This window comes from Syngnathus leptorhynchus, chromosome 10, assembly GCF_054491065.1.
Source record: "Syngnathus leptorhynchus isolate UIUO chromosome 10, UIUO_Slep, whole genome shotgun sequence".
In the NCBI taxonomy this organism is placed as follows: domain Eukaryota; kingdom Metazoa; phylum Chordata; class Actinopteri; order Syngnathiformes; family Syngnathidae; genus Syngnathus; species Syngnathus leptorhynchus.
In genome coordinates, this window is record NC_141204.1 from 11,376,417 (window position 1) to 11,516,498 (window position 140,082).

The window sequence follows — 140,082 nt, forward strand, 5'->3', positions numbered from 1 at the left end:
TGGCCACCTGGTGAAGTGTTCAACGTTGGTAAATGCATTTCCTTGAATGTCAGCAAATGTCAGCCAAGAAGACGTTTGCCGCCACTTGCACAGCCTCTCCCGGCCACGGAGTGGCGGGAGAAGGAGGAGGCGGAGTTAGAGAGTCATGTCGAAGAACGAAGGCTGGCTCATTTGTGCCACCTGAGACGCAGCTACGTTCTCATAAATCACAGCGACGACATAATCTTGCCTTTTCCCAACCTCGCCAGTTTGGGAAAGCGCTGATTTGAGACACTAACCCTAGTGTAGTGTGTGTGTGTGTGTGGGTGGGGGGGGGGGGGGGGGGCGTGTCGTTCTAATTCACCATTCATTTTCCACAAGCGGTTGCTAAGGTTACAAATTACCTCTGGTGCGGGTGGGTAAGTGGTTTCTTTTATGACACTGGAAGGCCTAATCTCTTTTTTTTTTTTTTTTTTTTTTTTTTACACTGACGCCATATTATATTTGTGATGAGCAAAACAACCGATTCACTCATTCTCTGAATATTCCGCTCCATGCACGCCACATGTCACTTTAGCCCCAATGCATTGCTGACAATCAAACATTCTGTGCTGCGTTCTCTTGCCTCGCAGAAGCTCGCAAGAGCATTCGCTTACGGTCAAGCTCATTTCCGGGTTTTGCTTCTTGACGACTTTGAATGAAATGAAATTGAACCAAGATGAAAAGGGCGTGCAGCCACTGCTCATGAGGTCCAGAACATGAGCTTCATTCCCCAAAATCCACAAACGTTTTTGGCCTTGCAGAACGTTTGTTTTAGAAAACAGTCATGGTTTGAAAATGGCAACTCTTGAAACTTTCTGGATGATTCGCTCAGGGCTTAACGTGATCCCGAACTTTTTTGTTTTTCATATGTGGCAGCAATACACTGGCTTCGATTAATCCAGTTCAATCAAAACATAATTCCGTCAAGTAGGGCTCCATGCACGGACTTTGTTCTATTTTGCAATCTTACACATTACTCGAGAGCAAATTTATTTCAAACACTTTATGAAAATTCCAAGCCATCAAATTTTATGCTTCAGGTGCACTCAGACAAAACGACATCACGCAGAATTGTTGTTGCATGTTTGCATTTGTTTTAATCCATGAGGCTATCAAGCCCAACTGGTCCTGGCGCTGGTTCTGGTCTTGACCTGTGCGTCATCGTCACAAAACTATCATGACCAGTTTCCGCCTCACATTTACAGTCAACCCTCATATTAAGAGCAGATTTAATCATGATGAAATTAAGTATTTTCTCAACTATTGTGAATTGACAGGCAAGCTAAAAATAGCAGCAGCAAACATACTAACAATTTATTGAGGAAGTCAAGTTTAAGATCCTGCAGGTTCTGCGAGATGTGGTGCCTGACTTCCTGTTGAGGGAGGCTTTTTTGGTTGGCGGTGGGGGGGTGTTACGGGCAAAACAAAGGGGCGGGGGCTGGGGGTACGCACATCCTCCTGTCTAGGAAGGAAGCCCACTTGTTTGGGTTGTTTGCGTGCTTTGGGGAGGTGAGGGGGAGTCACATAGGAGTCGTGGCCATCTCACTTTAACCTCACCACGAACCCGCGACCTCACCTTCCGACGACGTCCTGCACGACACTCGCAAGAGAAAGCGCGGGGCTTGAAGCGTATGTGGGTTAGGGTTGCGGGGGTAGGATACCACAAAACAACATCTGCAACACGCTGAGATCAAACTGGGATATAATCAAATATTACCGGACAACCGATTTGTTTTTACAATTGTCACAAAATGACCACTACAGTAAGGAACTGAAAATCAAAATCATAATTGACCATCAATTCAATAAATAATGAATCATACAAATGATGATTTCATAATAATATACAACAATGGATCATCACACTTGTGTGCTTAGTTTTCGAATGATAGTTTTATTATATGATTAGAATGCGTGTTGAGGCCTTAAAGTGGGGAACCACCAAAATACACAAGCTTCTTAAAAAGCTACTGCTACTATTAACTTTAAATGCAATGTCCAGTCAAATATTTATTTTTGTTTGCTAATTATGATTGATTATTTCTGGTTGTTCTTATTCGTGAAGTAAACTTGTGTGGGCTCGTGGGGCAAATGAATTAGCCGATCGAATTTTGTTTCATTTTATTTCTCCATTTGATGCCCTCACTTTCCGTTTGAAATAATCACATGAATTTAGGCTAACTTATTGACACTGGAACAAGTTGTTTCTGATTTCTCACCAAAATTGTCATCATCGATCAGATGCACCGGCGAGGTTTGAATGCAGCTTTCGCATCGGATGGGCTAGGGCAGGTGTCCCTAATCAAGTATCCGTGTACGTATTTTCCGTCTATGCGGGGAGTCACACAGACAGGTTGTTTACGTGTTCAAGTTTCAAGTGGGTTGTAAAAAGGGTCGAGGGCGCCTGATGATGAGACGTGGACGTGAGGTGGGGGATGAGGTGAGGTGGGGTGGGGGGCTTCACCATCTACGGGAGACGCACACAAGTGCAGCTGCCACGCATGAATGTTTGATAAGCTTGCTTGCTTGCGTTCTCAAATCAACGTCTCCATCCTCGTCCGCGCCGTGACATCTGCCACGCACGCACGCACGCACGCACGCACGCACGCACGCACGCACGCACGCACGCACGCACGCACGCACGCACGCACGCACGCACGCACGCACACACACACACACACACACACACACACACACACACACACACACACACACACACATATGCAGGCAGGCAGGATGGAGGAAGACCTGCAAGAACAAGCTTAGCAAAGATGCCAATCAGCCTTCAAGGTGCAAGTTCACGTCTGGTCCACATTTAAGGTGCCTTTCCAGACTCATGGCCTGGGATAGTCTTCACGCGCACGCGTGAACGAGACACACGTGATGTGGAGGAAAACGCCATGCTTGCTTTCAATGGCGGCACGTGCATGCTGATAGAAGAAAAGACAACAAGAAACACACACATGCGCACACACAAGCAACCTTTATGCAATTCACAGACACACAACAGGAATATTTCAAAAATATTATTATAGAGAATTTGATTTGTGTTATTGTTATCTAAAAACGGTAAGATTTGTTTAAGTGCTGCTAAGTCTGTTAAATTAAGCCATTGTTAATAAAATTGAGTTAGCAGTTAAAATAGTATAAATTATATTATTTTTAATAAATAACGTTTTGTTTCGAGTGGATAGATGATTGCACACAACCTGTATCAAAAGCTGGCCAGATGATTAGACAGTCATGGAAAATCCTTTTAACAGCATTAAAATGTACCTATCCATTTCAATTTAGATATTGTGATTCAAAACATAAAATCGAGTATTATTATTATTATTATTATTATTATTATTATATTATGTGCTGTATCACAATAGATTTTTTTATGTATATAAATTGAACATATCTTTACTACGGCATTTGGTGTTTGCATGCATGGGGGCGAGGGCTCCTAATTTTGTGACCTTACTTTTTGGCACCCAAAAAGTGCAGCAATTCTTAGCATATTGTTAGATTATTTCCTCATGTAATTCAAGATTTTTATCTGTTATTGATCGCAGGACCGGGCAAGCTTCCGATTGGCTAGTGATTGCCATGACCTCGCTTCTGATTGGCTGCTCTTACAAAAGACATTTGAATGTATTTGGAGACTTGGACTGCACCTGTTACTTGCAGCTCACCACATCGTTCCTCGTGAATTGTGAGCAAAACATATTTGGAAGCCTACTCAAATTCATTTTCAACACTTTGAAAATCATTAAATCAATTTTGATTATTTGCATGAAGTATTGAACCCAATTATTTTAATTTAGAACACTACAAATATTTGCTTTGCTTCGTCTTTGTTTAGGAGTTTCAAATTTCATGATGCACTAAGTTTTATTGACATGAGTTGAGGCTAAAATATTAGATGTTGGGGTACTTAGTTGTCTATTTCTGTTTAATTTGTTCAGTGTGCGCGTGCGTGCGTGCGCGTGAACGTACGTGTGAGTGTGTGTGTGTGTGTGTGTGTGTGTGTGTGTGTGTGTGTGTGTGTGTGTGTGTGTGTGTGTGTGTGTGTGTGTGTGTGTGTGTGTGTGTGCGGCTTCATCCTTCCATTGAGCACAACTTGGAGACAATTTTCCAAGGAGCTTCATTAGAAGTTGACACAAGGTAAATCCTAATGTTAAGGAGGGGGTTTTGGTGTTTGGTGGTGAGGGCTGGGGGTGGCTGTCCCCTCATTAACTATCGTTAACAAGCCGTGTAAATACACTGATTGGACAGCTCCGATACAAGCGCGCGGCTCTGCCAGGAAGTGCCCCTAATGAGAGCGCACAATGCAAACCAGACAGAAGAAGAGAAGGGGCGGGGGGGTCAACAATAAAAGAGGCATGTTAGAAACTTTTTGGGCCAGTTCTGCTGTTACACACTGCAAATTTTTTTTTTAAATTGACATTTTAAAATTGACACGCACTTGTTATTTAAAAAGCCTAAAATGTAAATTACTTGTCAGAGAATTTAAAATATTGAATATACAGACATCATTATAACAACAATAATATATAATATTAACAAGAATAAAAAGTGAAATTTCGACATTATTAACAGCAGCAATTCAAAACGACAATTTTAAAATTATATCCTAAAAAATGACTTGTAAATTTGCAAGGCTGAAAAGACCCCCAAAAAAAGAACGTTACAAAATCGTATTGCAAACCGTAATTTTGTCATCATTCGTGAATTTCTGGAATTAATTTCATTCAAGCGATCAATCACTTTTTTGACATTTTAGGTGATACTCACAAATTGCCGCTGTTGAATTTCGACTTTGTCCATACGCAAACACTGCAGCACAACCGCAAAAAAACTCAATTCAACGAATTAAAAATCATTCATAATAACTAACAATATAAACAAACAAAATGTGACATTTAAATTCAAACTTGCACAAGAAAAATATACTTGGAGGCCCCCCTTAAAAAAATCCAAGTATGTCCCCCAGATTTTGGCGAAATGTTTCTTACTGTCCCTGCATGCGTGCTGCTCCATGTGGTCAAGCAGGCCGACAGGCAGACCTCTTGCTCCTGCACGTGTGCTTAACCACATACGCACGCACGCACGCACGCACGCGCACGCACAAACACACACACACATACAAGCGTACACACACACACACACACACACACACACACACACACACACACACACACACACATTGTGAGAGGTCACAAATACAACTCCTAGCTACCTTCTTTTTTTTCTTCCTGCTAAATCTCGCGCGCACTCGTGACGTCACAAGGCCATCTCATCCACGTCCCACGAGCAATATTGTAACGTCGTACAACGTGGTTAGCTTCTGTCCCAAGCGCGTGTGCAGTGTTTGTGTTCCTCGCCATACAAACGCGGTGCGTGCGCACTGAGGACTAACAAGACCCCCCCACCCCCACCCCCTCCACACACACACACACACACACACACACACACACACACACACACACGCACACACACACACACACACACACACACATCACCAATCTGCACCTCCCCGCTGCTCGGAACATTGAGCAAGCCCTCGGATAAACACACAATTAGCGGCAGGTGAATAAACTTGTTTGGAGGGGGAGTGTTAATTACATGCTTAACGTAAACAAAAGGCGCGTAGAAGAATGTGAATTAGCGCTAAGACCCCCCCCCCCCCCCCCCCTCCCAACACCACCACGAAAGCCAGCCTTCTCCATTCAGGTTTTACATTTCACCTCTTGTCCGTTCTCGCAGCGATTTCCGAATTTGCCTGCGAGGGCTGAACACAACGACCCCCATCCCTCCCTCCCCACAGTCCCCATTAAAACCTCAAGCTTAGATAACACCTGCAGCTTGACTTTGAATGGCGCACTCCTAAATTGGTGCACCAGGAGAGCCGGTCAGGTAAGGAGTTCGGCTTTGCATTATGCGACACTGCTAAGCTCTTCACTTGTAACTTGGTTTGGGCGAGGCGCATTGAAGGCTTGCGGGCTTTAACCCCACCGTGAAAATACCAGCCTTTTACTTCCACTACACAGAGCCGCTATCACCCCCCCCCCCCCCCCCCCTCCTTCCAAACCACTTGGAATTACTTCCTGCGACGAAGAACTCACCCAAATGTTCCCGTGCACGGCCTGAAGTACAGTGCGTAAAAGTCGGTGCATGCGCAAAAGTGGTGCTTTTACGCACGCCGTCCCGTCCAAGCTCGGCGCTCATGAGCGCTGAAGAATGTGCACATCTAGAAAGAGAGAGCGAAGGAAAAGTTTTGAATTCCACAACGATTTGCAGCAAAGGCGGTTTAGGATCATTATTTCAACTTTCTGCAGGTCAGATTAGGCGTCTCCAATCTTGCAGCGGCGGCTCACAATGCGCGTCACTATGCCTCCATCGGCGCGATTTTAACACCCTCGGCCACATATGAGCCGCAAACATGAAAATCACACCGCCGGCCGCGGCTACCGCACTAAGCCGATCCCTGTGACCGTGGATGTGGACATGGATCGTGTCCTTAAAGCTTTGGATCACGATGCAAGAAAGAAAAAAAGGGGGGAGGGGGATCGGTATTGGCAGAAAAAGTTATACGTGAGCAGCGAGCTTTCTTGTTGATATTGATTTGCCGTTTCTTGGGAGGAGTGAGTTGAAGGAGGCGGGACCGAACGAGGGAAGCGGCGTCACATCGAAGCCTGCACCGAGACTACCACCACCATCACAGCCGATCCGGAGTACCTAGCGTGTCAAATTCAGAGGGGGAAAACCACAAACAAACAAACAAACAAATAAATATTAGATAAAATAATTTGACAAAACTAGTCTTCCCGAATTGCTCCACTCGTCCCCTTCGTTGAAAGTCTCGCGCATGCCGCTTCGCCAGCCGCCCTTGCAGCCTGTCCACATGCCAGTCGTTCCATTTTTGAAGGGGTGCTTGAACGAGCTTCGTCAAAGATGGTAATAATATTGGCAGCCGAGGTCTAATTGCTCATTCCGTGCAGCAGATAGGCTGCGATGCAGGCTGGGATGTATAAAAGGGAGGGAGGGGCGGACGAGGGGGAGGGTCACTTATGGAGGGGGGGGAGTTGCCGTGGCGATGGAAGACTCTGATAACCCCCCGTGCGCGCGGCACCGGTGGTGAAAGCCTCGCGCTACGTACTGGCTAATGATTGGCACGCTTGACAGTGATTGGCAGCGCTGCCATGGCAACGGCGCGGCGACACCAAGAAGACCAATAGAAAAGGGAAACAAAATGTTTCAATGCTACACTCAACGGCGGATTTAGGGGGGAGATATTATGAGGCTGGTGTCATTAGGCGATAGCCATTGAATCATTCGATCTGCTTTTTTTTTTCTCGTCAGGCAGGCGCGCAACTCGGCCGTGCAGGCGGCGGCTGCCGGCGTCGGGCTCGTCGCCCCCTCTTTTTTCTCGGTAATTTGGCTTTCCCTCTCAGGTCATTTCCATGGTTTTCCGATCGCCCTTAGAGCTTTATCCCTCCCATTTCTTCCTGCCCAACTTCGCTGATCGCCCCCTGCTCCTGGCGAACAGCGCGCCCGCCGCCAGGTCCCCGGAAGACTTGTCCATGTTCCAGCTACCCACGCTCAACTTCTCCCCGGAGCAGGTGGCGAGCGTCTGCGAGACGCTGGAGGAGACCGGCGACATCGAGCGGCTGGGCCGCTTCCTCTGGTCCCTGCCCGTGGCGCCCGGAGCCTGCGAGGCCATCAACAAGCATGAGTCCATCCTGCGCGCCCGCGCCGTGGTGGCTTTCCACACGGGCAACTTCCGGGACCTCTACCACATCCTGGAGAACCACAAGTTCACCAAAGACTCGCACGGCAAGCTGCAGGCCATGTGGCTGGAGGCGCACTACCAGGAGGCCGAGAAGCTGCGCGGACGCCCGCTGGGTCCCGTGGACAAGTACCGCGTGCGCAAGAAGTTCCCGCTGCCTCGGACCATCTGGGACGGCGAGCAGAAGACGCACTGTTTCAAGGAGCGGACGCGGAGCCTGCTGCGGGAATGGTACCTGCAGGACCCCTACCCCAACCCCAGCAAGAAAAGGGAACTGGCGCAAGCCACCGGACTCACTCCCACGCAGGTCGGAAACTGGTTCAAGAACAGAAGGCAACGAGACAGAGCCGCGGCGGCCAAAAACAGGTTGGTGTCAAGGACCGCCACGCGTTGAGATTTGACTTCGAGACGCTACTCCGAACCGGCCGGGACGCTGTCCGAAAGTACCCGGCGCGAGAGCGGCTCGGAGCGTGCGGCCGCCGATTTGCTGACGACCGTGCGGGCATGTCGCCTTTGCTCGCGTGCAAATGTCTTAAAGTGGCCCAAAACGCACAGTCGACGAAACGCTGAATTTTCATTTCGCTTCAACTATAGCAACGTTTGATTTACTGAATTAGAAACAACTAAGGGGACAGTACAAATTTTCAAACAGGAATTAATGATCAGCTTTGCTCTAAAAATGCAATTATTGTTGTTTTACTCTTGTTTTGATGAAACGATCAAATATGGAATTACGTTAGTTTTTTTCTTTAAACTGTAATTCGACATTTTTGCACAGTAACCTAAATTAAGTTTGATTATATTAGCCTATACTACTTTTTTAAGTATATTTGCAATGTGTCGAATGAAGTTCACAAATACTTCAATAGGCTTTTTTTGCGCTTTAAAACAAATTGTTGGTGAATTCGAACACAATTGTTCAACTGAATTTTATTCATAAAGCACTTTGAAACAACAAAAACCGTTCAAATATGAAACCATTTTACACGACATCGTATTGTTGTGTTTATGAAAGCTTTCCATTTTCGTTACTTTGCCTTGTTGTCAAGGCACACGATCTCGTGCTGGGGATCAGCGAAAATATATTTGCTAGATTTCAAAGCAATGGGAGACTAGGCAGTATTCATAACGTTAAGTGTGCTATCACTGTACTCGTAATTGATTAAAAAAACAACGACAACAAATCTACGAGCAGATGAGCTGGAGGCAGTTTTTATGCCGCACACACATGCGCGCATGCAGTTATTATTTTCCAGACTGATATTTTCATCCAGCACGCCGGCCGGAGTTATTATGGTGAGTGGATTGCAGGGCAACATTTTAGGATGATTGCGACCACCTCCACGTCACTCGTTCGTGGACACGCACGCGGGGCAAACGAGAGAAAGTGGTGGACAATCACTGTCAGGCAGGCAGGCAAATCTCACCACATTTGCTGCAGTGTTTTGTGCCCGAAAAGCGCTTTACTGAGGCAGCCTTGCCTTTCCTTGCCCTGCATGGGGCCGGCTGCGGGGTTGCAAGGGCGGTGGGAGGAGGGGGGTGGTCAAAGAAAAAGCTTTGCGCCCTTATTTTGCAAAAGGGGAGCTCGGTGAGGAGGGGTGCTGCTGGTGAAAGCGGCTTCTTTTGGTAAACGCTAATTGTTCTTTCTGCTTTTTCAGGCTGCAGCACCAAGCCATGGGAGCGGGCGGCATGCGCTCCCTGTCCGAGGCTGGCCTGACCCCTCACAGCTCGGCGGAGTCGCCGTCGACGGCGGCCAGTCCCACCACCAGCGTGTCGAGCATGACGGAGCGCGTGGACACCGGCACTTCCATCCTGTCCGTCACCTCCAGTGACTCCGAGTGCGACGTATGATAACCACCACCATGCAACAAAACAAGAGAATTGTTGGCAGGGAAAATGGACCCGAGGGGGGGAAAAAGACACATGGAGGAGTGCAAAGGACCGTTATAAATATGACATAAAAAGAGATAAAGCACGTGCTTTTTTTAATTCAAGGCGCTTTCAAAAAAAGAAAAAAGAGCCGGGCTATATACGCCTTTCCTCCTCTTCATCATCATACGCCAACAATACTCGACTTGCATGAAAAGTCCTTTTTTTTTTTCTTTTCTATTTTGCATCCAGAGGAGCATCGAGCTGCAGAGGGAATAAACACATTTGGACCAGTTATTTTTGTGACGACGTCACGCAGACCAGATCCGTTATTTCGGTCTTGTTCATCAGACAATCATTTCAAGTCGTAAGCACCTTTTTTGTTGTTGTTCCTAAAAAAAAAACTGAGAAATAATATTACTTTGTCACTGCCTGTGTGGGGTCAAAACAATGTATTGTTTTTTTATTTTCAATTTTTATATATACGGGAGGATGTATATCGGAAGAAGAAAAAGAAGAAACACAAACAAAACAAAGGCAATCTTTCTCCCGCGCTGTATTATAAAAAGTGTAGAAATATGCTTGTACATAACGAACCCCTCGTCCCTCACTCACTTAGTGTTCCTCCTCCAATTTGTCCCCGGACCGAAAACACTCACGCGTGCTCAAGTTCAGCCTGTCTGTTCTGTATGTGACATTTGCGCATATCACTACGTGGACCTTTCTCCTCCTCCTCACCTTCAAATCATGTTTTTATATGTGAATATCATAGGATCTTATGTTGTTGTTTTTTTTAAATAATCAAATATAATATTTAATTGAATTGCTTTTGGAGTGAGTGTGTCCATAAGTGGCTCAACTTCTGCTCATATTGGACGATGATTGGATTGTGCACGGGAGCATTAAGGCTCATCTCAGCAGACTTAAGGTTGCTTGCAGCAGGTTACAAAACTCACCTACAGATTTTTCTCGCACGCGGGCAAAAATAAAAGTCATGTTTGCTGCCGTTAAAATAGGTACACCGCGCCTTCAATGTATACGGCCGCCACAAAGCCCCAAAACAAAAACAAAAGGTCTGAGTGCTATTTGCACCTTTTGTTTATCGTTGTGACTGAATGCCGAAATTAAGTAAACGCGCCATTAAATGGCTTAATCGCGATGGGGCTCCTCCCCTGCTCCAATGTGCTATTGTGGCCCTCTCAAAAGATCTTTTCTTCCCGGAACCACAAGCACCCCCTAACACCCCCCCCCCCCCCCGCCCCCCGCAAAAAAAGAAACAAAAAAAGAGGGGGATTTCTGCCCAGCAAGTCTCTCCCTCTCACTCTCTTAGCCAAATCTTCAACATGTGTCAGGACATTTTTAGGATTTGGGGGAGTTGCAAGTGTGCCTTGAAGAGCCTACTGTCCTGGTTCTACTGCTTTTTATGGGGAGTTGGAAGGGGGGGGGGGGGGGTCCAAAATGCAAAAAGCACATGGACGCACTCTGCTCTGACGAGACAAAAAGTGGGCCTCTTGGGTCAGTTAGTTTGCGGAACGCAAGAGAATAGTCTAAAAAAATGGTCAATATTTGCTACAGGAGGCAGCGAGAAGGCATAACGTAATAATAATAATAATCATCGTCATCATCATAACAACAAGAAATTATTCTTATAACAATATTATTATTAGTATTAATAGAAATGATAATAATAATAATCATAATAATAATAATAATAATCATCATCATAAGAGTAATAATTTAGCTCTTAATGCGTTATATTACTCATGTACAATTAAGGATTTTTTGAGTGCATGCATGTATTATTTAAAGTATTACTATCCCAAATCTTTGAAAATCATTTAATCTATTATTAGGATTAGAATAAAAAAAAAAAACGTTCTGTCCGAATTAAGCAGTCTTTTTGGAATAAACATGAGACACGTCACTTTTTTCATTTTTAACTTGCCAAGTGTTTTTTCATAGTTGGTGAAGTCATTTTCTCAAAAATAATCTTAAACCAAAAGTGTTCTCTAAATTAAAAAAATAACTTCCTCACAATGTTACTCAATTCTATCATTTGTTTTGAAGTTAGGCCGGTGCCTACGCAAACAGATTTTCTAGTAGGCTACTTAAAGGCATGCGGAATATGTTACATTAACTTGACACGTTTAGAAAAGTTATAACTTTTGTTGTTCAAATTATGAGAAGCACTAAGAAAACAAGCACAGGGGACCTCCGCCAGTTCATTGCTATAAACGTAAAATTGTTCGTATATTTTCGGACGTGCATTCGTGCAGGTCTTTCTAAAATATTGCTCAGATATATTCATGATACTTTCGACATCATACTTAGTCCAATTAGGCCTTGGAGGTTTGGGGCGTGTCAGTGCAAAGCATACGTGGGCGCGTCTCTGCATGGGGTCACGCACAGTGTGTGTGTGTGTGTGTGTGTGTGTGTGTGTGTGTGTGTGTGTGTGTGTGTGTGTGTGTGTGTGTGTGTGTGTGTGTGTGTGTGTGTGTGGCGGGGGGGGGGGGGGGCGCTCGTGTTCGTGATGTGTCAAGTCAAATATGGATCAGCACACAAAAGAACTTAGCGAGGAGTAATCTGTGTGTGTGATACTTAGACGACAAGAATGTGAGACGATCACACGGCGCGCAAGCACACCTTTTACACCTTTGCCTTGAATTCCATTATTAGCTGCCACTTCAACTTGTCACGAGACATCTAAGTGACGATTCGGGCTTCTGCGTATGTGTTTATGTGGATCCTGTGCGAGACAATTTCGCCAAAGTGAATAGTGGGGGTGGGGGTGAGGGGTTGCAAGCAATGAGGGAGGAAGGGAGGGAGGTGTTATTATGAAGTAGGCCGAAGTCTGGCGCGGAGAAATACTTCCTCTGCCCTGTTTTTCTCGACCTCTCGTTTCGTCGCTTAACTATAAGTTGGTGTGCATGCATGCAGCAAACAAAAGCAACGAGACTCGTTACTTCTCAACAGGTAGCGTGCAGTTTGGTTTTGGTTTAGACGACATCAACGCACAAAGGCATCGCGCACACTTGAACAAGCCATTCGAACGACGAAAAGCCTCGAATGACGCTTGTCTAACGAGTCGTCTCAGACTGTCAGCTGTCTCGAATATCAGCAAAACAAAAGGACCATTTGGAACTCAACTGTTCAATTGCTTTAAATACAATATATAATATTCGTTATTATTCTTTCATTTAGATGTGACCAGGGGTTTCATTCATCCATGTTACACTTGGCAAGTTAACTCACGATCATTTGCAAATTACACGTGCCGTACACCTGCTGCTGTCCACCTATCGCCCCTCCACAGACCTCTAACATGACGCGCACCCGCCTCCGTCTACCGTTTGTAGAGTCTCTCCTATTAATTTGTTGCTCAGACTTGACAGTATTTACTCTCAAACTGTGCGTATGCACGTGAGTGTGCTCATGGCACACCCGAGTCTCATCTTTAAAAAAAACAAAAACAAGAAGAACATGAAAGCATCCCAGCACAGCAGCAGCAGGTTTACTCAAGCGAGTGCATGAGTTGAACTGCGTGTGGCGTGCATGCGCCTGGCTTTTGCGTGTGCGTGCACGCGCATGCGTTGTTGTGGGAGGCCAGTGGGTGCAAGCTGTGATCTCTCGCCCTGTGCACACCGACTGGACAGAGGGCTGAGCAGCTTAAATGCAGCCCTAGCGAGCACCTGTGTTTTCTCCCGCCGTTCTCAGGGCTTCTTAGCCAACATGTACGCGCACAGATGCACGCACACGCGCACGCCTGCTGTAACACAAGCAGCATATGTTTAGCAATGGACGGCAAAACATGTTGAGTGTGTTTTCTTGCCGCCGCCATCTGCTTTGCGGCTCTGTTTGTGTTTCTCGCACTGAACATGCAAATTAGCTTAGTGTTAAACCATATTGGACATTTTTCAAGGAGCGTGTGTATGACGTAACAAAGTCACCCGAGCCAAACAAGTCTCCACTGGAAAGCCGGACGTTCAAGACATTCTGTAGCCATACTCCAAGATTTAGAGGAAAAAAAAATGGAAGTACTTCAAACTTCAAGATGTCAAGTTGGTTTCACACCTTCTCCACCTTCACTAGGAATTCGAAATGATTCTTGATTAAATTGGGATAACTTAAAATACAAATAAATCGTAAATTCACGAAATGAAGTCATCTCATGGTAAATATAAATGATACAGCACATAAAAAATCCAATTAAAGTGCTTTTGTAAATCAGTCATTGATCCCAACAGCGGCAACATTTTGACTGCAGGGTTCAAACTGTTTCCCCCACTAAACCTTTCCTGCAAACTAAAATGACAAAACGGCCCTTTTGCTTGCACACGTTTCACGCTAAACACACTAAAACCAACATAGTGGACTAAGTCATTTTGAGCCAACACATTGCTTCGTATATGTCAGGCGTGGACCTGTATGAACAATCTGCTTAAAACGCTTGATTAGGAAGCTAATCTGTAGAATACACATTGACCGATATTACAGAACGGCACATTTATGGCATCAATAGCAGAGATTGAATTCATTTCAAGCCAGGCCAAAAGCTTCCTCTGGTGTGACGCAGCCTTTTTGTGCACTAAGCCCAAACAAAAGGTCAGGGATTGACCAATGCTCGCTTGCCCTTACCAATTCAGTTCCCATTTTCGAGGCGAGATGGGATGGATAAGGGCGGCTGACACTCCCAGTATATACAAGCACAAGCACGCTCGCGCACACGCTCGGACACAGTAAACCAGAAAAAAAGCCAAACGTGTTCCTTGGCTGCCATCTAGTGGAAATGTCTTGAAGTTTGCCAATTGATTGACCGATTTTGCCCTCATTGGACACGTCATTAGGTACACCTGCAGAGCCTGCTAAAAACCCACCAAAGACCAACATAACGGAATTTACAAATAAATGATAGTCCAACAATGTTGGAACACTGAAATTAATGAATTTCACAACGTCTGACAGCCCAAATACCGTAAACGTGTACCAAACTGAATTCCACAGACAAAATTGCGTTGCATAAATGGTGACGTGACTGAGCTCCGATCTGTCTGTCTGAACTCTTTTGATTTGCAACTTGTAATGCGGCTGCCCAACATGCCCGGTGGCCTTTAAAACCCGCAGATGTTTTGTGCGCGCTTGTATGAGGGGGATTAACATGTCACCTCCTCACACATTGATTCATTCAGTTAAATGTCAGGCGCGCGTGCGCGTATGCATGCACGTACAAACTTGCAAAGTGCATGAATGCACATACAGGAAGATATTATCTTACCTACACACATCACTCAGAGCTGCCTGTCTATTTTCTGTATACTCACAACTTTATACTGCCATCTAGCGGTTACAGAATTTTTATATTAAATTATATATCGATGACAATATAGTATTCAAACTCAACTGGGAGAACAGAATGTTAAAATAAGAGCTCCCCTAAGATCTAATAAAGTGTACCTAATAAAGTGACCGGTTGCATGCGTGGGGAAAAAAACGTTAACGGCTCAAGAAATTACCTATAGAACAATTATCGATGAAATGCAACGACCAAGTGAACCAGCAGAGGACAGCATTGGAATTCAAAAACGCGTGTACGGTTCGCAAAGATGTTTTTAACACGAAAAGTGGCTTAATAAGACATGGACTTTCATTTGCATGAGTGTGTACGTGTGTCAAGTCAGGTGTGCAGCGAGGCTTAAAGGGTGGATAAGGAATCTTCAAGGTCACTGACACACCGCATTAACTTTTTTGCTATTTCAAGGCAGTGTTTTGCAGTGTAATTAGCCAGTGGCATATTGTATGCTGCATGTCACTAAATGCCTCACGATTGATTTTGGATCAACCCCACAAGCATGACAAGTGCAAAAAACGGAGAAGTTAACTAAGCAAAGGCAAAAAGGAGGACCTGCAGCATCTCACGCTTAAAAGTGACCAATAAACAACTCGCACGTGCACAAATTTTCAAAGGCCCAATGAGGGGAAAGTAAGCATAAATCAGACAAACCAATTGACTTTTTTATGAAAACGTGCAACTAACAAAACCTGCCTGGTGCATACACGGCAATTGTATCATTGTGTTTGTTGTTGGTGTTGTTCAATAAACCAAAGTAGAAAAGGGAGTGCAAATCTGTTTATTTGAATGTTCAAGAAAATCACAGTCAAATAAATCAAAACCAGTGAGGTTCACACCACTAGATAGAAGTAAAATGCACGTCTTGCTGTAGGAGTCATTCAAACTGGAATAAGAAAGACAAACAGTTATTGCTGTCTTACTGGTTGTTATTGTTGCCCCCCACCCCACCCCACCCCCACACCCACACACCCCCACACACACACGTATTTTTCATGTCAGATGTTGGAGCAAAAAATGATAAAAGAAACAGAGCAACTCATTTTAGGTAAAGTAGAAAATAATAGCAGGATTACACACTCACACACAAAAGAAACAGACTTTGTAGAAGGAATAAGTGGGGATGGCTGCAGGCCAACAGAGGCTGCCTGGGCGCTGCCAAGACACACACAGACGACATGGGGAAAATAATCCTACAATATCACTATTGTGAAATATCTATTTTCAGATGAGCCAGGTGAATACAATGAGTGATGAGACATTTGTGATGTATTTCCGGTCTAGGAACAAAATTTCAAGCAACTGGCAATCGACAAAGGCTATCGCCATGTGATCGATGAAGTCGCTCAGGAAAAGTGGAGTGGAAGTCATTTGAAGCAGTGGCGTCTTTCCTCGTCTTTTCGCCTTACTTTGACCTGATGACATTTTTTGCAAAGCAGAAGGAAATGCGAGGCAATCAATACAAGTGATAGGGCCACAGTGGGGCACAGAGGAAAAAGCAGCTCAGAGGACAGAAGTCCCTTAAGAGACTAGACCTTCTTGAAATCACTGGCCTTTCTTGCTTCTCACTTTGGCAGCAGCTCTTTTCCCTCGCCGAGTCCCATTCGAAATCACCTGCGGGAATCAAGCAGCTCCATGTTTGAAGTGGAGTTGCTCATCGTACTGTAATTTTGGGCGATAAATGTTAAACAGAAAAATTCTCTTGCATGAGTAGCAACAAGTAGCTCATTTGTACCTTCTGCCATCAACGGCAAGAACATTTTGTCCTGAAGAAGAATTTGCCGACCGGAATGTCTGCTTTCTTGTCAGTGGTTGGGAACACCGTCGCAAACTAGCAGAACACCACACTCGTAAAGTTCTTGCCGAGCTTGGGCCTCTCTCTCGGCGCCGGTGCCGACGCTGCAGCCTTTAACAGGCCTCCTTGAGTGAGCCGACACACTCCAGAAAGGTGGCGGTAATCGTCATGGCCGACTCGTTTCGTGGGACGCTATCGAGTGACAATGGCTGCAAAAGTCATCAGACGGCTTGAACGGCATCCAAATGGAGGTCAGACGTGCACGGCTACCACGTGGGAAAGCACCTCCACTTTTTTTTCCTGCAACCTTCCGCAGCCACCGCCATCTTGCTCCACTTTTTGACTGTAACACAATACATCACCACACACACACACACACACACACACACACACACACACACACACACACACACACACACACACACACACACACACACACACACACACACACACACAGCTGTTTTATAGCCTGCAGTCGAAAATGTCTCCAGGCAGCAGCAGAAGAGATGGAACTCGTTGTGTGGGTCTATTAAGATGCTGCATGTGCACCTCACCGTAAAGGTGGACAAGGAGGACGAGGAGACGGGAGACCACCACCATGTCCAGATATTCTCTGACAAATGTTGCTTTTTTCAAACACGTGAAAAGGGACACACAATGGTTTAAAATCTTTGCATCAAGTGTATTGCTGTAAATACTTCTCGGTGGGAAAAAAAGTACAAAATTTTGTACAGAATTAATTATTATTCACTACACAAGAACGTGTATGGTAATGTTAGGATTTTTTCTGATGTTAGCTGTTGTCAGTTGTCAATTATAACGTTCATGTGCAGAGGAATATTATTTCAGGATGAAAATAATGAGCCAAATGTGATTAGAATATGCTTAATTTAGTTTCATTTAATTTGTTTACTTGACACCACGCATTAAACATAAAAAAATTGGAATAACCAGCAATCGGTTTTGAGCAAATGATGGTTTTAATTTTATGTTGTGTGATGTCAAAGTTTATTGTGCATAGGAGAAACTTTCTGGTACGCACAGAAACATTAGATTTCCATTTCCGCCACTTCAGGGGCTCTACAACTACACAATAACAATTATCTTTTAATCAGTGAATGCACAAAAAAGTTACCAATTTTAAATTTGGAATGGTGTCCTTTGAACTTATTCAACTTATCTTAGTTATTTCTATGACACAATTGTAAATTGTAAAAAAAAAAAAAAAAAAGTTGGCAACAAAGTTGTTGGGCAATTCAATAAAATATTTTGTTGTGTGAAAATAGTCTTTTGTGCATTTTAAACGCAAAAACCCCCCAGAAGTGCCCAACTAAAAGAAAGACAAATTATTTTGGAGCAAACAACTTGCTTGCTTTCTTGTGCTAAGAATGTTGCCATAAACGTCACAAATTGATACCCCCCCCCCACACACACACACACAGACATGCACACTTTCAGCGTGAAGTCCTCTCCGTCTCATTGTGAGCTTCTAGCATGCTATAAACGTTTGACCGCTGACCCCTGTGATGGGGGGCTAAGTGAAGAGTTTCCCCAGCGGGACCAGAAATGTGTCACACTCGAATGTTGACGTGCAGCACCTGACACCGATCAGATAAAAACAACAACAGCAACGACAAAATAAAGTCTAGTCAGGCGATCTAATTGCTGCTCAAGTTATCTTGGACGCGGGCGAGAAGTTGAAGCTGACACCGGACAAAATAGCTTAAGTCAACAACAACACAAAATGATATTTGGATGGCAGCTTTCAAGTCAAACACAGTAATTACTTTTAAATCAACAAAAGCCGTGTCATACAACCTACACAGATATTTAATGTTTTCCCGGAAGATGCATTTCCCCTCCATTGATAAACATTTGCCGCTTCACAGTGAGACATGATTGAAAGATTAAAAAAGTGTCAAAGTGTTCCTGCATGGTGATTTTTCCCATGCACACGAGAAGCGTTGTGTGTTTTTTACGAGAGTTTTTACACGCTCATTTGCGTGGGAGAACATCGCGTTTATGACACGCTGCCATGGTGACGCTGTTGACGTCAGCGTGTTATTGACAATGCTTCTTTTTTTTTTTTTTTTTTACTGAGCCTCTACAAAACACAAGATTAACATGTACACCAAAATGGGACAGCGGCGATGTCATCGTGATATTTTTCGAGTGAACAATTTTGATAAAAAAAACATTGAATTCAACTCATGGAGAGCACTGGTTTTCCTTCAACTCATTCCTTCAATTAGAATAAGTAAAATAGAATATTATCTACGCTTCACTTAATTCGTTCAGTTTACATTTAATTCATTTGTATCAAATATCTGTGTTACTTTCAAACATTTGGGAAATTTCACATTTGAATAGGACATACAAAATATAGTTAACATCTTTCAGTTAGGCTGAATGAAAATGAATTGAAAACTTTTAAACTAATGTTTAAACTATTTAGTTTTTCGTTTCCAAGATAAGACAACATACAAAGGGACAAAATATCATAAAATCAAATAGAAAATCCAATAATTTCCCGCGTGGTCTGTTTCTGATTTTATCCAACAATAAGGGGGTGTCGAATGAAAGAAATGGTCCAAGTTAATGCACATTTCTTGTGTTTTTATTGTAAAGGCTATAAGAAACTATAGGTGACCCCTTTGAGGCTTAATCATGTCAACTTCACATGCAGTCTTTTTTTTCATCCAAACAATAATCATCATCATCATAGTATCAAGAGATTACTCAAAGATATTTCAGCTCTATTTATAAGACACTTGAGGACGACGTACAACTCGCATTTCACTCCGCATGAAAAAAACAAAAACAAGTTGGGCTCTCTTGGAAAACCCTGTAAACGAAGAAAACCAAAACTAATCCACCTAGCAAAAGAATGAGCAACAATTAAGACATATTTTACGATTTGAATTGTTTTGAACAATTTGGCGAGTTACATTTTGCTCTTGGTCTTTTTCCAACGAAATGGACCTGCCTCACCTTTGTAGCCAATTGAAGAGAAAACGGCTTCCTTTATTAAGTGCTTTTCTGTCGCCCCCAAAAATCCCACTGGCACATTTCTGCATATTCTATATTTAAAAATAAAAAAAGGGTAAACATGTGTCCTCCTTTGCCTTCCTCTACGAACCCAGGTCCACCAAGTTAGACGACATGGGGTTGAGGATGGTGTCATGGTGTAACCCGTGGTGGTGAGGAAGATGATGATGATGATGATGGGGAGGATGATGGTGGTGCTGGTGGTGTTGGTGGTGCTGGTGGGCCGAGTCGCCGCTGCCGCCGCCGCCACCTCCGGACACCAGGACGGCGCTGGGTCCGGGCGGGGGCGGGAGGCCGTGCAAGGGGGCCAGGTGGCCGCCGGCCGAGCCGAGCAGAAGTGCAGGGCTGGGCGACGTGTGATGGTCCGGCGTGCCCGCGGGCGTTTTGTCCTCGTCCGAGCTGCCCAAAAGAGTTTTAGTTCCGTTCAGCGACGAAGTCAGTGCGTTGCTGCTGCTGCTGTTGTTGCTGCTGTTGTTATTGTTGTTTGAGTTCTCGTTGTTCTCCCTGCAAACACAGAAGGGCGCTGAATGTTTGTCACATTTCTTTTGGTTATGAAGCACTTTAAATCACATTCAAAACATCGCAAGCGCTATTATTAATAATAGTAAATATAAAATAAATAGACAAACAAATAAATAAACGAATTAATAATAATAATAATAATAATAATAATAATAATAATAATAATAATAATAATAATAATACACCCTAGCTATTGTGAGTAAGCTTTCCTTTTAAAGTTTTTTTTTAATCGAAACAAATGAAACTTTGCCTTCTTAATGATTTTTACGAAAATGTTTTTTTTCTGGGGAAAAGTAGGCCTCCTTAGAATATATGAATTCGAACCAGTGGCACGCATATGAACAAAATGTGGTCAGCTCGTATAATTTTATTATTTTGGAGGTGAAGATTTGCAAATCACTTTACATTTCAATCATGTGCAACTAATGTACACGATCAAAGTACCCCCTCCCCCAACTGTTAAAAAAAAGTTGGGTGAACTCAAAATTTCAAGGGAATATAATTTACAGTGTATTCATTTTAATCTTACCAAGATTGTTTTGCAATTATTTTACACGTCTTACAAATTGTACCTGTATGTGCAAATCACTTTACATTTCAATCATGTGCAGCTAATGAACACGATCAAAGTACTCCCCCCCCCCACTCGGTTAAAAAAAAAGTTGGGTGAACTCAAAATTTCAAGGGAATATAATTTACAGTGTATTCATTTTAATCTTTCTAAGATTGTTTTGCAATTATTTTACACGTCTTACAAATTGTACCGGTATGTAAAATTTCTGGAGAATTGTTAATAATAATAATAATTAATAATAATAATTACGGTACAAACAATTACATACTGAAGGCATTTAACAAACACAATTATTAAACAAAAAGAAAATAACATGATGGCTCAGTAATCGATTCTATAAAAAAAACTGCCCAATTTTTCACCAATTCTGCGCAGGAACTTAATTATTTTTTTTTGCGTGCATTATGATTATATTATGTTACGTATAATAGCAAAACACGTACGTGCCAGAGAATTGCTTTAGGGGTGTTTGCATTCTTTTCTTGAATGCAGTTTTAATTTAGGGGGTCTATCTGCTGTGAAAACTCGTATAGAAGCAAATTTTTGCTCTCTCTCTTTCCCTTTCTGTCTCTCGGAAGACGTGATTGATTTGCATCTTTCAGCCTCGAATTTGTGGCCTGAGGGTGAAAGAAGACACCTAGCAAGCATGCCTGCAGCAAACACCTGACAGCAACATGTCTTCTTCCACTTGGCACACACAACTGGAGGTGTTTTCTGTGTACTCCATCTTCGGCAAGAGGTTGGACTTTTCTGAATGCCACGCGTGACGTTATTTCACTTAAAAAACAAGTCAATTCTACTTTGAGCAGCAGCCGAGATCTTGGCTGGCCTCTCATTTTGGTTGCTTTCATCCATTCCAAGCACTTCAAGAAGATCTCAAGTGTATGTTGACTTGGTCAAAGAAGAGCTTCACAGCAACTTCATACACAGAAGTTAACTTATGGGGGGGGACACAGCCACGCATACAAAATGTATCAGGTTGCTACAATAGTCTTTTTATGGACTCATTTTGGTTCGGACAAGAATACCCCCGCCCCCCACTCGGTATCTTAAATTTATGGAAAGCTTGGGTGCTTATAATGAGCGCTCTTTCCAATGACAACTGGCTGTGGGGTCTCAAAGTTCAGCCAGGGCCCCAGTTGTGGTTGGAATGGCTCGTCAAGAGTAAAATATTATTTTTACAATCAGTGTCTTCTGTGAACGTTTTGGTTGTGTTGATCTTTCCCACCTTTATGGCCATAATTCCATATAGAAAATATATGCAAAATATAAGTATTCATAATGTCCACACATTATTATTAGTTATTATTAACAGAGTGTTCTTGCCCAGGTATAGTCTTAAAAAATTAACAAGCAAGGGTCTTAAATGTTAGCTTGGGGCTCCAAATGATTTTGATAGGGGCTTCGGGGAGCAAAATGGTCAGTCAGACATTGATGTATAAATAATCATTTTGGGGGTTTTTAGGCGTCTACTGGCAAATGATTGCTCATTTTAGCGAGGTTGGGAAGGAGAGTTTCTCGTGTTGACGGCGCGGCGCGTCCTCGCTCGCTGGCTCGCTGGCTCCCTGGCTCCCTGGCTCGCTCACCTCTCCTTGGCCTCGGCGGCGCGGTCCCGCTGGCGTCGGTTCTTGAACCAATTGCTGACCTGCGTGGTGGTGAGTCCGGTGGCCTCGGCGAGCTCTCGCTTCTCGCGCGGGGACGGGTAGGGGTTGTGCGTGTACCACTCGCGCAGCACGCTGCGGCTCTTCTCCTTGAAGCAGTAGCTGGTCTCCTCGCCGTCCCAGATGGAGCGCGGCAGCGGGAACTTGCGGCGCACCCGGTACTTGCCCACGGCGCCCAGCGGCCGCCCGCGCAACTTCTCCGCCTCGATGTAGTGCGCCTTGAGCCACAGCTGCTGCAGCTTAGGGTGGTTGTGCGCCGAAAACTGGTGGCTCTCCAGGATCTTGTAGAGCTCGCGGAAGTTGCCGCGGTGGAAGGCCACCACCGCCTTGGCCTTCAGGACGCTCTCGTTCTTGTGCAGGTGCTCGCACGCCGGCAGCGACCACAGGAAGCGGCCCAGGCGCTCAATGTTGCCGCCCTGCTGCAGCACCTCGCAAACGCACGCCACTTGCTCCTGCGTGAAGCCGAAAGTCGGCAGCATGGACATGGCGGCCCGAGTTGTGCCCGCGGGGGGAACCCCGCTCGCTCAACGCCCTAAGTCCGCGATCAGGTCACGCTCCTCTTCGGCCATGGGGCGGGGGTGCGCGCGACTGGCGAGTGAGGGAAAAATCAAACAACAAAGTCAGTCCTTGCTCCAGAGTTGCTGCATGCGGGAAAAAGCTCGAGAAAAAGTTGCCGCTCTTGCTCTTCTCGTCCTCCTGCGCCTCCTGCTTCTCATGCAGCGCTCGTGGCGGAGCTCCCTTTTAAAAATATTATTCCAAGCAGGCAAACACGCGCGGACGCGGAGCCTGATTGGTCGGTCACCCGAGCCAGGGACGGCGCGCACCAGACAATAGCCCGGCGTGGAATTATTCGCCATGGTGACGCTGTCACTCAAAAAAAAGTAACCTGACGCGCGTGGAGGTGGAGGTAGCATTTTTCTCGGTCGACACGCCTTCCATCCAAAACGCTTTTTTTTTATGTTCACCCTTGACGGACACCTGGAGGAGCCAAAGAGCGTCTGGTGACGGGGGCGCGCACGTCTCTCTTAGGAGCGCGCAAAAAGACGAGGTGCTGCGCTCGCCTAAAAAAGACAACTTCAGCACTAGCACAACTCTTCACCTAAAAAAACATTTTTTCCTATGAAAGTGGGATGCAGTCAAGACCTTTAAAGTTTGCTTGGATTTAGAAAACTCCTGTTGATTTTTCTTTTTGAAGTGCATTTCCAATCTAGAAGTTCAGACCAGAAAGTTGGGAAACTATCATCAACACTTCAATAATTTCATGTCACTCGGATAAACACTTCACTAGGATTTTTCTTAAAAAAAATAAAAATCAAATCTCTTTTCTTTATTTATTTTTGGTCAGAATGATTGACGGATTGAAATAATTTACCGCTGCCCGAATCTATTACAGTTAGAAATTACAATGACTACATGATACACGAATAGCATGGTAAACAAATATATATATATATATATATATATATATATATATATATATATATATATATATATATATATATATATATATATATATATATATATATATATATAAAATAATAACAATAATAAATAATATATTTTATTTTATTTCTGAATTAAGGGTTCAGCAACAGGTGATTTATCTGAAACGTCATAGGACACTGTAAAACCTAAAAAAAAAATCTCAAAAACCTTTTTGAACCCCCTGTTGAAAATACATTTAGGGACGGATAAAACTATGTATTTCTGAATCAAATTTACAGTGTTATCAAAACTACTGATTACAGTAATTGCCACAAATTTGCCACAGCAATGGGGGAACCCATTGCTGTGGCAAATTTGTTGCTTTCCAAGCACTTGAACTGCTTCACTGTTTGGGCATTTTTACAAGAGGAGCTTTTTGTGCTATAGTGTTGTGTTAAAGTGACCACACAGCAGCACAAATGAGAGAATGAGCGTAAAATAAATTAATTAAATCCTGAGCGAGAAAAACATGGCTGTGTCCACACAGCATTGCAAACATGAAAAATGAACTCTAAGATAAATCCAAAAGTTTCATTTAATTATACGAAATTTGGTAATCCGTCTTTACCAACAGAATTCAAAATCGAGGGTTGCTTTGTTACAAACAAAACTATCAATTTTAGGCAATCAAAGGCAAGAAGAAAGTCGTAGTAGACCACATTTTGAAACAAGTTTAGTGATCAAACACAGTTAACAACAATATTAATGGGGACAAGAATGCACACAATAATAATATATTATGAAATCACTTTTTAAAAAAAGCTCTCCTGTCCACACTGTTGAAAATTAAAATGTCTCCACATGGCATCATTTTCCAAATTCATTGGCCTAAGCCTATTTAGTTGTCGCAACAAAAAACGTAACCAATCAAAAAATATTCCAAATGAATAGTGCGGACACCGACAACGATTGGTGGGGCAAGTGCAACAGAGCACCCCAGGGTGGCGTGCCGGGGCCCCTGACAGTGTTTGTAAACATCTCTTGGCCACAAACGAAGCCTGATCAAAACTCTTGAGGAGGAATTATTGCCAGCACTGATGAATGCAGCTCGCCTTTCCCTTAATAGTGCCGCCGCCTGTTTTCACAACCTCCCACCGCTCGGCCCTCCGCCGCGACCTTTCGCCGATTCGGCTGATTGCTGCAAGATGTCGCAGAGGCCTGTGCTCCATCGGGGGACTCGAGCGACGCTGGAAGACCCGCAGTGAGCGTTCCACCTGATACGAGCGCCACGAGGGGCTGATGAAGGACGGGCGCTGCGTTATTAAAGCCAGAAGCTGGCCGTCCGCAGCGCTCAGCCGGACGCCAATGACGGCCTGGCCAATAATTGCTTGTTTACATCTATCCTGTTACCTCAGAGGAAGAAGCGGAGATGAAGCCACTTCCAGACTCGTCCAGGCGTCTTTCACTTTGGATGCCTTGAATACTCATGATCCTTTACATAAAATCAGGAAAACAAAACTGAATTAGTGAACGATTATCTTCGATTGGAAAGCAATAGGCTGGCAATTGTTTATTTTTTAAATCAACAGTAGGTGGGCTCTCAAATTTCAAGGCACATCATACATTCAAGGCATGAGACAATGGAGTAGATGAGTTGTCAAAAAGGCATCTTGCTGACAGCAAAATATTTTCTGACGTGTGTGTTCATGTGTGTGTGGTTTGTGTTTGTATGTGTGTGCGTGCGTGAGATTGTTGTTGAGGTCGATCCCCTCCATCTTGATGCGTGTTTACTTATGTGTGTTTGCAGCCCTCCACACTACATTCTTTATATGTATATAAATACATTCTTTTTTTTTTTTCCTTTCGCCCTGGGCTGCAATTCGGAACACTTCTCATCCACACATTTCACGCTAGCTAACCCTTAATGGTGAAACGCGACCTCAGCACTGCCTTTCGTCAAAAGCTGCGGTGCAGACGGACGGACGGACATGCGATTTGCTGTGCGGCATCATTTGAAAACCGCCTTTATTGTATGTCATTTGAGGGCTGGCCAAACTAGGAACCGCATGCCAGTCCCGTTAGCCATGCTACAAAGTGTACGTCGCTTTTTGCTTTCGCGTCGCTTTTGCACCGAGAGCGGATCAGAGAAAAGTCCTGCTTGCTCATAGTGAGCAGAAGGCCGCCGTTGCGCGTAACTGGATCACGATCAGCAATTGCTTCTGATCTGACTCCATTGAAAGCAGCTCTCAAATGACTCTTGGGGGCCGGTAACATGCCGGACCAGTTAGGTCGCCGCTGCCTTTGAAGGAGCAGAAAGAGACAAGCCGCTGCCGTGGGTCGCGATATGTGGCGGCTGCGAGCCTGGCGTAGGAACTCGTTTTGGAAAGTTAACGCGGCCGGTGAGGAGTGCCGATTTGATGTGTGGTTTTTCGCCGCCAGTTATTTCCTCTCAGCAAACGCGGCGTGGCTGGAGTGAAGACTTTCCTGCTGCTGCTAATGACAACTCGTGCACGCAAGAATGGAGAAACGTCTATTTATTGACATTTTTGGGGGTGGCTTGCATTAAAAATGTTTTCTGGGGTCATGAAAGTGTCTCCGACGACTTTGGGTGTGAATTGTCGACATTTTCTACGCTGTATTCTTCTGTATTCTTTTTTTTTCAAGTCGTACATCGGGAAGGAATTTATTTGAAAAAAATGAGTGGCAGTAATTAGCAAGGTGCTAATGTTAGAATTTGTACCCATGCCTGTGTGCGGGGATTTTTTAGGGCCTGCTGGTGGTTTTACTTGAAACGCAGCCACGACCCGGTGTCATGGGCCATATGGCTGTAAATTGTTTCTGACACTGCTGTGGGGAACCTTTGGAGGTTCATCACCACACGCGGCATTCTTGGAGAAAGTGTCAGATGTTTGCTCTGGAAGTGCTTCATGGCAACGATGCCACTTTGCTAACTTCAGGAGAAAACTCGCTTCCGGAGTCCTGAAGCCACTGTGATGCATTAACGAGGAACTTCTGCTACAAAAACTTCTTGAGCAGATTTGTAAGCGACCATTTTAAATATGGGTTTTTACTGTTTACAGGCAAGTTTGAGTTGAACGTTTTGGACCCGTGGTGAGAGCAATGTTGCGCAGATAGCAAGCAGGTTCCAGCTAGCCGTAGCAATTTCTGCTAACAGAAAGAAGCGTGTTCCTTAATCTGAAGAAGACCACCATGAACAGGCAGAGCATGTGCCGATAATGACGTACACGATCAGCTCTGGGCCGTCCAGACTTTTTGGATCAGTTGTGGAGGTCAGCTCCAGCCAAAGCTGCCGTGCAAAGAGGGGCCGGGCAGGAGTAAGACGATCTTTCCTCTCTAGCAAACAGAAGGGATTACTGTCTATTTGCTTCCAAATTGCAATAATAGCCCGACTCCCTCCTCCGACAAGGCCACCCGCAAGTGTGCTGCCGAGGCGGCCGGCCGCGCATTTGCTGCACGTCGTTGGGGAATGCTTAAGTGTGCGACTGCCCGTGCAAAAATTCAATCAATCATTAGATACACCTGCGTTCCAATACAAGATCGGGATCAGAATTCTTGCCCATATCAAGTCGATTAAAGGCATTCATGTGTTCAAAATATTTCGAGTCTAACTCCACCCAGTGCGTGATTTATGCAGGCTATAAGAAATTAACTCGAGATGTCAATGAGATTTGACGACGTGAATCTAATTCCATCGTTCAGCCACGTCCAAAAAAATACGTACTTTGGACACTCAAGGCCTTTTTCGACGCGGGCTAATTCTTTTTGATGCGCCTCGTGCTAGCGAGGCCGGCAGATGGCTAATCCGGTTCCTAACGAGAGAATAATTTCATAAGAGGGTCTCGGAAATTCATCACGGCTTGGAAACAGGCCACCGTAATAATAGACACATTTGCTTCCCGCTTGTGTGTGTGCCAGCGAGGCTCAGCCAAGCTAATTGACGTGTCATTAATGGAGAATTTACACCTTTGGGTCAGGTCAAAGCTAATGGCGGCTCCCCATGCAGCTGCAGTCCACACACAGCTGTTTCCCTCCAGACGTTCACTTTTCATTCCCACCTTTCCTTTGTCTCCATGATGAGGAGGCCCAGGACCAGAAGAGAGGGAGATGAAAACGAAACGCTCGTAAATTCAGGGACACCGCCGTAAAAATGTGGTAGCCGACCACATGGGGACACGGCTTCGTCTGTGAAAAGATAAAATTATTTACTGCTCAGCGGGCAGTTGCAGTCCAGCCTTCAACAAAATATACATCTATATATATGGAGAAGTTTTTTTTTTTTCTTTAAATGGACCTTCTTGAAGTTTGGAACCATTTATCAAGTCAGTTCTCATCCTCATGCAGTTTCCTGCCTCAGGGTCAGGAAGTTAATATGACACACAAATGCATAAAGTGGTGTAGCAGGTTGAAGAAGGACGGGGGATGGGGGGAGGCAGGGCAGGGTTGGGCAAGTTGTCGAGGATGTTGCAATCTGATTCACATCAGCTGGTGTTGTATGATCAATAAAAGCCAAAGGCACAACAGCCAAAATCTTGAATGGAATGAATAATTCCAATCAAAAATTGGTTTTATGTAATGAGAGCCAATGCAAAGACACGCCAACAATGACGGTGGTCGTGGTGTCAAACTGTGTCAAAGTTGGACTGAGTAAAAACTGTACAAACTTGTTTGCAAACAAGTCATCCAAAAGCACGCTCAATTCATTTGAGAAAATTGAACTTACCTGGGGCGCGTGAGGCAAAAGGTCAGATTTCTCCCGAGCCTGCCACCGATGACGTTGGTTCAAAGCAGGCGTCGTGTTTCATCGATCAGTGAGCGCTCTCGACTTCATTCGGGCCAAACTTTGCGGGGTGACATCAAAGTGGGCCGCTGATCGGCTTCATCAGGGGACCACCGTGACCATCGGCCAATCAGCTCGCATCGCTCTTAAGGGGAAACAGGCCAGGTGGGAGTTCCTCAGGGAGGCTGCACACATCAATGGAATACTTTGATCAGACATTCGTTCTCGTATTTTGGCGGGGCGATATAAATAATATCATATTTGATATCATTACAGAGTGCCTGACAAATGTATTAGAGCAGCCATTTGGCATCATCAAGTGCTTTGATGCACCATTCACCATTGTAGACCCAAATATGCATTAAATTCCACCACAAAAACTCATTTTTGTGATTAATAATGCAAACCTACAATTTGGATTGATGTTACATTTTACCCTTCCAAATCGACATTTAGCTCAAAAGACTTGAAACGTTCACATTCGTCCGTCCATCCATTTTCTTTTCTAATTCAGATTAGGTCAAATGTTGGCTGCTATTGGAATGCATGAGGTGTGGTTTAGATGTGCATCATTATTGATCTAGGAAATGATCGATATTAAACTCAACAAACGACTTGAGGGGGTTACGTAGTGTCGGTTGTGCGCATGTGTGTGTGCAAAGTTAAGACTGGAGCGCACTTGCGTATCAATTGCCAAACAGAGGAAGTGAAATCAGATACTTAAAGACCAAAATTGGCTTTGACACACACACACACACACACACACACACACACACACACACACACACACACACACACACACACACACACACACACACACAGTTCTAAAGATCTCTAATGGCCAATAAAGTCAGGATGTTCGTTCCGCCGCTCAGCCTCACAAAAAACGAAAATTGCAGCAAGTAAACGAACTCTTCTAAAGTTCTGCCTAATGAACACACAAGCACGTACGCACACACACATACGCACACACACACACACACACACATACACACATACACACATACACACACACACACACACACACACACACACACACACACAGCAGATAGGAAACACATATTAACCTCAACATGCCTTTTATAAGCCCTCAGCTCTGTGGAGGCAACTGGAATGGAACGGCGTATAAAAATACTAAACATTCTCCGGCACAAATGTTCTTTTTGTGCCTGAACTAAGTAAAAACAAAAACAAAAAAAACAACAAAAAAAAAGGCCCAAAAGACAGAAAAGAGCCAGTTAAACCTTCCGCATCTCAACGGGAATTGAGTACAGGTTTTCGCATAAATAACGGCTTTAGCCCCACAAATGATAAAGAGAAGCAGACGAGTGAGTTCCTGAAAATTTATAGCCTATTTCCTTCCTGGTCAACATGTGTATGTCGGTCTGCTTTATAAAAAAAAAAAAAACAAAAAAAAAAAAACAAACGATGATGGCTTCCCTCCAGTTTTTGGTGACGCTGTAAAGATGGCCAACTTGGGTAAAGTGGAAGGGGAGGAGGGCGGATGCATGTTGAGAATCCACATTCTCGCTTTTTAATGCTTTCATGTGAGAGCACATGTTCACAGCAGTGAGGCCTCTGTAGAGTACAGTGTGTGTGTGTGTGTGTGTGTGTGTGTGTGTGTGTGTGTGTGTGTGTGTGTGTGTGTGTGTGTGTGTGTGTGTGTGTGTGTGTGTGTGTGTGTGTGTGTGTTTGTGTGAGGGGGGGCGGTATGGTGTTGCTTTACATCAATAAATGTCATTGCAGTGCTGACATAAATGACTTGAATCCACATCTGCTCAAAATTCACTTGTATGGGACACCCACTATTGCAGACACACACTTGTGAACAGTTCGCTTTTGGGCGCAATGGTCGAATTTCAAAATGGTAGCGAAACATTTTGTTGACAAGATAAAGACAAAACAACTTGGCCATGCAACATTTTCCTGCCCGTCAAAGTATGTGCAAGCTTTTGCAGCAGTCAGCAGAAAATAAAAAGCATCTTGGAGGCACTTTTGACATTTTAGAAGACCTTTGGCGAGTTCGGTTGATAAACCTGAAAGCTTATCCCTGTGCACCTCAGCACATTTTTTCTTTCATGCGCGATCATTTCAGGTAATTGAGGCAATTCCCCGAGCTGTATGCACGCAATCACAAGAAAGCCGACTTTGGAGCTTTTAAGGAAGCGGGCGAGCGGCGCGGGTGTCGATGCTAATGTAATCAAGGCTCACATTTACCTGCCGCCGCAATGTAAAACACCGTTTCTTCTCGAGCAGTTTGTTTGGGCAAACAGAGAAAGTGAAATATTTGCCGCTGCACTGAGGCGCTCGGTGCGCGTGTAGGCGGCGCACGGCGGCCTTGCCAGAACTTGCACTTCGCCTCGGAAAAACGGGGTCGCCGTTTTCGTCAGACGTGCGGCGCAGACAGACGGGGCAAAAGGAAAAGCGGCGTCCAAGAGTAACAGAAAACACTCGCTCTCCCATGTGTGGTAAAAAAAAAAAAAAAAAAAAAAAAAAGGGTGTCGAGTGAGACGCGGCCGCTGGCCTGTCGCCCGGAGAGAAGAGGAGGGGGATTTTGGTTCAAACATACCTGCGCCGTTCGGGACCGCAACGTTTCAAACGCGGCCAGCTGCGGAGGCACAACTGGCGAGGATGCGGGAGGAGGGAAACGTAAAGCTGCAAAGACGGACGAAGAGCATTGGAGACCGTCGGGAGAAGTTGGCGAGGAACAAGGTCAGCTCAGCAGAAGAGGAAATGGATAGCGGACACATCCACTCAGTTGATGTTAGAGGCAGCCACTGACCAACTAGCTTGCTACTGACCTGCTATATTACCATTTGGCTCAAGGCGTTTAATGCCATCCAGTGTTTGATTTCCTGCAGACAGAACAAAAGTGTGTTAAGGAGAAAACGTCATTTTTTTGGTCATCTGTATGACAGTGAAAGGAAATACTAAGGTTCCTTAAGATGGAATCCAGGTTTAACAAAAACAATGAAACAAAACTGAACCCTGTGGAACACCATTTGGCAGTGGTGCAGAGTGAGACTCTGAGTAAACAAACTTTTGAGAGTATTTACAAATGAAGCCTAAATTAATCAAGTAAATGTAAAGTGAAAACTGCAGACAAGTCCAAATGTCTTCTAGGGGGTAATAAGCAAGCTTGTCTCTGAGCACGCATTTGCACTCAGATACACTCCCGGTGGGTAACGCGATCCGCCACGCTACCAAGTGACGAGTAAAGTGAGACCTTCCTGTAATCAAAAGAAAAGTCACGGTACAATAAAGCCCGTTTAGTGGCTGCGGGCTGCGTGAGGCGGGGCTGGAGACCAAGAACACAAAATGTCACCAAAAGCTGTCCAGGAAAATGCAAAGATGACAACAAGTTGCTGACTTGGTGGCTTCCCTGAGATGGATGGATGGATGGATGGATGGATGGATGGATGGATGGATGGATGGATGGATGGATGGATGGATGGAAGGACGGACTGACCTACGGACCGACCGATGAACCGACAGACAGATGGACAGTAATAATAATTATAATAATAATGATTCAATAAGAAAGTAAGACTTGTTGGCGTCCAGCGAGCCCTCCAATGGCCGAGACACATGGAGGATTGTTTGTCTATGGCTCCGCCCCTTGCCTGCCTTCTTCATTAAAGGTTAATTGCGACCAATGTGCACACGTTTCTGTCTCTGGCCCACAAGAAGAGGCAACAGCAGCAGATTGTGCGTGTGTGCGTATGTGCGAGTGAACCAGCTGAGGAGATCTGGAATTTATCAACTTGTTCAGGAAATGAGAGCTGAGCTTTACTTAACTGGGTGTGTGCGTGGGTGTGTGTGTGTGTGTGTGTGTGTGTGTGTGTGTGTGTGTGTGTGCGTGCGCTGCGACAAAATCAACATGTGGCACTTTGCGCACGCACACACACGCAAAGAGAATTTCTGTGCGGCTCGTGTCATTTTTAATCGAGAATATGATCCCTCATCCCATCTGGGCTTTCTGCGTCGGTGGGCTCTCTCTCTCTCTCACACACACACACACACACACACACACACACACACACACACACACACACACACACACACACACACACACACACACACACACACATTCAGACACACACACACGTACGCACCCCCATGCAGACTTACAATGTATGCAAATATTGGCGACAATGTGCGGGGTGGCTGAAGCCAAGACCACCAAGTGTACGCGAGCTGCTGTTGGCACAAGTGAACAGGAGTGAGCTAAGAAGCAACACAAGAAGCAGATGAAGAAAATGAAGAGCGAGGCGAGGCCGTGCTAGGCTAGGCTATACTTTCATAGAACAGCAAACGGGCTGCACTTGTTTCGCATTTAGAGGGACTATGGGTGATGAGAGTCTTTCATTCTGCAAACAATAGTCATCATAATATAATTTTTACCCATTGAAATTAATAAAAATGCCTCAACGTAAAAATAGCTTCGTATTGAATAAAAACACATGTAAATGTAAAGAAATAAACTACTTCTAAAGTCTAATTAGTATTCATACTGTGCTGCATTTGGGCCTATAAGGGGCGTGGCCTAGGAACTGAGGCAATAATAGTATGATAATAACATGACGCAAATTACATTTTTTTTATTTTTATATACAGTGGAGCCTCGGTTTTCGAAAGTCGCGGTTCTCGAACAATTCGGTATTCGAACAAAAAATTGGAGATTTTTTTGCTTCGGATGTCGGACGAAATTCGGTTGTCAAACCTTGCGAGATGAGCCGAGAGGACCCGCATGCCAACTGACTCCGTTCGTTATTACATTCTCGTTACTCTGAGGATTGCATCAACTCTAATCATGCCTCCAAATGAAGCAAGTGGGAGCAGTAAAGCCATCCTAAAACACAAAGACGCTCCTCAAGCAATGCGACAGTGAGCGCCCGGCCGGCGGGCTGCGGTTGCGCGATCGGACCAAATTAAGCTCCCTGCGCACTGAGGTCCATTTAAATTTTAGAAAGTCCATTAGGACCATAAAAATATTTTCCGAAGTTTAGCGACCGTTCTGTCACAATAATGCGACCAGCACGGTGCAGTTGCGCGGTCGGCGGTGCTCCGGTTGCGCGTTCGGCGGTGTGCTACAGTTGCGCGATCGGACAAAATTAAGCTCCCTGCGCACTGAGGTCCACTTCAATTTTGGAAAGTACATCAGGACTTTAAAAATATTTTCTAAATTTCAGCGACGGCTCTGTCACAATAATGTGACCGGCGCGGTGCAGTTGCGCGGTCAGTGACGCGCTACGGTTGCGCGTTCGGCGGTGCGCTGCAGTTGCGCGATTGGACAAAATTTGACTTCCTGCGCACTGAGGTCCACTTCAATTTTGGAAAGTACATCAGGACTTTAAAAATATTCAATTGCGCGATTGGACAGAAATGCGCAAATGAAAAAATGCTTAAAAAAAGCGTTTTTTTCCTTGGAACGGATTAATTTTGTTTCCATTATTTGTAATAGGAAAACATGATTCGGAATTCGAACAATTTACTTCTCGAACAGCCCTCTGGAACAGAAACCGAGGCTCCACTGTATCACATTTTGTGTGCATGTGTGTGTGTGCGTGTGTGTCTGCGCGTGCATATGCGTGTGGCACAGGACAGAGGTCATTAAGATAACATTCGGCAGACCACCTGCTTGGAAGCTCAGTTTGCTCAATACAAAAGTCTCATCTAACGCCGTTACACATACACATTTTGTAAGGTTTAGCTGTGTAGCTGCAGTGAACATATTTGATTACTGATTAAAAAAAAAAGGCGCTACAAGAACCGCATGCAGAAGAGGCGGCAAACGTGTGAGCGCTACAAGATTGCATCAACACAAAAATATTCTATTGAATGTTGTGAGCAATATTCTAGAAGGAAGTTTAACATTCTCAAGTGCGTTTTTTCTGATAGAAAAACACAAACATTTTTTGGTGGCTTTTTGGGAAGGTTGAAACGAATTGTTGGAATTGCCATTCATTTTAATGTTGAGAGATGCTTTCATTTTCTGAACAAATGCAACTTGTATCTCAAGGCTGTGGAGTATCTTGACCGTGCGAACGAGACAAAAGGACAATTCCGTCAACGTTTTTTCTTCCATCAAACAATAAAGTGGTCACGCTGCTAATTTATGAAGCGCGTTTCAAGTGGCTGCAAGGGCCAGTAAATTTGGGGGGCACCTTTGGGAGCCTGCTCACTGCTGCAGTGGCCATTGCAATACATCATGTGTGCTTGTGTGTGCGCGGGTGTGTGCGTGTGTGGAGCTTCAAGCAAATCCCCATTTCATAGTCACGCTTATTTGCTGCCTTTGACATCAGGTTTCTCAGGGACACACTAAATCTCTCCAGACAAACTACATTTATGATAGATGTGGACGATCTTGTTTCAGTGTGTGTGTGTGTGCGTGTGTGTGTGCGTGAGAGAGTTTAAACTGCCTAAAGCAGAATGTAATGGATGCTATTATATGAACTATCTGCAAATCATTTCTTAACAGTTATTCAAAAGGACTTCCAGTCATTTACAGGATCATAATTTGTTCATTTTGGCTCTTTTCAAATTGTCTGCATCGGCACAAACGAAAGCAGTTCATTCACACGGTCTTCACTTTTTTTTGTAACATCAGGAGGGTTGCCAAGTAAATGTTAAAAAAAAAAACATTACCCTTTGAGGATGTGTGATGGAGAATAGGTGGAAGTGCAGAGGGCGGCGCTCAACTCAGTGCTTCGAAAAGACTTCATCCAGGTCCGAGTCCAAGTGAAACGCAAAGATTGCAGAGAGTGTTTCCGCCACATTTGCAGAACAGCGAGTCGTTCACAAAGATGGAGGACAATCTTGTTGGGGAAAATCGACGCAAGGGAAGGCCTGAACCGTTGCAAGTGTTGGTTTGGGTCCAGTTCAGTTGGACACTGATGTGTACTGCGGATCAAAGGCGGGGAGGTTATTGTGGTCTGCTTCCACGTTGGGCCTTCTCAATCTCCCAACCGATAACCTCGGCAGTGCAATCACCTGCCGCACGACGGTTGCCGCTCCAGCGCGATAATCATCTCACAAAGCAAAGTGTTTTGAGTCGCTCGTAAAAAAACAGAGCCCGGCCGGCCGGCCGGCCGGGGGGTGGGAGAGCATTCATTTTGATTTACTCGCTCGGCATCTGTCTGGTCTTTTTCTCCCCGGCCTTTCCCAGACACCTGCGCGGGTCTCGGGTTTCGCCCGCGGCCCTGAAAAATAAATGTGGCGCTCCAATCTCTTAATCCTTTTGGCTCCATGCGGCCACGTCACATGACACCAACGTGGCCATCGCGGCCGTCGTCCCGATGCCCAGATGACTTTCGGGGATAGATGTTTGAGGGCCAAAACTCAAACAAATTTGCTGCCGTGTGGTTATAATGAAACAATCCAGGAGATTGTTGTCACGTGTAGAACAAGTCAAGATTTCATTCAGGTTTAGCTTCACATTTAGCCTCGCCGGAGATCCATTTGTCTGCAGAAAAGTCGTTTAGATTTATCAAATAATCACAAAACAACAATCTGAATATTTTTCTTTTATTTAACACAACATGAGCGATTGTTGTCAATGAATTGAATTCAGCCTAACTTGATTTTTTTTTCTTTGTAAGATTCTGTCTTGCACAAGTACAGACATGAACAATTCAACAGACTGCTGGCACATGAGGGCATCTTATTTTAAGAACTTGATTTAGGTCTATATTAGTTTATCTTGGGGATTATGATATGACAAAAAGCTTTGGTCTCCTCATCCTTCCTCCAAACGTATGAAGAATAGGGGGAATTGCTGTAAGATGGGTACAGCTTAGAATCAGTCTGAAGTTCATTTTAAGAAAGAGGGATTTTATTGATTTAGCTAAATGGACTGTCCTCACAAAGACGCAAGTATGGACTGTGTGTGTGTGCGTGCGTGTTCATATGATACCCTATCCAGCAATCAGTCTGACCTCCGCTCTGGAGTGAACGCTTCTCAATGATTAATGGATGTGCCTCTGCGCTCAGTCGCCAAGGCAACCGGAAACCCGATAGCCCTCAGGAATTTGCGAGCTGGCCCTCAAACTTGAGACTGCGCGCGTACGTGTGTTGCTAGGATGCGCGTTGAAGTCACTCAAATGTGACTCGTCTAAAAGATGGAGTTGGTCCGTTCCTGATGGAGTGATGACAGTTCTGAGATGGGCCGACAGTCAATCATGTGGGGTGGAGGCGAGTGCATTCTGACTTTAAGCTATTGCTTGAAACGGATGGATAGAAGTCTCGGCCGCTGCCATTTGTTTTTCATTTTATCCGAACATTTTGGAGTACAAAAACACAAATATTTCACTGAGGTTTGAGAAATGGAGAAACTAACCGCTGAACTTCATCTGTAAAAATGCTCACTTGTACATTTACCATCTCTGTGAACAATGTTGTTTTATTTTGGAGTCTTTAATAAAGCATGCGGGGGATTGGCTTCACATGGAAATCAAGTGGTGTTTTTTCTTCAAACAACAGCAACAGCAACAAATGCTTGCCACCCTCATACTGTTAGCTGACGAGCTGGCTAGCATGCTAGTGACAACATTTATTTTTGTTTAGCTCCATATGCTAATGAAAAGCTTTGTTTGTAGAGTGCACCTCTTGAACTCAAGCACTTATGGATTGTTTACATTGCGGAGCCACTTAAGGCCATGAAGGAGTCCTCCCTCACTGGGATAGGGGACTCATTAGCGCACGTGGAAGGTTAGCATCGTTATCTTCATCTTGTCGTGGTCAAAGTACTTTTCAAACATTTAATGTTTCACTCAGGGGAAAATGTCTTCGCCCTGGCCTAGATTTTCTGAGCTTGAAGATGGACATGCGTGCGAGTGTTGTTTGATGGCGGCCCAGTAAACGGGCTCTCGGACCACTTTATGGGACAGTAACAGGGCATTGGAATTTGCTTTTTGGGTGATTTGCAAATCTCCCTGGACAACAAGTGCAGTGTGTTTGCGAGCGAGCTGTTGTGGGACATATTTACGGCGCTCGCTGACTTCATGCGCGGGGAGGACTTGGTGTGTTTATTCCTGAAGGAACTTTTCAAAACAAGCAGCAGGCATCAGGTGACGTCCACGTGTGAAATCACAGCGGAACATTTGACACTCATCCCAAATAAAAACGCTTCTGTGACCTGGCCCAGCGCAGCCTAATGAAATGTTTATTTTTGCTAAGTGTCGTGAAATCATCGGTCGGTGGCAGCAATAAAAGTACAAGAAGGTGCATGTATGCATGCGTGTGTGCGGTGTTACAAGATAATGTGCCGAGCTCGGCGACCGCGGGCATCGGAAGAAATCGATGATTGGAGCCGACACTCTGGCCATGAAGAGCTGATTGTTCTATAGTGGAGCGCTTTGACATTCAAAAGCGCTCTGTCGGGCTGCTTTTCACAGCCGGCGTCCTGACGAGCGCTCTGAAATTAGCCCGAATCAAAACACGCACATGTCGACGCCTCGCTTCTTCTGAACGGCGGTGGCGGACAAGCTGCTGGGCCACGACCGCAAACGTCAGCTTCTGCTGGGAGGGCACTTTCCTTCCAGCTTGTGCACGCTTGCTTGATTGCCGTGACGTGATGCCCCCCCCCCCTTTTCTTTCAACATAACGACGATCATGATAATGTCCCTGCTGGGAAGCTCAGTTTGCTCAATACAAAAGTACAAATGGCAACATGAAGAATGAGCCGCTGCACGTGTAGACTTTTTGCTGCGAAAAGGAAGGACACGAGGAGCGCAGGCAGGTCTCCCACCTCCAGCCCTCATCAGTTTACATGATTAATGAGGTGGGTGGGGTGGGGTGGGGGGGCTATACTCAAGGGGGGATGGCGTTGTATCGAGGAAACGCGTGTCTGTCCGAACCCAAAGCGGCGCACTAATGCATCAGCCATCGACAGGAAAATCAAGACACGCTCTTCGCCGAGAGTCGTCTTTCCCAAAGCCAGAGATGGCATAAGTACTCATGCCCCAGACAAAAGAAAAACTCTGGTCATCAAATGAGAATTGTTCTTGAAGCTATTCTGCAAACCAGTTGAGTCTGATTATACAAACGGCATTATTTTTCTTTTGATGGACTTTGACCAAATGTTGATATTTCAATGGGGACTTTTGATTCAAGAGTAAAGTGAGTCACAAGCTAGGCCACGGAACAAATCCAAAGTCTTGCAAGGTACGGCTGGGCTCAATTCAAGTCCACTCGGTGGAGTTGCAAAGTATTTGTACGTGACGACTTGCCTCACTGCCAATGGCCTGTCCGGCTGGCTGGCGTTTTTCCACGCGATGCGATGGCCCGTTGGCTCCATCCTCAATGTGTCAGCCGCACAAAAGCATCAGTGTTGTCTGCTTTTTCGCTCCTGCGCGACTTAAGTTCGCTTCTGGCTCGGCGGCCGCGGCCAACACTCAAGCATGGGGCGCTCCTTCCATCTGCGTCTGATATATTAGCCGGCGCTGCCTGCTCCAATAAAGACGCCGCGCGCTGAGCGGGCAGAAACGGCAGCTTGTGGGCCTCCGACGATTTATTCATTAATAATATAGCTCGGCATGCCCTTAGATAAATAAAAAAAAAATCATGAAATGTTTTCTGTGTGAGCGGGCACAGTTATGCCTCGGCAAATAACGCGGTGACGCGGGCGAACGTATCTGTTGCGTTTTTTGCCGCCAGGCCAATTAAACGCTTTGAAGTTCATCCGGCCCAGCGCCGATGAGTGATGAGCCGCCACTCCAATGCAAACAGCAGCCTAAAACAATATTCGCCCGGCGTGGCCGTTTGTTTGGCTTAGCACAGTGAAGGCAAGGGAATTTTGGCCTATTTTAGTGTCGCTTCTCCATTTATGTGATGATTGACGAAAAGCTTCTCAAAGTTTGGTGCTCATATTGGGCAACATTCCCTTCTGTACAAGTTCAAAATTTGTTGTGATTTTGTTGTGATGGAAACATCTCTTAAGGGAATCTAGACTTAATTGGGGAGATTTGAGATGGATCGTTGTAGCTTCCTCCCTCATCAGGCAATTTGTGGCGCGTCGGGGGCCAGCATGTGTTTTACTGCCTCCAAGTGAACCATCAGCTCCGACCGGGACATTTATGCTACAAAGTGCGCTCACGTGCGAGGCGCGTTTCGGGACAACAAAATAACCCGTGGCTCGGAGAAGACAATCTCAACAAGGGAAAAGATAAATAAATAGACGCGGGCGGGACGGAGCGCTGTGTAGCGCAGGAAAGCCCGCAGCGATGGAAACAAAGCTGCAACAATGTAGACAAAGCATTAGCGTTCTGCGTCGTCCCAGGAGATGAGTCGCCAACGAGGCGCCGGGGTAAACAAGCGGCGCTCAGACAGCACTTGCGCATGACCCCTCGCCCCGCCGTTGCATTTCTTTCCCCGTCGTGTTGTAATGTTCTCATTTTCTCCCCTGTCAAACAAATCAAACGCGCCGAGCCGGCAAACGGAGGCCAGCGCCCAAGCCCGTGGCTCACACTTTCCGAAGCGTGCTTCACAAACGCACAAACGAGGTCTGTGCGAGCAGACGTGACCGGCGCGAGCTCGTGGTTCCGATGCGCCTGCACGCGCAAGCGACCAAACAGAAGTCATTTTGTTTGGGGACTCCCCCTCCCTCCCCCCAAAATTGCTGCCAGAATTTGTAATCCTGACCTAATTAGCTCAAATATAAAGAAAGTTCATATCATAATGATTATCATAAGATGAACCAAAGTCACATCTATGCGAATACACGGATTAGAATTTTATTTTATTCTAATTTTGAATTATGATCAATGCATTAACAGTAAGAAATCAAAAACTGCCAGAAAATTCTTGCCGTAAATGGCAATACAAGAACAGAGAAAACATTATATCTAACCAACAAAAAACTACCAATATTCAACAATTATGAAATAATATGAGAATATTTCAACTTTGACAGATACATTCCCAAAATATAGAGTCCATTTCTGTCACGGATGGGTCAAAGTTCAGGAGGATTCATCAAGCGCAGAGCGGACGAGCTGCTAAGGATTTGCAAAAGGCCGCCAGTGTTTACGGCTCGTCTCCATTAAGTGGCGGCCGAGGCCCACAGCGAACCTTCCATTAGCTGCTGTTTGGACACCTGTGGAGGTCCCGACCACATATGCCGGGTCTGCCCACCAGGAAACCCTGAGAGATGATCCAAACAGTGTGACACTTGCTCAGCAAAACAATCCTGACACTCGGCCCCGCGCGGGGGAGTGAGGGGGTCTCGCCTCTACTGTATACAGGCACGCGGTTGGTCACAACAGTGGACACACCTGCACATCATGACACTGACAGGAGTGTTTGTCACAATACCATGGAGCAAAAGAGGAGACTTGTGATGACGAGTATGCTCGAAATATTAGTTTTTTTCAGTCCAGGGCTTGAATTCAACGAGGAAGCGACTCGTTTGCTGCCCGGTATGATTGAGCGGCATCGACTCCATCTAACCAACCTCCTCTCCTCTCAGCGCACGGAAAATGAAATCATTCCTTTTCCTTTCCCCAAAAAGCATTCAGTGCATTTCATCATTTATTGACACAGTCAAAAGCCTCCTTCTCCACCTCTCGACATGCACTGTAATCCATTTGTATGTTTCTAAACTCAGGCAGTGATTAGCGGAAAGAAAGTCAGATTGCTTAAAATAAACATTTTGCATGAATGTGGTGTCAACGTGTCCAAATTGAAAACAATGCAAAGTCATTATTGTTTGAGTTGGGGCTTGACTGCTAATGCAGCGGCGTCATGCTATTGGGGCCTAATTGGGCGTTTCAGAGGCACTGGCATTGACGCTGCAGGCAATAAGAGAGCCGCTTGATTAAAAAGTGCTTTGACGACGGGGACTAAATTCATTAGCGCACTCTATTAGAGCGCCTCGGTGGCAATAAGGCAGCAAAAGCCTCCGGCGCGCTTGCAAAGGGCTGAGCTTGCTTGCCTGCCTGCCTGCTTGACAAAAAGTCAAATACGCATATTATTGGAAAAAAGAGACAAATTCAAAGTACATTTACATTCGGACCGCCCCACAAGCTACACAATATGCTTAAAATAGAACATCTGAAGGGGGGGTGGTGTCAAAATATGAGCAACAGCCCTCACTTATTTCAATACAGTTCAATGTCCCCTCCAAAATACACCATCGTATGTGCCCCCCCGGAGCCCCTTGCATTCAACTTTCACACTGGCAAAGTGTTTAACCCAAAAAATCCAAACACTTATTTTTCCGCCCACATCTTTTTTTGGGGTGTTTACGAGCCGCCACTATGGGAGCGCCTCTCAAAGTCGGTTTGCGATCAGGAACAGATGGACAGGGTCATGACCCAGAGCGCACGCCGCACCAACTGCCACTCAAAAAGTGTGTGTGCGTGCGTGTGTGTGCGTGTTATGGTTGTGTGAGGTAAACTGGCTCCACATAATGACTGACAAGCAACAAAAATGCATCGGGCCCAGAGCAGAAGATCCAAAATTTGTTGCAGGGACATTTGGGGGCTTCACGGACACACCTTTCAATATGAAGACACATTCAACACCTACACAGCTTTCCAAAAAATATATATATATTTGGAAAGCTGTGTAGGTGGCCCCACAAGTGAGACAAACCTCACAACAATAAAGTTACATATATGTTTATATTTTCTTATTTTTGTTCCAAATTATTTTGTGAAGTGGGCTTTCAAATCATTTTATACTTTATAAAGCACTGCATTTTTGTGTGCGCAGGTTTAGGTGTCAATCGCATTGCTTTTATTCATTTCCGAGTCATAATGTTAGATCGCAGGAATGCCGGGAAAGGACATCTTTCATTTGATTGGAAGGTTAATATGAATATAACTGCAAAGTCAACCTAAACTTGAAATGAACACAACACGCAAGTTTGAGTGTGTGAATAATCCTCAATTATGGGCTTCCTTCACTTATAAGCAGCTTGAATCGGAAAAAAAAAAAAGAAAGGCAGCCATTAATCATCAGGTTGACAAGCGCTCTGGACATTGTTGTGGTGTAATGAGCGTTATTAGAGCTAATACGCTCGGCTGCTGTTGCTGCTTTGGTCAGGTGCATCGCTTCGTGCTGCACGGTGACGCCGCACAAATGTGCCGACGGAGGAGTTTGGTTTCACTCATGAAATTAAAATATCAACATGATCGTCAACAGCTTTGCTGCAATGAATATGGTTCGAGTCACCGAGCCATCCAAATAGATTGCTGTCAAAATTCAACTGAAAAATTGCGGTGGACGCTCATGAATTAGATTCACATGCTGCGACGGACCTTTAAACTTAATTTCTTTCTCTCGTTTGGTGTAAATCGGTGACGCATCAAATGAATGTAAACATGGCCTGCTTGGGAGAGGGAATCATTTCAGCACTTACAACGACTTGCAGAATGATGATGATGATGATGATGATAATGATGATGATGATATTGTGTGTGTTGTTGACAGGTTGTAGTTGTTTTGGTGGTGGAGAATGTCATCACATTTGAAACGGCCCAAAGTCATGTTTGGAGTCTTGGTAATTACTCACATCCCTTTCTGGCGACATTGACACTATCCAGATCTCACTCCACTTTGCCACCACACACACGCACATGCGCGCACACGCACGCACGCTTGCACACATACAGACACACACGCGCGCGTAAACACAGTCGTGAAAGGCTGTCAAACACGCTTGGGCCACGCTGCCAATCAACAACGACAGACGGATGAAAACAAAATGATGAGACAAAGGTTGAACTTTTCGACCGGCCTTCCCAAAAGACACGTTTGGAACAAGCAAGAACGCGAATGGCCAAAAGAACGCCAGGTCCAGCGAAGCAATGTGGCAGCCGGTGTTGCCAAAGTTACCTTGAAAATGTAGCCAGATTACTTGACTGATGGCAATTTTAAAAGCAACGCTTTTTTGAGTGATGACGCCAACAACACACTTTGCATAAAAATGCCAACTGGTCTTGCAAGAGCATTTTTAACACTTATGTTGATGAAACAAAATCTATTTAGGCTTAAGATAAATTGCTTTTGCATTTTTAAAAAAAGTTTCTGGATTTCACTGAACAAAAATGGCATACTTATTTTAGTAAAAAACAAACAAACAAAAAAACGCTTTGTCAATGGTATGGATTGTATCGTCCACCTTAATATTTTTATCTGTCGCTGTCACTAACTCAACATAGTTTGAAAATACGAACATCTCTGCTTAGTTTTATTTTTCTGTAAAGGGGCCTGAAAAGGATTTGATATGACTTTCTACTGTCTTGATTAATTTCACTAGAATTTGAAATGAACAATCGAGTCGATTTTTGAAAATGCTTCGTCCCTGTAGTGCCGCCGCCACTATTTCAGCACTTCTTCGCAGCCATAATATTGACTCTCTGATCGTGTTTTGGTGATGGGCCGCCCGCGTTCCCGTCCAGACCAAACACGCGGCGCCTCGGCCCGGCCCGGCTCGGGACAGAACGACTTATGTTGCCGTCGCCTTTCACCCTCTGAACCAATAAATGGCGTTCTTTCAGCCGAGCGTGCTCATCAAGGGCGCACTTGCCGCACTCTTAAGAGGGGCCCGTGCTCGTCCAGGAAATGGACGTGAAAATATACACAATTGGCCCTAATTACATGTGAACGTTTATTTGCCTTGGAGGGGAAGCTGGCCAATGCACGGGGTGGGGGGTGGGTGAAGCTTCCTCTATGTGTGCGTGTGCCACATTGTGGGCTTGATGATGCTGTCTGAGCCAATCTGGCCAAGTGAATGGTTTGAATTTACTCGGCTGCGACACTCAAATTGTCTGTAATCACAAAGTAAACAGATACTTCCCCGAGCTATCGAGGCAAACGCACACACGTGCTCATGCACACACTCACGGCGGCTCCAAGGCCGACGGGGTGAAAAAGAGAAAGGTCGCGCTGTTAATTGTTGTTTTCCTTCTTAGCCCAAGCTCCAAAACATCATTTTTCATAAGTGCCACTTTGATTTGGTTGGAAGAGGCTTAAATTGTAAGTCACGGAGCCAAGCGAGAGGGTCTCGTAGATTGAATTACGCAGCTCGTGCCCCCGGCCCGGCCTGACCCGGCTGCCGCTCATCTAAGCCAAGCTGCCTTTTGGCAAACCTTCTGCCGCCATATTTTTTTACATGCCGTGGCGCGGGGTCTTAAGGGAGGGATGGCCACTGATGAAAATAATCCACTCAAATCAATTAGATTGGTCTGGGAAGGGAACGGGCCACACTGGTGTAAACATTTCATTAGAATTCGCAGCGGATGGAATCGGGATACGCGTAGCTTTCAAAAAGACGCGCGCGGTTGTCTCACTTTCGATTTGTCGAGAAGCGCGCCGCTCGGATGACCTTCCGAGAGCGAGCGGGTGAAATTGAACGAAAAATAAATCATCACTGTTCACGCGCTTCGGCAGCTGGTACAAAATAATCCTTTTAGATTGATTAGGCAATGGATGAGTTCATCAATGGCTCCATAGTTCATCAAAACACCGCTTGGGCCGCAGTGAGCTTTTGCTAACGCGGGCTATCGGGTTGCGGTTCATCTGCATAACGAGGCACAAACACACGAGAGGCCTCAACTCGGCTCGGCCACCGTCGCTCTTTGATTGCTTTGCTAGCTTGTGTTTGCTTTTGGCTCGCTTGCATGTACACAAATGTGCAAGTGAGGACAGACAGAAAGCAGAGAGCTTGTTGTGTCGGGGAGTTTTACTCTTTGTATTTGCTAACAAATTTCTGGCAATGTCCCCCCCCCACCCCAAAAATAAGTCAAAATTTAAGCACGCTGCAAAAAGAATTCGAACAGACATCTTTGTGAAATCAAGCTCAGACAAAGCGATCTGGAGCAAGTTCCACGCTTGTATTTTTCATTGAACGCCGACACGCACGATTCCAACGTTCACATTTTCTGTGACAAGCGCAAAAAAAAAGTCAATATCGCACACGACTTATTCCAGTTGCTCTTTGAATTCAACTAAAAATAAACTTCTGGCGCAGCGGGCAATTTCTAGTGTTTACCTTCCATGTTGGAAAGTGCGACTTGTGGCCACGCATGTTGGCCACACTTGAAACAGACGTGACAGGCGTGAGTCTATTTTTCCTGCGTGTGCATTGACGTGTGACTGAATTTTCTTTACACTTCACTCTTGACATTGACATGAGCCATTTAGTCGAGTGTGTGTGTGTTTGTTTTTGCGTCAAATCAAATGCCACGCTCACTTGGACGTGTGTGCGCTGTTTGTTTGCGCCTGTGTGTTTTTTCAGACGCGCTTCCATTTGCAAACGCTGCAAGCAGCCAAGCACTGCCGCTGGTTTATTTATCTCCAAATGAAATGAACGTTTCGGGACAGAGTCCGGTCGGGACCCGCTGGTGTTTATAAATTTAGCCGGTTATGACCGCAAGCGAGGCGCAAAGTCAAGATGGCGCTTTGTATCCATTGTCCTAAAAACGCCAAACGGGCTCTCGTGCAGGACGTCCAAAAGCACGTTTACTGGATTTTGCTCAATTGTTTCTCCATTCATTCATCAAAATGCCCGTCTTGATTTCCACACGGTGGCTTTTGAAAATCTCGTCAACATAGTAGCGATTGTTCGACGCAAAGGAGCTGCCAAGACGAAAGTCAAGTGGAAGGTTCCCACATCCCGTGGTTCATCTGCCTGCTCGTTCAACTGTGTCGTTGTTTGCCTCAGAAGCGTCTTCTCTTGCTCTCCCCGGGGGGCTTTGTTTGAAGTCTGCTCGGGGCTCCTAAAGGGACTCGGCCTGCTTGTATAAATGACAGCTAGTGAAAGGAGATACGTCGGAGCGACTCACTTCAAATGTTGCTATCCGGCCCACTGTACTGGATTTGTGAATTTCTCCTTGTAATTGTCTCGTGCGTAACCAAGCGCACAATGGGGCTTTCCCGTGACGTTAACCTCTGACCCCGCAGCGTTGCTTTCAGGTTTGAGCGTTTATATACGGTCGCGCCGCCATCAAGGAGTTGCGCACCAGGACGACTCTCGAGGGAGCCTTTCCAGTCCGCCCACTCCATTTCTCTTCAGTTCTCCCGCCTCGTCCGTCTGCTTTTTCTACATCTGCAGCCTCACTTGTTCTCCCGACAGCCCATAAAAACACTTTGGAGTGTCTGATCACTCAGGAAGAGGGCATAATTGCGGTCATGTGCCATTGAGGATGAACGGCGGCCAACATGATGCAGGTTAACCATTTCCTGCTGTCACTTTTTGGCAGGAGTATGCAAATATTTTGAGTGCTTGTGATTGTGAATGCAATTCCAGATTTTCTGCTGTTCTAAATGGCAAAGCAACATGTGGCTCTTCCATCGCGGAGGCCTGACCGCCAGCGTGAACTGTGTCTCGAAATAGTAACAGTGCGGCACATAAGCGACGAGTCAGCGCTCATTTGCTGGCTGCAGCAGATTGCGCACCTGTTGTGGGGCCCAATTGAAAGGACCATTCTCAAATGCTGTTGGCTAGAATTGAGTTCTAATCTTCTAACAAAAGGTTTGTAGCTAATATTTCCAGTTAAACAAAAGTAAATAGATATTTGGGTGACTAGTTAGAAAGCTAGGAAACATGCATCATTGGTCGACACGCACAAAAAGCAAGGATGGCTGAAAAGATAGCAAAGTCTGCCACTCGGCTTTTGAAGCGGCCTTTGCAGAGTCAACTTTCAGGGGGCCGACAAACGATTCAATAGCTCAACTCCGTAAAGTCAGAGTTTGACCAAAGATTTGGTGTGGTGACAATGCTGCCCCTCCTGGCAGAAACGTGCAAATGCAATAATAACTCCACTCCTGAGCACAGATTTAACAAGGTGCTGCAGTGAGACACACAGCAAAAGTCCTGACCTTCTTGCTTTGACACTTTCACTCCAGATATAAATAACACTTTAACACACATACAGGTAACCCAACACTCAAGACCTCCCACCCAACACGCCTCCGATTGGCCGACACCGATCACATGCCCTCGCTTGTGCCCAACCGACGTCAAATATTTTTATCCCAACTATGCGTCGTTGGGAGGCCTTGTGCAGAAATTGTGTTTGGGGTTGGAGCCGGCTGGTGTCGGGTTGCCGCACGCCTGAGGGCTGAAACCCGATAAGTCGGAGGAGCCCGCGCTACTATGCGGAGAAGAATGCTAATGATGAGGTGCTAACGCGCAGCCGTCGCGACCGCGGGTGGCGCAAAAGAGGCGGTGGAAAGGTGCCACCGTGTGTCATTGTCACACAGCGTTTGTCAAATGACACTGGCTCTCTCCCTTTCTTTACATTCGGGGTGGAACTCTAATGCAATAACTTGCTATGCGGTGTACCACAAGGTTCTTTACTAAGGCCCATTTTCTTTTTCTCTTTTGCTATATTAAGAACTGCGCCCAACTCCCAATGAATGATGATTAATATAGGTACCAGGCATATGGTTACAGTTACATAATTTTATAATAGTCATGTTAATGGTTACATACTCTGTAGCCCAGGTGTCAGCAGAAATACATCGAAATATTTTATATAGTTTATGTTGCAGGTCAAATTAACGCAGCAATGGGGGAAGAAAAAAAAGCCTGGATATGTTGTTGTTCTTTTTAATATTTAAAAATCTACATAGTATATTAAATAGATTGTACTGGCCATAAAGTGATAAAAGTAGCAAAATCTAAAGCCATTACGTGACAATATTTTAGGAATTCTTCAATTTCATTTTTCATTTACTTCACAATTTTGAACATTGTTCATGGCGATTGGTGATATTTCAAATTCCAATTGTTTAGTGTGCTGTTATAAAGACCTTAAAAATGATTTATTTTATGTCATAAAATAAATCCTATTCTGTTCGTTTCTTTGGTACATCAAAAATACTTGAAAAAAAAAAGTTAAAAAGAAAACAAAGCTCATTTTGTCGTAGCTTTTGTTTCAATCTCAACACAGGTAAATTTGACACGCCAGATACCTATTGTGACACTTTTTAACGTCCCAACACACGTATTAATTAAATGGGCTTGAGCATTTTTTTGAAGCATTTTGTCTACTAAAAATTTAAAAACATGTTTTCATCTCACAATTTGTTCTACATAAAATAGAATTTCAGAGGACGATATTGAGACACTTTGACGTTGTGTGGGCTGTTGAAGAATTTGAAAATCTGTATTTATTAGCATAACTAATAGAATGATCCAGCCGAGCGTGGCCATCACTCAGTGCACCTTTCTGGACATCTGTTTGTAATAAAGTGTGTGGGCACATTAATGTGTGCGCCTGTGTTGATCGATAGCGCTAATGGATTTTCTGCCGGCCAAAAGTTTGTTTGTCCAGTAACCCAAGACGTACGAGCAAATCGCTTTAGAATAGAAGCGCGACTCACTGCGACCGTGTCGGACACTCCGTCGGCCTGACGTCGCCAACAACCTGGTTAGGGTTGTTAAGCAACGGTGGCAAAAAGGGGACGACCATGACGATCGATAAACAAGCCAAGATGAAGTCTAACTTCAAAAAGACAAGGAAACAACTTGTATGGTGAATTCAGAACAGGAGGGGAGGAGAAGTGCTTGAGATTAAGGGAATTTTTCAATACTTGAACCAGTTACTAGAGTAGAAATTGGAAGAATAACGTGATGCATAAGATCTTGGACACAATATCCACAGATTATTTTCTGGATAAAACACCATAAATTTAAAATTGAAGAAAAGTTATTTTTAGTCATTTGAATATATAAGAAATATATTGTTGGGAATATTGTGACTTTTTGTTTAAACAAATAATTGATACTACAATTTTTTTTTACAATCAATAATATTGATAAAGGGTGGCTTGGTGACGCAGTGGGTAGCACATCCGCCTCACAGTTAGGAGGGTGCGGGTTCGATTCCACCTCCGGCCCTCCCTGTGTGGAGTTTGCATGTTCTCCCCGTGTCCGCGTGGGTTTTCTCCGGGCACTCCGGTTTCCTCCCACATCCCAAAAACATGCTTGATAGGCCGATTGAGCACTCCAAATTGTCCCTAGGTGTGAGTGCGAGTGCGAATGGTTGTTCGTCTCTGTGTGCCCTGCGATTGGTTGGCAACCAGTTCAGGGTGTCCCCCGCCTACTGCCCGATGACGGCTGGGATAGGCTCCAGCACGCCCGCGACCCCCGTGGGGACTAAGCGGTTCAGAAAATGAATGAATGAATGAATATTGATAAAATCCAAAAATAATTTAATACTATTTGGAATATATTTAGTAATTTTAAAAAGATAAAAAATTATTCAATTAATTAATACTTATAAATACACACACATACACACACGTTTCCAATTTTATATACCATTTTGCTGCCACTATTTGTTTTGGTTGGAAAAGAAAAAAAATGGGGCATTTGGGATGCATACTTTTAAAAGACCAGAAGGACGATATAACCTTGTACATTGTTATAAACACATTTACAGTTAATATGAACTGTATTCAAAATTTAGAATGTTCATTCTGTAACCTCATTCATATATACTCAAAAATAAGTTATAATGTTAAAAATGTTAACATGAATTAGTCATGTAGAAAAAAATCTAATCAAATTCAATCTGATTGTGAAATTAAACAATAAATTCAAACGTGTTTAAATCCCAGTGTATTAACTTCTGCTTGGCTTTGTGTTTCCACAGAAAAAAACACTAATGCACGCACAAACACACACGAACACACGCACGCGGTAGATGTTATCAACCACATCAGGTATGTATGAGAAAAACGACGCACACACAACACACACTCTCACTTGCCCTCTAGATAAGGAGGTACAAGTTTCCAGCATTCTACTGCAGACGTGTCCTATTACTAATGCTCTGCCTGAAGCGTGCACACGCACGCGCACGCACACACACACACACACACACACACACACACACACACACACACACACACACACACACACGCACACACACACACACACGCACACACACACAATGGCTTGAGGCGCCGGAACATCATCTCGCTGAGCTTTCTCAGCCTTTGCGCGTCTCTCACCTCGCCGTCACCTTGCAGCTGACACTTTGACCCGTTCACACCTGCTCCGGCGTGAGCCTGCCGAGGCGGCGCGAAAGCCGATCACTCATCATAACAAGCTCGTTATTCCGCAAGTGTCGAGTATCACCGAGACAATAAACACTCGCCGCCGGTGGAAACAACCGCTTGAAGTCAACGCCGAGGCAGTTTTTGTCTCCGCGACCGAATCAAAGTTGCGCATCGTTCACGACAGTGGACAGCTGCCCAGAAGCCGTTATGAAATTTATGCATCAGTCATGACAGTTCCATTATTCTAGTTGAGGAGACCTTTAAGAGCACTTTTTTTTTCACCATTCGTAATGGCTGTTACTCCAACTGAAACTAAACTTTGCCACTGCCGCTCAAACATCCTATCAAAAACTGCCTTGGAATAGCTGTCCTTTGCTGAGTGACATTTAGCAAGGGCAAATGTTAAAATGTCTCAATAAATACATAAATACATTAAAAACAGCAAGTGTCATTCAAAACACAATTAATGATCAATTGATGCTTTGTTTTTGTTTTGCTCTAACGAGCGTTAAAGACAAAATGGCTGTTCATAACTGACAAGCACGTAATAAGACGAGAGTATCAATGGCTGGACGTGACCTCCAGCAACAAGGTGAGACACAACGTCTGACATAAAGCACTCAATTGTTTCCTTTCACAAACACTCAGCCTTTGCCCTTTTAGCCTCACTCAATTAAAATAATACACAGGCGACACATTTACGGCTCGCTGCGCGTAAATACGCAACACGATTAGCCGCTTGGCAACCTGACACCCACTTGTGGACAGATGCCTCTTGTGATGTGGCACTTTTTCTCACCGCATTTCACTCCTGCTTTCAGTGTGTGTGTGTGTACGTATACGTATATGTGTGTGTGTGTGTGTGTGTGTGTGTGTGTGTGTGTACGTGTGTGTGTGTGCGTGTGTGTGACAGCTAAACCAGCAGGCAAACAGATGCATTGGCTGCGGGTGACACTTTTAGGTCAAAAAACGCTTGCGACTTTGAGGACGACTGATGGTTTTGTGCCTGACAGGCATTCTCGTTAACTTATTTTACTTCTATTACGACGATTGGTCTTTTTAATCCCATCATTGTGCAGTCAGACTAAGAGCTCAAATTGAAGGGCATTGTTTCTCGAGTCACGATTGAGCCAAAGCACACGCGAGATTGGAAACATTTCACGGCACACCACCGAACAAGAACAATAATAGAATGTGCATACTTTTTGCACGTCATATTTTTAGTAGAGAAAATTGCACTATCCCAAACACACAACAACTTGTCACAGCGTGCCTGAGCCAAGTGACAAATGAACACAACAAGTGAGAAATGGTCCTGACATGTTCTGTACAAGTGCCAGATTATATGGACCCACACAAACGCACACACTCGCACACACAGATGACAGTTGGACAGCTCCCTCACTAAAAATGGCCCACAACAGGTTTTGGGTGACATGCGGAATGTCGTGGAAATGGCTCTTTTGTAATAAGCTCTTCCACAGTTGGGAGTAGTAGTAGGGGTGGTGTGCACTTGGGTGTACGTAAGAATGCGTATTAAAGTGGCAGACTTAGCATGATAAAGTGGTTGAAGTCAGAAGAGATTAAATGTGTGAACAGCTGGCCACACGGTGGTAACACGGGGCAAAGGGCATCGGCACTGACTGCAGACTGCGCGCTTACTCAATAGAATAGGTGATGCGATATGATCCAGACAAAAGTGAGATTCAAACTTTGCTAAGAGCTAGCATGCTAACAATCAGTTTGGACCAAATGGATGAATTTCTCGTGGACAGGCGCTAATCTGAGAAAGCCAACTCAATATAGTTTGAATGCTAATATGCTAACAACTGCAGCGCTAAAGCCTGTAGCAAGGTGACAAGTGGAGTACAGAACGGATGAAGGCAGATTTTCTTATTGCCCTGCATTCAATGTCGATTAGAACTGAGAAAATGATAGCATGCTCATGGCTGGCAAGAACAAATCGCTTTTTCACGATGCCCGGAAGTAGGGGGGGGCTTACTTCAGAACATATGACAACAACTGTCAGTGTGGGTGACACAAATTGCCATTTAAGTATTTTGACAAATATTGTGTGACTGCTTCCCCGCGCACTAGGCCACTGTTTCTGTTACGTCTTATTCCATTTCCTGGTCGTTACCTAATTTCCAGCCGGGTGTGTTTGCACTTGCTCTAATTTTAGGCACTGACATAATTGGCCCAGAGTCACGGAGAGTTCATCCGACAAGAACGTGCCAGGACTGTCCTGCCCTGACAATTTTGTATACACACCTAGCTACCCACGCACATACCGCCTTCGCTCTATTAAAGTCTGAGATTGGGAGAGTCCCTCCCAAATGCAGGCTGAGGCGGTCCCCCTCTCGTCCCCCCCCCTCGTGAGCTAGTTCCATGAAAGTTTGGGGATACTAACAGCAATCACTCAGATGAGGATTTTATTTCTTGCCCAGTTGGTCCTTGAAAAAATCCTAAGATGCTAACAGTTGACAAGGTAGCAACATCACATGGAGGCTGCAGACAAGGATGCAACAGTGAAAACATAAGCCAAGAGAATGAGGGGGTTTGGGTTTCCTGGCGTGATGCAGACGGACGTCTTCACCGGACGCTAGCTGGCTTTAATTGCGCGTATACACACACACACACAAACACACACACACACACACACACACACACACACACACACAAAGAACCTTTGTCTAATTTAGTGAAAATCGACGCAGGGGTAAATCAAGTGCACAAGCCCGCCGGTTAAAGGCAATTAATGACAAATGAATACAAATCAAAGTGGAAACACAAGAACGGCATGTGCGCAGTTAACAAGAAGGTAATTTGATCGCCACCCACATGAGCAGGAAAAGTGACACCACAGATGCAATTGTGGGAAATCCCGCACAAGCACAACGTACAAATGATTCACCCGCAAGCACACCTTTTATTGTTGAGAGAATTTGACTTTGGGCCAGGGACTGCTTTTTTGTCCAGAGTAACCAAGGGATATCACTTGAATATTGCTACAATTTCCATCTATATAATCGCATTATTGTACCAGTCAGCAATATCTGTATCGCCTTTACACTCTCCCTATGACAAGTGTCTATTTGTAGACTTCGTATGGAAAAAGCAGCTCCATCCTTCAGTTAATCTTGGCAAGTGTGCAGAAGGAGAAGGAGCCGGACTGGGATGGAGATTGAAAATATAATTGCCGCAAAATGAGCTCTGAAAAGTGTGTAAATTGACACTGCAAGACGTTCATTTCCCGCGGTATCCGAGCAAATATTATGAGTCGCGCAGCGCCCGATCTGTCAAGCCTGACCGCTTTCATTTTATTCCGCTGAAGTCACAATTAGTCGGAGGCTGTCGACTGGGGAAAGTGGGCATTTTGACGGAGCGTTGAGATAACCAATGTCTCAATCGCCAGCCTTTCAATCTTGCAGCCGGTGGGCTTTCATTGGAAATCAAGTTTGTTTCTCCCCGTGGGACGCACGGCTCATTGGGCAGAGCGCCAGCACGGTCATCCGAGTTGGGTTTCAAAACCGCTCTGGCGCGGTTTGCTTGCAGCCAGATAGTGATCCAAACACATCGAGTAACCTTAAATGACATCATCATGTCAAACCTACAAGTACAATTTTGCCACATTCAAACACATTCAAACATATTCACTGTCAGCCCACTTATAAATGATCTTTGAAATTGTTGCAAATGGCGACAAAACCGGTGCCAAACACATTTCTCGCAGGCAGGCGGTTTGCACCAAGAAGCTTAGGACGGGTTAGGGCTCTTGTAAAGAAATGGTCATTATTTCAAACGGGCTCATCCACTTTGACAGGACAGAAATAAAGTGACACACTTTTCCATGTCTCCATTTGTATTGGAAGTGAACGGGCCCAGACAAGATTTGTGTTATTCATGGCCAAGCGGCAAAAAGCCGTCACGACTGCTAATGCTTGAAACAGACTTTGGTTGGGACGAGAAAATTCTGAAAAGGATCATTATTTCAAGATGTACCAGAAAAGAAAACATGCCCGGGGCCAACGCAAGTTGTCGGCTTGCTTGATCTGCAAAGCCAATTTGCCAGAAGGAGCTTTTTATCGTCACTCCACAGTTTGAATGGACGCTTCAAATTGTTCAGCAGGTGTCAGAAAGGACACAAAGGCTTCCATTGTCAAAGTTACGCTACAAATTGCAGTCACAGCACTCAATGGTTGCATCTTTATGGAAGTTTCGTCTGGTCTTAGCAAGGGATTTTAAAATCAAATATTGCCTGCAATGTTAATTTGACGACGACTTCACCCTGTTCAGGATTAGCTCAATTTCTCGCTTTGATATTGGACAGCTTTTGTCTCGACTGTATCTAAGGTGCCCTTTCGTGCTGTGGTAACTTAACTTTTCAATTCCCGCCTTTGGGAATTGGCAAAATCACATGACCTTGATTAAAAATTTACACTGCCTGTAAGATTTCAGCTGTGGGTTGAGTCTCCATCCAATCCAAGTCTAATTTTGCTAGCCCCAAATCTGTGCGTGTCAGAAAGCAGCAGAATTGCTCCCACGTGTGTTTAAAGCTACTCCAAGCGCTATGACACGTCAGTATTAAGAGCTTGGTGAAAATCACAGCTAAACAAACACGTGACAAAGCTGGCTAACCCACGAACAGTGTGGAGGCACTGTCAGTGACAAGCAAGAGTTAAGAGCAGATTTCCAATCTCTGCCAAGGTTGTTTTGTTCTCGATGTTGTTTTAGCATTACCATTCCCTCTGCTGTCCGGGAATGTGAACCAGGGAGCATAAACAACAAAATATTACAAGATCTCAAAACAGGCATTTCCCTTATGTAATTGTTTGTATTTTTATAATTTTTATAAAACAATATAATAATAATCTTATTATGATATAATTAGCAAGAGTTAAGAGCAGATTTCCAATCTCTGCCAAGGTTGTTTTGTTCTCGATGTTGTTTTAGCATTAGCATTCCCTCTGCTGTCCGGGAATGTGAACCAGGGAGCATAAACAACAAAATATTACAAGATCTCAAAACAGGCATTTCCCTTATGTAATTGTTTGTATTTTTATAATTTTTATAAAACAATATAATAATAATCTTATTATGATATAATTAAAAATGTTTTACTTGTGAGTACCTTTTGCCACCTCTGGTTATTTTAAGTCAGCAGAAATTCCACAGTGACTCTAAAGCACACACAAGCGATCCAAAATATATATAAAAAAAAAAAAAAAAAAAAAAAAGGAACGTAACCTAAAGGGGATCATAATGTGGTGCTTTTGGTATTTTTTCATGGCTTAGCGGGGTCTAAGTGCAAGTGAATTCCCCCTAAGCTCCGACTTCCTTCCTCCCGCCCGCCTGCCCGACACAATGTTGCTGCGATCCCAGACTGGATGCCCCGTGGGATGAACATGAGATATGCATGCTAGATATGTTCATCCATTTTACGTGGATGTGTGTGTGTGTGTGTGCGCGTGCATGAATGACACAACATCCCGGCGTAGTGTGGGAGAATTCTCGCCAAGACTTGTTGAGCATTGGACTCATTTCAAGCAACTGCCTGGCGGTGAATCCCCAGAGGGGGCAGCCTAACCCAAACAGCAGGCTGTCAATCACAGCGAGCCACCAATGGCGGTCACGACCCGGGAACAGGAAGAGGCCTCGCTGTCCCTGAACGGAGCTGTGTGAAACGGAGCAGTTGACAGAATTTTCATGCCGCTTCTAAAGACGACAAAATAATATCGGCTTACGCGGGGCCTGAAAATGTTCGCATCGAAAGTGGGGACGGCCAAATGCTCCCCTTTGGAAGGATTGTTCTCCTCTAGTGAAATGATACCTAGACACTCTGAAATCAGACAAAACTAAACATAAACCATTCCATTCATCAATCCATTTTCTATAGCTCTCATGCTAGTAATCGTTCACTGCCATTGACGTGTATATTGGTCAAGTGGAATACAGGCGTTTGCTACCAATGCACAGCTTTTCGCAGGCATAGACCGATAATCGCTCAGGACTAATTCATCAATATTCAGCAATTTGACAAATATCGGCATCACCCTTTATTTAAAAAAAAAAAAAATCAAATAATGGCAAAAAGCGCAATTTAAAACTGTGTTCATTTCAGGGATCTATTTATTATATATCTATTTTTTATTATTATTGCCAATGTTTTGTGGTTATTTTATGTTACATGGATGTTCTGGAAAGCGTTTTGCTACAACAACAAGATTAGCAGCAAATCCTCGATTCGCCCGCCTATGTGGCTGTGTCGCTTATCTTCCCTTGTTTGTTTACAAAATTGCAAGTGACACTTTGTAAAGCGTCTATTTTGATGTGGTCTTTTAGTGCTGAATGACATTTTCAAAGACACAGAGTGAAAGCGAGAAGGACGAGCGCTGGAGGAGAGATGGAGGAATGAGGCAGAAAAAAAAAGCTTTCTCCGGTTTCACTCGCAGTGACCTCATCAGAGTAATGGTGGCTTTTATGAGCGTTCCCTCTCGACGCCCACACGGCAGCCAGCACGCGCGCACTCACATTTAGACGGGCAAAACACTTTTGGAGGTTGAACGCCATGTCACGTTCATCAAAAGTGATTTTCACTTCTCAGCAAGGTGTCCCATTACTTTTGTCGATGGCTCCGTTTGGAAGAGTAACACTTCAAGCCACCCGGTGCGTCATTTAGTAAAATGATCATCCCTCAATGCGCAGTTGGGCCCATCGTGTTTGATTTAAAGATTCATAAACGCAATCGATGTGTTTTCGCTCCGTTTTTAGTCGAGGGTGGGATCCTCTTACGCGGAAAGCTTGTGTTTTACACCGAGGCCTTTCTACCGCCCACGGAGAAGCGCCGAGCGTTGCTTTGTTTGAACGTCAAGTGTGCTGATGATGCCGAGAGTTGCGCTTGTGCTGCACTGATATTCCCGTCGGTGTGACGCCATTTCAAACAAGCCTGACGCTATGGGAGAAAAAAATAATGGCGGAGCCGAAGTCAACTGAGCATTATTTCGGTCAAGGCATAACTTTTGATCCAGCTCGAGTATCAGATCTTATTACCGGAGAACTATTGCGAGTTTTAACTTTTTACGAGCCACTCTGGGAAAAACATTCCTCTGCCGGTGTGGCGTTTGTTATGGTTGGGACGCGCTCAGCCGCAGCTTTTACAACGTGGATTTGTCTCTTTGGCTTTCACAGGTGGTAAGTCTCTTAGAACAGCTCCCAAACCAGTGAGGCTCGCAAGCGCTTTGCGTAGCGAGACGGAGAAAAATTGATTTGAGCTATGATCAATGTCTGAAAACAGAGGGCCGCGTGCAATGGTGCCAACGACGAGAGCAAAGTGAGAGTGGGCCGCATAGCGACGACAAAGCTAGTTAACGTCAAAAGCTGAAAATGTAATCCAGCGGTGAGTCAAAATGATTGCGCGTGATCTTTGCCAGATCATCTCCAAGCAAAGTGCCGCATGTGATTAACCTTAATCCAATCTTTCTTCATGAAAATGTATTCTATTGGCAGCCCGAGGGGAGGCGGCAGCCGGCCGGGCCTTTCGCGTGATTAGCTATTCCGCATTCGCTCTCAAGTTCAGCGCAGGGGACCAGCGGCTTTCTCACAACCGCTATTACATTTTGCGATCTGCTATTTACTGCGGCTTTCCTAAAAACAAACAAATGAGATAATGCGGACGGGGAGTCTGGGATTAATTTTGAAGCAGCTGATTAGTGCACTAGCGTCCCGGGATAATGATGTCTGGGACCGAGCCGAAAGAGCCTCGGGGCTACAAAATAGACGCGCGCGCTCCCACATTGGAGCCAACGCCCCTCCGCCCTCCGGCACACGCTCCTCCGTCTCTGCTTCGTGGCGTTTTACAGCAGGCGAGGTCAACTTATGACCTGTGAGCCGTTTAAAGCCCCGTGAGAGCATTCGATCCGCCACACAATGGGAATAACTTGAGCAAGTGTGATTTCGAAAAGACAGCAGGAAACATTTTTCAAAATGTGGATTACAAACTTTGCTGTACAAGTAATTTTCATATCATTTGAACATTAAAAGCAAACACATACACTTTTTTTGGACAAATATATACAGTACATCTTCCTAACGGGTTCAGTGGCATTTTTAGTTCTTTTAAAGAGAAAAAATTTATTTTGACCCGAGTCACTCAGAGGCTTCACACAAATCGAGTGGATAAAGTAGTTCAGCACAAAGAAGAGTTTTTTTTTTTTTTTTTTATTCAGTGGTGGAAGCGAGTCTTCCCAAAGAACAAAAAAGTGCAAGTCAGCGCAGCAGCCGGATCAGGTCCAAGCCGATGCGTCCCCTCTGAGCGTCCACATTTAACACACGGACCTCCACCCTCTCCCCAGGTCCCAAGGCCAAGCTGCGGCGGTGCTTGCCAACGGGCAGTTTGTCCAAAGTAATTTTGCTCTTATGGATGAGGCCCGAGCGGCCCACGCCGATGTCTACGAAAGCCCCGAATAGACATGTGTTTTCTACACGGCCCGTCAGGACTGCGCCCACGTGTAGGTCCTGAATGGACACAATGCCTCGCTTAAAGTCCTCCTGCCCAAAATCTGGGGATGGCAAAGACACAAGATGACATCACGTCAGTTGCTTCGGGGCAGTAGGGGAAAGGGATGCGGTGGAAAAATAAGAGGCAGGCCGTAAAACAGCAGGATTACATTTCAGGAAGTAACAAAATCTTCCTCTTTACATTTTTTTTCCAAGTGATATCTGTCTTCCTTTCTGTCGTTTTAAAGCAAACAATGAAGGAAAGGAAATGTTGAGGGCCAACTCCACTTAACAACATGAGAAGCCCAAGGCTGTCTGTTGACTCAGCTGAGCGTGATGCAGATACTTGACGTCACCGAGAAGCTTCGTTTTTGACATTGTGGTCACGGAGGCCCGCCCGCACAAGCGCTCTATACTCGCAAGTGACCGGCCGGCTAATCAGAGCTCCATCGCTCGACGTCATTTAGGTTGACAACGCATCGACCCATTAAGTATCACTCACGTGTGACACTTCTTAAATTCCTAATTACATACAGTAGATTATGGATCGCAACATCAATACTACACGTCATTGAAGCACGCGTTTTTTTCAGCACGATGCTCCGGTCGGGGTCCCCGTGAGACGGACTTACCTTGCCGGATATCAAAGCCGGGAGGTTGGGTAAGGCCATCGACAATGAGCCCGAGAGTCTCGGGAGTGGTGCTGAGCATTTTGGACAGTTCGTCCATGCCGCTTTTGGCCACTTTCTGCTCCACACTCTGTTTGAGATGCGCACTGCCGATTTGGCTGGCACTGCCGCCAATGAGGGAAAGAAACCTAGAAATAACCATGACAAAAAAAAAATGAGTTTGAATTCTCTTGGCTGGGCTACTTTGACCAGCCGTGATCGACCCATCAATGGAAACGCAAGAACGAGCACCAAATGTATTCATTCATTCATTCATTTATTTATTTATTTATTTATTTTTCTAGACCTGTTTGGGCACTTTTGTAGGTTTTACAAAAACGTAAGTATCATGGTGCTACTTTTGTACAAGTTGCAATGCCCCCCCATAAAAAAAAAAAAAAAATCATGGGTAAAAAATTATAGGTAGTGGTGTCAGTACTGAGAGAAAATGTAGCGCTGCTTACATGTTAAAAATGCACCTTTGCTAAATCCAACACACATTGACTGTGCTCCCATCCCAGCGCGCTGTCACATCTCATCTCCACTTGTGTGGCACGCCAAGAAAAATCTCCTGTTTTGGGGATGTTGACACCCATTCAAAGCTATTAACGTGTGCGTCTACGTATACTCGGCACCAACTCCAAGTGGCATGGGAACCGCAGTGGCAAATAAAGCTTATGTATAAACGTGTGTGTGTGCGTGTGTATTATTTACAGTGGAGACTCCCCACAGCTGGTGATGGATGTGAATGCATTTGCCTCCCTGTGCGGACCAGCTGGATGGTGCTTGTGATGGATGTCGCTCGCTGGTAGCCTGACGCCAACCAGAACCACCCCCCAGCTTTCCCACCCACTCGCCGCAGTGATGGACTCAACAGGTGGGCACGCACATAACATTGCTTCCTAGAAAATGTTGTTGGGAAATGCTTATTAGGCAGCGGTACGGCCAGTGCGGATGTGAAGGGGGCACGCGTAAAATGCCCCAGACAGCTGTGAGGGGCAACAGAATATATGTCACATTTGTACGGATGAGTCTTCCTTCTTTAAGGAGCTAGCATATATATATACATTGTATTTATTTATATTGTGTCTAGATAGGTTCAGTGCTTAGGAAGTGCAGTCCACAAATGAATTCATGCTCCAATTGTCTCGATTTTAGCACAGGTCGAAGCCATCAGACCACTTACGAAGAATAAAGCAAAGTTTTTTGTTATTGCTATTGCCATACAGATTCATTTATTGCTTGTGTTGGTTCAATCAAACATGGGATGAAGATTTTGAAAAAATAATTGCATATGAAATCACAATTGCAATAAAGAGGGTTGTAATTTGATTATTTTTCAAAATTGTTCAGCCCTGCTGTGTGTGTGTTGTATATGGTTACAGTGGGGGGGGGGCGTGGGTTGTGAGCAGTAATGGGGATTCAATTTCTCTAATGTGATGAACGCGATATTCCTTGCACACCCCCTCTATGCACGCACGCATTCACACACACATGCACACAAACACACACACACATTCCTCAGCCATCCTCCTTCCTGTCAGTTTTGCAACTGCGTTGTATTTTGGGATGTGTGAGTAGCAGATTCTTGCACCACTGCACAAGCTAATTTACTCCGGGCCATTAGTTAACCTTGACTTACTGTAGGACAAGTAAACACCTACCTCAAATACATTTGATACCTCCCTCCTCTGTACCCTCCTCCCCGCCACTGGTGCCACCTATTATTTTAACTGAGCTTGGTTGTGAATTAATGAGAAAAGGATAACAACACAAAATATTCAAAAAATGTGTGTTTAGGTGTTCCAAAACAACTGCCCTAATACACGATAGAGGCAACGAGAGGTGGTGAGGTGATGGAAGTTCCGGAGAGTTGCACCACAAGCGCCAAACACGCACCCGGCCGCCTCGCACCTTTAAAAAAAGCACATCGGAGCCTCGAGTGTCACAAGGCGTGTAGACTAAACACGGCTGAGTGACTACAGCTGGAGCAGAGAGGGCTCCCACGCTCACAAGTCAACATGAAACGCACGCTTTGATTCCATGTGCTTCGGAGGACCGTGGGCATCGCCCCTGTCAGCAATTGCTCCTCAGCCGCTCGCAGAGCCCATAGCCGACACGCCTCCTCTTGCGGAGCGGAGGGCCTCTCTGAAAATTGAATCAAGAATGCCACGATAAGCTCCGCCATATGAGAAGGCGTCCAAATCGACTCTATCCCAGTCCAAACTTCGGCCAAGTGTGTGTGTGTGTGTGTGTGTGTGTGTGTGTGTGTGTGTGTGTGTGTGTGTGTGTGTGTGTGTGTGTGTGTGTGTGTGTGTGTGTGTGTGTGTGTGTGTGTGCGTGCGCGTAATGTCCTGTACCTCTGTGCCACATCGTAGGACTCTGGGTGGATGCAGGTCTGGTCCAAAGGGTTGACATGTGTCGCGACGCTGACACTGCATTTCCCTTTGACCTTCTTGGCAACCGCTTTAGCTGGCAGCAATGGCAGTGGCGCACGCTCGGCGCTGCTGTGACATGACGAAAAAATCAATTAGAAAGTACAATATTGACCACTACTGTGCAGCGGAAGCTCAGAGTAGAGCCCTAATTGTCAGGACAAATATGCATGAAAAAAGTCTTTAGCCGAGACAAGACTACAAATAATTCATTAAAATTATTGGAACCACTTTCACACAAATGACGGAATCCAAAGTCGCTCTGGGTCCGATTGTGGTTCCACTGAAATTTGGAATCGTGACGGTTTTGTGATTGCGTTTTCTATAGCTTTTAGTTTTTGTTTTTTTAATTGAACTTGCAAAAATGGTATTTGGTACCTGTTGCCAGTTTGGTTAATTCTGATGAAGCCAGCGCACTGCTGGTAGCTCTTTGGTCCCATGCCTTTGACCAGCTTGAGTTGTTCCCTGTTGACAAAGGGCCCGTTCTGCTCTCTCCATTCGGCGATGTTGCGAGCCCTTCCCATGTTTAAGCCCGCGACGTGCCTACATGAATACGACGACAACAAAGATATCGTTGCATAGCGGTCTAAAAACAGTTCCGTGACGTGTCCGCCTACCTCATCAGAACCTCAGAGCAGATGTTGATGTCGACTCCGACGAAGCTGACGCACTCCTGCACCACGCCGTCGAGCGCCGCCTTCAGAGCAGCGGATGAAACGTCGTGCTGGAAAAACACATACCGAAGCAATGAAATGTTTTCAGGTGAGCCCACACCAAAAGAAAGTCAGAAGCAGGTCAAATGACTGTAATCCCAAACTTTGGTTTCATCAACCATTCTGATAGGCATCTGAAACTTTGTAGGCAGGAAGTCCCCTGGGAGGATGATTCAATTTCATCCCGAAAAAGAGATTAGCGGCGGCCGAGCCAAAACAAATCCTGACACGACGGGCGACGTTTGACTGACAACGACGGGAAAAGGAGCTCTGATTGACAGATGGAAAGATCGCACGGTGCAAAGGCGCTTGGTGTTTAACTTGGCGACGAATAAAGATGGTCTCGATGAACTCTTCGTCTCTGTGCGCGTCACAGCCACCAGCCCAACAACAACTTGGGAAGAGCTTGCAAAAAAAGCTTGGAATGTTTTCGCTATTAAGGAGGACAGGGGGCGGGATGGGGGACCAAGATCAAAGAGGGCCGACACTGGACACCAATACCTCGGCAAATGCCGGATGATTAGCAGACAAGCAAAGGACATTTACCGACTGCGAACGTGATCGAGTCTGCTTGAGTCGTAACACAATCAAGCTCACAAGAACCACTTTCAAGTTAAAAGCCAGCAAGGAAGCAGGACAGCAAAAAAAAAACGCCGTTGGCACAGTATTGCAAGCTGCTACGCTCGTTTTATTTACGTGTCAAATTCAATTTTGTAAAAGTATTGTGCACCGTGCACTGAATGGAACACGCAAAAGTAATTGTGTCACGTCGTTACTACGTCACTCAACGCTAATTCAGGCCTGACAAGGTTTTTACTTAAACAGGCTATATGATTTTAGCTAACGCTGAGCCAGAGCTCACGCGACCTTTTCGACTCTAAGATGACCTAAATACTCGAAAAATACGTTTATGAAAAATACGTTTCTGATAACCAAAATCCCCATTAAAAAACTTAGCAAACTTACTAAAATGATAATTCAGGCCTAACTAATTGATTGCAGGTTCCTTCGAATCCTGAGCCCCCCCCCACACACACACACAGCCAGAGGCATTGTGAAGACAATAAAAATGAGGCTTGAAATGACACCACGTTGCCATTTCCCAAGCGGGAGCACGTGAATGATTGATGAGTCGGTGTGAACGAGGGCGGAGACGAGCGAGAGTACGGAGCGCTGGAGAGGAAATCACCTGAAATGTTACACCGGGGGAGAATGTTTTCACACGAGAAGCGTAGATGAAGGCGTTTGCGCCTCCACCTGCGCTCACATTCTTAATGTGCAGGTCAGAATAGCGCGCACACACACACACACACACACACACACACACACACACACACACACACACACACACACACACACACAAAGAAACGTTCCCAATTTCTGACTCGGATGCAATTTGCACTTGGTGATTCCTTTCAGGGGCGAAACACTTTTCAGTTTTTGTTGTTGTTGTCGTAGCACAGCGTGGTTGTTTTAGCAACACAGACAAAATGGTGGCGGTTGCCTTTTATCGGCTCCTTTCAAATATTTCTGATGCGTTAAGATACTCTTGCTTGTCAACCTGGAGACAGTTCACAGGAAGTGACAGGGTTGTTGTTTTTTTTGAATGACTTAAATATCAAGTTGCACTCATCTCTCAACCTCCCTTGTCATGCAGTCATTCACGTCCTCTGACATAGTAGGAAGTCATTAAAATTGCAGGTTTCTCCCATTGATAAAAGTCTCAAAGATTGTTTTTTCCCACGCTTCACAACCATCCATCTGTGTCTCTTGTTAGTCTTTGCTCATCTTCCCCTGTGGGCCAAATCATTCAAGAATGAGTGACGACGCGCGCGCGCGCAGGCACATGCACGCACACACACACACACACACACACAGACCTGCCCGTTGTAGTTGAAACCTTCATATGTAACGTGACTTGATTTGTGCAAGAAGGAACCAATTGGAAAACTGCCAATCCAAAACCCACCTGAAAATGCAGTTATGCGATTCACCTGGAGATATATAAACCCGCTATATAAACGTGATTTTTCAATCGGAATGGGAATGAGGAGTCACGAGCCGCTTTTACAGAAAAAACATTCCACTGGAAGAACAGTACTTGCCACTTTAAGCGCTTTTATCAAGGCAGCCATCCAGCAATTGGACTGTAAGTGTGATGGCGGAATTTTGCTGGATTTCTGCTTCCAGCACTGATTGCACACCATCTCTACCAACTCAGGATGAGAGGAGGGTGGGAAAAATAAAGGAGGTTAGAGTGACAGTTGGCTTAATATCCGGCAGGCAGGCGGGCGATGTTTTCTTATGCAGCAGAGTGTGAGCGTGCGTGTGCGTGTGTGCGTGTATATAGTATGATTCAAATAACTTTCACACCATTCAAGTGTCTAACTTCAGACCAATTGATGTCAATGATAGCATAAAATCTGAACACTCAATGATCGTGTTTTAAAAGGTATGGAACCCACGTATGCCACAGCAAAATCGACGTTCCCACAGCAATCGTAAAGTCCGATCTGGTTGCAACGCTCCTCCACTTTCCTCATTTCCTCCGTTCTCTCCAAGCTGTCACTCAACGGCCCAAGCGGCGGGAGAGGCAATGGGTGACCCCGCTGTGCCAGTTGGCTCAAGTTACACATGCCCCAGTGACATTTTTCTCTTTGGGCCTCACAAGCAATCATCTCTCAGAAATCTCATAATGTAACGAAGCACACGTACAGGATGACGAACAAATAGAGCTCCTACAAACTTGCACGGCGCTCGCACACACAAAGAGAAATTGGCGAGAGCTCACAGATCGGAGGGATGCCCCGTCTCTTATCTGTCAGCACCCAGGGTTTATTTACCCGCTTATATTATCATTTGATGTTGACCTAGTCACATGATCTGAGGGTAGGAGGCGAGCACCCGGCCGGCACCCCGGAGAGTCATGTGATGAGAGACGCGGCCCTGTGACCCAAGCGGGCTTCAACGCACACAACGACAAATATGAGCACACACATATTTGGGATCATCAAATTTGCATGGCTCTCTCCAAACGAAAGGGAGAGTCCAGCATTTAAAAGTTGTCACAAAGCGATTGATGCGCATGGAGGGAAAAGCTGCGCACGCATACACACGCATCCACATCTGGATGACACGTAGCAAAAAAAAAAAAAAAACGCACATCACTCCGGGTCATTAATTGAGTTAGCGGTGAGCGTTAGCGTCATGTGTTGACACAGGGCTCAGCCGACTTGATCTCCAACCCCGGGCGCCTCTTCTTCTATATCCTCCCTCCCATATTTGTGTTTTCCCTGAAATACGAGGAGCCGCCGTGAAGCCTCCTACCTGGTATGTTCCGATGCCGATGTGTTTTGGATCGATCTTCACGAGCTCCGCCAGTGGATCCTGGACGCGTCTTCCGATGGACACTGTTGACATACACAGACGTCAAGCCAGCCAATGAGGTGTCGCCGGAGACTCAATGAAAGGCCGCAAACTATCCAAAGCGGGTCTTGGAATATTCACCGCTGCATTATTTCTAATTCCCCAAAATGCAAATGTTCTCAGGCCTGAGGGGGAGGCCAGATTCAATCTGCAATAATTAAAGCTGCCTTTAAATTAGAGCCCCCGCATCTGTGGCTTGTTGTGGAGAGGGACTCATTTACACAGGCGCATGCACACAATTTGGACTCCATTGAATTTATAACCGTCCCAAAAAAAGATTGGACAAGACTAAATCAACAATTTGATTTTAAGAGAAAAAACATTTTGTCATTTTAGGAAAATAATATTAAAAAATAGATTTAATGGTGGGCGGCTCGGTGGGGCACTGGGTAGCACGTCCGCCTCACAGTTAGGAGGATGTGGGTTCGATTCCACCTCCGGTCCTCCCTGTGTGGAGTTTGCATGTTCTCCCCGTGTCCGCGTGGGTTTTCTCCGGGCACTCCGGTCTCCTCCCACATCCCAAAAACATGCTTGATAGGCCGATTGAGCACTCCAAATTGTCCCTAGGTGAGAGTGTGAATGGTTGTTCGTCTCTGTGTGCCCTGCGATTGGCTGGCAACCAGTTCAGGGTGTCCACCGCCTAGTGCCCGATGACGGCTGCGATAGGCTCCAGCACGCCCGTGGGGACTAAGCGGTTCAGAAAATGGATGGATGGATGAAGATTTAATGGTGATGACAGAGCGCTTGTTTGTTTGTGTTTTGCCCAAAGCAAGACGTCTTTAAGAATGAATGAGTGTTGATTACGGGACATCAGACTTGGATGTTGCTAGCAGAGGACAAGGGCAATAAGAGGAAAAACAACAATGACGACAACAACAACCAAACAAGACGAGCTGTGGAGTGAGGAGGGAGTATGTCTGCAATAAAGGGCTCCCCTCTCCCTCTTTCTCTCCTCCGTCACTGCAGCCTGAGAAAATATTTGGACAGGGATGGAGTTTCAAACCTGCCCTTGCTCACTGCACCCACCAAACCCCACTGTCTTCTTTTCTCCGCCACTTATTAAAAGTTTATGGGCACGACAGTTTAGTGTTACTTCAAGCACAAAGAGGGCAGAGAAGTCAGATCGTTTTGCTGGGCAGTCGTGATTGATCAGCTGACAACGTGGGGTAGCCTCCTCTGTCACCTAGGCAGCCAGGTGAGGGCTTTCCTTACGCCATTTAAGAACCGTTTCTGGAGACGCCACCAAAGGCCTGATTATCAGCCACTTCAGAAGATTATACCGAGCACTTAAACTGAGGTGCTGTGTGTGTTAAGAGTGAATTTTCTTTTTTCTCCCAAATCCACTCGAAGCCAGTCGGGGTCAATCAAAGTCAATGTTAAAGCAGTTAAATTGATTAAAGCGCGGTACAAACATACAGATAACTTGGCTGTAGTTGAGCATCTTCCTCCTTTGAGCAATTGTTGGCAAAGTCCGATTATCCGTTGTCCCTGAAGATTATCATGTGTTTGGGGAGGCGAAGCGTGAGCTTGCCTTGGTGATAGCTGGGAAAAGGTCCAGGCTGACTCATCGAAAATGTCACACACACAAAAAGGTAACGAGACTAAGAATCAGTATGTGTGTACCCCGGTTAAGAAGGAGAGAGTGAAGACAAAAACAGTCATTTTGCAATCCCCTTAAAGCTCCATGCGCATCGCCCCTTTGTGGCCATTTCAAAGAATACCAGCGTGACACCGCCACGTCGTCCAAAATGCTGGGAATGGCCGCAAAAAAAATAGAGGGCTGATCACAGGAAACGGGTGAGGAATAATTCAGTCTCGCTTGATTTAAGGCTTTTTATAGAGGAAGTCTGCTGGAAACATTTGTTCTCGGAAACAGTGTTTCAGTGTTGCCGCTGTGTGTTCAGTGATGGAGGACGTGGAGGAACGCCGCAGAGACATAAGCCCGTCTAATAGCAAAGCCAGATCTAAAGTGGCAATCGTCCTGCTAGAGTGGAAATATCATCAAAATGCCACGGCTCAAGATTACCTGCACTTCGAAGGTTTGGGTCCAAATCGGGCATCTCTTTAATCGCCTCAGGGCTCACGCTGTAGATGGATGCGCCGGCCTCGTTGGTGATACTGGGGGGGGGGGGGGGGGGGGGGGCACATAAAAGGTGAGGAATAAATTTGCAATATTTTGAGAAAACAAAATAAGAAAAGACTTTTGGCCACGTTAGCAATTTCACAAGGGAAAAATGTTTACTACATAAGTTTTTTTAATAATTCGTCTTCATTAAATTGTGAGCTTTGTGAGAATAAATAATAATTTTAAAGACCATCTGCACAAGTTACTTTCCTATGGATTCTAACCGAGCTGGATGTTGACGAATCATCGAGGAAGCAAGCACTACGTTTATAAAAAAAAAAAAAAAAAAAAGAAATTCACTGAGACTGTCGTGACTTCTCTACTTATGTTACGATACTGACATCTAGCGGACGTCCGGATGTACTGCAAGCAAGCAACGTTTTTTTTGGGGGGGGGGGGTTTACCTTAAGTACAAAGTTTGGCAGGAAAAAAATTCGTTTTACAAATATCAATTGAAAGAGGAAGTGTGTGTGTGTGTGTGTGTGTGTGTGTGTGTGTGTGTGTGTGTGTGTGTGTGTGTGTGTGTGTGTGTGTGTGTGTGTGTGTGTGTGTGTGTGTGTATGTATGTATATATATATATATATATGTATGTATGTGTGTATGTATATATATATGTATATATGTATATATATATGTATATATATATGTATATATGTATATATATATGTATATATATATATATATATATATATATATATATATATATATATATATATATATATATATATATATATAAAAGAACTTGTTGACGATTTGTTTTTGATCGAAATTTGGAGGCTTTAGTGCAATTGCTTTTGGCTCAAGAGATACTAAAGATGGAAAAAGCAAAAGAATAAGGGGGTTTGCCCTTGGGGCTTTCAAATATGATGAGGTCAGTGCCTCCTCTCAATGTTGTACAATTTAAACTACAGCCTTCTTTCACTCTCACACACGCACGCATTGCTAAACCCTGCCGCAGGCCCGCAATTTAAAAAGCGATCCATGGTCACCGCCAGCCCCCCTCCCCCCTGCTCTGCCCCACTGTTCTTTTTGTCAGATCGCCATCCATCGCGCTGACAGCTGACAGATCACCATGGTGACACCGCTAACGAGCAGTGGCACATGACCTTCAGAGAGGTCAAGCCAGAGCCGATAATTAAACCAACGGCACACACATTGAGATGGACGCTAAAAGAAGAAGTCGCATTAACTGCGACACAACATTCAAATTGAACACACAAGACACTTTCAATCACAAGTGATGAGAATATAAATTGGGCTAACGGTTGCTACCGCAGGAAGCTTAACACAGGCACGACCTGTCAAACATCTACTTTTTTAGCATGAGTGATTTGAACCACGACTGACGATATGGTGTTGGCAAAATGTGGTTCAAAATCCAAATTTTGACCACATTACAAGCTAGTACACCGAGTCCTACATTTTAATGCTCCTACAAAGAGCACACAGTGAACAGGTTTGCGCAAGGGTGTCACAATACGGTTGCTTTGTGCTTTTCTGTTTAATGGTTTCATATTCATGGCCTGGAAGCATTTATCATCATTCTGACTCGACTACCGCGTTGGTCTCGGCTAGAGGACCGAAGAAGCTCCATTCCAAATGAAGCAAAAACAAGGAGCTCTGCGCGTGACAGAAAGTCGGCTCAACTCTGCCAACTACATCACCGCATCAAGGGACAAAGGGTGAAAAGACATCGCAAAGCATAAGCGAGCGTTGCCAAGTCCCGATCACATTCAAATGAATTGAGGCCGGCGAGAAGGCCGCCGGCTAACGGCACACTAGTCACAGATCCAGCTCTGAGCCCTCACAGCATGGCGGGTTGCCGTGGCAGACCAGAAGCTCGTCTACTGGCCAGCTCCGAGGCCTGCATGGGTCACGCAAAGTCATTAGTTGCCTTTGCTTGGAAAGACATGACTCGGAGGCCCTGTGGGGTCCTGCTAGAGAGGGTGGGTTGGTGGAGAGGCAGGGGGCATCGTTTTTCGCACCCCCCTCCCCCCCATCAACTGTGAACACATGGAAGAAACACGGGCCCTGCCAGTGAAGCCGTCCCTTCCCGGGGCAAAGTCACAACCAATGGCTCCCGCTATCCTTCTCCATATGAGTGTTGGTCTTGAAGGAAGCTACGCAGGCGCACATGCACACGGACACCCTTGGGCCTGACGCACAAAATGAGTGACCCCCGCTTGCTGTCCAAATATCCCAAGAGACGGATACACACTTTGATACCTCATTACAGCCTCTAAGCACACATGCACGCACGCACGCACGCACGCACGCACACACACACACGAAGCCTGCCTGTAAATTATAAACAGCCCATCAGATCAGTCAGAAAAGATGAGGGGGTGATAATATCACCAACTCATCTGATACAGAGGACGAAAAGTTGACGGGAAGGAGGCGGGAGGGAGAGGAGGGGGAAGGCGCTATCCACACGTGTCATTTGAGTTAGCATCCAATGCCTTGTTAGTGAATGGCATTGAATGCCCCACATGGTCAAATGTGCCACACTATTTGAAAAAGCAACTTGGTGATGAAATGCTGCACCCATGAGGGAAAAGGCTATTAAATCTTGAGCGCAAACGAGTGAGGGAAAGCGTGGTTTGGAAACAGAAGGGTGAACAAACATTTGGACAAAGTCTCCATAAGTGTCCACCCCGTCACGACATAAGTTCATTTGTTTCAGGAGTTTCATTCAAAAAGGGAAGCTTTCAAGCCGACTTTCGTGTGTCTCAGATTAGATTGACGTCAAGTAAAAGCCTGGAAGAAGCTGCAAGGTCACAAATTAACACCCCAAATGTCTTCATGCAAAAAACACACAAACAAACACACACAAAAGTCGCTGTGGATGGGGCTGCTCAAACAGCTCGCTTCCATTGTTCAGTCAGCTGCAAAGCGTCACCTCCGGGACACACATTTGAGCGATGTCTCCTTCTGCCCACACACGACACACGCGGGCACACACACACACAAACGCGTACATGTCGGCTTAGAAGACGATGACATTTTTCACAGAGAAAAGCGTCCAAATGGCAGGTGTCAAGGGCCGTCAGTCTCCAGCAAAGACGCTAGGAGGCAGGCAGGGAGGGCCGCGTGCGCAAACACACACACAAAGCCCAACTGCCAGTGTGAGGCACATCTGAAAAGAGCAAAGCCTCACAGACACTCATGTCAATTCTTCTGCAGCAATGGCCCGTCTATCTCACAGATTCATACACACGCGCGCGCACGGACACACACACACACACACACGCACGCACGCGCACACACACACGCACACACACACGCGCACTTACACACACACGCGCGCACACACCTAAAGACGGAACCCCAAATCTTTCTGTCACACTGGCGTGGCCCTGAAGGAAGGTGAAGAGACAGAAGTTGACCAGGTGTGAGGCCTGATGGGCCAAAACGTGTTGCTAATGGAAGAAGAGGCAGCATGATAATGACTGTAAATGCACTCCGGTCATGTGACACAAAAAGGAAACGCACTGAAAACTTCTCCTGCCATTGTCAGACTAAAGCACAGCTGCTAAAGATTGACGGAAGTGGCCGGTAAATAAGTTTCGTCAAATGTTAAAAGAAGGACATGTGGGACGGGCGAATCAGCGCCATGTGAAGCAACTCGCCTGACGGACACATTTGGAAGCATCAATGCCAATCAAAAACATAAGGTGCGTTGCAGCTCATCGCTGCGTTCTGTCAGGAACATACACGGTGTGCACAATTATTGGGCAAGTGAGCATTTTGACCATATTATCATTTTCATGCGTATTTTCCAACTTCAGGTTGTTTAAACTTGAAGGCTTAGTGGTTTTAAGCATATCAAGTGAAGTGTATTTGTGTAATGAGGGTGCGGCCTAAGGAGGTCAACACCCTGTATCAAGGTGTGCATAATTATCAGGCAGCGTCTTTTCTTTTGGCAACATGGGCCAAAAAACAGATTTAACTGATTCTGAAAAGTCAAAATTTGTGAAAAGTCTTTCAAAGGGATGCAGCACTCTTGAAATTGCCAAGATATTGCAGCGTGATCACCGAACAGGGTCACAAGAAACGTGTTGAGAAGAAAATATGTAAATTAACTGCCAAAGATTTGAGAAGAATCAAACGTGAAGCCACCAGGAACCCGTTATCCTCCAGTGCTGTCATATTCCAGAACTGCAACCTACCTGGAGTGTCCAGAAATGCAAGGTGTTCTGTGCTCAGAGACATGGCCAAGGTAAGAAAAGCTGAAACCCGACCACCACTAAACAAGAGACACAAGTTCAAACGTCAAGACTGGGCTAAGAAATATCTCAAGACAGACTTTTCAAAGGTTTTATGGACTGGTGAGATAAGAGTGACTCTTGACGGACCAGATGGATGGGCCCGTGGCTGGATCAGTGTCGGGCCCAGAGCACTTCGATTCAGACATCAGCAAGGTGAAGGTGGAGTACTGGTAAGAGCTGGTATTGTTAAGGATGAGCTAGTTGGACCTTTTCAGATTAAAGATAGACTCAAACTCAACTGATTTTCTTTTTTGACGATGATCATTGGGACTTTAACGTTAACTATTTTTTTTTTATTTTTTTATAAATGTCATTTTGTAAATTTTTTGTTGTTTGCTTATTATTCTCACTTAAACAAGTGATGTGGGAACATTATCGTTTTTCATTTAGTTGCATAATATTTCCGTACACTAACAGTTGCCTAAAAATTGTACACGCGCAGATTTTCTCCTTAGAAAGCCAAAACCTCAGTTTTACTTTATGAAATAATCATATTGAAGTTTATTAACATTTTGGATAGACTGCGGTCACTGTATTTGTTAAATCATAAAATTAGTCCTCAAAAATACAGATTGGTGCCGCCACTGCGTTTTCGTCATCGCTCGCTCGAGCCGGCGCCTGGCAGTGGGCCCAGACACTGTTCTTGACAGAAGATACACAAGGCCATCAATGCGGTCGGCTGCGGCTGTCCTGCTCGTCCCTCGAAATTATCTCATCTTGCTGGAGGGCGGGGTCAAGGGCGTATGGTGAAGACATCTACCCGTGGGAGCCAATCAGGGAGGGAATGATGACTACTACTTGAGAGCGAGAGAGAGAGTCAGGCCACTACTTGGGGCAAAGGCATGAAAGCCGCCGGAGAGTCTAGCGTAACCAATCCAGAAAACAGCTGAGTAGATCAGAGACGGAACAGTTGAATTGGCTAAGATTCAAAACTAAGCAAGTCCAATGATCAACTCCGTTGTTGCACTTCAATTCCAAAGGTTAATTTGCCTTTTTCATTGACAAAGCAAGCGGTCAAGAAATGAGTCGTCGTTATCGGCCGGAAGTTCTCGTGTGTGCGTGTGTGTGTGTGTGTGTGTGCGCGCGCGTGCGTGCGTCCATCTGTCTATCATCACCACTGCCCAAGGAGCTTTCTAACTCCCCCCTCCCCATATTCTTGCCCTCCGCTATCATTAGCATCAGCTTGTTTGAACCAGACATGGTCAACTTGTCATTGTCGATGCACACGAGACTCACGCTATTGAAGGGGACCTTTCGCTGCAGTGGAACAAAAGCTGAAGTTCCAGATGACTTGTCTCATTATTTTGGAATGTGTGCATAAATCTTGAATTAAAAAAAAAAAGAACAAAAAACAAAGAAGCCTAAACACTACTGCAATTATAACAGATGACATCATTTCAAAGTGTTTTTGAAGCAGGACATTTTTGTGTCGGTTTTTTTGTTCAACTGTTAATATCACTGACTGAAATCATCAGCTTGTGAGTATGCAATAATGTGAGGGAATGTAACGCCATTTGTACGTAAACAACCACCACCAACAAAACGGCGCATGGATATCAAAGTGTCCGCAAGCGTCGAAGAATTGACTATAAAATCGGACGCAATTTCAAGTTCAGGAAAGCCGGCGGGCTGCCATTTCTAGCCGTCATTCCAGACGAGCACTGAGGCAGAAGGACAGTGAGAGAGACAGGCGGGAAGGGTGAGAGTGGGGGCTGCGGGCAGAAGACACAAGGAAGTCACAACGGGCAACGGGAAGCAGACGGCGCAAATTAGGCTGCAGCCTTTCCGTGCATCGACATCCATGTACAGTGAATAGGAAAAGGCCACACACCCCTGTTTGAATCTCAGGATGTTGACACTACGGTCAAGTCCCAAAATGTCACTGAAATTGGGTGACTATTATACCAAAGGCAGTCCTAGCAATTGGCAAGACGTCACACTGCTCATCTTAGATAACAAACTTGTTTGTCGCCGTCATAATGAGACTGGTCGGGGTCGGTCGCGGGTCAGCCGGCGGGGGAGGAAGACCAGAGGACCAATCATCGTCCCCGTTGAGGAACTCGATGATGGTCCAAAGTGGCAGGCCAAGCAGCTGGAGACTTTCAGGGTCTCATCCATAAATACAAAATACCACTGTGGAACTTTCCGCCCTAGCATCAAAGATGCTTTCTATACACACAGAGGGCCATATGTCATTTCGGAGTGAAGCGGTGGCGCGTGCTTTGAGTACTTCCTGGAATACTAACAGCATGATTAATTCAATCAACGGGCTTGTGAATTTCCCATGAAAGTGTTGTACAAATATAATTCGGGGTGATATGAATAATCAATCAAAAAATGGTTCCAAATGTCTTTCAAAGGCTAAATAGCTCCATGATAAGAACGAACAAGAGAGACATTATATCTGGAACGCCTCAACTGAAAAATATCTCGACTCATAACAATCCCGTTAATGTAATAACGCCGTGCTTTCACCGCGTCTGTAAAAGAAGACGACAAGGCGGGTGATTGGAGCAAAGGTGTTGCCGCTGATGAACTCGGAATGATACGCATTCCAGCTTACGTGATTCTAGGCTGCGGTCCCGATGCGAACCTCGAGTCAACAAACAGAGCCACGGCGAGCGCGGTGAGGCCGCCGGGCTTGTTATGCTTGGAGCAAGCTCCTGCTGCGTTGCACGCCCAAGCGTGGGCCGGGCCCGCTTACAGACACAACCTGCACCGCAAAGCATCCCCTTAATTGGCCCAAAGTGAAACAAAGTCCAGATGTCTTTAATAGACAATATGGGAGGGGAGGGGTGCATACCAATTTGCCTGTGTGCCTCTGTCCCTCTCTCTCGCTCTCTTTCGCCCTCCATCTTTTGTTTTTTTCCCAATTCCCCGTCCCTCAACCATTCCTGTCCACGCTCGAACATTTCATTTAGATAACGACTCGACAGCCACGACATCTGTGACGAGGAATGCCACCTGATGATCACCTCTGACTGACAACAGTAAAAACTGCACCGCATTGTTTAGCGTCCAAATGACTTTAGCAACTAGCCCTTGAGAGCACCACAGACACTGCTCATTTTTTTGCAGTTAGCAATGTGAAAAGTTCTATGAAACCAACTGAGCAGCAGGCTGGACATGGCCCACGATTATTTTGAATCCTGCGCAGAGAACTCGCTAACAACATGCTGTAAGTGGCTTCGGTGCTTCTCTCTTGGCTAGCAACTGTCAAAAACGACCTCTGCACTTAATGCTTTCGTGAGTTTCATTTACCCGAGAAAGTGAAAGGAACGGGAAACGCCACGACTATTTGTTACATGAATGCTGAGCATTTTTTAAACATTATTCAAGTGCTACAGAATCTACAGAATCTTCCACTCGGTAGGTGAACGAGAGGTCCCACTCGTTGTTATGCATGGCTTTGTCACAATTAGATTGAAGCCTCCAATGAAAGGGAAACCGTGTTTTCCTTTGGCCGTATCAAGTTATTTGAGGAGAAGGTATTACAACTGCTTTTGATTATTTTTATCCCCTGGGGCGTACCTGAGGGACGCTCAAACTGCGCAAGAGATAAAGACGAGAGCATCAGCAGAGCGGTCACGGCTCCTTGTGCATTCAAACGTGCCAGAACAAGCACAGAGAAGCGCTGACGTGTTGTAGCTTTACAGGTGACCCTACTTTAGTCTGAGGTGCTCGGATGGGAGATCTTACCAGTAGGACACGTCCAGGGGGTGAAAGTAGCACTTGGCGATGAGGTCAGCGAAGAAGGCCTCAGTCTCGCGACATGCCGTCCCGTTGCCGATGATGACCTTGCCGCAGCTAGTGTTGACAAGCGGATGGGAGGACAGTTAGTGACTTACCCATATCAAAAATAATAATAATAATAATAATTTTGCTGTGGCAGTACTTGTGATTGACCATAAGGTGTCGCAATTTCTCCGCTTCCCTATCATTGCGGCAGCCATGCAGGTAGACAACATCCGTGTGGAGGATTTGACCTGCGAGCAGAAAAGAAACAAGATAACATTTTTAGGATTTGTCAACTATATTTTTTTTTTTTCCGTGGTCCACATCATCATCTCGTTCCCTCACCGGTTGGGGAGAGGATTGCCAGCTTGCAGCCATGCCTGAAGCCAGGGTCCACCCCCATCACAGTGCAGCCCCGGACCGGACACACCAACAAGCGCTGGCGGAGGTTTCGCACAAACATGGCGACCGACTCTTTTTCGGCCGCTTTGGTCAGGTTGGTTCTGAAAACGGGGACACGGGTAATAAGACTCGAATTGACGGTGAGGCTAAAGACAAATAAGTTTGGCAAACCTGAAAGTTCTGCTGAGAAAAGGCACAATAAGCCTTTTGTAAGAGTCCTCCACTGAATCCTTGATAAGTGCTTGATGGTCCTCCCGAGCGTACATTTTTGGTTTCCACCTGCATTCAAACAAAGGTTATGCATGCGCATGCGCGTGTGCTCATCTGTGTGCTCGTCTGTGTCAGTGATGTGACCTGTTGTTGATGGACCAGCATATAAAGTTCTTTTTCACCCTGTCAGGGATGTTCACCTTGACTGTCAGAATCTTCAGACTCTCACCTCGGTTGATGGCCAACGTCTGGGAATGCGAAGAAGATGGACTTCACACAACGTAGCAATATTCAAAATACAATGTCATGAATTTTGTATTATTATTTAGCACATCACATTATCATTGTTAATGTTTGGCAATATAGTGAAGTCACGGCTTTTCTTGACGAGGATGTTCCGCTGGTTTCCAACGGCGTTGAGGTGAGGAGATGACATTGGCCAGGCCAGCCATGAGTTCTTCCCCTCTTATACTGATTCAAATGATCAAGCATTTGCTCTTTTTGTTCATTTTCTTGGATAATCAATGTGACTTATTGTGACTTTGTGGGCTGGTGGATGGACAGATGGCTAGCTAAAACTTGGTATTATCAAAGGCAGATTTTCATTTTTATATGAAGAAGGGATCACGTTTGTTCCTTGGCTGAGGTCCTTTAATTATGACATGCAAACTTGACTCCACATCTCGAGCAGAGAAAAGTTAAATATTTCCTACTCTGCATGCACCCAAATGATGATGATCCTCTGAGCGTGTCCCGCAGCCAGCCAGTCGTGCTGCTGTGTTTTGACCCCCCCCATCAGTTGTTACATGCTGTTAAGCAAACAGTAGTAAGTGTCTGACCTTTTCAGCGGGGAACCTTTAGCCCGCCACGGCGCAAGGCACGATAAAGGAGACGTCAATCTGGAGCCCAAGTGGAAAAAGCGAGCTGACAAATGCCACCAGTATGCCAGCGTCAACAGCAGGCAAGGACCGCCAGGCCTGCCCCCGCCGCCCCCGCCGTGCCACAACCGTTCGAACTCAGCGCCACCCTCGCGCAAAAGCAGCAACGTGAGAAACACAGCTAATGGCGTGTCAGGGGCGTGCTTTCTGGAATTAGGTGGAAATGTACATTTCTCCATGGACGGCATGTTTCCGCTGCGGGCGGCCGCCTCGACTGCCATGGCATTTCTTAAGTCATCTTCGTCAAATGGCACACCTTCCGATGGGTGCGCACGCCTGAGCACTTCAAGTAGTTAAACGAACGCGGTCGAGTTGAAAATTAGGAAAATCTGGAAGTCAGCCATTGTCAAAGTGCCTGAGCGACTCCTTTGATTGGAGAAATCCAAGGTATGCACTCAACTGTACCTTTTGGCGGCCCAGACTTCACTTGGGCTTTGACACAGTTTACATTTAGAGAGATTTAAAATACTTTCCAGTTCCGATTTCTGACTTGATTTTTTTTTTTTGGGTCGACCCACCAAATTCATGAAGCCTCCCCTCTGTGTTGTTTCTCTTTTTGCTTTCCTTCAAATGTCTCAAAACAAAATGAGGCCGCACGCCATAGCCAAACGCGCATGTTCCTCACTTTCTCCCTTGGTCGGGTCACTACACAGATAGCGGGTGATCCAAGAGCAAGGGTGATGCAAGACTAAGCCAGAAGAGCGTGGTTGCGCATGACGCGGAGCCCAGAGTGACAGGTAGCGAGGTAGCGGCCAACGCCTGACGAGAGCAGAAGGACGGACCGCCATCATCGCCCGCTTGGCAAGCAGCAGAAAGCACCCGAGGGCAGGCGGGGGCAGCCGGCCAACCGCTGTCCTCTCGCTATACAACTCCTTGTCTTTCTCTATCTTTCGTTAGAGGAATACTGTCATCAACACATCCATCCACACCATGCAGACTGTCCCGGATGACGCAAGTGGGACAGGAGGTCAATCAAGTCCAAGAACTGAACTGTTCATAATAGAACTGTTGCCATGATACAACTTTTTTTTGTAAAATTCCATCGATTCGTACGATACAAATTTAATCATAGGGAAAGAAAAAAAAATAATTCTTCAAATTTTGGAGCACTTCAAAAAAATCTCTGTGTATTGTATTATTGATACACGGTGAATGTGCAATGTAAACGCTAACTAAATGAAATTATTTAAGGCAGTGCCATTGTGGATAAAGTGACTCAGTCATCACACGAGACCGCGGCCCTGATGGGGCCCCTGCTCATCTCCATCCAAACACGCTTTTTGCATGTTAAAGACAGAGCAAAACAAACGAGTTGCACCTGTCCATCAAAGCTGAGTGTTGAATCGATGAAGCAGCTCCATTCATGCTGAGCGTTCTGCAGGCGAGCCCCCGACGGCTGGTCTTAGTAAGCGGCATCGCGGCCCACAAATTGGTCCTGGCGTACGCCGCCTGCTCATAGCTATGAGGTAAACACGTACTCTTCACAAGAAGGCCTTAAAATCTGACGTGATGGCATGAAGTCCCAGCTGGCTATCTCGGCGTGCCTCTCAAGAATTGCGCAGCGTGATTGCGGGAGTTCGCGACAGATTGAGATTGATTCAATTAGCAAACTGTTCAATCAGTCGTCAAGAAGGAGTCCCTCCTTGGTGGCTATGGGACATCTCAAGGCGTGAGAAGGAAAGGGCTTTGAAGAAATGAATGTTTTTCTAAGATAAACTTCGCCAACAAAGAGAAGATGGTGAGTTTATCGAACTCAATGCACATGCAATCTTTTACGCTGTATCTCAATTAGCAAAGACGTACATTGCTTGTTACAGGTTCTACAATGTCATCTTGAACCACGGTATGCAACCTTTCCCTCCAACAGGGTGGAGATGGTGGATTTGCAAATGTGAACAAGCAAGGGGGGGCAAGTGTATGATCTCGCTCTCAAACGCCTCCCGTCTCCCACCTGCTCAACCAGCCCGCGCCTGGCCGACTTGATGGCAAGAAAAGGTTCATTTTAGCCGCAGTCCGACAGCTAGCGGGGTCACTGCGGATTAACGCTCTGTGACAAAAGCGAGTCATCGAATTAAGTGGGTGGAGAGAAGAGGAGCTGACGGGGTTTGGGGGGCTGGTAAGTGACGAACACTCCATCTGTGCTCTCTTCCTTCTCTCATTCATTCATTCCGTTCCTTCTCTGTCCTTCTGCTCGGGGCAGCGAGAGCTGTCAGGGCCGGGGAGCGTCTGTCAGTCAAGCGCTCTAATCCAATGGCATGTCGACGGGGGACATGTCACATATGTTAAGAGGAGAGAACAAGGGGGACTTGCTGGATGTGTGTGCGCGGGTGTGTGTGTTATTTAAAGACTGGAGGGCAGAGCCCGCTTGCCAGAGAGCGCTGGTACAGCACAGAGGCGGCTGACGGGAGCCATGGTGACATCTGAGGCCCGGGACAACTCTGAGTAACACACCAGTCACTGGAGGGGTCAGGGCATGGTGAGGGGTAGGGGGAATGCTACAAAGGGGGTAAGGAGGCTAACCGCCACTGACGTGGCTTTGCATTCATAAGCGACACGTGCAGGGCACACACAGATGGCATGTGTTGCTGCGGGTCTATGTGGCGTCAAAACACTTCCCGCACATCAAATGAGGCTCGGTTTGGAGCGACGCCATTCATTCATTCACACAAAAACAACAAAATCACTATTCACATGCTAACAGTTAGCATCAACATTCTCTGGTTATTTGAATGAAACACAGTTTAGTACTATTTTTATTGGCTTGCGTCCGCGTGACTATTCTCTGCGCTCTCAGTGGCCACACCAGAAGGAGGAGCAGAACAAATGGAAGTGCAGCACAAACTCATGATGGACAAACTGTTTAGTTCTTCACCTTCAATGTACCCTAAATATATTCTCATAAAGTACAAGAGGTTTATTTTCCCTCTTTGCTGATTTCAACAGGGAAAGATGGTTTGGGATACGACTGTTACGAGCGTGCTCACACAGCAAATTCAATGTGTATTTCAAGGCACCAGTGGAGACTGACAGAGTGAAGACTTTCTGGACTTTGTGGCGTACCTGATGAGGCTGGACGCGCCGGAGCGTGCTGGTGAAATCAAAGTAGAGGTGAAACTTGTCAATATCCTGTTTTTTGTTTTTCTGAGCCGCCGACTTGTTGTCGCTCAGTTCCGTCTTCACTTCTTTCTCCTTGAGGGCGGTCTTGGTCACCGACGAATGGAGGCTCACGTCGTCATTCTCACACCTACAGGTGCGGCGCAATATTCAAAAAGAGGAACGGTGGGTTTGTCTGTGTGTGGATGTGCTCTCACAATGTTTTCACGTAGGTGAGCGTTTCGGGGTCTTTGGCGATAGTGTAGGCCAGGATATGGAGCACGCCGCTTGACACCTCTTCCACAGACGAGAGACCTGATGAAAACACACAAAGGTTCATGTTCAAGAGTCCATTTGTTTGTCGAAATAATAACAAAAAGAAGACTCATTTGTAAGTTGATAGACTCGTGCGCGTGTGCGTGTATCACACCCTCTGTTCCGGGTTGAACCCATGTCCTGAAATCCAGCGTGTGCGGCGCCTCGATCAGAGCAGTGGCAGCTGGCTCGAGACCCAGTGCTTTGGCCTTGCGCACTTTGGTTACCTTGCATCCTTTCTTGTAAGGCGTGTACTGCAAACACAAGACAGTCGGACCACATGCGTTTTTGATTTGTTTGATTTTAGTCCTTGGAAAGGACATTCTGACCACGTGATCCAGTTCATCGGCGGATCGGCAGCTCCTCAGGCTTTTTTCAAGTTCAGCAGTCAAAAGGCCGTCTTTTTTTAGAGTGGTGATTATAGACTGTGTCTTCTTTGCCAAAGCGCTATAACAAGATACACAGAAGGTGGCATGAATTAAATTCACGTAAACAACAAAGTGGCTGCTTAGTTCACAATTTGAATTGTCTGTCTCGTGAGAAGATACAAGTATTGTATTCATTCATGTTCTTAAAGCACAGCGCTGCTTCTGGCTAACGGAAGTCCTGGCCAGTACGCACGCTTTTTGAGAGACATCAAACACACTCATTCTATCAAAATAAAACATACAATTCAAGTTACACTTAACAATTATAAAGAAAATATCTAAGAGGTGTTATACTATTTAATATTTCATATTTATTTTATTTTATTTTTTGGCTGGTTGCCAGGTGTTTGCAACAAGGTTGCACATACTTAGATTTCTAGTATTTAACTAAAATCCTGAATCACCTGCACTGCAGTTGTGGTGGGTATTGAAAAAACCTAAAAATTTGCCTTAACTCTAAATTGGGTTATTACTCAAAATTTTACTGCAGGCTAAATAAAATATCTGAATACATAAATGTTGATTCTGTACACATTTCCCTCTTTTGTTAACTCTTGGATATTTTACTTAATGAGAGAATTGATGTACCCGTCTTAAATATGACTCGAAAAGACGGTTGGTTGGCGCCACCTACTGCCAATCATAGTATTTGCAGCCTACATAAAAATCTATATAATCGCCCCAGACAGAAAGTTTTCAAACGATGAGCTCGCTCCACTTAAATTCAGTTAGATGTCAACATCATAAAAAACATATGATACATATTTTATAACAAATGAACATATTTGGCAACAAATTTAATTAGAATTGAAACTGGTAGTTTGATGTCATCTGATCATTTTCTATCTTGGGACGTGGACGGCACATCTCAGAGCATGTCTGAGGATTCACACTGCTCACCACAGCTCTCCGTAGACCAGCTGGACATCCCGCACGGCGTCAGCGTCCATGTGATTGATCATCTCCTTGCGGTAGCGCACCATGAAGGGCACTGTGTTCTCCTCGCGCAGCAGCGTGACAATGTTAGCGCAAACCCAACGCTGTACGCACGTCAGTGTGGACAGCACCTGAGCACACAGTGATGAGTATGAGTATTTCAATTACTTACAGTTATTGCTCTTTTAAGCAATTGTTTTTAAGGGAAAGAAAAAAAGAATATTCTATAAAAATTTAAAAAATTAAAAGAATTCAAGAGGTTTTTGCCTATTTCTTGTAAAAGAAATCAAGTGCACTGAGACAAAATACCTCAATGGGGTCCCAGTTCATATCAAGTTCCCCTTTCACCGCAGATTGCGGCTGTTTGGACCGGCGAGCCGATTGGCACCCTGTCTTCTGCTTCTTCAGCGCTGGCTCATCGAAGGTGAAGTCGTCTTCATCTTCTTCTTTCTTTGCGGTCAGGACAGCAAATGACGGGACTTCAGGGGGCCCCGTATCTGATTGTGAGATATGTGACATCCTCTGCATGGGAAAGCAGATTTACAATGAGCAAATGAACCAAACAATGCGTTTTCAGTTTGATCGTACTGCACCTCCTCTTTTGTCCTGACGCTTGGTCCAGACTCTGTTGAGCCTGATTGTACTTGTACATCTCCGGCCTGTACATTTGATTTGTTTTCAGGCTTTTTCTCCTGTAGCCCAGCTTTGGGGGCTTTTGTGCCCCTCTTGGCGTTCTCACTTTTAGGCACTCTGAGTTTGGAAGGTTTCTTGGAGGGTCTCTTCTCAACTGCAGCTGAGACACCAGGAATTGACTTTGGCTCAGGTGGCTTCCACTCCTCTTCACTGTCAATGCTGTTGCTGTTGTGGGAGAGAAAAATATATTTACTTAATCTTTCTGCTGCTCAAAACAACATTGTCAAAGAAACTACAAAACAGCAGAAAAAAATTGCCCACCTGTCTTCGTCTGAAACCGAATCCACGTAGTCCACTCGGACCGGGGTTCTTGCTTTTTGACTCATCTCTTTAGGAGAAGGATAACATATAAAGACGTCGGGCCCTTATGACAGTGAACAAGACGCCAAATCAAGAAAAAAGTTATCCTTTATTTTAGCTAGCTGCTCTTCGCTAGTCTAATTACAACCGAGCTCATTTCAAATTTGGCGCGTCACTCCCTCACTGTCCGGACGGCAAACTACGATTTGAACTCGACACTTTCGTTCGACTTCGATGCTTACAAGCGAAAGAATAAGCAAGGCAACTTTATTTCGCAGACAATTCACACCATGTTAGTCCGTAAAATTGTCCGGTTGGAATAAACTCCGGTAGTGATTTAACTTCTTCACACAAGTAAAACATGAAGCGTCGTCGGTTTAACGCACGCTGTCGCTACCTAAAGGCGAAGAAGGAAATTGCATAATTGGCAGATAGACCCATGGACAGACAGACAGATAGTCAGACAAACAGACGGAAAGAGAAAGAGCTACAAGATTCAAGAATTTTTATTGGCCATGTTTGAGCATGCTAAACAAGGAATTTGACTTCGGTACATCTCAGCCTCTGTTCGACATTTAGGTGACTAACAACATTCAGGACATGTGCGAAAATTGACAAATATTCTCAAACATCCCCTGATCTTAAACTCCCAGGAGGGCAAGGAAAAACACAAAACTTCTACTAGGGGAAATGAGAAACCTCAAGAAGAGACCACAGATGGGAGGATCCTTCTATTAGGATGATCAGGCTGCAATGGATGCAGAGTGACAGACACATAGTACACATAATACAGACAATTCAAAATAAAGCGTCAAGAGCAGGATGTTATTGCACAGCAATGTCTCTGAGACTCTAAGAGTGGTGTGAGTTCATCAGAACGACAGCCTGGGGGAAGAAGCTGTCTCTGTGTCTACTGGTTTTGGCGTACAGAGCTCTGTAACGCCGCCCAGAGGGGAGTAGTTCGAACAGACTGCAACCTGGGTGAGAAGGATCTGTAGAGATGTTACTTGCACGTTTCCTGGTCCTAGACAGGTACAAGTCCTGGATAGATGGGAGGTTGATTCCAATTATCTTTTCAGCAGTCCTGATTGTTCGTTGCAGTCTGTGCTTGTCTTGTTTGGTGGCCGATCCAAACCAGTGATAGAGGTGCAGAGGATAGACTGGATGATGGCAGTATAGAAGGTCTTCAGCAGATCCCGTGGCAGGTTGAACTTCCTGAGCTGTCTCAGAAAGTACAGCCTCTGCTGGGCCTTCTTCCAGACAGAGTCTATGTGACTGGTCCATTTCAGGTCCCGAGAGATTGTGGATCCCAGGAACTTGAAGGTGTCTGTGGCGAGAATAGTAATATTGCGGATAGTGAGGGGTGAAAGTGGTGAAGGGTCTCGCCTGAAGTCCACTGTCATCCCCACGATCTTGAGCGGGTTCAGCTCCAGGTGGTTTTGGCTGCATCAGTGGACCAGCCGTTCCACCTCCTGTGTGTACGCAGTCTCGTCACCGTCCCGGATCAGTCCGATGAGAGTGGTGTCGTCTGCATACTTCAGGAGTTTCACAGAAGAGAGAGAGAGAGAGAGAGAGAGAGAGAGAGAGAGAGAGAGAGAGAGAGAGAGAGAGAGAGAGAGAGAGAGAGAGAGAGAGAGAGAGAGAGAGAGAGAGAGAGAGAGAGAGAGAGAGAGAGAGAGAAAAAGAGAGAGAAAAAGAGAGAGAGTCCAATGACAACTTTCATATACACATTGTGCTTTAAAAATATAGACAATATTATTCCTGTGAATACGCCTTTTACTGTATTTCTACTTTATAATCTACACTGAGTATTGTGTGCTACAGTAATCCCTCGCTATATCACAGTTCACCTTTTACAGCCTCGCTGCTTTTTTTTTTTACTTTTTTTACTTCAGAACTTTTTCACTGTGCATTGTCAAGTCAAAGTCAAAGTCCGCTTTATTGTCAATTTCTTCACATGTTAAGACCCACAAAGAAATTACGTTTCCCACCGTCCCACGGTGACTAGACACAGTACACAACACTTACAATCAAAGAGTAAAAACGAACAGATGACCAATGAATAAGTAATATGCAAATAACCCAAATAAATAAACAATAAATAAATAAATAGACAAATAAGAGCCGCAAAATGGAGCAAGCGTGCTAATAACAGACAGGATTCTGACAGCTTGGAGTATGAAGCTGTTTTTGAGTCTGGTGGTGCGGGAGCACAGGCATCTGTACCTCTTCCTAGAGGGCAGAAGTTCAAACAAAGAGTGAGCGGGGTGACTCACATCACACACAATCGCGGTCGCCTTGCGAGTGAGACGGGAGGCGTAAATGTCCTTCAGTAGTGTTCACTATGCGCTGTAGGGCCTTCATGTTGTACTCAGAGCAGCCACCACCCCACACAGCGATACAACTGGGGAGGACGCGATACAACTGGAGAGGACGCTCTCAACGGTGCCACGGTAGAATGTGGTCATGATGAGGGGAGGAGCACTTGCTCGCCTGAGTTTCCGCAGAAAGTACAGGCGGCGCTGAGCTTTCTTCGCCAGCGACGCAGCGTTGGTGGTCCAGGAGAGGTCCTCACTGATTTGCACCCCCAGGAATCTGGTGCTGCTCACTCTCTCCACCACAGCACCGTTGACGGTCAGCGGCAGGTGGTGGGTGTGACCCTTCCGGAAGTCAATGACAATCTCCTTGGTCTTGTTGACGTTCAGCAGAAGGTTGTTGTCCCTGCACCACGCGGCCAAAAGGTCGACCTCCGATCTGTATTGAGTCTCGTCGCCACTGGTGATCAGACCCACCACAGTCGTGTCATCAGCATATTTCAGCACGCGGTTGCTGTTGTAGGTCGCAGTGCAGTCATGCGTCAGCAGGGTGAAGAGCAGCGGACTGACCACGCAGCCTTGAGGGGCCTCCGTGCTCAGCGTGATGCTGCCGGAGACATTGTCCCCCACACGTACTACTTGAGGCCTCTGACAGAGGAAATCCAATACCCAGTTGCAAAGGGAGGTACTGAGGCCCAGCTTGTCGAGTTTGCAAATGAGACGCTCTGGAACAATGGTGTTGAATGCAGAACTGAAGTCCACAAACAGTAATCTCACATACGAGTCCCTGTTCTCTAGGTGGGTAGGGCAGAGATGGCATCCTCAGAGGACCGATTGGGTCGGAAGGCAAACTGGAAGGGGTCTACGGTGGGGGGGAAGAACAGATCTGACGTGCGCCAAGACAAGCCGCTCAAAGCACTTCATGACAATGGGGGTCAGTGCCACAGGGCGGTAGTCATTGGAGCAGGAAGGAGCAGGATTTTTCGGCACAGCTATTGGTGGCAGCCTTGAATCATGACGGGACGATGGCCTGCTGCAGGGAAACGTTAAAGATGTCCGTGAAGACATCCATCAGCTCCTCAGCGCAGTCCTTCAGCGCCCGTCCCGGGATGTTGTCCGGGCCCGCCGCCTTACGGGTGTTGATAGCAGCAAGCGTCCTCCTCACGCTAACGGCAGAGAGGCACAGGGGCTGCTCGTCCAGAGGGGGAGGGGTCTTCAGTGGGCAAGTGTCGTTCTGAGCGTCGAAGCGAGCAAAGAAGCGGTTCAGTTCGTTGAGCAGAGGGACGTCGCCCTCACAGCTCTGCAGCGCTGGCTTGTAGTCCGTGATGGTCTGTATGCCTCGCCACAGGCCCCGACCATCCCTGCTGTCTTTGAAGTGGGCAGTAATCTTGGAAGAGAACGCCTTTTTCCCATCCTTGATGCCCCGGGACAGTTTCGCCCTTGCTGATCTCACGCCCGCTTCATCCCCAGCCCTGTAGGCTTTGTCTCTGGCCCTCAGCAGCCCGAGGACAGCCCCTGTCAGCCATGGCTTCCAGTTGTGTTATGGCTTCAGAAGAAAAAGACACTACAGAGCGGAGTCAGGCTGCAGAAGCGCACTATATAGTACATACTTTGGATTGATGATTGAAAATATTATTTTACTGCAGTTATCTGAAAGAAAGGCTTTATTTAAGTCAAGTCAAGTCAAGTTTATTTGTATAGCCCTAAATCACAAGCAGTCTCAAAGGGCTTCACATAGACAATCAATTGACAATTATTCTCAAAGCATCCCCTGATCTTGGGCTCCCAAAAGGGCAAGGAAAAACTCAAAAACCCCTACCAGGGGAAAAATGAGAAACCTTGAGAAGGGACCACAGATGGAAGGATCCCCCTTTCAGGATCACCAGGCTGCAATGGATGCAAAGAGGGCACATAAAATACATAATATGGAAATCAAAAAGTGGATGTCCAGGCCAAAGCGAAGAGCTGTCGGAGGTGCCTTCGATTGTCCTGGCAGTGTCCTCTAGAAGGGTATTCCGCTGCAGTTCCCTCATGCTGAATTGGTCCACGAGAATCTAGATAGCCGTCGTCAGCTTAAAAAGCTATTTTCTGAAAACATTATCGAAATGAAATCTATTAGAACAGGAGGAGGATTTGGAGGCAAGCCCCAGGGGAAGAGAATTAAGTTTGATGATTAAATGAATATTTATTCAAAATGTTAAAGAATTTTTTATTAAAGAATTAAAGAAATTAAAGAATATTTATTTAAATGACTATTTCTCTTTGTTAAACAAATGCTTGGGCCTGAAAACAAGTTTTGTCCTTTGGTTTCAATGTTATACCTGTATAATAATGGTAGAAAAATAAAGGGTTCTGCTTCACGAATTTCACCTATCACGGGTTCTTTTCGGAACGTAAGCCCAGCGATAAAAAAGGGATTCCTGTAGTTTGTCAACCACAACCGGTTTTCAAACAAACGAGAACAAGTAGCAACGCAATGCGAGGATCACATTACCCGTTTATTGACAAAAAAAGTGAGATGTAGTTCTGTCAACCACCTGACTACTATGAACAAAAATATAGAAATAGATATATGGATCCCAGGGGGAAATTCACAAAACTAAACCATACAAATATTTCTATATACCAAGGCAAGCATGGAAAACACAACAAAATTGGAAATGAATAAGTTTGAGGTCCAGTTTATAACATTTCTGTAACACTTTCAACTCAAAATGGCAAACAAAAAGTGCAATATTTGACTATTCCAGCATATTAAAATTCAAACAAAACCCAAGAGGGATGTCTATTGCACAGCACACTCGAAGGCACTTACATTTTTACTTTTGTGCATTTTATGTGAACTTTTTTACTTCAGAACTGTCAGATCGCATAATATTAATACTTAAAATTAGTGTACACATTTTAAGTAATTTTTACATGAATGACTAATGACGTTCTATGTGTTTCTTTAAAAAAAAATTGAGCTTTAACCAACACCTGTAGACACACATTCCTGAATAAGCAAAGAAGCACTTGACAGACCAATGAAGTTTGATTGTCCCAAAAGAGTGCATTTAACAAGAGACAGAAGACAAATAGCAGAAAGTTGTATCATCGTTTCTTATCGGTTTCCTCCTTTCAGAGTGTTGATGTAGTCCTTAACAGTGTTCTCCACATTGGGAATCTTATAGTTCTGCGCCGCATAGATTCCTGTGCACGTCCCGACCACAGCCCCCAGCAGCGCCGACGAGCGGAACCTGGCCACCACATAGCCAGCCAGGAAACCCTTCAGGAAGGGTGAAGCCAGTAGACTGCCACCCTGAATATGACAATAGGATGGATCAGCAAAGTGTGGATGTTGATTATAAACATTGATTGTGTTTTTAAAACTAGCTCCTCTGTGGTTGCAATCAAATTGTTAATAGAACGCTTATTAATCAAATCCACATTGAATAAAGACAATTCAATTTCTTTAGTTAGTTTCTACTATACTGGTCATGAATATTTAGTTTTAAAGTAACGCTCATGGCTTTTAGGGGTGCACGTGGTTATTTGCACCATTGCTGTATTCTGTGGACCCCAAGTGTGACAACTCCTGCTCTGTAGAGTCTGTAGGGGCACTTACAGCAGGAACCCCGGCCTGAATCTCATCTTCCATACGTTTCTGGATGTCCTCTAGCTGATCCTTCAGCTCCACCAGGTCCTTCAGCTGGCCCAGGGTACCCTAAATACACAATGCACACACAAAACACACGTACTGTATGTAAACACTCATGAACAACAGGTAGCTAGATGCTTCAATGCAACAGGTTTTTCTAAAATTGGCTAACAAGAACAAATACAGCATGCAAAAACTTTCGTCTTTGTCATTTATCGTTAATTAAAAGGTGGCGGTGTACAGTAGAGAGATTTCTAGCAGTTTAACAAGTCATACAGTAATTTTAGTCCCGTCCGCTATTTTGCGATGTCGTATCATTTCCTAAAATCGAAAAGCTGAATGTGTGCCATAGTTAGCTTAGGTAGCTGACGATGCTAAGTCACGTTGTGAACCAGCTTGCTAAACGTCGGAGAGGGTTATTCTATGGTAAATTGGCAAAGAATAAATGCAACTACGCGATGACCCCCTCCCCCCAGTCATGATAAAAACGATCAAATATGCTGTGTTGAAAGTTACCGACCTTGTCATTTACCATACTTGCCTGGGTCGCGTTCTTCTTCGCTTATTGAAAGTCGCATTGATGGTAATGGATAGCACACTGCCATCTAGTGTTGGTTGCATGTCATGAATGTTCATTTTACAAACTTGAAATGCTTTTGGTACATCCTCGTCGGCCTGCTTATTTGTTTTCATGAGTATTGCATGTTTTGTGGGCAGAATCCCATAGGTCCAATTCTTGTTCTGACTCTGATGGTCTTTCTACCCCCAAAAATATTAAGGTAGTCAAATCCCATTGCTTCTGCATGTTTGTCCCGATGGTGTTGTGGGTCAGATTGACTCGCTTTTAAGTTTTAGGAGTCTATCATCTGCGAGGACAAAGCCTCGTATAATATAAAAGTGTTGCTTTGGCACCTTCTTGTGGAATCTAGGTCAGGGCCCCGGACCCACGGCCCCGGACCCGGGGCCCCAGATCGGTGCAGGGGGGGAATGCCAACATGGAGCCAGATTGACCTGAGGGAATGTTTTGATTGTGGTCATGAAGCTAAAAGAGGCGACTAAAACAAAGCTCTCAATACACTGCAGTGCCCATAACTAATAAAAATCGAGCATCATCCAATTTTTTCAAACCACTCATTTATTGGATCTCATAAGATTGCGCCAGTGTACCTAAATAAGTGCCCCATAGGTGTAGCTGCTCCTCTGCATCCCAAACGGCTTCTCGATGAAATTTTGCTGACACTTGCACTACAATCAGCATTCGGTATTACCTGATTAGGAGAAAAGAATGCCCTCCCCGGATTTTGTGATTCACCACAAGCTCTACCAAGGGAGCGGCAACTCACTGACAGATACTGCTTATATTGATTGTTTTCATCAGGTCACACATTTGAAATTGTCCCCCTGCTGCGTCTCATATCAGGACTTATCCTTTCATAAGATGCCATCTCTCAGGAGAGCCACTTTGTGTGCAGCTGGTCCCGTTCCTGTGCTGCACACACACACACACACACACACACACACATATACACACATACACACATACACACTTGATGAACTCGATGCCATTGAAGCGTTTCATCTGCACATTTCTGCTTTTAGGTTGAACTGGCTGCCATTCAATCTTCATTCAGCATTCAGCTCGCATGCTAACTGACTGGATGCATGCGGCACATAAATGGAATGAGTGGACTGAATTAAAAAGAAAGGCAGGCACAATTTTATAAATTGGATGGGAGTCACATGACGCAGGAAGGAAAATTAATTATATTGATTGAATTATTGACTCTACGGGAGCTACACAGTCCTTCAAGTGGACTAAAGGCCTGACACATTCAATTACTTTTTATTCATTTATTTTTGGGGGTAGATATGAGGGATCTTTCTTGAATGTAGGTAGGCAACACAAAGATCTTAACGTTACTGCCAAAGCGGTGACATCATTCAAGTGGCATCTGTTGTATTGCTGATGGATGTCAGCAATTAAAATGGATTTTACAAAGTTCCTTTGCTTCTCTGCTGCCTTTTCTTCATCAAAGTGTCCCTGCAGTCAATCCAAGCCGATTTAACGTCTCCCTTTCTCATATACTTGTGCGGCACATTGTATGTGCAGACACTAAAACAATTCTTTGAGTCAACCATTCAAGTTTTGAAGTCCTTTTCCTTGCGTTTTAAACTTTAGGAAGGTTAGTGAAACCTCAGCAAGTTGGTGCTTTCTCTTTAAATGTTTGCACCACTGACTGGGCCAGCATCTCAATTTTGGCTGCTCAAGTTAGACTCCAGTGTGCAGCTGTGATTTAAAGCAAAGAGACTTCCACACTGAAAGGATAATGATCTCTGAGCTGACTTTTTATGCTCTGGCGCTTCTCTTGTTGGCATAACAGGAGGCCAAGTGGAAGTAAAGAAGCAAACCACTGCAGTCTCATTGCACCACTCTGCTGTCATGTCCCACTTCAAGTGTGTGTATTTGTGAGTCAGAGAACACAATAAACATCCATACAATATTAATTGAACTTGAAAGTTAGCCCTCTAAAGGCAAAGCAACCAGAAAGGTTCCTGATATATATATGTATGTGTATGTGTGTGTACACCTCTCTCTCTCTCTCTCTCTCTCTCTCTCTCTCTCTCTCTCTCTCTCTCTCTCTCTCTCTCTCTCTCTCTCTCTCTTTCTCTCGCTCTCAACCACACCCACCCTACCCTACCTCCCCGTTGCCCGTCGTCGCACAAGGGATAACTCACTGGAACTTCATCACACTGCTGGATGCTGTCCTGAGCTAAATAAAGTCCAGCTCAGCCTACAGTCCAGATCTGACTTGGGATTGTCCCTAGCCTGGAGGGACCACTACTTGAGTTTTTTTGTGCAGCATGTACATAGGAAGCCAAAGGAGGTTCCACGCTGAAGGGAAACCCCAACGCTAGGACTCCCCGGTGAGCTCAGGGGAGTTGCCCAGCAGCTGCAAGCATGGACTTACGAGGTCCCAGAGGGCCAGCAGTTAGCCAGGACCTGAAGGGGTTCTGGTTGGGGATTCCGGCCAGCAGCATAATTTTGGCTGTGCAGCAGCAGGACTACTCAGCCAGTGTTTGGCTCCGCAGGAGGGACAAACTGGAACATGTAAGTGCTGGACAAGAAAGCCCATCGTCTAGAATAGCAATCGATGGTGTTGACAGTTTCATTGTGTGTTTGAACGGGATGCATAATTGACTTTTGGTTTGGGTTGTTTTCTGGAGGTAATGGGCCACATTATTAGAAAGATTTTTGAAAGAAAATGTTGGGGCCTAACAGCCGACTTCAATTTTGCAGTTTTTATTATCATTAAGGTAAACAGACTTTTCGTTGGCAAAGCTATGTGATTGTTTTGCTCACATATTTATGTACAACAAACATGAAACAGAGATTGCGTGTTGAATATTTGATGGTGGAAGGGAGCAGGGGCTCATCCACAACGTTGCCATGATGAATTAGCCTTCTGAGGCGCTCTTCCACACAAAATTGCTGGAGAAACACATTTGGCACTGATGGGTCTCCTGATGTGGACATGTAATATCATGAAATTGCTTGCCCGCGGTATTGTATAGGTACCAGTACACTCGTGCAACTGACCCACAGATGTCTCTGAGTGTCATGTGTGTTCAGTGCAGCCAAATTGTGGGTAACAATATCCGTATGGATTCTCAATTACTTGGTTGTTTATTACCACTCTCTGCGAGCTTCCCGCTTGCTAACGATGTACGCCATTAGCCTTGAAAGGCAAGATGAATTCTGTTGCAGTCCGCATCCCACCCCACAAATGAGGAGAATATCAACAGTGTGGGTGAATAACAACGTTTGAGAATTTTGAAATTGGAATCAAATTGAGCTTAGCGTCGTCATGAAGTCTTCAGTGAAGCAGCCAGCCATGTTTGTGGCGAGTTTTGTGGAACGTTATCTTGAAAATGCAAATGACTGCTTATTGACAATACTAATGTGATTTAAAAAATAATGATGCGGCTCCTAATATTTGTACATACCCTACTGAACGTGTGCGTGAAAGTGGCCAAAAAATATTGACTCGAGTGCAATCTATGCCGATTTATGTCCGATAGAGGGAGCCATTGCCCTATGTTACAAATACAACTAGTGTCATTGCAAAGATATCACCCCCCCCGCTCTCTCTCTCTCTCTCTCTCTCTCTCTCTCTCTCTCTCTCTCTCTCTCTCTCGCTCTCTCTCTCTCTCTCTCTCTCGCTCTCTCTCTAATGATTATTAAGTTTGCCAAAAGTATCTACATGAACGAACTCTTTGAATCTGCCCCTTCTAGGAGTAAGTATCGGGCGGGTCGGGGGGGGGGGGGGGTGACATGTCAAGATTGACACCTGACATGCTTGTTGAACTGCCATCTGACTTTCAAGGTTTGTGTTTTAAAAACTGTTTCCAAACGAAAGGCTCCACTTTGGTATCCAAACAGCTTCATCAATCTCCACCTGGAGGTGCGCAGCTGCAAAAGGAGCAGAAAACACTTGTGCAGCTTCCATTTCACTTCATCTGCATCTGCACAGCAATTGGATGTCAATGTGGACGCAGACCAAAAAAGGGTCTCAAATACCACACGGCAGCGTTCACTATCTTTAATGAAGAGCAGAAAGAAACAGGATATCTTCAAGCGTGTGCGCACACGCACATATTTGCTGACGCTATTGAATAAGTGCAAAAAAAAAACAGGTTCGATAATGCAAACTATTTCAAATGTTGCACCTGCATCATTTGGAAGCAAACATGAGTGTATAATACGTGTGTGCGAGGGGAGAGCAGCATCACACACAAACACGCACACATGAGGATACAATGAGAGGAGACAAGAGGAAAGCCTGAGCCGGACCTTCTATTTATTCTGCCTTTCCCTCCTACCTTCAGTGTCCATGAGAGAGAAGTGAGAGAAATGTGAGCTTTCTATTACAGTGAGCGGGAGGGAGTGAGGAAGGGTTGGAGAGAGGGAGGGAGGGAGGGATGGATGGAGGACGGGTTGGAGGGAGAGTTAGAAAGAGGTGGACCAACACACAATGCGCAGACCTGAGAAGTGCAAGGGAAGAAGAAACGAAGTAGGGAGATGCAGATAAGATTAGATAGACTAGCTAGACAAAATAGAGAGACAAACAGATAGACAGAGTGGCTTCCATCAGTTGCGAACAAGGGATGCATCATGAAGGTGAGCTTTTTCAGCTTTAAGTGAACATGTGCTTGTTTGATGCATGTGCCTGCCAGGCGTGCGGTAGGTACAGCAGTGTACAGTATAAATGTTGCCTCCAGTCCTGTAAGTGGCAGTAATGTGCATTACTAACTAGTGACCGACCACTTCAGTTCAAACGAAAGATTATAGATTGGTCACAGATGAACTAACTGATGACGTTACCAAGTTTTGCGGGCCAAACTGGCCGCCACAAGAGCGACTGCTCCGCTCATGGCATCTGTCTGCCAGGAGGGTCGTTATAGCAATGGTGATGAGCAAGGAGGGGAAGAAACATCTCTTGTAATTCTGCTCACATACACACACACACCCTTTCGATTACGCTGTTGTAGACACGCACACACATTCCACACACAGATGTGGGAGTTGGCAAAGTGAAGAAACACCTGAAACAGTGTCCATGGCAACCAGACGACTGGCTCCTGCACCATCCGTAAAATACATCAAGAGCGAGAGAAAAGATAAAAGTCTACAGGAGGCTTGTTTGCAATTGGGAAAAAAGACTAAACTTATCTGTAGCATCATAGGTGGGAGGGCAAGGAGGGTAGGGGGCTTTGGTGCCCGGGCATCCACTCCCAAGCAGGCAATCGTCCAAGAGAAATTCAACTGATTGCTGATGCTGTGTGCGTGCTATTTGTGAGGAAGAAACTTAATGCGACCCCGACTGCTGTACGGCTGCCATGAAATAGTTGGGCGTTACAAATCAAATATATGGACACCACAAGAGGAGTGGAGAAAATTGCTTGTCTTGACATATTTCTGGATGCGTCTGCAACACACACACACATCAGTATCAACTGATAGGCGGGGTCACAAATCATTTCAAGCAAGGAGGGAACGAGCAACAATTTTACAGTCAACCTCATAAAAAGATGAGTTTGTATATTTATGTGTGCACGCCTAGTGGCTAGCACATCTGTCTGCCTCACAGTTGCTTAGTGGGTAGTACTCTCGAAAGCCCCCCACACACACACACACACACACAGGTTCTGATGTGGAGAACAACTTTCAGCTTTTGATTTAAGGCTCACACTTTATTGTTCATAAATTACAAAAAAGGCTCAGGGGGGACAAAGACAAAATGAATCCCGTGGTCCTCCTCAGGTGATCGGGTGGGTTTACAGTCAGGCTTGGGCTTCATTTCAGTTGACACGGCTCTCATGTCGTCTTAATGGCATTATCATTGATCTATTGATTTTGTTGGAAGAGAAGCTGAAGGGGCTAGGAGCAAGGTTGAGAGCAGATGATGATGGAGGGGGGGGGGCAAAAATCACATGACTCTTGAAAGCACTGGCCTTTGTAGCTAACAAACAGGAATTGTGCCCACATTAAACTTGGAGTTGAGCCTTCACTTTGGGTGTGGGGCTATTGCTATGTTGCTAGTTTTGATCATGGAGAACCCCACATATTTCAGCATCTGTGAGTTGTTTTATTTGCTATCTTCCATTTTTTGTTGAAAAAAAACATTTGCTGTTTTTGTCTTGAGGCTAAAACAACTCAAACTCAAGTTGACACACAAATTGTGCATCAAATTCATGTGTCATTACTAGAATTGCAAATTGTCTTCACTTTTAATATATATTTTTTAAATATTTGACCAGTTTTTACTCGTCTGATTTGAAAATGAGTTATTTGTCAGTTTGTTTTGTAGCTTTTACTGTATATAATATGAGGTGCTCATACATTTATTTGGGTTGACAGTCATAATGGCCCTCCGAAAGAAGCTATGAGTACAATGCGGCCCGCAAAAAAAAATGAGTTTGACACCCCTGGGCTAAAGCATGCCCTTTACAAGAAAGATTGCTTTAGGCGTCGTTTTGGTGGCCATGTCTACCCGAAAAAAAAGGGCCAAGTTTGGGTATTCAATGGTTGTGACTAATTTGTTCATACCAAGATGGCTACCAATGCGACCCCGACTGCTGTACGGCTGCCATGAAATAGTTGTCAATCATATATATTGTGATATATTGTCGGAGACCGCTGTCGACCGCTTCATCCGTCACAGTCGCCCCCCCGCTGTCCACATAAATTTCTCTGGCTGGCTAATCGGTTGTGGGCCCACTCCAAATTGAAATCGGAATTGACACTTTTCACCACCACAACAAACAAATTGCTCTGACATGCAGCAGCCACGTGAGGTCAATCAGCGAGGTGTCGAGATGGGGCATGTTTTCTTACCTGCCAAATAACTTTGAACAAAATTGGCCCCGACGTAAAGAGTACTTGTACAGGTCTAGCTCAAAGCAAATGCCAAGAACTAAGTCAGTGATTTGTGACTTTTATGCGTATGCGGTTACCGTGTCACACCGACGAGACGACAGTTAAATCACATTAGGCAGAGGTGGAAAACGGGCCGCGGTCCAGACACTTCCGGAACTTCATCGTCAGCAGCTTTGTAAACACTGTCTGACTCCTGGGCCCATTGAGCAGCTTTGTAAACATACGGCTGCTTCCTCTCATAAAGCAGCCATCAGCGAGCTTGTGGAAGGCCACGACGCCCTTCACATCTCGACTGACGTTGAGTGACACGGTCAAATAGAAACACTCGGAACCATCAGTCCGCTTGATACCGGACGACCCGAATCGAGCAAAACCGACTTGCATCCAGCCGCAGCTCGATTTTCACGATATCAGTCAGCTTTGTTTGCACGTTCATCAGCAGAACCGTTCGGCCTCTTGACACCTGCCGACACTCGAGTTGCATTCCGTCGGCGGCCACTGCAGCAATGGGAGTCTTGAGTGCCCCGAACTAATCGTGCATGCGTCAGAATCATAAAGCCGATTCAATCGATGGAACGGCCAGCCAACTAAAATTAGGTGCAATGAGAAACCATGAATACGCACGCTGCTTGTATTCGTCGTGAGCGTGATATCATCCAGAGAAAAGAAGATTGAAGATGACACACCGGCATCAGTAGGGACGTCAAAATGTAAAGACGGACAAGAGTTCACAAAACGTGACTTAAACGTGACTGCGTTGCCAGCACACACACGCACACACACACATGCACACGCACGTACCACACGCACACAGGCACAAAAACTTTCACTTTACAGCAAGGGGGGGGGGGGGGCGTTCATTTGATTGGACAATGCCAAATGAAGGCAAATAATGGAGTGAGTTTTGACAACCCAGACTAATGCAGCGCTGTACTCTTTTTTTTTTTTTTATATTGACAAAGGCGGCATGTTAAATCAATGTTTTTCCTTCAGTCTCAGCAGAAGTGCATTATGGTTTTTGCCCTGCTGTGCTGCTTCGCCGTGCTGGTGGCGCTCATCTTCTCGGCCGTGGACATTTGGGGTGAGGACGAGAACGGCATCACGGAGGACAACTGTAGCCGGGACTGCAGGTGGGAGGCACATGGATGCGCCTTTGCCCTCAGACTTTTAGATTGACGTCACTCGGGCGTTTGAAAGGCGGGATTGTTTGTAATTTAGGAGAGAGGAATTCAACTACTTGCGAGGGATGCGAGGTACGATGACTTAATGAGGCCAAAATAATGATATCACTTCTTCCATCCTTTTAATTGTGCTCCATAGTCAACATTTCTGCTCTGAAGTACAATAGTCATCCAGAGGAATAACATTCTGAGGAAGAGTCAACATCTCCGCAACTGATTTTGTCAATTAGCGCTCATGGCGTCTGACCTTTGGACGTGTCCCAAAATGGCGGCGAGTTGGACTTGTGCCAGGAAATTCAAATCAAGAGCTGGCGAGTGCTGTGCCAGTAAACGAAACACACCCGGGCCGACGTGCCCTTCAGCCTGACGGGTACAGTATGTGCTTGGACGTCTTTGATTTTTTTGACGCGGCCCTCCAGAGGGGGTCTGCCAGAGTCCAATTCAATTATTTTGTCCTGGTCAAATCCATTTGGAAGAAATGCTTCAATCTAGCGCTTGTGTGGTTTTGTAGCCGCAGGTTTGTCGCTTCTTCCGTCATCACATCTGCAGCGGATGCAAGCACATTAGACTTCAAGGCACACAAAAATGTATGACGGTGTGTAATCGTGTTTCCTGGCGGAAGCTAGCAAAGATATGCTGATGTTCCTCATTAAGTCAAGCCAATTTGTCGGGTAATCGTTTTGGCTGAAAACGGCACACGTGCATCATTTCATCACGACTAAGGAGAAAAAAATAACTTCAGATCAGTTTGCATTCGCCATTACAATGTCTTCCTCAGAGTTGTTCTGGTGGAGAACATTCCCGAAGACGTCACCTTCTCCAACAGCAGCGCGTGCCACCTCCCGCTTTCTGTGGGACTTTTGGGCCTGCTGGATCAAGCCATCCGCATGGTGGAGATCGTTTCCCCGCTGTGGCTGCTCAACTCCTCCGAATATGAGTCCAGCTTCCAGCCTGCAGCGAGACAGGTACAAAGCACAATGTGCTCAAACTCAGTCCCCTCATTTGACATTTTGAGTTTGCTGCCACAATGTTCAGTTGTTATTTTGGAGCCAGCTGCATTAAATGCGGCACTCATTACAGGCTTGCGATCTGACTAAATGTTATTGGTGTGGCTCCAAAGGTTCTGACACACACGCGCACACAGACACACACACACACACATGCACGCACACACATCCAGTGCAGTATATCAGACTCTGGACTAATAACATCTAAAGGCTGTTCATTAGAACATAATGGCTCCCCCTCGGAGGATTCAGAACAAGAAAAGCCTTTTAGCCTGTAGCAACACAGCTTCACGGACGTGTGTATGTGTGCGAGTACGTGTGTGTTCGCTGTATGTCTGCGAGCATCAGCAATAATTTTGCTGATTAATGAGCTGCATTAACAAAGTGTTAGGTGTGCAAAAAGTGTGGTCAGATGAAGCAGGGTTCCTACGGGTGTGTTTTGGGCGTGTCTGTCTGACAGGGCAGAGTCCTGCTGGCCAGGCTGCAGGCACTGAAGTCCAAGAAAGTCCAGCTCAAGGTCACAAGCGGGATTGTGGACTCGGCGGAGCTCAAAACGCTCATCGGATACGGTCAGCATTCCAGTTGTCACGGTGCGGCCGTTCTGGCACCGACGTTCCGACTCGCAAACTCACTTAGTGTAACAAGAAGCCCTTTGGTGACTGGCCATAAAGTTGCGGCGCCCTTCCTCTGACTGACGTGCGCTTGCAGGCGCCGAGGTGCACCATGTGAACACTACGGCGCTGAGCAAAGGTCACCTCCACTCGTCCTTCTGGGTGGTGGACAGCAGACACTTGTACATCGGCAGCGGCAGCATGGACTGGAGATCCCTGGCCACAGTATGGAAGTCAAAGTGTTTTCCTTTTTTCCGAACAAGCTCGGATTGCGTGTGCTTGTGCTCACCAGAGGAAGGAGCTGGGCGTGTTGGTGTACAACTGCAGCTGTCTGGCTCTGGACCTCCACAGGGTCTTCAACGTCTACTGGGGGCTCCAGTACAAGGACTTTGTCCCCTCCTTCTGGTCCAAACGCCTCTTCGCCATCTTCAACAAGGATTCACCTCTGCAGCTCACCCTAAACAGCACCGAGGCCCGAGCGTACATCTCTGTGAGTTACAAAAGCAGTTAAGGATGAGGGAAGGGCCTAGCACGAAGAGATTCCTGAAGGGGATGCCATGATGTCATCCTTCATTTCACCGTTACCTTCCCCACAGACCTCCCCGGATGTTTTCATCCCCAAAGACCGAAGCAGTGACCTGGAAGCCATTTCCTGGGTCATCAAGGATGCCCGTCGCTTTGTCTACATCTCAATCACAGACTACTTGCCGCTGCTCAACGGCAGTGCTTACAGGTCAGCTCAGTCACCTCGGCCGCTCCTTGGTTCTCATCCAGTCCCATAGATCAGTAGGCGTTCCTTTAACAATGTCCGTCTTATGTCCAAGGTACTGGTCTCATATTGACGGCTTTCTCCGGGAGGCTCTGATCCTGAGGAGGCTACGCGTGCGTCTGCTGATAAGTTGCTGGGAAAACACTCATCCGCTGACGTTCAACTTTGTCTGGTCCCTGAGGAGTCTGTGCATGGAGCAAGACAACTGCTCACTCCAAGCTGTGAGTGCAAACTCGGGCGAATTCGAACCGTACCCGTTGGGAAGGCAACATGATAAAGTGTGTGTGTGTGTGTGTGTGTGTGTGTGTGTGTGTGTGTGTGTGTGTGTGTGTGTGTGTATGTGTGTGAGTGTGTGTGTGTCTGTGTGTGTGTGTCTGTGTGTGTGTGAGTGTGTGTGTGTGTGAGAGTGTGTGTGTGTGTGTGTGTGTGTGATTGTGTGTGTGTGTGTGTGTGTGTGTGTGTGTGTGTGTGTGTAGAAGTTCTTCAACCCCAGAGTGCAGAGGGATGGCAGTCTTGGAGGAATAAACCACAACAGGTTCATGGTGACCGACAGAGCCATTTATTTAGGTAGGTGTATCGGCTAGTTCACTTGGTTGTACTTGATTTTGACATAGGCATAACAAAGCTGTGCTTGGTGTGCACTTTGTTGTCGTAAAGTTCAAGCATGGGAACCAAAATTCTTGCATCATTAAATCAGACGTAATTTGGAAGAAAATTAAAGAGCAAATAGTCTTGGCACAGACAACGAGAGCGTGGGCAGAGGAAAAATACTTGTTTTCCTTCTGAAAGGTAATTTGGACTGGGTGGGCAACGAGTTCACCTACAACGCGGGCGTGGGCCTGGTCATCAGTCAGCCCCGGGGTGTCGAGGAGGGCAAGAACTCTACTGTGGTGGATCAGCTCCGAGCCGCTTTTGAGAGGGACTGGTTTTCCAGCTACACCCGCTCCCTTCAGGCAAATAAGATCCCCGTCTGTAGCAAGCGGCAGATGGACAGAGCAGGACCGGTCAAAGAAAGTTGGCCCAATGGCGGGCCGGTGCCCGTCGGGACGGGTCGGCGTGATACCGTGAGAATCGATCCCAACGATAACGAACCTCACGGCAAATCTAAGCGCCACGATGCAGTCCGGAGCGAAACCGACCCCGGAGAGCAGAAAATCGTTGGTCTTGAACATTTACAGGCACAAATCAGAAGGACTGTATGGGACCACCTGAAGGAAGCCGACAATCGGTCAGCCGAGAGTAGGGAGATCTCAAATGGATCCCTGTGAAAAAACAACAACAATGCACTGGAATCTTTTGTAGCCTTTTTATAGAGCACGTTCAGGCTAAGCGTAGCTCAATTGTAGTGAAGTATAGCTGGCAAGATAATTGGATGAAATCAGGTAAGAGCCTCAGTGCTTCTCTAGGGCAACGTCTGGCTCAGAATCTTGGCTCCAATTCTGCCTTGCAACGTTTCACCACATCCCCCCAAAAAGTGCAACTGGCAGTTGACTTCGATTTTGCAAAGCAATGCAAACGTGTAACTTTACAGTAAGTGGCCGATTACATTTGAATGTTCTGAAAAGTCCAAATGAGTCATTCTTTAAACAATTTGCCATTTTAGGGTAACCTCATCATGCCCAAAAACATAGCAACTTTGGCAAGCGTACATTTTGATGAAAGTAAATGTCAGCGTCTTGGGTCCCAAACAACACCCCACAGCGCAATCTAGTGGTCACTAAGATAAACGCAGAACGTCATTCTCTTTAAACGAGGTATCGGATTCCAAAGATGATTGTAAGCATAAAAAAAAAAAAAATCATAATAAGCAACACCGATTTCAAGGGACAATTTTTTTTCCTCTGCAATGGTGATTTCCGTTGATTAAGAAATGTCTCAATTCTAAAGGACAATAAGATCACGGCGAGGTGGTCTGTTTTACAATAACTTCACATAAACATGGGTGAAAATATATCAATGGGAATGAGACAGAGAGGAACAAGGTGTGCTCTTGGCTGTGTTTTACAGTTTCTCAATTTGAGCTGTGAATGTTTAGCTTTGAAAATATTGCCTACCATGAAATGTTTTTCAGCAATGACTGCTGCTGCCTTGCATGTCCTGCCTTCACTTGTGCACCGAGGAATGCCTATTTATTTAAATACCCTTATTTCTGCACACATTCACTGCATTATATGGTTGATTGCTGTATTTGATAAAGAAAATATATTCTCCTTGTTTTGGTGTCCCGTTTGCATAAACTGTGTGCATTGCAGAATTCTGTAATAGTCTCATTATTTCCTATGCCAATGGATTGTATTAGAATGACGTCACAATGCTATCAAGGCTAAGCCCGTTTTGTACTCGTTCCTGTCTTGCTTTATATTTACACAACAATTAACATTTTACCCCCCCTAATAAAAAAAAAAAAGCATTCATAACGGCCAGGCGTCCCACAAGGTGTGCAGTGAAGCGGTCACTAAAACAGTCAACGTGATTCCGATGTCTGAAATGAGCTATTTGCTACCTCTCAAAGAGAATCACCAGTTCACAGTGTTGGGTGTGCGGGAACATGTCCACAGGCACGGCCAGACTTGGCGAAAACGCGTCTCCTGCCAGTTTCCTCTTTGGGTCGGGTGCGCAACAAAGCTCCCTGAAGTTCCTCATGGCCTGCCCGTCCGGCTTGCAGGACACGTAGACCAGACGACGGATGTCTGGTTGGTTGCGCAAGGCCCGAATCACTCGATGATGGAGACCGGCGCGGGCGGGGTTTACCACGGCTGCGAGTCGCCCGTCCTCAGACGCCAACCGGGACACGAGGCCAGGGAGGATGACCTCTGCTTTTCCGGCAATAAACTCACACTTGTCAAGCTTATTGAGGGCAGCGTTGTGTCTCGCATCTTCCACCGCCTGCTCTATGAGCTCCACTCCAACGAGTCGCCGTAGTCTGGGGGATGCCGTTATGCCCATGGCGCCGGTACCGCAGCACACGTCGAGGAGAGTCCCTGATATGTCCTCAGTGCTGGGAGCGCACAAGTCTCGTACGGTGCTGTACAGCACTGTAGCGGCGCTATGATTTACCTGGAAGAATGCGTCTGGGGAGATGCGGAAGCTGAAGTCCAGCATCTGTCAGGGACAATCAAGAACAGAAGGATGTAGTTACTGCGACCTTTTGTGAACGGTTACCCAACTGAGTTTAATCCAGCCCAGGGAGATAAAGGGGATTACCATATTTTCTGCACTATCAGGCACACTGTATTACAAGGCGCACCTCTATTGAATTTTTTATTTTAGAAATTATTTCATATATAGGGTGCACCGGATTAAAAGGCGCATATAATAGAAGCTACTGCATCCAACTGGGGTTGACCTGGGTTGCGGTATGCATCCACTAGATGGTGCTGTGCTCAAGGGGATGTCAATCCAGTCAATGAGGTAAAGTCCAGCTCCCTTTCTGTTTGAAAGTGATATTGTTTGGCTTCTTACTTGGTCCAGCAACCCCACTCATTTTTGCTGGTCATAACTTTCTTTAGTTCAAAAGAAAAAAGCGAGTGCGTGCGTTGATGCGGAATGCGTTGATTAGCTTCTTAGCTTTGGTGGTGTCACTATGACTGCTGAGCACTTGTGTTCACTATGACTCCCTCCCGATAGGCTTATGTGTATGTCAATCAAGCGATTCTAGCTTACAGAAAAAAATAAATAAATTTAAATGTCATGCGATCGACCATTAGTATCTTAATCGGTGACGCCCCTGACTGCGTTTGCCGTAATGCTGAAAACGATGCAACCTTGTAATTTACTCGTAGAAACATTTTGGCAGAGCGCTGTGTATGGATCAAAAAAATTCATCAACTAATCCATATATAACGCGCTCTGCATTGTAAGGCGCACTGTGGTTTTTTGAGTAAATTTTACTTTTTTAAGTGTGCCTTACAGTGCGGAAAATACGGTAATTCTTGTAGCTAATTTGTCCACTGGAGGACGCACTGAAGACCATCTAAACCAGGGGTGCTCATTACGTCGATCGCGATCGCAGCGTGACGTCAAATTTTTTTTTGTCAGCCTATCATCCTATAATTACAAAAAATGTCAATATTTATTATGTGTGTTGTCCAATATTGGCCTATTCAGTTATGCAAGGTACATCAACATACATTTTTGTGGTGTGTAGGTAGACCATTTTGACTTGGTTGTTTTATAAGTAGCTCACATGCTGAAAAAGTGTGAGCACCCCTGATCTAAACCAGCTTATACCTGACTACAGCACGAGAGATGCTCAGGCGTTTGAAGAGCAATACTGTCACTTTGTGGTGGTTTGTAGTTTCTGCTGGCAAAGAATAGTGACTCATACCTGTCAAAAACGACCTAATACCAATTCTCTTGAAACTCCAACTTCTAGTCCACTTTTTGGGCCTATTTTTTTTAAATTCAACTATAGATGTTCTGCTGTACCAGGTTTATGATTTATTTGAACATGCAGAATTGATTTGATTAGCTAAAATCCATTAAATGAATCCAGCAGCAGTGCAACTGATTCAACTGGTTTGCTGTCAAGCAATATAACATGAAATTCAAATGTTCTAATAAATCATCATTGGTATTCAAAGTATTAAGGGACCCAAAAAGTTATTTTACTCTTTACATATGATTAAATATAATAGGCCGATTACTCAGTTATCTGATTTTTCCTTCTGTTGTTTGTTTACATTTTCAGCACTTGTGTTCATTACCTGCTCATAAATGTGTGTCTGGCCAAACAAGAGCTGGTAGGGCGAATCCTCATGTGTGCAACGTGTCATGGCGCTCTCCTGGAAGTAAAGTGAGTCCAGTTCACAAGCCGACCCGGCACCGCCTGCAAAGAACTCCGCCAATTCTTCCATTTGGGCCACCACCTCGTCCCGGGTGAGACCCTGTGGGTGGAAATACACAACGGCCATGGTGTGGCCTGCTTTGTTGGTCCTCACCGTGACCTCTCTCCAGTGGCCGCCCTCGTGGAACAGGAGGCAAGGCTCCAGGGAAGAGAGTCGGATGAATTCCTGGTAGCATCTGGCCACCTGTTTGTGCTTCTCCGGCATGTTTGGCAGGTGGTCTCCATTGACGCACACAATGTTCCTGTCCTTCCATTTGCCCACATAAAACCCAACTGTCTTGGGGTTACCGTCCACTCCTCTGTTGATAGAGAATGTTGACTTGTTTCGGTAACCATCCCTGACTGGGGATGGCAGGATAGGCAGGACAGGGAATGGTATCTTTCCTCCACCACAAAGTTGCTCCAGTACCTTCTCCTGGTGTTTTTGCTTGACTTCAAGTTGCTCATCATAAGTGAGTCTCCACAGGGGGGTGACCACAGAGGCCAGCCTGTCTTCCCAGGACAGATCTCCAGCCTGGGTGGACCTCTTGTGACAGTTCTTCACTGCTCGGTTCTTCACTGTCTGGACAACAGCTATAGTGTCTTTAGATGAAAAGGACAGACAGATCGCCCACCAAGGACGCACAAGAGTCCGTCTAATAAGAATGAATGACCTCCAGTAAACCATCTCGTCTCGCAAGATGCCACAGTGGCTCGAAATGCTAACACACAATTCACTCCATTAAAACGCGAATGCAATTGTCTTTCCTTCCTCTTTCTTTCGTGGCGGTTGCACACCACTTTTTAATGCGATTCTACCACTTGTAAAGGTCTCTCAAACCAAGAGTCAGAGGGGGTTGGCGAAAACCGGCAGAGGTCGCACACTCGTGAGTTGTGACGTTCGACAAATAGCGTTGACGTTGTGTGACGTCATCACCCTGCGTCCAGAGTTTTGTCAAGTAAATAGTTCCGCCGTGTCGCGATGGACTCAAACAAGGACGAAGCGGAGCGTTGCATCAAAATTGCTCTGAATGCAGTCAGCAACAACCAGCCGGACAGAGCCAAGAAGTTTCTGGAGAAGGCCCAGCGTCTGTTCCCGACAGACCGAGCCCAAAGTAAGTCGAATAAACCGGGTTCCTCTGTCTGCGGACTACCGCTTACCAATTACAATGCTAACCGTTAGCATCTTACAATTGGGGCTAATTACAATTGTGAGGTTCGGGTGACAACCGTCGTTCTCTTCCCAAACAGGTTTATTGGACACGCTAGCGCAGAATGGAAAGCCTCCGGACCAGAATGGGCGACCTGTTCACGGAGAAAGAACGTCCCCGAGGCAGCGTCATCACAGAGAGGACGCCGAAACATTCACGCAGGGCCCTGCAGATTCGACCAAACCTTACACCGCCGAGCAGATGGAGGCGGTCAGGAAGTTAGTGTGCTTATTTTGCTGCTTATGTTGCCATCATCATTGATCGGCTTGCGTATACGAATAACATTCAATACAAAAGCTGTAGAATTTGATTCAGTGTAAACAATCACTCTTTTGGATTTATTTTAAATGAAGCAATTTAATTTGCTTTCGCTTTCTTTTTTTTTTTATTACTCCTGTTTTATGTCACAAGCGAATGGGTCTGATTTTCAAAAGAAAACCTTTTCAAACTCTAATCAATTAAATATTTGTTGTCCAAGTGGCACATCTTGACCGGGAGGGAATTACAGTCAAGATAACTTTCAGCGGGGCGTCAGTTCCCCATAGAAGGGGTGCTCGGTCCCACTCCCCCATGCCAATCCTCTGTTTTGCCACAAACAGTTCATTGTGTTTGTTTTTTCCCCACAGGATTAAGGGCTGTAAAGATTACTACCAAATTCTGGGGGTAGAAAAGACTGCCTCTGAGGAAGATCTTAAAAAAGCGTACCGGAAGCTGGCGCTGAAATTCCACCCCGATAAAAACCATGCGCCGGGAGCTACCGATGCATTTAAAGGTAGACTCACAGAAGTCCAGACAAATATGATGCGATATGATGATACTCATTTGCCTGCATCTTTTCAGCCATCGGCAACGCCTACGCCGTGCTGAGCAACGCTGAGAAGCGGCGGCAGTACGACCAGTACGGGGAGGAGCGCTCGCACCCGAGCAGACAGCGGCAGCATCGCGACTTTGAAGCCGATATTTCACCCGAGGACCTCTTCAACATGTTTTTTGGTGGAGGCTTCCCATCCAGTCAGTAGCTCAAAGTACAGGCGCAAACCATCAGCCTTCTCTCTTTAAAGCTTCTTTGTTCGTCTGTTTTTTTAGGTAACGTACACGTTTATAGAAATGGAAGAATGCACTTTGCGCACCACAACAGGCAAGAAAGAAGAGAGCAGCAGAGAGATGTAAGTCTTTAATTCTCCCTTACTTGAAGCCTGTATTTATTTATTTTACTCGACTTGTGTCAGATACGACGTGATGCTGTGAAACTTAAAAGATGCAGATGAGCAATGACCCTGAATATACATGACCCCCCCCTCCATGAAATATGTGTTATAGTAATTCCCTCTTTAACGAGGAAATCTAGTCAAAAATGTTGCTTTGACGTATAGCAAAGAAAAGTTTTGCTGGACTTGTCCCGGTATAAAAAAAAAAAAAAAATCTGTCGTGAAATAGTAGGACCGTAAACCCGGAAGCCGCCGTGGAGTTATAATGCTTGTGTCGTGTTTCTCTATGCGCAGGGAGGCCTGGCTCTGTTTGTCCAGTTGATGCCCATCCTCATCCTCATCCTGGTGTCTGCGCTTAGCCAGCTCATGATCACGCATCCTCCTTACAGCCTTAGCTACAATCCGTAAGTGGATCATCATCATCGCCTCCGGCCCCCATATCCAACGGCGCTCGAGTTCCTAACCGCTGCGTGTCGTCCGTCCCGCCAGGTCAGCAGGTTACGTTCACAAACGGCATACGTCCCACCTGAAGGTGCCTTTCTACGTGGGCGAGCGCTTTAGCCACGAATTCACCGGAGCCAACCTGAAGAATGTGGAGAGAACTGTGGAGGAGGACTACATCTCCAACCTCAGGAACAAGTGCTGGAAGGAGAAGCAGCAGAGTTGGGTCCCCGCGACGCGCAGCACTCATGGCGAGAAGAACGCTTTGCAAGATATGCAGCTCACACTTGTTCTGCGCTTTCAGAGGAAGGCCTAATGTACCGCGCACGCTATTTCGGGGACTCTGAGTTGTACCAGAGCGCACTGAGGATGGGGACTCCCAGCTGCAACCGGTTATCTGAGATTCAGCTCATACTGGACGGTTAAAAGCCCTTTGGACAATTACGGGTATGTTTCTGCCATTAGCATTTGTTTAATGAAGTGATTTAAAAAGCATCAGCGGCCATTTCCACCAACACAACCGAGCAAGATTTTTGTAGCGTGTTGCCCAGTTTTGTTAGCGTTAATCTTTTGCATTTCCTGTCACTCTCGTTCGTGTGTAATATCTACCGCGTCCTACTCAGATTTCCACTGGCGCACTATAGTGCAAAGACAGGAGTTGGTACACTCGCTCCGCTGTGTGACCATAGAATTTTGGCCAAGAAAATAAAAGTGGTTTCCTAAAGCGGCAGCCAGGTCGGTATGGATGTCTCGCTAAAGTGAGCGACAAGACTTTTGACCTACATCAAAGTTTAGGACACAACTAGATGTAGGTTAAAACGGTTTTAGAAATGAAAATGGAGTCAGAGTGAGTTGGCTGCTTTCATGATGTGCATTGCTTGTATAAGATAATTACAGCCATTTGAAAATATATTTCAACAAAAACTAAATACAGTAACACGTTTTATAAAAAAAAGTCTACGATTTGACAAAAATTCAGACTGGAGTGTTGGGACACCTAGATAATGATGCATGAGGATGATTATCATTTTTATCTCATATTTTATTTTTGCTGACGCATGATTTATCTTCTCTTTTAGGTTTTTTTGGTACTTGAATCGTTTTGGAGGACCGCTTTCGGGGCTTCTGTGCAGCAAACCCAAGAGAGTCCAAACAGGCCTTACGCACTGTGGGCAGCAGCAGACCTCACCTAGGAACCACTCGGCTGATTTAGCGTACATGCAAGAGGCTTTGGCTGACGTTTTCTTCCTCTCCCGCGTGTCTTTGGGATGGCGTGGGTGCGCCGGTCGTCGGTTTTAAATAGTCAATGAAGCTGCTAAGATTTTGAGTCCCCGTTCCCCTTTTTTTTTTTTTTTTTTGGAGCGAACCTCAACCGACCTTCTCATCGACTCATGTCTGAGCCACTCATTTGTTTTGTTTGTGTTTTTTCTCGTGTAAATACTGACTAGACTTTTTAACAGTGCAGAATTTCTCACAGGTAACATCACTTATTAATAATGTTAAGTGACTTTGCTCGTAGCCCGTCAAAATCATTGAAAAAATATATTGCACAGGTAAATCTTATTTATTAAATTAACAAGCAAAGAGTTGTATAATGGCTTTCTTTTGAAATAAATTTTGTCTGGAATCATTTTCATGACATTCATAATTTATGTATTAATGCCATTGTTTTTTTTATGTTTAATTAAGTTCATTACTTTGAATTTTATTTTGTGAAATTTAAGTTAAATAGTAAGGTTAAATTTGTATTCAAATATTCAGTTTTAATCCTGTTTGATCCTAAACGAGCTGTTTAATCCAAAAACAGGTATGAATTAAACTAAACTGTTTATGAAATGTCCCCCAGTTTTATTTTTTTACTTAATCTACAAAAGACCTAGCCCATCTTCCCATTTTAAAAATATGATATATATTAACATTTTTCCCCAACTCTGCTCACATCAGTGAAAGCAACTTTTTTGAAGGCAAAGAAATTGACTTCCAGCTGTCATCACACAGGTCAGAAAATTTATTTTTCTTCAGTACAAATACACGATAATACTTGATCATCTCATAATATTATCATTAAAAAAATACAAAATATAAAAAAACTTCACCTGCAACCAGGTGAGTAGCTGCCGGAGACTGGTTCTTGCCAAGTGCAAGATGTTTTCGAGGATTGTGCATTTAGAGCTCTATTTTGGTGACCTGCCTAAATTCCTGCGATTTTGCGCATCAGCTCTGCAAGAGAAAAGTCTGCATCGCAGTGGGAGTGGTCACAGATGACTTAATCATAACCAATTAAAGTGGCTCCTTTCATTGAGCCTCACACAGTATCTGCAATCCTTTGTGCCAGGGCACTCATGCACCATTTACAAAAACAAAGCCCTGAGTGCCGGGGTGTCAAACTCAGAGAATCATAAAGAAAATCTAATATTTTAAAAGGACAAATAATACAAGCTAGCTCTTTTTTTTTAAGTGAAGACATTTGTAATTTTCGTAATGACACAAAGTTGATGCAAAATTTGATTTCACAGGCCACATAAAATGATGTGGCGGGCCGCATCTGGCTCCCGGGCCTTGAGTTTGACACCTGTGCCTTAGTGTTACTGAGCTTGTTCATTCGAGACTTTTTAGACATGGAGCGCTTTGGTCAGGAGCACTCTTCGATGAGCAGCTCCCCTGAACAGTACAACTTCCTCTTCATGGCCCTGAAGCCACAGCTCAGTCTGAGAGATTGTCGGTGCCTTGGAGGGGTATCGCACATCCGTTCGGACCGACTGCTTTTAAAGAACCTCTGGACCTTAGACCACAGTCCACCCAACTCAGCTTTCAGCAGCAGAGTCACATGGAAGGTGGGCACCAGTGCAGTGTCCACGGCAATTTCGTCCACGCTGCACGGGGACCAGGCCTCTCCTCTGTCCACGCACAGTTGGATCAGAGCCCCCCGCAGGCCGCACGGCTCGCTGGCCGCCAGATGGACGAGTTCCTGGCCCACGTGGTCCAGCAGTGAGTCAGGTATGAGGAGATGGGAGCTGCCCAGCAAGTGTGCAGCCCTGTGGAGGGATTCTTTGATGGTGGCCACCAGCTCTATGGCCAGGGTCTCCTCAGAGGGGTAACAGAACAAGCTGCTCTCGGAATTAGACATGGACATGTCCGCAACAGACCCTGAAACAAAATGATGGCGGCTCATTAAAATACTGCCCGGAAGTTGCGTCGTCAATTAATTCAATGTGAAGCGCTTTGAGGGCATTGACACGTGGAAAAGCACTTGACCGTGCCTCCCAGGACACAAACATGGAATTCAAAGATGACAAACGGTGCCAAGAAATTGCATTACCTTTCATATTTCACTTTTTAATTGTCATTTTCTTTGATTTTCTTATATTTCAGTCATTTCAGTTCATTCCAGCTGTTTTCTATACGGCGCTTTCCTTTGTATTTCTCAGTTGATAAGCCTTGTGTTTGTGCTGTAATCACAGAGTTGCGTATCGTGCTGACATGATATATTTTATTGGTCAAAAATCACAAGTTGGGTTGAGCAAAACTCAAAACAATCAAAAAGCCCCTGGTGTCTTTTGTGATGTGGCGTTAGATTTCATAAAATTATGTAGAAACAAACGTTCATGAACTAGCATATTTTGGTGATATAACGTGATTTTGCGCGTCTGTTCAATAACGACAAGGTTACTGTTATTAATACTTCAAATTGCATGCTTCATGTATGAATGATAAAGGCAGAGGGAGGCATCCTGATGTCTATTCTCACGTTGCATTGCTTAGATTTTAATTTGATATTTTCTCAACTAGCTTCATAAAAAGAGTGTCCTGACTCAAGGGTTTGCTTAAGCACGGAGCACTCACCGGTGTCACTATTGTTGGACTGCCTGTGATTGAGCCCCTCGAGATCGCCGAGCCTCTGCAGCAGTCTGCCCCAGGACAACCGCTTGGGGTCACCATCGTCCTCGGCCGGGGAAGGTGGGAAGCTCCCGTCCAGGGAATAAGCGCAAGACATTGTCAACAAGCAAAAAGGGGAGTGAAAATGAGGATAAGTGCCAAAAACGTGCCTCGTACAGGTACAACCGTCAGTCGGACTGAGCTGGAAAATAAAAACAGTGGAACAAAGCGTTAAATAAGAAAGCGACAAAGTTCCGCCTACCTGATTTCTCCACCAATCAGAAGGCACCTCACGTCCTCTGCGTCCAACCATGGTTGGTAACCACTGCCCTTGACTCTATCCAAACTTTCCATGCTTGTAACTTTAATTTTTTTGTAACTTTTTGAATCGCACCCTTTCATTTGTCTTTTCTTTACAAAAACAAAACCAAAAAAAACTCACTTGTCATACAACATGGACAAAGGACAAACTATTCAAGAATGACACCCCCCTCCTCCTTTCACTTTTAGAAAGACATATTGCCCAATAGAGAGGCATCACTCGAGGCTCACGTTTTGCACGTAGGCTGCGGATTTGCGACAAAATAGTCGGAATAAACAATGACGATGCATCACAAACACTCTCCGACATGCTTTGTTTGTAGGATTATCATGATTCAAACAAAACCGCTTCCTATAGTGCAAGCGTAATTTAAAATTTTGATGCTGTTGTATTTGTACACACTTGCAAAGCATAGCACCTAAATTTACTAGTTTCTGATCATATATCATCATACCCGGGCCCTGTCACCCGTTGCATTTTTTTAAATTGTAAGGATAAGAGGGGAAAAGTTCCAGTGGTGCAAAATACTGTTAGTCAACATCATAACTTCGCATTTTATGTTGTGTTTAGTATGGGTATATACAGGGTGACCTAAAAAGATGCGTACCCATGAAAATTTCAATTGTGACTTTGATTAAAAAGCTATTTATTTCAAATTACAACCACACATTATTCAGTTTATGGAAGACCATTCACCAGAGTTTCAGCTATTTCTGTCAATTTTTTGTCAATTTATGGCTTTCCCAAGATGTGTTCCAAATGTCCACCATTCCGTTGCAAGCAAACCTGTACTCGTCTGACAAAGTTGTCAATCACTTTTACACACTCCTCTTTCGGGATGGCTCTTATTTTTGCTGTGATGGCAGTTTTCAGTTCCTCAATTGTTTGTGGATTTCCCTGGTATACATTGTCTTTGAGGAAACCCCACAGATAAAAATCTGGGGGTCCTACTGAGACCCTCACTGCAGCAATGTTTTCTTCTGTCCTTGCACTCTTTTTCCTGCCTGAATAAGTTTCCCCTGTGGCTTTAGAACATAAGTTCACTACAGTCCCATGCTCTCTGAACTTCGTAACCCAATTAACAATCGTTAATTTTGGTGGAAAGTTGCGACAATGGAAACGTTTTCGAAACTGAATCTGTACGATCTGTATGATTTTGTCGCAAAATAGATCTCCAGGGAGAATATCTTCTGCTGATTTGTCCAAGACATTTTTGGGGCAACTATAGCTGAAAACGATCATCCATAGGTTCACCTTTCACGTCCTGCAACAGAAAAGACATTCGTTAAAAAATTGATTTTTTATTGAATAAAATATGGGTACGCATCTTTTTGGGTCACCCTGTATTAAAGAGAAATGTGCTTTCAGCAGTTTGCAAACATGTTTTTTTTACGGTTGTGTTAAACTTATAATCATATCAATATAATATCTAGTATTGGAGTGCTTGTGTGGATTGGTGGGGGTGAAGAATGTGCAGGCACACTGCATGACCTTGCTTTCTTCAAAGAGTTGTGGAACAGGGAGGCCCAGGAAGGGAGTACCAGACGAAGAGAGTACGGGACAGTACGGGACGATGGGAGTACCGGACGATAACACCTCAAGGTCGGTGAGGAACGAGAACAAAGAACAACACCACGTCCAGGTGGTTGGGCTTCGAGAGGAAAAAAAACAACCGCCTGACCAGAGTGATGACACCTGACCAGAGTGATGACACCTCGCAGGGAGGAGATGGCCATCGACCAATCATCACACAATGTTTTGCATGTTTTAATATTCATATTGTGTATCTTTAAAACTGGGCAACACAGAAGAATGTGTCGTCTTTTGGTGGTCACAAAAACGCACGAGTTTTAGTGTGAGGGACCCTGGACCCAGGCCTGTATTAGTGCGCTTTGTTAGGAATAAACAATTGGTAAATTTGGCCTGATTGATCTACTGGTCTTCTCTTTGACAGAACGAACTCGCAAAATTGTTAGGTGCGCCAGTGTGTGGATTGGGACATAGAAACTTGTGTTAAGTGTTGATCCCAATTTGGAGTCAGATCAATAGCTAAAAAGTTTCAATGTCGGAGTTAAAACTAGGGCTGAAGTTTCCGAATGCCATACGTGATGGGTTCTGTAAAAAAATTGCTTGAATGATTGAATTGAAAAAAATAAAAAATAAAATAAAAGCTTGCAGCACCTGGCATTCCCAGGCGGTCTCCCATCAAAGTACTAACCAGGTCCAAACCTGCTAAGTTTACGAGATCGGGCGTTCTCAGGATAGTATGGCCGTAAGCCGTTAGAGTCTTCAGAGTTTTGCAGTTTACAGACACAATCGCCCCTGAAAACTCCGTGCCAAGCAACGGAATCTGTTGCCGATGCAACAGGCAGGAACAGCTCCGTCTGGTAAACGGCCCTGGCAACAGCCACAAACACACGGAGGTCAATACATGAACAAAGGCTGTTGTAAAAGTTTCCTTTCACAATTGACGTGGGGAAAAAAAGGCTTTCAGCACCTGGTATTCCCTGAACGTCTCCCATCCATGTCACAACCAGGTCCGAAAAAGGCTTTCTTCCAAGACTTTTGGTGTTTCACGGAAACATGGCTATCATGAAACGTTATTGACAGCTTTTTGTGTGGTAGCACGAATTTGCCGTTGCGACCTGCATTATGCTGTATCAAAGTAAATGTCATGAAAATGGTAAAAACACTACATGGAAGCACAATGTGTATGTAATGTTGCGTTATTTTACAAATAAAGACTTCTGCTTTGAGTTCACAGGGAGCCAGGCTCTTTATTTACTGTACATAGTCTCCCCTCTAGCGGTAAGAAACGTGAACTACAACGGTATGGATGACACCTCACAATTTACGTTTCAAACTCGGGTTATAGTTTCAATGTCGGAGTTAAAACTAGGGCTGAAGTTTCCGAATGCCATACGTGATGGGTGTTGTAAAAGATTGCTTGAACGATTGGTGAATGTGTCGTCTATTGGTGGTCACAAAAACGCACGAGTTTTAGTGTGAGGGACCCGGGACCCAGGCCTGTATTAGTGCGCTTTGTTAGGAATAAACAATTGGTAAATTTGGTCTGATTGATCTACTGGTCTTCTCTTTGACAAAACGAACTCGCAAAATTGTTAGGTGCGCCAGTGTGTGGATTGGGACATAGAAACTTGTGTTAAGTGTTGATCGCAATTTGGAGTCAGATCAATAGCTAAAATCCGTATCCTAACAATTTCTTGGTGACCCCGACGTGATGTCAAGAGAAGGGTAATTGACAACTCGTGGTCTGTATTCAAGACACTGGACAGCGTCTGGGACGCTGTCTCTCGGTCGGCAAAGTGTTTGGAATAAGCGCACAACGTTGAGCTGGTACGACGTCTCCTCAACCCTGAGCTCATCACTGATGAGGTAAGCAGAATGCCTGTTACTATTTTGCAAATTGAAAGAGGAAATTTAAGAGGAGACTGTTGTTCAGATCAAATAAGGTGTGCAAGAAGTTAAGATACATACGGTGAATAAATTTGGAAGTTACGTGTGTAACGTATACGGTAAAGTCAGGGACTTAAGCGTACTACGGATAGGTCCGGGACCTAGCTTCGTCGTGGCGGATAAGAGTGCGTTGACGAGCGTATTCAAATAGCCGGGGTTTTTTAGAGATCCCCGAGGGAAGTGAGGCCTCTCAAAAAAATATCCGGTGGTAACAGTTCCTCCTGTGAGAGATCAGACCGCTAAAATATCCAAAATCAACCAAATTGGGTGTGTGTGTGTGTGTGTGTGTGTGTGTGTGTGTGTGTGTGTGTGTGTGTGTGTGTGTGTGTGTGTGTGTGCGTGCGTGTGTGTCTGTGTGTGTGATGAGAGGAGTGCGTGTGCTGAGAGGAATGAATGGAGTGAGATAGTATGTGTGATGAGAGGAGTGTGTGTGCTGAAAGGAATGAATGGAGTGAGATTGAAAGAATGTATGCAATGTGGTAGCGCAAATTGTGAGTGGCATTGACAGAAAGAAAGTGGCAAAGGAGCGTGTGAGACACCGAAAAGTTTTCGCGGAATTGGAAGCCGACAAATTGTTTCAGGGCTTTTCAACAATTTGGGAAATGTTGTTGCCTGGCACGGCAGTTGCAGCAAAAAGAGACATGTTAGAGGACGAGCAGAAAGGCGCCGGCTGGCGTAAGCACAAGGTGCTCGAGAAGCACATCAGGGAGAGGGAGGAAGAGCGACGCTCTTTGCACAATTTGACAACAGCTGCAAGAGCTTTGTTCGCCACTCAGAAGAAACTGCCCGTAGAAAGTGTTGTTAATGTGAGAAAAGCAGAGGAGGTACAGAAAGCTGGCATAGACTTAGTGCCGAGAACGAGGAGCTAAAGAAGAAAGTTGATCAAGCTGATGAGCAGCGTAGACAGGAAGCGCAGATGGGTAACGGAGAAAATGAGACAAGAAGCGAAGAGCGAGTGGAGACAGAAAGAGCATTCACAGCGGGACGGCAGCGAAGGTGAGGAAGAAGATGATGATGATGTGATGCAACAGAAGAAAATGTGAGAGTACGCGAATCAGGACAGTAGAAAAAGTGCAGGCAAGGAGAGAGAGAGACACGGAGAGAATATAATTTGCGGAGTGGGCCGAGGTAGAGAAAAAATGAATTGATGTGTTTGCTGGTGACCACATCGGACGGTCAGCACTATGAGCCCATGGTGCTCCGTGATGTGACTGTGATGATGGAAAAGATGCCCCCACTTTACAGAGGAGGCAAGGTGTGGCTGAACAAAATTTTGGCTCTGATGAGTGGGCAGAGCTGCACTCTTGGTGACATGCGGCAGATGTTGGCAGGACCATGCTCCCTAGTGCAATTACAGGCGAATGAGGAAGCAGCAGGCACAGCGAGACTGGGGAGGGAGGTGCCCTTGCCACAAGTAGCAGCGCCCCTGTTTGAAAACATTAAATTGACTTTCCCACAACCCACCGATCTGGCCCCCACTATGTTTCCTTATAATGTGAAAATGTCACCTGCCCAACATTATGTAACGTGTGGAGAGTTGGATTGAAACCACAGGTCGGCATCCGGCTCTCACGCATGAGGCAGAGGTGCTCTTCCTGACGGCGCTGGTGGATGGACTTCCGCCAGAGGTGAAGAAGCAGCTAATGTCAGACCCTGACATTCTGGTTTGTGCCGAAGAACGATTTAAACGTCATCTTTTGCGTCACTGCAGAATGTTCACTGAGTCACAAGCTAAAGTTGATAACGAGACAGACGCATTATCCAAACAGTTGTTGAAATTACAGTTGGCAAAAATGCATGGTGAAGCTAAACAGTCTAAGAAACAGAAAAAGGAAATGCAAATGTCACAGGCTCCTCAGGTGGTGGGGCGCGGAAGGGGCCAGTTCCGGGGCGGATACAGAGGGCGGGGAGGGAGGCCTGCCACGTCAACCCGAGGCGCCGATGCAACAGGCAGGAACAGCTCCGTCTGGTAAACGGCCCTGGCAACAGCCACAAACACACGGAGGTCAATACATGAACAGAACATGATGATCTCTGGTGTGGACAATTTGAATATATGGCTGCCCGGGGAGCCAGAGAAGCAGTGGCCCGGCGGAGCCAACGCTTCATGTGACAGTGGAGGGAAAACCTGTGCAGATGCTGTTGGACACAGGAGCAACTTATTCATCCATAAATGTTAGGGATGTTCTAACTCTAACTTATTTTGCAAGAACCACACGAGAGACAGTGTGCCCTTTGAACACTTGCAAGTGGAGAATTTGTTCGTTACTGTAGATACAGCAATGTCCGAACAAAGTCTGCCGTTGAAGTCATGCAAGAGTGTATTTATTGAGAGAAGAAGGGTGGGGGTGAGAGTGGCAAAGGTGGGGGTGACAATTTACATGTGTGGTGGTCACCTCAGACAATGGTTAACCACTTCAGAGGGTCCCAGTTTATTGTTTTACGAGGTCGTGGAAATAAAACCTAGTGGAGCCTTCCAGATGACTAACTAAACAACACACCATTTGGAAAGTGGCAACAACTGAATGGTTAAACTTTTCAGAGTCAAAGAAAGGTAAAAGGTTAAAACAAAGTTCATCAACCCGCCCACGTGACTCCCTCCCCCCACACTTCTATTCTACCGGTCACTGTAACACCCTGATGTCCTTCTTTGACAATAAAATAGCCACTATCCACCAACAACTGACCTCTCACATGTCTAGCTATTCATCTTCTTTCCTTCCTCATCCCACCCCCACCTCTCTTTCCTGCTTCCAACTTCCCTCTGCTGCTGATCTATCCAAACTCATTCGAAATTTAAAGCCATCTACATGTCAACTTGACCCTCTGCCTACTCCTCTGGTTTTAGCCTCCCTCCCCCCTCTGCTCCCCTTGATTACTGCTATTATCAATTCTTCCCTCACCTCTGGTTCTGTCCCTCTATCTCTCAAATCTGCTACAGTTACCCCGATTATTAAAAAAACAGGTTTAGATCCCAATATTCTCAGTAACTTCCGTCCCATCTCCAACCTGCCATTTCTGTCCAAAATTCTTGAAAAAGTGGTTGCATCTCAGATCCACACCCACCTCACTAATAATAATCTATACGAACAGTTCCAGTCTGGTTTTCGCCCTCGACACAGTACAGAAACAGTCCTTATTAAAATCACTAATGATCTCCTGATTGCAGCCGACTCTGGTCTCATATCCATACTCATTCTTCTTGATTTAAGTGCAGCTTTTGACACTATCTCTCACTCCATCCTCTTAGGAAGACTAGCTGCTATTGGACTGGTTGACACACCCCTGCACTGGTTTCACTCTTATCTTTCTGGCCGTTCTCAATTTATCCAGTTAAAATCATTCACATCTCACCCCTCCCCCGTGTCCTCTGGTGTTCCCCAGGGTTCTGTCCTTGGTCCCCTCCTATTTATCATTTATCTCCTCCCACTTGGTCAGATTTTCCGTAAACATAACATTCATTTTCACTGTTACGCGGACGACACCCAGCTCTATATCTCTTCAAAAAACCCTTTCAGCCTCACAACCTCCTCTCTCAGTGCGTGCCTTCAAGAAATAAAATCCTGGTTCACCTCAAACTTCCTTAAACTAAACAGCGACAAAACTGATGTAATCCTTATAGGTTCCAAAGCTTCTCTCAATAAACAACCCTGTTTTACTCTCACCATTGACACCGCCTCGGTTTCCCCTTCCCCTCAGACAAAGAGTCTGGGTGTCGTCCTTGATTGCAACCTATCATTCAGCACCCACATAAACAACACTATCCGTTCCGCTTATTTTCACCTCCGTAACATTAATCGCCTCCGCTCATCACTCACCCCATCCAGCGCTGCTATCTTAGTCCACTCACTTGTCACCTCTCGCTTAGATTACTGCAACTCCATCCTTTTTGGTCTCCCTCAAAAACTCCTCCATAAATTGCAACTGGTCCAGAATGCTACTGCTCGCATTGTCACTGGAACCACTGTCTACCATCATATCACTCCCGTTCTACACCAACTTCACTGGCTCCCCATAAAACAGCGCATTGATTATAAAATTCTCCTTCACACATTCAAGGCCATACATTGCCTTGCTCCACCATACCTGTCAGACCTTCTTCATGTACACAGTCCTACCCGGTCTCTCAGGTCTGCCTCCAGTATCACCCTCACTGTCCCCTCATTTCATCTGTCAACTATGGGGGCCAGAGCCTTCAGTTGCTCTGCCCCTCGCCTCTGGAATTCCCTCACCCCGGACATCAGAAACATTGACTCTATCGAACTTTTTAAATCTCACCTCAAAACCCACCTGTTTAGGCAGGCATTTGTCTAAGTTTATTGCTCTGCTCAAGAGGTCTCTTTCCTTTTAGACTTCTTTTCTTTTAATTGTGTCAATTTTATGTGTGTTCGGCGACCTTGAGTGCCGTGAAAGGCGCCATACAAATAAAATGTATTATTATTATTATTATTATTATTATCATTCTAGTTTACATCCCAACATAATCATACGATCAAGATAGTTCATAAACCCTAACAATAAACACTGCCCTTCCTGTATCCTCACTGTCAAAGAAAACAACAACTTTAGTCGGCTTCTCGGGACAACCACGAACTCTGCCTTTTACCATACCACTTGAAACTGTGATCACCCGGACGGGGTGTAGACTGTGGCACAAATACATCCATTCCACAGACACTCCGATCAATTTGATGGCGCCCCTACCGACAGAAGCAGAAACTGCAACCATCTACTGGGCCAGGTTGGAGCCAGAGACCCCTGTTCTCGACCTACCTGCTGTGGAAACCCTGGATCTGCTCAGTGGCACCATACCACCCACCTGTTGATCCTTTGCATTGCACTCTATATTATGACCAAAAAAGTGATGATGTATATCGGAATTTGTTTGAAGAAATTGAAGGGCACATGTGGGATTTAACTTCATCACGCATTTTGATTGGTAAAGAGGGAGTTGCAGCGGCAACTGAACTAACATGAACAAATGCAGTGGTTCAAAATGATAGAGAAAGGGGTGCCACTCATTTCGCTGGCTCAAGCAGTTGTTGGAACAGACCGATTGGCGGAAAACTCACATTCCTAATTTGTACTGGTCTGAGTTTCAGAATGCATACCAAATTAAACAACCCATGGCAGACACAGGATTGCTGGAGATGACGATGGTGTCCCGCGGTCCAGTAATCCTGGACGGGGAACACCCCGACTCCTGTTTGCCTCTGTCGCTCTCACATGCCGATCTGTGTACCGCCCAGGATGCCACGTCCCCGGAACAAAAATCAGTCTGGCCGGCAGCAAAGGCTGTCAAACGATCAGATGGCTTGTGGGTAGGACCCAAAGGCCAGCCCGCTCTTCCGGAAGGAAGGCTAATGGCGGAGGTCCTGTCACAGGCACACACACCTTCCCATGTGGGTCCCCATGCCATGATGATCCATATCCGAAGTTGGTGGCGTCCCAGACTCTCGGACGTGGTCTGGTAATTTGTTGCGGATTGTGAGTCCTGCCAGACATTCAATGCACGTCCTACGTTGAAGCCTAAGCCCGGCCTGTTTAAGCCGGCCCTGTGGCCGGGGGCAGAGGTGATTATTGACTTCACCGACATGAATAGAAGAGTGAATGGGAAACGCTTTTTGCTTGTGTTAGTTGACGCTTACTCAGGCTGGCCTGAGGCATATCCGTGCTCGAAGGAAGATTCTGCTGCTGTGATCAAGGGTGTGTGTGTGTGTGTGTGTGTGTGTGTGTGTGTGTGTGTGTGTGTGTGTGTGTGTGTGTGTATATATATATATATATATATATATATATATATATATATATATATATATATATATATATGTGTATATATATATATATATATATATATATATATATATATATATATATATATATATATGTGTATATATATATATATATATTTTTTTTTTTTTTTTTTTAAGCGTGTTGTGTGGGATGTCCGATGTTGAGCCAAGAAAACAAAGATGTGGACTATAGAGTTGGTTCCTTATTGGCAAGATCTTGGGTTGTTTAATGGCGGTCAGTACACATGGCACGGCAGCAGATGAAACAACAGCTTCTGTCTTCAGGTCAGCTTGTTTTATACTGTCCAGAAAGGCGGGAACTTGTCACATGACCGTTTGGTACCTAAATGTGGGGGCGTCACCCCCCTGTGTGTGCGTGTGTGTTCATACAGTTATGTGTGTTGTATTTGTGTTCTGGTTGAGCAGTTATGTTTATATAAAGTAATAAAAGAATTGTACAGATATGAGCATCAAAACGTACAGAGATTGTCTAACCTAATAGAACATGTACACATGGCTGTTGCTCTCTCTTCTATATATATCCATCCATCCATCCATCGCGGGCGTGCTGGAGCCTATCCCAGCCGTCATCAGGCAGGAGGCGGAGTCCCCTGAACCGGTTGCCAGCCAATCACAGGGCACAGAGACGAACAAACATCCGCACTCGCACTCATACCGAGGGACAATTCAGAGTCTTCAATCGGCCTACCAAGCATGTTTTTGGGATGTGGGAGGAAACCGGAGTGCCCGGAGAAAACCCACGCGGACACGGGGAGAACATGCAAACTCCACACAGGGAGGCCCTGAGGTGGCATCAAACCCGCACCCTCCTAACTGTGAGGCGGACATGCTACCCAGTGCGCACCGAGCCTTCATATATATATATATATATATATATATATATATATATATATACACACACACACACACACACTGTTAAAAAAAATTAAAGGAACACTTTAAAAACATCAGATTTCAATGGTGAAAAAAAAATTGGACATCTATACTGAGATGGCTCAGTATATAAACACCCCAAAAATCAAAGTGAAAAAATGATGTGGCAGGCTCGTCCATTTTGCCCAGATTCAATTTCTGCAATTCGAAACTCTTTTCAATATCTTGTGTAGCCCCCACATGCTTGTATGCATGCTTGACAACATCGTGGCATGCTCCTAATGAGACGACGGATGATGTCTTGTGGGATGTCCTCCCAGATCTGTCTAAGGGCATCAGTGAGCTCCTGCAAAGTCTAACGAGCAACCTGGCGGCGTCTGATGGACCGAAACATTATGTCCCAAAGGTGTTCTATCGGGTTTAGATAAAGTGATCGTGAGGGCCATTCAATTGTGTCAATTCCTTCATCCTCCAGATACTGTCTGCATACTCTTGCCACATGAGGCCGGAAATGTCGTGGATCAGGACCTACTGCACTGTCTGACCATGGGTGCAAGGATTTCATCCCGATACCTAATGGCAGTCAGACTGCCATTCTCTAGCCTGTAGAGGTCTGTTCGTCCCTCCATGGAAATGCCCCGCCAGACCATCACTGACCCACCACCAAACCGGTCATGCTGAATGATGTTGCAGGCAGCATAGCGCTCTCCTTGGCTTCTCCAGACCCTTTCACGTCTTTCACAGGTGCTCAGGGTAAACCTCCTCTCATCTGTGAAAAGCACAGGGCGCCAGTGGCAGACTTGCCAATTCTGGTGTTCTATGGCAAATGCCAATCGAGCTCCACAGTGCTGAGTAGTGAGCATAGGGCACACTACAGGATGTTGTGCCCTGAGGCCACCCTTGTGAAGTCTGTTTCTGACTGTTTGGGCAAAAACATTCACACCAGTAGCCTGCTAAAGGTCATTCTGTAGGGCTCGGGCAGTGCTCAACCTGTTCCTCCTTGCACAAAGCAGCGGATATCGGTCCTGCTGATGGGATGAGGACCGTCTACGGCCCTGTGCAGCTCTCCTAGAGTAACTGCCTGTCTCCTGGAATCTCCTCCATGCTCTAGAGATTGTACTGGGAGACACATCAAATCTTCTTGCAACAGCACGCATCCATGCGTGCTGTTGCAAGAAGATTTGATGTGTCTCCCAAAGAACAAGAACAAAGTCGTGACATTCACACCAGATAAAAAGAAACGAGGCCTGAATATATATATATATATATATATACATACATACACACACACACACACACACACACACACACACACACACACACACACACACACACACACACACACACACACACACACACACACACACACACACACACACACACACACACACACACACACACACACACACACACACACACACACACACACACACACGGTTTACCAGGTAAGTCAATCGAGCTACTAATCGACCCGCTCTCCTGCCTGAGCAACGGCCGCCATGTATCATTACATCTGGATGGGAAAACTTCAAGGCTTCATCTGGCAATGCCAATGCCGCACAAGCGGCTTTTTGGCTAGGTAACGCTAGTGTTAAACAACACGCACGACAAACGCACGCTATAGTATATTATTAAAATCTATTCGAGGTGTTTTTTTCTTTGAAAACGTGCACATTTTTTTTCTTTACACGCAATGTTGGTTTGTTTGCTGGGAAACAACATTAAACGTTTCACGGTCCTTCGCTAAGGGGCGACCGGACCTCTCTCAAATGACATCATCACTACGTAAAAGGAAGTAAAGCGACGACAACAAAACCGCGCGTGATTTAAGCACTGAAAGCTTAAGCACCTATTTGGCTGCACCAGATAAACACGCAACGTATGTGCTAAATCAATAACATTAGCTACACTACAATTGCAACGACGAAAGAGGTAAGTTATGACTATGGACCTAAGTTATCATGTTAGCAACGTTATTTGTTGTACTGCTTGGTTGCAGTACAGAAGTGCGGGCTGCTTTCATTAGCATGGTAGTTACCACAATGCTAATTTTATGATATTTCGCTTGATTATCCTGGACAAATATCAAATGAGCCATCATCACACGCTGGTTTTTGGCTGTACCAACACTGTACTGTTGAAATACTCTAAGTCGAGGATTAGCATTGATGGCTGCAGGCAGCTATGCTCCCGATTTTAAATTCATCTTTGGAGCGTCAATTGACGCACCCCGCGAGGGGTTCAGTTGTACTAATATGAGGTAGTTCTTTTCAAACACAGTTGAGTCGAACGTCCTACGTTTATTTTACAGGTCCTTAACAAGTTTTGTTATATTTTTCCAATCTTTGAAACATCTTCCCCACGTTGAACGTGCATCGACGTTCTTTTACAGATAATAAGATAACAGATAATAATAATTCTTGAAAAGAATGTCAGTAGAGTCATGCATCCTATGTAGACTTTTACAGGTGATGGCAAGACGATCTTATAGCAAAAATACATGCGGCTTCACCTCACGTCTTGAGTCAAAATTTGCAAACACATTTTCCCACGTCAACAAAGAGCCATATTTATAGTGTATACATGGGCAACATGTCTTTAGAATTCAGCTGAATTTTGCTGTGATATAATTTCACAGGGCTAGCCCAAAACGCACAGCAGAGCGGGTTACTCTGTATAACAAATGGTAACTGGTACATTAGAAAAATGCGATTTGTACTTGTGCTTAAACAGCTCCCCTTTTTTTCCAGGAATGAGTGGACAGGAATCCAAAAGTGGCCCGTGGAGGGGTGGCAATGGTGGTTGGAGAGGAAACAGTGGAGGATGGAGAGGAGGAGGTGCTGGAGAATGGAGAGGAGGAGGAGGCAATAAGGGATGGAGAGGTGGAGGAGGATGGAGAGGAAGCAATGGATGGAGGGGTAAACCTTGGAGAGGGAATTCAGGTAGTGGACGAGGAGGACCAATGGGAGGGAAGACTAGCGGCGATAGCAGAGTGTCGGCAAGTCACAGCCCACACATAGGCACACATACGGGTGAGTCCATTACATTTGGTTTGGAAAGAAACAAAAACTGCTGTTGAGAAATAAATTCTATGAGAGAGGCAGAGCTACTACAATTTTTTTTTGCCCCCGGGTCCTGTCCTTACTACAAATTATTTCTCAGGAAAAATATTTTTACTGCTTAAACAGATGTGCCTTTGTGATTCCTCTACGGACCTAAAGCATCTTAACTCAGCAATTTGTCTAATAAAATATTTAAAAAAAAAAAGCCTTTCTATATTCAGAAAAACAAAACCAAAAAAAAGTCAAGTTCTATCAGCTGAATATGTTTAGGTACAACTATAAAAAAAATATAGTCTGAAGTAACTATTAAAAGTCCATTTTCTTTTCAGTTCTCCATCAGGCCACTCTGGATGTGCTGTGCCCTTACAAAGGATGGTCGCTGTACTTCACTGACGGTATTTAATGAAGATTAGGCCTCGCATTGACTGCTAGATTCACACGTGATCATCGGACTCGTCTTTGACCAGGTTTCATCGAGAGCTCGCCCAGTGTGGAGAAGATCAAAGTGTTTGACAAGTACTTTGCCTCCAAGATTGACCTCTACGACAAGGTGGGGTTGTGCCTCTTGGACACAAGGGTGTCTGGACTGGAGTGGCAACTTGCTGGGTGTTACAGGAGGAGATCGAACGTCAGGGCAACGTACTGATAGATTACGCAGACCTGAGCGCAAATGAGACGGTGCTTGCCGCGCTTCCTGCCCTGGCTGTTGAGTTGAAGGAGCAACCGGAGCTGATCCTCAACTGTTTGGGAGTGGCCGTTCACCAAGTATGTACACACTCACAAGTGCTTCTTAATACACTGTGTCAAATACATCCTTGTTAGTTCACTGTTGTGTGAGACAAGAGTATGAATGGCAGTATGTCTGCAAAAGTAGAATATGTATTGGACATAATTTGTTTAATGTTCATCTGATGTTGTATTTTTTATTTTATTTTGTCTGACAAACTTGTTGACTGGCATGTGGGACGTGTAATGTGAATGAATCAAAGTTAGGCCACGTTTGTGTCAATTTGGTTCATTCAATTCAAACCATATAGTTTGTTGTTGAAAGGCCTCCTTTTCTTGTCGTGAGCAATCAGGTGTTAACCACGGACTTAGAAAAGCAGGCTGCCGAGCTGCCCGGGGACGAGCTACCTACGGCCACGCCAATCATCCACATCCCTCACATCACCGCGAGGTATGCCTCAGCGGAGCTCACGTTTGTTTACAGGCGACAGCCACTGTGAATGTAAAAGGTCCACACACCCTGTCCAAAGGGAGCACTTGTTATGAAATTAAAATGAGACCAAGATAACTAATTGCTACCTGTAACGTGTACAACATACATTGGTTACTTCCCCCCCAACAAAAGATTTCTCTTTTTGAAGGATTTTTTTTGTGGTTTTTTTTTTTATTTTTAACACCAATTTGTAGACTTTGGATATATGACTTGCATTTCTTTCAGGCTGTATAACTATGAGCCGCTGACTCCGCTGCGCAAGCTGCGCGCCAGCCTGTTCGGCTGCCTGGTGTGCGTGAGGGGCACGGTGGTCCGGGTGAGCACCATCAGGCCTCAGTGCAGCAGGCTGGCCTTCCAGTGCCTGACGTGCTTCAGCACAATATCTCTACCGCTGCAGCGCGGGAAGTATGCGACACCCACCAAGGTATAGAGGATGCATACTTTGAGTTAAATGAAAATGGAGCGGTTTCATACGTGCGTGCTGTCGCAGTGCATCCGTTCAGATTGCCGCAGTCGTGCATTCAGTGCCAGACGGAGTTCCCCTCTTACACACACTGTCGACTGGCAAATCATCAAGTAAGTATCAGGCTGCACACTATTTGCTCTTGCTGCTTTACTGTTTTAAACAAGAATGACTCACCTTGTTACACAACATGTTTCAAACCAAAATGAACACCAACATTAAACGACAAAAGCACAATTTGACATGTTCATCAATGTCACAATGCCACCACTAGGTGTCACACTTGACTGTTACCTCAGCAGTGACTCACTCACCTGCAGTAGATTGACTGGCATAATTCATTGTGCTCCAGAATTTTGGCACAATGCTAAAGATAGGGTTAACAATATCTATGTGTTGGTAGGGTGCAGGAGTTGGTGTGCGGTGAGAGGAGGGAGGCCGGACGGATCCCACGCACCGTAGAGTGCCATCTGACCGCCGATCTCTGTGACAGTTGTGTCCCCGGCGACACAGTGACAGTGACAGGGATCGTTAGAGTCTCAACGGATGGTGCGCTCGCACACACACACACACACATACACTGTCACACTCGTGTTTTATTGAGTGGAGTAGGAAGAAAAGCCCATTCATGTTACATCTGTGATCCAGGCAACTCCCGGAGGAATAAGGACAAGTGCATGTTCCTCCTCTATATTGAGGCCACGTCAGTGAGCAACACAAAAGGTGCCGTCCAAGTTTCACTTTCCAGTCAGGCGTCATCATGAAGCACAGCTAAGGAATGATGAATGCAGGTCAGCAGTCCAAGTCTGGAGGAGCGGGGTCGTCCGGCGGCTCGCCCGATGATCGTAGTGGAGGCGAGGAGTTTAGCCTGAAGGAGCTCTACGCCATCAAGGAGATCCAGTCGCAGCCTGACCTGCTCCGACTCATAGTTCAGTAAGTGGGCCCACCTTAAAAGTGAAAAAGAAAAAAGGGGCAAACAAGCATGCGCATCTAAGGACAAGATAGAGCAGTGGTTCTTAACCTTGTTGGAGGCACCGAACCCCATCAGTATCATATGTGAATTAACCTAACCCCTTCGCTAGTGAAAAATATATTTTTTTAATTCAAGACATAAATGTTTTTTACTGGTGCACAAAATGAGCCGTGCATGAACATCATCTTGTTCAAAGAACTAAACCAACACAATGCATGAACTCGCAACAAATTACATACTGGCAAATCAGAATTGACATGATAAATCAGGTTTGTTCGGACCTCATCAGTGGAGGCTCTGTCGAACCCCTGAGACCGACTCACCGAACCCCTAGGTTTCAATCAAACCCAGGTACAGAACCACTGAATGAAACGAGTCAAATCAAGCTCCGACATAAACTGTCAACTATAGACACAAATATACCAAATCCATTGGAAACATGTTCCTTAACTTGTGATTCTTTATCTATGCAACGTCTTCCTGCTAGTTTTAGATGTTTTTTCTCAATGTGTACCCCGCCTAAACCCTAACCCCGCTTCTCCCCACCCCCCGCAGCTCTCTGTGTCCCGCCATTTACGGCCACCTGGTGAGCACCGCCGTCCACTCTGCATGTTATCTAGTTGGCCTGTCACGCTGATGCTTTGCCATACGTGTTTTTAGCTAGTGAAAGCGGCGCTTGTGTTGGTGTTGTTCGGAGGCCGGCAGAAGCACGTGGGCAAGAACCGCGTCCCAGTCAGAGGAGACCCCCACGTCTTGATGGTGGGAGATCCTGGACTGGGCAAAAGCCAGATGTTGCAGGTCGATTCAACACCTGAGATGATGACTCCTTCCTGCTCTTTTGCTAAAACTTTAACTCAATAAAGGTATCTTCATTTGCAGGCGGTGTGCAATGTGGCTCCTCGGGGGATCTACGTTTGTGGCAACACCACAAGCACTGCAGGTAAATTGTCACTTCAATTTTAGATGTGGCACTCACATGGAGTCTGTGAACTTTTATTGATTCGCACCACTTTGCCTCACCTACACTGCCTGTTAAAAGCCAGCATTATCCACCTCAGTCTCCATGTTGCTACTCTGGATAAATGACACTAACACTGAATGTTCACATTCTATTGCCGCATTCACATCAAATGTGTTGCTAGCGTTTCCCACGACACAATTCAATCACAGTCAAGTTGTTCAAGTATACTTTTTTTTTATACTATTTTGTGTGCATTTCTTCAGGACTAACGGTGAGTTTGTGCAGAGATCAACCAAGTGGAGACTACGCCCTGGAGGCTGGGGCCTTGGTGCTGGCTGACCAAGGTTGGAAAGCAAGTCTAAACGTATCTTCAAATGTTTTACACTCATTGGCCACTTCATTAGATACCCCTTGGTACAATTTAATAAGGACCAAAAAAAAGAGCTAACAGTGCTCACGATAGTGTCGACTTTACATGATGTAAGTGCAGTACGAGGCAATCTTCTTCGTTGAAAGGGGGTCATTTTTTCCCCCACAAATTAAAAACAATTCCCATGAGTCTCATGCTGTTCGGCCTTTCGTTACCATGCCAACCATCAGTTGAGTGAGGCCTTTGCGACTGGGTGTGTGGCTGCATGTTCTCAACTCAGCCAAATTTTGAAGAGAAAGGAACACAACAAAAACATTGCACTGTGAGCAACGCTGACGCAGCGCATGACTGACTTTGAATGTTTTCTGGACTTTTTTTACGTGGCGTTCGCTATTCACTCAATGATCAACATGCCTATCTTCTGGCACCGAGCTCAAATCCAAAGCGAAGCAGCACCGCCATCTTCAGGGATCTCTCTCTTTTACAATATGCGGTTCATCTCAGCACATGTGTTTTCTGCTCAGGATTGTGCTGCATTGATGAGTTTGACAAGCTGGGCCGCCAGCAGCAGGCCCTTTTGGAAGCCATGGAGCAGCAGTCCGTGAGTCTGGCCAAAGCAGGCATCGTTTCCTCTCTGCCCGCCAGAACCTCCGTCGTCGCTGCCGCCAACCCCGTCGGAGGCCATTACAACCGAGGCAAGACAGTCTCTGAAAATTTGAAGTGAGGCATCGCTCGGTGGCTAAACACATTTTCATCAATTGCCGACATTCTTACGCTGCGCGAGGCCTACTTTTCAGGTTGGGCTCACCGCTGCTATCCCGCTTCGACGTGGTCTTCCTCCTCCTGGACATCCCCGACGAGTCTCGCGACCGCCGTCTGTCGGAGCACATCATGGCCACCCGGGCCGGCGGAGGGAAAATCATCAGCGCTGTCATTGCGAGGAGCTACGAGAGAGATGCCGAGACATCGGTCTTGCTGGAGCGCGCGGACATGCTGCTGTCTGAGCGTTTGCAGGTGAAATACTGTACAGTATTAAAAATGTATGAAATGCACTAAAAAGTCAGCAAGTATATAAAATAATCAACAGTTCCTCAGTTTGCTTTCCCTTGGCTTCTGATTGACTCCTGGTAACATCAGGCTGTTTTGAATCGAACACTTGTAGTATCTTTTCAAGGAGTACAATGGCGTCCGCTTGTCAATGACATGCTTGTAAAGATCCCAGCAGGTGAAGCGGTCGACCCCATTCCAGCGTCCTTGTTAAGGAAGTACATCAGCTACGCTCGCCACTACGTTCACCCCACACTCTCATCGGAAGCCGCGCAGACACTTCAGGACTTCTACCTGTCGCTGAGATTCCAGTCGCAAGCTGCCGACACCACTCCCATCACCACCCGTCAGCTCGAGTCCCTCATCAGACTCACCGAGGTAGCTGCCAACATGTCGCCCTGGACGTCAAATGTTGTGCAAATTGATGAGTGCAATGTGGCTGGTCCCATGCAGGCGAGAGCCAGACTGGACCTCAGTGAGACAGCCACCAAGAGCCATGCTGAAGATGTGGTGGAAATTATGAAACACAGGTAGAGCACAGCTTTGCAGACATATAGGAGCCACAAATTTCACGTTAGTAATAGCTCACAACAAAACCCAAAAATAAATATAGTCAACTGATCTTGTCTCAATTTACTCACCAGTTGTGTGCCTTTTTAATTGAACATAACTTTTTTGTTGTTTGCATCTAGCAACAGGTTCATTGTACCTTCTGCCAACTAGTGGAAGAGTATCAAATTGTTGTGTCGCTGGCATGCAGGAGATGGATGAACGCAAATGGAGTCACATTTTATGCAGAATACAAATCGTTCTCAGATTACGTAAAATTGGACACAAATCAAGTCCCTGGGTTTGCACGTGCATTTTCAAACCACCAACTGGTTATCTCATGAGCAAAACGTCGGCGCATTTCCTTCCTTGTTGCCTTGAATCACCCTCGTTGTGTGTTTGATTTGTCTGTGCAGCCTGGTTGACACGTACTCTGATGGCCTGGGCAATCTGGACTTTGAGCGCTCGCAGCTAGGCGCGGGCATGAGTCAACGTAGCGCCGCAAAGAGACTCATCAGTGCCCTCCACGCGCATGCCCAGCGGACCAATCAGAAAGAATTTGACCTGCAGACCATCCGATCTGTGGCAAAGAGGCTAAACATCCAGGTATACTCAATGTGGGCGGGAATTTATTTGACAAAAGCGACTCTCCCCTTGCTTAAGTTTGATGAACAGCATAGCAAACCATCAAAACAAACAGATTGCCAAAAAACAAATAATGTAACTAGTCCAATTTTCCCAAATAATAATCTGATAAAAAATAATAGTCGCTCCCCAAAACCTGCGTTGCCGCAATACTACAAACAAAGACCACTGCATTTGTCGTCAGGATTTTACCATTCAAACAGAAATGCAGGTTTACGGCAAATTTCAGAGTGGTTCTTGCTTCTTGTTTGACATCTTTATGTCTTCAAATTTACTTCATTTTTTTACATGTTATTACTTATGCCTCAATATGCTTTCTCACTTCTGCTTTACTCATTCGCAGTCATCGATATACCGTGTATAATTTTCTGGCAGGTAATGGACTTTGAGGGTCTGGTGAGTTCACTGAATGAACAAGGCTACCTGTTGAAGAAGGGAGCCAAGCTCTACCAACTTCAGATTGTCTGACAAGCCAAACAGACTTGACCATCGCTCACCGAAGGACTAGAATTACGATTCGACACAAAAACAAATAACAGACTAGGCAAGGAGTGTGAAAGGTATCTCTCTTCTTTACTCAGACCCACTATATCTGTTCTGCCAACATGAATTTACATTTTATTTATTATTGTCAGTATTTTATAATGAAATCCTATTGTTATGAAAATCACATGTGGTCTCAAGCACAAAATTTGCCCACCCTTGTGATAGTACAGGTTACATTTACCAGAGAATTCACATAGAGGTATTTGTAATTTCATTTGAATTAGTCATTTGCCTTAAAAGACAATTTTTTTTTTGAGTTTTGGGGGGGGGGGTGTATTTTCTTGACTCGCACTTTGTTATAGAACTATTTATTAAATAAAGAACTTTTCGCAACTGGGCAGTTTGTTCTTGTTTTAACAAATACATTTTCTAATTGGATTATCTCGGTTTTATTTAACCATATAAAATGTATGTACTTCCAAATAATAATGTAGGTTTGCGTTAGGTAAGCACTGCTTCTTGCATGCGCTATCTTGTTTGGCGCCCCGCACCCTCAATAGTTTTACGACATTGCCTGCCTCCCCGCCGCATCACTTTACGGCAACATGGCAGCCCACTTACCCCAGTTAGTCCTCGGTCGGCTATAAACTGGACAATTTGGCCATGGCCGGGCGGATGCAGCCCTCGCCGACTCAGTGCAGGTGAAGATGATGATTTTGTGTTTTCGGAGTACTCCGGCGCCACTGTGCCGCAAGGCCGTCAAGTGTTTGCTGTTGGCACGGCGCGGGGCTGCGTGTGGGCTGGAGCTGGCGACATGGCGTCTCCAGCGCGCAACACATGTCAGGGCGGCGGGGGGAGGCTCCTGGAGCTTTGGACTCAGAGGGGCTGACTGCCGCGCTCCTTGTCGCCTTGGCCCGCTTCCGTCAACGTGGTGGAGAACGTGTGGGACTCTGCTCGTGCTACGCGGAGGTCACCGCTGCTCGACGGTTAACTCCTGGGCTCTCCTGTCAACCGGAGGCCGAGGGCTTAGTGGGAAGAACAATCAGCAAGGCGACACTGAGGGGAAGGCCGCACCGGTGCCCGGACAGGGGCTCTTTAAGTTTAAAGAACTGGTAAGTAAAAGTGTGGAATTGTGTTAAACAGACTTCTTAAACTTTGGGGCTTCATTTTCTCAGAATCTACCATAGCGAAAACACAACAACCATCATGCATACTCTTAAGTAAGTTGTATGTTTTCAAAGAAAGTAAGTAGTGATGTTATGTTTACAAATGTTGATGCTAAAGTCAATAAATAACGAGGTATACAACCATGTCTTTGTACTGTTCATTTTGTTTTCACTTGTCAGTCACTTCACTGGTTCTTTTATCTCAAACAAGATATTTTAGATTGCATGACCTGACATGTTTCGGCTTATACTTCCGCTCTGATGAAGACCGAAGTATAAGCCGAAAAATGTCAGGTCATGCAACCTAAAATATCTTGTTTGAAATGAAGGTGGAAGTATAAGCCGAAACATGTCAGGTAATGCAACCTTATCTTATATATATCTTGTTTGAGATAAAAGAACCAGTGAAGTGACAACCATGTCTTATTGAGAAAAGACACCTTTACTACAAAATACATATTTTTCCATTCATACGGGGGTGGAAAACGGCACAAATGGAGGTATGCCATCACGTAAAAAATACTGTGTTTATTGCAAGCTTTTATAGGCCCAAGCTTGAGAACCATTGATCTATTAGATAGTATATGATGTCAATTGATCATGTTTCAATGTCACGGTACAGTATGAGAACCCATGGACCATCCCCAACCTGCTGTGCGTGTGTCGGATAGTCCTGGCTCCTTTCCTGGGTCATCTGATCATTCAACAACACTTCCACCTTAGCCTGGCGCTCTTCACCCTGGCTGGAGCCACTGACCTGGTAACATGCATGACACAAAAACAAAACTGTGTCATGACATAATGCGAGCCTGCTACTTGCCAAACAGAAGTCCATTTGACTCTGACAGCAGACTGTAAATTACTCCGTATTATTCAACATGGGTCTTGAATGTACATGCTTGTGTGCATGTCTGTCCCTCTCAGCTGGACGGTTACATTGCCAGGACGTGGCCCACGCAGAAGTCGGCGCTGGGAAGCGCCTTGGACCCACTGGCAGATAAAATCCTTATCAGCATTTTATACATCTGCCTCACATATGCAGAAATCATACCAGGTATTATTCCACCTCTGCCTCGAGAGAGTATGGGAAAGGATCTGGATTGAGTTGACACAACTAATCGGGTGTCTGTTGCCCCTCTTGCAGCACCACTGACGGCTCTGGTGGTTTTCAGGGACATTGGTTTGATCGCCGCCGTCTTCTGGGTCAGATACAAGACCGTGCCGCCACCGGTGGGGCTTTATCCGACTGTGTGTGTGTGTGTGTGTGTGTGTGTGTGTGTGTGTGTGTGTGTGTGTGTGTGTGTGTGTGCGTGCGCGTGCGTGAGCGCGAGCGCGCTGCGACATAATTAAGTCTTGTGTGTATGTTGTTTCCTTGACGCTTCCAGGTGACTCTCAGTAAGTTTTTTAATCCCTGCTACACCACAGCTCAGCTCAAGCCTACATTCTTCAGCAAGGTGAGCTACTCACTGTGTAAATTGCACCACATTATTGTTTGTAAATTTTTACGTTTTACAAAACGAGGTAGGTTTTTTTTTTTGTGTCTCGGTCCTCTACAGGTGAACACGGCCATCCAGCTGGTTCTGGTTGCGGCATCCCTGGCGGCGCCGGTCTTCCAGTACACAGACAGCATCCTGCTGCAGGGCCTGTGGTAAGATGCCAACACCACCCACTGGTCTCACCACCGCTTTAAAGGAATGTTGACCGTGCATTCTGCAGTCAGACCTAATTCATATGGTCAGCGTCACATACAAAGCGCCATATTTGTCATATTGTCAAATTGACAACATGAGAAATTGAGAAATTTTCAAGGATATCTTTTTCTAAAAAGAAAATTGCACAACAACTTCAACTGCAAATTCTTTGACTTTAATTTTTGATCAATTTAAATTGATGCCTTGTGTGTTTAGATGAATGGAGGTCATGTTTTCATCTGTTCCACCTGTTGCAGGTTCGTCACGGCCATGACCACCGCGGCGTCGGGCTACAGCTACTGGCACTATGGCCGTAAGACCGTCCGAGTGCTAAACACTAGGTCGCCATGACGACAAAATTCACTCGCAAACGAGCTCTTGATAAACAAGAGTCGGCGGAGGTCGGGGGAGGCACGAGCCAGACACGTGAGCGCAGGATGACGGCCAAGAGTAGTGAGAACATTAAGCGACTGCTACGGCGTCGCCATGGCGTTGACTCGCTGCAGATGGTGGTACTGCAGCTCATCCACTGGACCTACTGTATGTATGAAGAAAGAATTTCTTATATTTTTACACAGTCATCATAGTCACACCATGAATAAATGTTTGCTTTATCAGTAAAAAGAGAAAATCTGGTCAATGTCAATGTGTCTTTAGTGCAATTTATACCTGACGGTTACGGCTCAACGAATGACACAACTAAACAAAAAATAGTTGCCATCGCAAAAGTATACACAATTAAGTATCATGTAAATATGCTCCATTGTCCTCTCATATTTTCAATTTAGCCCCAATACTTAGTTCGTTTCAAATCTGCCCTTTTTCCATATTAATGTGTAATATTTATGATCAAAGGCTTAGTTCCAGCATCACTGGGAATTTTTCCTTTGACATTGTGTGTTATATTTTTTGAGAGCAATGGATGAAAGTCAAGTGTGTGCGGGGATGCTTTAAGAAAGACTTAGCATGGAGTCAGTTGACCTCTTTTCCATTGCGCAAATCTCCTTCAAGTCTCTGCCAAGCTCAAACGCACTGAAGCAAAGAAAAAAAAAAGTGGGAAACGTTTTATTTTATATCTGCTATCAAAATATGTGTATTTGAAATCATTTTTGTCTGACTGTCTTGTGGTTGCCCTGTGGACTTCTCAATATGTAGCACACGTCCCCGCAAACTCCAAATTTGAACTTGTCACACAGGCGGTGCTTGATTCAAAGTGCTTTCCAGCTCATCTCTGAGGACTGCTTAAAGAAGCGCTTATGCTTGACCCACCTGGTGCACTTCCAAAGAATCTTTAGCAATGATGCCCTTGTTCCGTCTGTTTGACATCTTCCATTTCAAGGGCTCCTTGAACGCATCACCTCTGAGCCCAACAAACTCCACTTTTACTCATAAAATCACCCAAACTGTTTCAGATTCTTTGCAGTTGCTGCAAGGGTCCTATACACACACACGCACGCACGCACGCACACACACACACACACGCACGCACGCACACACACACACACACACACACACACACACACACACACACACACACTCTCGTTGGTCTTTTATGGGCTTGAAATAGATCTCCACCGCCTACTCTGCCTTATGTAAGATCCCAGCACAGAAATTTCCTGGTGCAGATGGGCTTTGTGCGTGTCTGTGTGTGCGTGTGTGTGCAGGCAGGGGAGTTTCTTAGGCCTTGTGTGTCTGAGTGTTTTTTCTTGTAACATGGCACATTTACAAAATAGCTCTAGTTATTATTTTTTTTCCTATGAGTATCTGATCATAAGGGTGGCTCGGTGGTGCATTGGTTAGCACACCCGCCTTACAATTTGGAGAGTGCGGCTTCGATTCCGCCCTGTGTGGTTCCCTCCCACATCCCAAAACCATGCTGCGAATTGACCACTCCAAATTGTCCCTAGTTGTGAGTGCGGATGGTTGTTTGTCCCTGTGTTCCCTGCGATTAGCCAGTTCAGGGTGTCCCCCGCCTACTGCCCAATGACTGCTGGGATAGGCTCGAGCACGCCCGCGACCCCGTGGGGACAAGCGATATAGAAGATGAATGGATGGATATCTGATCGCATGAACTGTTGACGTGTCTTGAAAGGGCAGATGTTTAAAATTGAACGCTTGGCATAAATGAATTCAAAACAAAATCGATGATTGGTTAGCTGGCAAACCTTTTACACTCAGTACCACCATTATGGCCAACGTTAAAATTCATGGGGGGGGGCATAAAGTTTATCAAAAAACGAGACAAAGATTTCATTCCTAAGAAGTGTACGCATGTCATTTTATTGTAAGGCGCAGTATAACATGGGTTGGTTTGGGGGTTATGACCTAAAAGTGGAGAAAAAGGGAAAATGTCGGCCCTCGTGTGACGACCGTGCTGCCGCTGTTACACTTCTAACGGATGGCCATATTGATCCAGATCTTTCGAAGCCACTTTGCACAGAAGGAGCCTCAAGTGCTTCATTTATGCAGACGACAATTCATCATCCTGTCTCTTTTCAGACAGACGACATTTTGTTTTATTGGGCATAAACAAGACTGCCGTCCCTCCTCCCCTCCCTTGTTTGCTTCCCCGCTTGCTCCATCAGCTTGTTGTCATATTTTTGTTGGACGACGTGTGGTTGGTAGAGCACTTGCTTGTTTTCATTTCTCAGCAGATGCATTGTCATTTTCTGCTTTTCCTTGCTGCCCGCATCGCATTTTGCCATCCTAAATCTCCACGGCCTCGCCCACTGACTTCCCGTGATAATCAATTGTGCCGGCAAGCCAACTGAATTTTATTTATTATTATTTTTTTGCATCCTTTTGGTCTTTCCGCATTGACGTGGGTTTGAATTATTGCATATTGACTTTCATACTTCACAAGAGTCATATCTCTTCCTCTGTGAGTCGTCACCTTATCGTGGTGGAGGGGTTTGCGTACCCCTATGATCCTAGGAGCCATGTTGTCTGAGGCTTCATGCCCCTGGTAGGGTCACCCATGGCAAAAGGGTCCAAGGTGAGGGGCCAGACAAAGCACGGCTCAGAAGACTCCTTATGATGAATAAAATATATGGACCTAGTTTTCCCTCGGCCGGGCCTTCACCCGTGGGTCCTGACTGTTGTTTGTGCCTATGCACCGAACAGCAAGTCAGACTACCCACCCTTTTTGGTGTCCTTCTGGGAACTCTGTCGTTCTACTGGGTGACTTCAATGCACATGTAGGCAATGACAGTGAGACCTGGAAGGGCGTGATTGGGAAGAACGGCCCCCCCGATCTGAACTCAAGCGGTGTTCTATTATTGGACTTCTGTGCTCGACACGGATTTTCAATAACGAACACCATGTTCAAACATAAGGATGTCCATGTGTGCACTTGGCACAAGGACACCCTAGGCCGCAGTTCGATGATCGACTTTGTAGTCGTGTCATCGGATTTGCGGCCGCATGTTTTGGACGCTCAGGTGAAGAGAGGGGCGGAGCTGTCAGCTGAAGGAGTTCTATCGGGCCCCTTTTGGCCTGTGGGACTCCGAAGGCAGCCGACAGGTACCGGATGGCCAAGCGGAACGCGGCTTTGGCGGTTGCTGAGGCAAAAACCCGGGCGTGGGAGGAGTTTGGCGAGGCCATGGAGAATGACTTCCGGACGGCTACAAGGAGATTCTGGTCCACCATCCGGCGTCTCAGGAGGAGGAAGCAGTGTACCGTCGACCCTGTTTACAGTGGAGATGCTGTGCTGCTGACCTCAACTCGGGACGTCGTGAATCGGTGGGGAGAATACTTTTAATATATAATATAATATATATAATATCTATTATATTATATATTTTTTGGGAGGGTGGATGAATTGTACTACATGTACTGTAAAAGGTAATACTAAGGTCAGGAAATGCACTGCACTCGCTCACCGAGACCATGCATTTGCACCTGTTGATCAAAAAGTCAACCATTTCCTCCTGCTGGCCTCATTTGACCAAAGTGTACCCCCCCCTTTTTTTTCCCCTCCGACTCTTCTCTTTTGCATTCCGCCTCCGCTCCAGCACTCATCTTCCCCTCGGTCCCTTTTTTACTCTCCTCCTCTCTCCATCCCTTTCTTCACTCTCATCCCTCCCCCGTCTGTGGGAAGCCGCTTTGCGCATGTCGGCGATGAGTCAATTTGTGGAGGCTGAGCGCACGCACGTGTGTTGTCGTCTCCCATAAAGGCATCTGCTTCAGTCTTCAGTCTGTTGCAGCACAAAGGGGTGGGGGCGGACCACGCATAGCACCACCACCACCACAAAAAGGCAATGCCAAGGAGGAGGAAAAGGATGCAGCAGCTCGGCGACTCTGCCTGTTGACGAGAGTTTGGCAAGCTCGGAGCCCCCCCCCCCACTCCACACGTGCATGAGGAGCCATGGCCAGCGCCCAGCCGGGGGTCCACGCCTTAAAACTCCAGCCA

At 45.5% G+C, this 140,082-nt stretch overlaps 10 protein-coding genes and 2 long non-coding RNA genes across 21 annotated transcripts; 5 read left to right on the forward strand and 7 right to left on the reverse strand.

Annotated features, from left to right (window-relative positions):
• The first annotated feature begins 7,472 nt into the window (after positions 1-7,472).
• six3a (SIX homeobox 3a) lies at positions 7,473-9,649 on the forward strand. The gene is made up of 2 exons (XM_085922087.1): positions 7,473-8,164; positions 9,457-9,649. The coding sequence occupies exons 1-2, from the start codon at positions 7,473-7,475 to the stop codon at positions 9,647-9,649; spliced, it is 885 nt and encodes a 294-aa protein (XP_085778213.1).
• A 9,738-nt stretch (positions 9,650-19,387) lies between these two features.
• six2a (SIX homeobox 2a) lies at positions 19,388-23,312 on the reverse strand. 2 transcript variants are annotated; one of them, XM_085922015.1, is made up of 3 exons: positions 22,537-23,312; positions 20,102-20,358; positions 19,388-20,017 (listed from the first exon to the last, which is right to left on the reverse strand). In XM_085922015.1, exons 1-3 carry the CDS (start codon positions 23,094-23,096, stop codon positions 19,938-19,940), a joined length of 897 nt encoding a protein of 298 aa, XP_085778141.1. In that variant the 5' UTR covers positions 23,097-23,312; the 3' UTR covers positions 19,388-19,937. The 2 variants fall into 2 exon arrangements, with proteins under 2 accessions (XP_085778141.1, XP_085778140.1); XM_085922014.1 differs by having other exon boundaries at positions 19,388-20,358.
• Positions 23,313-24,465: 1,153 nt separating this feature from the next.
• Positions 24,466-31,592, reverse strand: LOC147050437 (uncharacterized). Of its 2 annotated transcripts, none has more exons than XR_015067432.1 (5): positions 31,404-31,592; positions 28,778-29,019; positions 28,113-28,239; positions 25,447-25,528; positions 24,466-25,332 (listed from the first exon to the last, which is right to left on the reverse strand). It is a non-coding gene; the product is annotated as an uncharacterized LOC147050437 (long non-coding RNA). The 2 variants fall into 2 exon arrangements; XR_015067433.1 differs by lacking the exon at positions 31,404-31,592 and adding an exon at positions 31,052-31,117.
• Positions 31,593-59,079: 27,487 nt separating this feature from the next.
• srbd1 (S1 RNA binding domain 1) lies at positions 59,080-84,429 on the reverse strand. 3 transcript variants are annotated; one of them, XM_085922539.1, is made up of 20 exons: positions 83,997-84,429; positions 83,636-83,900; positions 83,352-83,564; positions 83,007-83,173; positions 82,008-82,125; positions 81,794-81,932; positions 81,582-81,678; positions 81,331-81,514; positions 77,477-77,580; positions 77,294-77,401; positions 77,066-77,223; positions 76,881-76,971; positions 76,685-76,792; positions 68,616-68,707; positions 66,491-66,573; positions 63,068-63,174; positions 62,829-62,993; positions 62,376-62,519; positions 59,980-60,164; positions 59,080-59,409 (listed from the first exon to the last, which is right to left on the reverse strand). In XM_085922539.1, exons 1-20 carry the CDS (start codon positions 84,059-84,061, stop codon positions 59,117-59,119), a joined length of 2,886 nt encoding a protein of 961 aa, XP_085778665.1. In that variant the 5' UTR covers positions 84,062-84,429; the 3' UTR covers positions 59,080-59,116. The 3 variants fall into 3 exon arrangements, 2 of the variants coding, with proteins under 2 accessions (XP_085778665.1, XP_085778664.1); XM_085922538.1 differs by having other exon boundaries at positions 62,376-62,522; XR_015067446.1 differs by lacking the exon at positions 59,080-59,409 and adding an exon at positions 62,048-62,163 and having other exon boundaries at positions 60,149-60,164; positions 62,376-62,522.
• Positions 63,190-66,476, reverse strand: LOC147050439 (uncharacterized). The gene is made up of 3 exons (XR_015067447.1): positions 65,269-66,476; positions 65,044-65,132; positions 63,190-64,957 (listed from the first exon to the last, which is right to left on the reverse strand). It is a non-coding gene; the product is annotated as an uncharacterized LOC147050439 (long non-coding RNA).
• A 4,398-nt stretch (positions 84,430-88,827) lies between the features above and the next one.
• Positions 88,828-90,625, reverse strand: LOC147050440 (SLC35A4 upstream open reading frame protein-like). The gene is made up of 3 exons (XM_085922130.1): positions 90,511-90,625; positions 89,958-90,056; positions 88,828-89,651 (listed from the first exon to the last, which is right to left on the reverse strand). The coding sequence occupies exons 1-3, from the start codon at positions 90,523-90,525 to the stop codon at positions 89,454-89,456; spliced, it is 312 nt and encodes a 103-aa protein (XP_085778256.1). The 5' UTR covers positions 90,526-90,625; the 3' UTR covers positions 88,828-89,453.
• Positions 90,626-95,033: 4,408 nt separating this feature from the next.
• LOC147050441 (inactive phospholipase D5-like) lies at positions 95,034-103,250 on the forward strand. Its single transcript, XM_085921885.1, has 10 exons — positions 95,034-95,169; positions 98,422-98,558; positions 99,388-99,574; positions 100,077-100,185; positions 100,325-100,452; positions 100,520-100,717; positions 100,824-100,960; positions 101,052-101,217; positions 101,473-101,563; positions 101,786-103,250. The coding sequence occupies exons 1-10, from the start codon at positions 95,164-95,166 to the stop codon at positions 102,262-102,264; spliced, it is 1,638 nt and encodes a 545-aa protein (XP_085778011.1). The 5' UTR covers positions 95,034-95,163; the 3' UTR covers positions 102,265-103,250.
• Positions 101,654-106,884, reverse strand: trmt2b (tRNA methyltransferase 2B). 2 transcript variants are annotated; one of them, XM_085921878.1, is made up of 3 exons: positions 105,937-106,884; positions 105,703-105,780; positions 101,654-104,098 (listed from the first exon to the last, which is right to left on the reverse strand). In XM_085921878.1, the coding sequence occupies exons 1-3, from the start codon at positions 106,507-106,509 to the stop codon at positions 103,496-103,498; spliced, it is 1,254 nt and encodes a 417-aa protein (XP_085778004.1). In that variant the 5' UTR covers positions 106,510-106,884; the 3' UTR covers positions 101,654-103,495. The 2 variants fall into 2 exon arrangements, with proteins under 2 accessions (XP_085778004.1, XP_085778003.1); XM_085921877.1 differs by having other exon boundaries at positions 105,703-106,884.
• Positions 106,695-110,049, forward strand: dnajb12a (DnaJ heat shock protein family (Hsp40) member B12a). The gene is made up of 9 exons (XM_085921879.1): positions 106,695-106,936; positions 107,073-107,250; positions 107,659-107,804; positions 107,873-108,043; positions 108,119-108,198; positions 108,535-108,644; positions 108,730-108,902; positions 108,986-109,128; positions 109,761-110,049. The coding sequence occupies exons 1-8, from the start codon at positions 106,804-106,806 to the stop codon at positions 109,105-109,107; spliced, it is 1,113 nt and encodes a 370-aa protein (XP_085778005.1). The 5' UTR covers positions 106,695-106,803; the 3' UTR covers positions 109,108-109,128; positions 109,761-110,049.
• A 617-nt stretch (positions 110,050-110,666) lies between these two features.
• LOC147050444 (DNA damage-inducible transcript 4 protein-like) lies at positions 110,667-115,566 on the reverse strand. Of its 4 annotated transcripts, none has more exons than XM_085921882.1 (4): positions 115,377-115,566; positions 115,109-115,276; positions 112,525-114,143; positions 110,667-111,828 (listed from the first exon to the last, which is right to left on the reverse strand). In XM_085921882.1, the coding sequence occupies exons 3-4, from the start codon at positions 112,868-112,870 to the stop codon at positions 111,314-111,316; spliced, it is 861 nt and encodes a 286-aa protein (XP_085778008.1). In that variant the 5' UTR covers positions 112,871-114,143; positions 115,109-115,276; positions 115,377-115,566; the 3' UTR covers positions 110,667-111,313. The 4 variants fall into 4 exon arrangements, with proteins under 4 accessions (XP_085778008.1, XP_085778007.1, XP_085778006.1 ...); XM_085921881.1 differs by having other exon boundaries at positions 115,098-115,276; XM_085921880.1 differs by having other exon boundaries at positions 115,061-115,276.
• Positions 115,567-124,348: 8,782 nt separating this feature from the next.
• mcm8 (minichromosome maintenance 8 homologous recombination repair factor) lies at positions 124,349-133,150 on the forward strand. 2 transcript variants are annotated; one of them, XM_085921555.1, is made up of 21 exons: positions 124,349-124,618; positions 125,790-126,071; positions 126,431-126,496; positions 126,569-126,651; positions 126,717-126,866; positions 127,181-127,278; positions 127,546-127,744; positions 127,811-127,896; positions 128,187-128,332; positions 128,432-128,506; positions 128,575-128,716; positions 129,312-129,342; positions 129,417-129,554; positions 129,636-129,696; positions 129,981-130,061; positions 130,612-130,807; positions 130,885-131,101; positions 131,303-131,512; positions 131,588-131,664; positions 132,100-132,289; positions 132,704-133,150. In XM_085921555.1, the coding sequence occupies exons 2-21, from the start codon at positions 125,792-125,794 to the stop codon at positions 132,794-132,796; spliced, it is 2,619 nt and encodes an 872-aa protein (XP_085777681.1). In that variant the 5' UTR covers positions 124,349-124,618; positions 125,790-125,791; the 3' UTR covers positions 132,797-133,150. The 2 variants fall into 2 exon arrangements, with proteins under 2 accessions (XP_085777681.1, XP_085777680.1); XM_085921554.1 differs by lacking the exon at positions 124,349-124,618 and adding an exon at positions 124,700-124,971.
• Positions 133,151-133,371: 221 nt separating this feature from the next.
• crls1 (cardiolipin synthase 1) lies at positions 133,372-136,324 on the forward strand. The gene is made up of 7 exons (XM_085922113.1): positions 133,372-133,926; positions 134,603-134,740; positions 134,905-135,034; positions 135,125-135,210; positions 135,366-135,434; positions 135,537-135,628; positions 135,929-136,324. Exons 1-7 carry the CDS (start codon positions 133,522-133,524, stop codon positions 136,020-136,022), a joined length of 1,014 nt encoding a protein of 337 aa, XP_085778239.1. The 5' UTR covers positions 133,372-133,521; the 3' UTR covers positions 136,023-136,324.
• Positions 136,325-140,082: the final 3,758 nt, after the last annotated feature.

What these genes read in the sequence shown, in the direction of transcription:
- dnajb12a (XM_085921879.1), top strand. Translation starts at nt 106,804, where the DNA reads ATGGACTCAAACAAGGACGAAGCGGAGCGTTGCATCAAAATTGCTCTG. An exon ending in CAGATGGAGGCGGTCAGGAA is followed by an intron (nt 107,251 to 107,658) that starts GTTAGTGTGCTT and finishes TTTTCCCCACAG; the next exon opens with GATTAAGGGCTGTAAAGATT. An exon ending in CTGGAAGGAGAAGCAGCAGA is followed by an intron (nt 108,903 to 108,985) that starts GTTGGGTCCCCG and finishes CTGCGCTTTCAG; the next exon opens with AGGAAGGCCTAATGTACCGC.
- trmt2b (XM_085921877.1), bottom strand. Translation starts at nt 106,509, where the DNA reads ATGGTTTACTGGAGGTCATTCATTCTTATTAGACGGACTCTTGTGCGT. An exon ending in AGACACACATTTATGAGCAG is followed by an intron (nt 104,099 to 105,702) that starts GTAATGAACACA and finishes TGTCCCTGACAG; the next exon opens with ATGCTGGACTTCAGCTTCCG.
- crls1 (XM_085922113.1), top strand. Translation starts at nt 133,522, where the DNA reads ATGATGATTTTGTGTTTTCGGAGTACTCCGGCGCCACTGTGCCGCAAG. An exon ending in TGGCTGGAGCCACTGACCTG is followed by an intron (nt 134,741 to 134,904) that starts GTAACATGCATG and finishes TGTCCCTCTCAG; the next exon opens with CTGGACGGTTACATTGCCAG. An exon ending in AGCCTACATTCTTCAGCAAG is followed by an intron (nt 135,435 to 135,536) that starts GTGAGCTACTCA and finishes GGTCCTCTACAG; the next exon opens with GTGAACACGGCCATCCAGCT.
- six2a (XM_085922014.1), bottom strand. Translation starts at nt 23,096, where the DNA reads ATGTCCATGCTGCCGACTTTCGGCTTCACGCAGGAGCAAGTGGCGTGC. An exon ending in GCCGCCGAGGCCAAGGAGAG is followed by an intron (nt 20,359 to 22,536) that starts GTGAGCGAGCCA and finishes CTGTGTTTGCAG; the next exon opens with GGAGAACAACGAGAACTCAA.
- srbd1 (XM_085922538.1), bottom strand. Translation starts at nt 84,061, where the DNA reads ATGAGTCAAAAAGCAAGAACCCCGGTCCGAGTGGACTACGTGGATTCG. An exon ending in CACCTTATGGTCAATCACAA is followed by an intron (nt 76,793 to 76,880) that starts GTACTGCCACAG and finishes TGTCAACACTAG; the next exon opens with CTGCGGCAAGGTCATCATCG. An exon ending in TCCTACGATGTGGCACAGAG is followed by an intron (nt 60,165 to 62,375) that starts GTACAGGACATT and finishes GGTTATTTCTAG; the next exon opens with GTTTCTTTCCCTCATTGGCG.
- LOC147050441 (XM_085921885.1), top strand. An exon ending in ACTGGAGATCCCTGGCCACA is followed by an intron (nt 100,453 to 100,519) that starts GTATGGAAGTCA and finishes TGTGCTCACCAG; the next exon opens with AGGAAGGAGCTGGGCGTGTT. An exon ending in ACAACTGCTCACTCCAAGCT is followed by an intron (nt 101,218 to 101,472) that starts GTGAGTGCAAAC and finishes GTGTGTGTGTAG; the next exon opens with AAGTTCTTCAACCCCAGAGT.
- LOC147050444 (XM_085921882.1), bottom strand. Translation starts at nt 112,870, where the DNA reads ATGGTTGGACGCAGAGGACGTGAGGTGCCTTCTGATTGGTGGAGAAAT. An exon ending in GTCCAACAATAGTGACACCG is followed by an intron (nt 111,829 to 112,524) that starts GTGAGTGCTCCG and finishes ATTTTGTTTCAG; the next exon opens with GGTCTGTTGCGGACATGTCC.
- six3a (XM_085922087.1), top strand. Translation starts at nt 7,473, where the DNA reads ATGGTTTTCCGATCGCCCTTAGAGCTTTATCCCTCCCATTTCTTCCTG. An exon ending in GCCGCGGCGGCCAAAAACAG is followed by an intron (nt 8,165 to 9,456) that starts GTTGGTGTCAAG and finishes CTGCTTTTTCAG; the next exon opens with GCTGCAGCACCAAGCCATGG.
- mcm8 (XM_085921555.1), top strand. Translation starts at nt 125,792, where the DNA reads ATGAGTGGACAGGAATCCAAAAGTGGCCCGTGGAGGGGTGGCAATGGT. An exon ending in CCGCCATTTACGGCCACCTG is followed by an intron (nt 129,343 to 129,416) that starts GTGAGCACCGCC and finishes ACGTGTTTTTAG; the next exon opens with CTAGTGAAAGCGGCGCTTGT. An exon ending in GTGGAAATTATGAAACACAG is followed by an intron (nt 131,665 to 132,099) that starts GTAGAGCACAGC and finishes TTGTCTGTGCAG; the next exon opens with CCTGGTTGACACGTACTCTG.
- LOC147050440 (XM_085922130.1), bottom strand. An exon ending in TTCAGGCCGGGGTTCCTGCT is followed by an intron (nt 89,652 to 89,957) that starts GTAAGTGCCCCT and finishes TGTCATATTCAG; the next exon opens with GGTGGCAGTCTACTGGCTTC.